Raw genomic sequence first — 135,716 nt, 5'->3', positions numbered from 1 at the left:
TTTTCCTGCCACAGTTCAGCCTGACAAAAAAGTACATTCAACAGTATACATATCCTCATGGAATGCAGGTGATTCAGTACTTCAAAACTACAGTCCAAGAAGGCTAAGAATTACTTCCTCACTAAACAAAAGGATAGGTGACTGCCATGTCATGTTGCTATCTAATAATGGTATCACAATCTATGTTGCATCGAAGCTGATTTAGGGTCTATAAGCCAGACTGTTGTAGGAGTTTATTTATTTATTTATTATCCAAGGCATGACAATGTCAGAGATTTGTCTAAACCTGCTACAAATAAATCATTTTTAAAATGGCAGTTTGATGAAGGTTCTTACCTTAATAGATAAAGATCTACATTAATCCCATAATTGTCTTAAAATAATCTTGACTCAAGGTATACATACTTAATCTTTTGGAGATGTAAATAAATTAATATCAGGCTTTGGAGTCAAGAATTATTTTTCTAACATAGTAGTACTGTTTCACAAGGAACATGTTCAGCATTGTTTAACAAAAAAGAAAGTAATTGTGATTGATGATGCAGTAGTTTAATAGAGGGCAGGATAGAGGGCAAGGCAGCTGAGATGGATTATTTATTCTAATTTAGACCAGTCTACACCAAACTATATATTCCTAGATACTGTGGATTTACTCAGATGCTGATGTGAATGAGCTGAATGATAAGATTTTTTTATAGGAGGCTGCAGATGTAAAAAGGAAAATGTAGATATAATTATATAACTTAACTGCGTAGTCTCCTTGATTATAATACACAGCAGTACAGCAGATAGAAAGGAAATATAAACAGAAGTTACTAGAAAAACATAAACACATTTTATAAAAAAAATATATCAAGACATAACAAAAGCAGTTTTAGCATCAGAGAAAATCCCAGTTTTCACTAAATTGAGTTTGTTAGACTACCTGAGGTTAAGCTTATCTAAGTGTGCTTTCAAAGTTTTTTATCACATGGTTCACTCATAAGAAACCACAGCGCGAGGTGCGAGTGACAGAGCGACCTCTGTCTCTGTTTGTACAGCTCAGAATGCCTCCTCAGACGAGCACAAACATCCCCACAGCTGACAGTTTGGGTTTTCTGCTGACCTGGCCCTGCAGGTTTTTTAGCATGCCACAGAGATCTGTTATACTTGACCGCTGTACATTTATCCTTCTTTTAAGACTAAATAAAAGTTTGCTTATTTTAACAGATATACACAGAAAAAAATACCAGTATAATTGTATACATAAAATGTTATGTGTGTGTGTGTGTGTGTGTGTTTGTTTTTGTGAATGAGAGAAAGCTTTACAGTCCAAGCAGTGGTGGCGAGCCAAGTGGAGCATGGAGAAGCTTCGTCTGTGTAAGTGGCCACTGGGGGCAGTGTTAAGTTTCCTGGAGGGTCTCCAAGGTCATTATACCCTCACACAATGAAATTCAGAAATGTGTGTGTGTGTGTTTGTCTGGAGGGACTGCAGGGTTGTTACCCTACTAATGGGGCCATATGGTCACAAAACAAACACAAACTGTTCCTCCTCTCTGTCTGTCATAAGGTCATGAAGATGCTGATCACATTCAGATGGAGACCAGCAGAAAAGAACTAGCCAGAGGATGTGGACAGGGCTCGCAGGGAGAGGTTGACAACACGCTGCATCCCCTGTCCACAGCAGCACGAGTATTTCAGAGTTCAGTGATAGTACAGGCAGATCTCAGGTACAGAGCTAATCAAGACATGATTTCTTGATGGTTTCTGATCCTATTAGAAGTAGTTTTAGCCTATGCCCGTAACAGATGCATGAAAACTTTGCCACTCCTGTGTCATTAAAGACTTTTAATAGTAAGGGACAAATCAGCACAATAATTTGTATTCAGCAAAGAGACTGCAGATGTGTCATACATCAGTGCTACACCTTAAATCGGAGCAGGCTGTAGTATGTTGTGTGTTCACAATGAAGACCAAGGTAACTAAATAAAACCAAGGTCTATGCTCAAAAAGAGAAGAAAAAATGTAGCAGTGCAAGAAACCAAGGAGAGACTGGACCATCAGCAATCAATTCAATTCAAACAAAAAAAGTTTTAAAGAATACCACAAAAGAAGTGTGATCTATTTCAACCTTGATGTTAGAAGCAGGATAACTTAATACCTGAGAATGTGAAGGAAGCAATTTATCATCATAGCGAGTTGATATTTAAGAATAGCAGAGGAACTGCACTTTTTCCCTCTTAACAATCATACTGTAGCAAGATAAAGCCCACTTATTATCACTAGCTCACACTAACATGACGTATCAACATAGAAGAGTGTCGGGATGCAGAATCTATCTGTCACTGCTCACTTCTGTATCCCCTCTGAGGAGGTTGTTGTCAAAACTTTGAGGACTTTATTCAGACATGAACAATGATGAAGACTCTTTAAGGGTTAAAAACTGCAGTGTGACGCATTGAAGGGATTATGTTATTTGGCTTGTGTACACAGCTTGTAATGCTTATTTTAAACCTCATCCCATCATGCATTCATCTCCTATATGTGGCACTCTTTTCATATAGTGCGTCTTACAGCTTCATGTCATCTTGTTGTATTCTGGTGCTCGGTGGTTGGTATGATTGCTCTGTGAAAGTCTGTTGATTAGTGGAGATGCTGAATGGTGCTGTCCATGGTCCTGAAGCTGTTGTGCGCTCCAGAAGATATGGGACCTTCTATCTTTTAAAACCGCTCTATCTGCAGTTATTTGTCACTGTGTTGTCTATAGTGTCCATATTGTATGATTAGTCAAACAACCGCTTTTGTTTATGTGAACAGTGGGGGTAGAAATGGCACTTTAATATGTGTTGTATAAATCATACTGCTTCAAGTGCCACAATCTGAAAGTTTACTGTATAAAGTAAAGAATTATTATATTTATGCTGTACGCAGTACGTCTGTGGCAGGGAGCCATAAAGTGCTTAAAAAACAGAGTTATTCTCGGTAGTATGGTAGAAACATGGACAGTCACAGTACGCAGAGTAATGACCACAGTGTCATCAGTCAATGCTTCCCTTTTTGTTTGTGTATATCTGAAATGTTGTACTTCTAATGTAGATGTTTGTTAGTGGGGTTATTAATAGGGAAGGGGCGTTGATAAGTTTAAGCATGATAAATAATATACACAATAGGGATTACTTCTAACATCTGAAAATAGACACATTTTGAAGAAGTCTTTCATAATGAAATTGCAGAGATGGAGTTTCAAAAAGATAACAGATGGGGTGCAATATTAGATGGTTGGTTGATTCATTTTCAAGAATTTTCATGCACTTACCAGGGACTCTATGTAAGAAAGTTTTGTCCTCTGTTTGACCTCATTTTTAACCTTACTGTTTGCTGAGGAGTGTACAGCCAAAGCACCTGTATGTCAGCTCAAACAGTTATCTGTAAATGAGCAGTAGGTTTGGTTTTATGTGAAAAATTCAGCAAACTGCTTAACAGAATAATGTCAGCCACATGTTGGGTTGAATTCACATAAAGAATGTGCTTAGTTTAAAAGATTTAATATCCTCATTTGGTTTATATAAATGTAGGTTTAACTTCAATATTTTTCACATGTAAGGCACTTTCTACAGTACACATTTTGTATATGTAATGACCTGTGTCACCAATGTCCATTATCGGACACATTCGTCACCATATGTGGCCATATTATTGTTTAAAATTCTATGACGCAGGGCAACTAGCAATTTGATCCTTTTGCCATCATGATGGCTCAGACAGTTTTGTGATGGTAAATAACCTGTCACTTCCTGAGAGAGTAAGGCAGTGCTTCAGTCTGCTGGGAGCAGAGATTCCTTGTAAGATGAGCATCTAAAGTAAATGACAAAATATAAGTGAAGAGAATAACCATCTGAATGAATAATTCATGGGAGCACATCAAACTCTATTACTCTTTGTAGGAGAAGATGTGAAAGATTAAAATGGGAATGTGATGCTCGTGAAAATGTTCAGCTTTTTCCCTAAGGACTGGAAATGAGGTGTGTCTGATGTACATAGAGATTTTTTATACCTTTAGGCTACTTTCAAAACTTGTGAATACATTCAGATGAAATTTAAAGTTTGCAACTCCACTATAGTGCCCAGTGTACTTTTTTTTTTTTTAAAACTCTTAAGTGTGACATGGAAACATTAGTAGTAGCCAATTGTGATAAGATGATAGCCCTCTCCAGCCTTCAGTGCCCCCAGTTTCCTGCTGAGCTATCCATCATTGCCTATGTACTCCTGAATAAGAATAGATCGCTTCATTCTAATTGTTGTTTCCTGAGGTTTATCCTGATTATTAATCACTTATAAATATGAGTTGTTGCTCAATTATTCAAGTAAGTGAAGCATGTATAAGTATGGGGATATGGATGTGACACACCTGACCACTTGGTGGGGTTGTTTGTCCAGATATTTTATTCTGGCAGGTGAAAGGGCAATGTAGGCTTTTTAGATGTACTTATCACAAAGTATAGGTCCAGTTTCAGAATATTACATGGTTGGTTTTTTTTGTAGTCTAAACTGCTATAACAGTGAAAATGTGAAGCTCATTGTTACCACTAAGTCTCCTCCAGGGGCATTCCCTGCTAAATTGTTTTGTTACAGCTAATCCCCAAACATGAAAGCCAAATGACTTAAAATTCATGAATATTAGGTTTTTGCATCAGAGAAACAACAGTGACATTCTCTCCGGAATAATTATTTGTCAGTGCTTGATACCATCTGTTTCTCCAAAACAAGGTGAGAACATCCAAAAAGGACACATGAATACATTTAATACCACAGTCATGGAGATTAGTAGTGATTAATGGTCGGTGACAGTAGATAATGGTGTCAATATTTCTTTATTCATATTCAGATTTTGTCCTGTTCCAGGCCAAGAACAACAAAGTGACTAATCATAATAATGTCACAGGCAGACTTTAATAGATGCATTAGGATTGATATACCCCTGGGGTGAATGGGTTATTGCTCATAAAGCAGAATCATCTGCACCAGCAATTAAATCTGATAGCATTTAAGAGACTTCTAGATAATGCAGGGAGGGAGAAAATGGTCAAATACACGGTAATTACAACAAATGTAAGAGTTTGAGCAGGAATACATTAAAGAGATTATCAAAGTAATGTCAGTGTCTGGTGCAGGAAAAGAGCCAGAGAGACATTTCATCCTTTTTCCATTAGATTGACTTTGGGATGACTGAGGAAACTGACCCCATCCAAGATGCTTGCAAAACACTAAGACAGTAATGTCAAAGCTAAATCATGGCTTTTCACTCCAACCCCATTTGTTCCTGCTACTTTTAAAACAGGTCCAAAATATGTAGTCTTTTAAAAATGAGATAAGTCACTTCCTAAAAAAATCTTTGAATCTTACTTTCTGATAATATTAGTAAAAGAGGGGAAAGATTGAATTGGCTAGGGACTATTTTGAAGCTAAAGATTATTACACCTTTGATGCTCTGATGTGTATTTATGGCTACAACATGTTTGTGGGATTGATGCAAAATAAACTGCAATACTGTAGCTCATTGTTGTGATGGATTCCTAGGACTCAATAACGATAGAGTTCAGCAAAAATGGAGGTCTGTATGGAAGTCTATTACTCAAAGGTAAAAGCTTTGTATCAGATTTTGGCTATGAAGGCAATACACTGATTCATAGAGACCCTTCTCATATCCAAGAAAATTTGTCTAAAAAAGTATGGGTGGAATAACCCCTGGAGACATGATCAGGTCGTCAAGTCCATTGTAAAGGAATCAAACGCAGTCATACAATGTAGATTCCCCAACCTTTGGGGCTCAGAGATTGTGTTTAAAATCAAGGAAGGGAGAGTTGAACATGAAATAAAGACACATAAAGAGTTCTGTTGCTTTGACATGGAGGCACAGGTGAAAATCCCGTCACATATAATCCAGTCCTTGTTGAGAACTGACATCATTGTTTTTGAGGCCACAAGACAGCTCTTTCTGCTTGAACAAACTGGGCCATGAAGGACAGTGTATTGGTGGTGTAAGACAGGATGGCGGGGTAGTAGAAGCAGGTAGATAACTGCAGCAAACAACTGGAGGACCAGGTCAATGCTAGAAGAGGTTGCAGGGGGTGGCTTGAAAGTAAATGGTATGGTAAACAGACTTGAGACTGTATAGTGCTTTTTTTAGTCTTCTGACTACTCAAAGTGCTTTTATATCCCAGTACACATTCACCCATTCACGCCACATTCACACCCTTATGGCATAGGCTGCTAAGTTAAGTGTCCATCATTATTAACTAATCACATGCACACGCCGCTGAGACACGAGCAGGAGCAATGTGGGGTTCAGTGACCTGCCCAAGGACACTTCGACATGTGACTGCAGCAGCTGGGGATCGAATCCCCGACCGAGACAGTTGTAGAGTCGGTCACTGAGCTACTGAGCCACAGCAGCCACATAAGTCATGACCTAGGAAAGGCTTACAGAACTCTGGACCAAGCAGTAGACAAGTCATTAAATACAACATTAAGGTAGCACATAAAAGGTTGTGATGAATGATGCTTAGACAAAGGCAGAGGTTGGAACAGCATGTTTTGATCAGAGGGGGTCTGGTGCAGGACATCGAAAGACTCTATGGATTCTGTGTCAAAGTTGGTGCATCAGAGGATGTATGTAAAAACTAGCAGAAATTCATTTGGTTAGTCCTTAATGGGATGGTTTGACAATGAAACAAATGTAGTGTAGTATATACCTCCAGGGTTAACCTTCAGTAAGAGAAAGCCTGTAGTCGGTCGCCCATCAATTTCTAATGGATATGTGCATGTCTTTTTGCTGAATTGTTTTATCCAGTATATCAGGTGCATGTGAGAAGAACATATATCACAGAGGCTAATTCCTCTTCTCACAGATGTACACATTAACAATGATAAACAAGTAGGCTCCATTGGGCCAACTTTTCTAGCCCTTTGACAGTCAGGCTGCTAGCACAAAGGAGATGCTAGCTGTAAGCTAAGAGTGTGTGTGTGTGTGTGTGTGTGTGTAAGAGAGAGAGAGAGAGAGAGAGAGAGAGAGAGAGAGAGAGGATTTGACAGACTTAGGGGATCTCTTGTAGTAAGCTTTTATACGTGTTGATCATAGGAAGTAGTAAATGTTGATATACAGTACTCCTGGCACGTGTGTGTGTGTGTGTGTGTGTGTGTGTGTGTGTGTGTGTGTGTGTGTGTGTGTGTGTGTGTGTGTGTGTGTGTGTGATCTCCAGCTGCTGTCTCACGGCAGATTAAAGCCTACTGTGGTCAATTTGCTCTCCCTAATGTCACTTCCCCTCCAAAGACTGGAATCACGCGTAGCCTAGCAACCATGGCTACAGCTAAGGGAAGCGCAGCCATGCATGCAAAATTCCTGCATTTCAGGCATTTCAGGTGTCTCTGTGTGTGTGCTCCTATATATTCTGTAGGAGGGAATTTTCTCTTGGCTTTTGTCCAGTGCTGTGTGTACTGTGTGTGTTGTTGTGTGCACCATGAAAATGGTCTTATTTGGTCAACCTAACCTCTCTCTTTTTCCTTTTTTTTTTTTTTTACAAATCTGTCAACTTTTGTCACGCTCTCCTTATCTTCGTTTCCTACATAACAATTATTCATAGAACATAGCTTGGTGCTTTTTGGCTGAGAATTAAGAAATTATCTCTGGCCTCTTTGGTTTCACCTTAGCTTGACTTATGGACTCTACTGCTGATAGCTGGAGGGGAAAAAAGTGATACATATTCCTCAGATAGCATATTGAATCAGGAATGAGATAGAAGGAGAGAAACTTAGCATCACAGCCACAAACCAGCTGGTCACCCACTTAGATTTAAAGCAGATGGGATGTCTTATATCAAGCTGGATTTTCTCAAACACTGAGGACCTTTCTGTAGATCTCTTATCATTAATAACACAGACAAAGAGAAAAAAGCAAGCTCAGCAGGTGCAGGAAAAAGACAAAAACAAAAGAAGAGCAGGTATGTTGCCCTTAATGCAAATTACAGTTACATTATTTGTGTAGCATAGACAAACACTGATATTTCACAAAGTTAGGCTACTAGGCATTGCGGTTTCCAGACCAAAAGTAAGTTGTCATATCAACACAAAAAAATTCAACAACAACCCGTCCTGGGGGGGAGAGGTTAAAGCAACAAACCAAAAGGGCGAACAATGTGAGACCAGCTGGATGATTGTGCATGTGTGTGCGCGTGTGTGAGTGAGTGAGTGAGTGAGTGAGTGAGTGTGTGAGTGTGTGTGTGTGTATTTGAGATAGAGCTGCAGGCACAGAGACATGAGCCAGCAGCAGCACTAGATTACATTAGCAAGGCATGAGGCAACGAGAAGGTCAGTGAATCAGATACCGGTTCAATATAGCAGCAAAACTCTCAGGGCAGGAGCTATGCTGGTCTGCTATTGCTGAGGAAGCCTTGTCTTTGCGAATGTATTTAAGGAATTTGACCATGCTAAAAGCAGACAGAAGAGCTGACTCCTGAAAATCGCATCTCGTCCATTTCATTTGCGAAGGACTATAGGAACTTTGTTGCTGAGTAGAAATATATAATCAAAACAAAGGAGTTGCTGTTTTCTGCTGGATTTTTACATAAAATACATCATACCTGCATACTGTCCATACATCCACAGTACATACAGTAATGTGCAACTGTTTTGCTGATCTTTCATGACGCAGCTCAACTTTGATCGATAACAATATGAAAACAAAAGGAAACCTACAGCACAGCCACATTTTTCCTCACTACAATTTGTAAAAATCAATTACCACCACATCCACCCAAGAGCTTGGAGATGAATGAATCTAAATTTTGAGTGGCTATTAAGACTCTCATAGATCACATTGACTTAGATATGGTCCCCCTAACTTTTAATGGCCGGTACTTACAGTAGATGAGTAGTTCAGCACTCTTAGCCCATTATACTGTTAGTGGACACACAGTGCAATCAGGAGGGTCAAAGATTTTAGTGTGCTCCATTAGTGAAGTGCACTACTCGGTTGGATTCTAATTGACCAGCTGGAAAAAAGGGAGTGGACAAGCTGGGAGTGGGGGAAATCATTTTACATGTGTGGTTGTCGTTCACACTTGTATGTGTTAATTGTTCATGATAAAAATTTGGATACATTTTCATACAAGATTATGTTAAAAAAAAGTGCTTGCTAGGAATTCAATGGTACATACTAAAATCCCAATATAATTCAGACTTCTGTTTGCTATTTATAATTACAAATATATTTCCTATACATTAAATACCAACGGTAATACAACTTATATTAAATAGGTATAGCTACAAACATTCCTTAAGAAAACAAAAATGTTTCAGAAGTGACTTTTTACTTTTTAAATAAATTACATCTGGTTCATAAACACAGGAAGTGAATGTTGGACCTTCGCACCCGTAAACAAGACTTTGTGGTGTACAACACCCTTTTTTAATAATATTAACTTTAACTCAAAATCTCTGCACATCTACTCAACTTTTTGCATAAAGTAAGCCTCATGGTTAGTTTTATGGACCGACCTTCCTCAAGAGTTTACTTGATCAGCTTGACTTTGACTCTGCAGACTTTTAAAGTGTCTGGATGTTTGAATTTCTTGGGATGTTGATGCTCATCAAATGACTCTGTGAGCACTCATGCCCTGCAGATTAGATCTCTGTGACCACTTCATTTGGTTTTGTATTCAGTCACATCTCTTTTTGTCCTTTGAGCAGGGCAGTGGGTCTAAACCATGCGAGGAAAATGCACCCGAGCTCAATTTTCTGCTTGTTGAGAACAGAGTGAAGGATGACCGTAGAAGTTTTTTCGTCACTGCAAAAGAAGGCCTCAGTGTGTGCTACTGGACCATTTCACTTCTAAAGGGCATTCAAGTTTAGAAACTGAAATTATTTCTCTTTAAAGCTTGTGTGATTAATGTGAGTGCTCCTGTGTGTGATAAGATTGTACCCACCAATTTCTGTTTTCAGATCTTAAATTTAAAACTACCATGCTAAGAAGTCTCACAGGTAAATTAAATCAGGTTGCATCACACACACACACACACACAGGAGAGAAGATGTTAAATATAATCTTCAATCTCTTAAATAACAAGCACTACAAAGTTAGAAAATAACTCTGCTTCACTGCGCTACACAACATTATTAGGATTATCTTTTCAGCAGGGCTAAACTTCCTCTAATAATCTCCTGACGTATGACTAAGGGACACACATAAATACCCTCACACATGGGCTACAAAAACCAAGTAGGAGGTTTTCTTTTAAGTTTAGAATCATTTTAAATGTCTTTGATCAGCATGCATTGCCATTTGCTTGTTGATTTACAGCAATGAAATGAATGAGTTTCAAACATTTGCTACTAGGAGCGGTGGTAGTGTAGTGGTTAGTGTGCGCCCCATGAACAGAGACTCTAGTTCTCCAAGAGGACGGCCCAGGTTGGAATCTGACCTGAGGCTCCTTTCCCTGTAACTTATTGGTAGTTATGTAGCGACACTGTGTCCTTCCACCAAAGCAGTGGGCTGCCTAGTGTCTTCCTCATGTAAGTTTGTATCTCCGAATCCGCTCCCTCATTGCTTTTACCACAACATTATTGTTTAGAATTAGTTTAGAAAACCCTTGATTTTTCAGGTTTCTTTTTCTTTTGGGTTTTGGAATTGCTAAAAAATTGACTACTTATTGGACTTAATAAATTGGGATGAGGATTTTAAGGTTGTCTTCCTCTTAAAAGTAATATCAGTTGTTCAAGTGTATTTAAGTATTAAATTAATTCTCATGTGGACATACCCAAATTGTTCACACCCACAGACAGTGGTGTATTGACAACACGGACAAACCTGTCTGTAGTTCTTTTACAATGACGGTTTTCAGTATCTTAGAGACACATGTTAGAAATACTTTTCAGGTGGGAAAACTGTCAATAAAACTTAATGCACTGAGGTGAAAGGGATGTTTAATTGAAGGTAATATTAACTTTGAGATGTACAATGTGAGCACCCAAAAGATTGTGAGTTGTATGCCATACAAAGTTTTGAAAGCTCTGCATTGTAGCATCTGAGGTATAAAGCCTCAGAGGCGTCACAGGTGAATAAGCAGTCAGGGGCCACTTTCAGTCTGCCACAAAACTGGAGTAATAAATACAGAAATAAGTTCAGAAGACAGACTCTTTTTCTGCTGTCAAAAACAATTATCAAAAGAGGTATTTGACAGGGCCAATAATGATGATAATAGTTTAGAAACCTTTGGAAAAAAAAATTGAACACACCAACACATTATTTTCCCAAATGAGATGTTGACAAATTCATGTGCAAATAATTCAGAACAGTTTTCTTGAATTGAAACCTAAGCACTGGCAACGCAGTCATTTTTGCTGTCATGCATGTTAAGTGTTTAAAAAGTATCAAATCTGGGGCGCTGGTGGCGCAGTGGTTAGTGCGCGCGTCCCATATATGGAGGCTACAGTCCTCAATGCAGTCCACCCAGGTACGAATCCAACCTGTGGCTCTTTTTCCCGCATGTCATTCCCCACTCTCTCTCTCCCTGATTTCCATTTCTATCCACTGTCCTATCTCTCCAATAAAGGCACAAAAAGCAAAAAAATAAATCTTTAATAAAAAAAGAAAGTGTCAAATCTAAGTTGGATTTCTGGAGGCACTTGAATTTCACTTGCATTATGGGTAAAGGATTGGCTGTTTGTACTGTGTATGTTCTAAAAGTGTACACAGGAGACTTTGTTGACATTTGACTCACACTGAAGGTTGTAGGTTGGCTATGCTTCCTTTCCTCCAGTAGTTTTTGACAGCTGCTGCCACTTCAGGTCAACTCTATCCATATCACAAGCTGCTGTTGTTTTGTGCTGTGGCAGAGCGATTGTATTAAAAAGAAACTGTATATATTGAAGTCCCTGACAGTTCACACTTGAACTCTGAATGCTTTTGTCAAGCGAAATGCAAGAAGGAAAAAAATAAGGTGAACATTTTTGATCCTCTGGGGTTTTAAAATCATCACAAGTTTGGGGCAAAACTGCAATAGAAAACCAAGGTGCCAAACTAATACAAAAAAATATTGTAAACAAGAAAGAAAAACCTCACTTGCAGTGTGCTACTTCTTTGATGAAGCTAGACTATCTGTTTTCTGCTGTTTTACATCTTAATGCTAAGCTAGGCTCAACTTGCAGACTTGTTAGCATCATTTTTAATGCACAGACATGGGAGTAGTATAAATCTTTGCATCTAACTCAAGCAAATCCCATTAGTAATATATTTCACAAAATCTTAAACTATTTCCCATAAGAAAATCTAACTATAAGGTTTATGCATATATGAACTATAAACTATCAGTCAATGACACAACCAATCACAGAGGCCCTGAAGGACCAAACAAACGACTACTTGGAACTGCAATAAAAGACGACAGATTTTCTCAAATGAGGGAAAAGGGCCTTAACAGTTTTCAAGGCGAGCGTCTGTGTGATTGTTAAGTTTGTGTGTGCGAGTGTGTGCGTCCGCTGATAGGAGCATGTGGCAGACGTTGTCATTCTTCGTGTGTGAATGTGTGTTTGGCCAGACCATTGTTGGAAAGCAGAGCGAGGATCCTAGAAGCTGTTGGAAGGAGATGATTGGCTTCAGAACACGGTGGCCCCTTTGTGACAGATGGTTGGGTGCTGGGCTGCAGAGCTGAATTCACCCACTCACACATATGTGGGCTCGCACCACCTTGCATGATCACACACACACACACATTCAGAGAAGCATGCAAAATGTCTACACATGCACTGACACACAGTACATGTTTGCATGTGAATAGGTCTTTTTCTATATATCGGTATCTTTGGTAACAACTGAAAGGGCAATCAGGAACATTGTATAGTCACAAAAGCTTTCAAATACATAAGCAGGAAATAATGACACTCAAATAGAAAGGCAAATAAATAGACACACAGCCTGACAGATGCACAGACAAACACTCAGGCAGACGGGCATGAATTTGGAAAATGGCATGGAAACAATATGTGCTCTAACCATGCCAGTGTTTTGGTTTTACTGGGGGGGTTTGTAGCCTTGGGTTGAACACAGTGAAGCTTTGCCGTGTGTCTCTCTGAACAAACAGGAGGGGATCTGGTGCCTGCTGCGTGTGCTAGCCAATACTGCTCGCACTGTCATTGCCACCATCATCACAGCCATCAGCAGCGCAGCAATGAATAACACCACTGTGCTTGCCATAGAAGTACGCAACATAACCACTGCCAGAAAACAAACATCCAGGCAGAGCATGGTGAAACAAGTCAGTCAGGGGCAGAGCCACCACAAGCATGTCTATTTACAAGGGGCAAGCATGCATATTCCTAATTTGCAGCTGCAACATGAGATATTTTGAGGGGCAGTGGCCAAATAAGAAGAACTGAGCAGTCTTGGAGATCTCGTGGATTCCACTACCCATGCAGAACATGCCTGACTTAAAGGATTGGACAAATTCCTGCTGTACCCAACATACAGCCTAGTCTCATTCAAACAGTTTAATTTGATTTTGCACAAAAGTGTCTGAAGGAAATCTCCCTACAATGGATGGTGTGATCGATACAGTACAAATCAAAGGAAGAATATGTCAAAGACAAGGGTTGATGTCATGCATTTAGGTTAAGTTTGAAAGTACTTTAGTATTCCTCACATACTGGGAAAATGAACAAGTAATCTCTCTTTTAAAGTCAGTATAGACTTTTGCTTTACCAAAAAAAAAGTAATATTCCTTATCCAAACAATATACTGTACTGTGAGATGACAAAATGAGAATTGACATGCATTGCAAAGAAGGATTTGCAGGTGTGGCTGCAGCCCTTAGTTCAGCATGCTAGCTGTGGCATTATCTTGAAGACTGAGTCATATTAGTTCAGGTAGTTGCTCTTCAATCTCCCCCTTCTCTCCTGCTGCCAATGGGTACTTCCTTTGACCTCCAGCCAACACTGACAAGACAAATTCGACAAACTAGCCACCTCTAAACATTTCATCAGATTTGATTTCATCAGGCTGATTGATGAATAACACTTTCATTTTTAGTCGCACTAATTGACTTAATATTGAGAACCATTAAAGAACAAACAGTCCTACAGTATCATCTCATTACTCATGTCTCATCTTGCTCAATTAAGACTGTGAAGAGCATAAAGTAATTGCTTGTTGAATAGGATCTTTAAGATGTTTCTCTGTATTATGAGAAATGTTGTACTTTTTTTGCTCTTTATGCTTTTTTTTATCTTATTTACAGCTAGTAAGCCTGCTATCAAGTGTAACGTCAGCCTGTTTGCCAATCACCATCTCCGCTGAGCACAACATGGCTCCTCTTGCTTCAGAAAAGTGGCCAATGTGTCATCATCTAATCTTTGCAGCCGCTGCCATCCCCACCATTATCCCAGCCATCATCGTTATGGAAAAACAACACTGCGTATGCCAGACCAATCAACAACTCCCCACAAACAATACCTTTGCATTTGCACACTGCCAGCAACTGCAATCATCATTACTGATCTGGAATCTGTTGTCATTTTTTTTTTCTACAACACTCTCAAACATGTAAGCTGTGAAAGCTGCTTGTCATTGTGACGGCTGTTAAAGGCATGCTGGGAATGCCAACTTCACGGTATTCACATCCACATGAGGTTTTGAGGCATCCAAAATTCACAGTACTGCATGAAAGTGCATCCACTGCAGCTTTGCTATGTAGTGAGCTGTTGGTGTCGGGTTACAGGAAAAACTCGAGAGACAATATGAGTAGAGGATGTCATTACTACTTTCAGTATCTGCCCTGGCTGTTTGCTTTACGAGGAAACCACACTGCGACTGGAGAATGCTCCCATGATGACAAGAATGTACCCAGAAGAAGTGCCCTATAGTAGACATTGAATCCCGACCAGAGGCAGCAGGAGAGCTTTTCTGAAACTCAGAAAGTGATGCTCCTTTTTTGCAACATTCCAATTGTTGTATCGTAAGAAGTCTTGGTCTGGGCCATGAGGTGTGTCTGGATTCCTTCACCAACAACACTTAATTGAAATACCTTAGTAGACAACGGGTGGAGTCTAGAAAAATGTAAAGAATACCTCGGTGAACTTCAAAGTCTGGTGCAACACTGACTTCAAACCTCAAAAACATCTTCTTACGTAAGTGTAACCCCTTTCTAAAAATAACCATACGTTTCAACCATACAATAAATGTACAACAGTGTCACCTGAGCCAGATACTGATGCTCAGCCTCCCTAAAACAACCCCAAAATTCCCATAAATCCTATGTATTGGTATGGGTTGTATCACACCAAAACCAAGCTTTTCAGAATATTTCCAGAGCTAATGGAAGATTGCGCCATTATGTTCAGGGAGTGTCAGGATGCTTTTAATAACATTTTAATTAATTCTTCTAAGCATTTCAACATACCGTATGTGATTTAAAATACCTATAATCACAGAGTTTATAAAGTTACTTGTAATTATAAGTTAACATAGTAGTCTATAGGTTATATGATGTGACAAATAAGCTTATTTCTTTCCACTATGCAGCTATTCCTTCAACCATGGCAGTAATGTTGTCCAGAAAATGCCATCTTTGATCCTTATCAGCATGTTTGACAAAGATAAAAGGTATTTTATGGGGCTGTCATGAAAGGTGGATTCTTTTGTCTCAACATTTGTAATATGTTTTTTTTAAACATGCTATGTTGAAGTGCTGACTTCTCTGACAACAACGCAACAGCCAATATTTCCTTCAGAGTTTCAATTCCGGTGCAGAATGGTTTGTTTTTGTTTTGACCAGAGATGGGTTTTAAGACACAGCCATTTTGTTTCTGCTCCACAAGCAGAAACGTGGGAAAACTAGGATAGATCTTGGAGATGTTTTCAAAAATGGAGAGGTTAGAAATGTTTCAAGACTAATGCAGAGCTGGCTAAACACTGAAGCTTCCTTGCCTGCGACATGGCAGCTTGTTGCCCCTCGACTCTAAGGTTGAGGGTGCGGGGGGAGTAAGCTCCAATGTTGCAGTACAATTTTGCAGGACTGCCGTACCAATTTTAAATGCTATGTGTTGGAGTTACATGTTGCTTCTTTAAACCAAGACGAATAAAACTAGATGTGATAAATGCATCTCTGCACTGATTTTTATACTCTGTTAAACAGATCTTCAGTTTTGCCTAAGTATTAAATGATATTTCAGTTTAGTAATTTTCTTTTACATTGCCAGGTCACTTTGAATGAAGTAGAGGCGTTTGCCCATCAAACGAAACTGAGACAGACTTAGATGTTCCCATGAGAAGAGGTACATTATTTACACACCATCTGCTGGTCCAGTCATCAGTCCTGTCCTGTTTGTCTCTGCTGCATAATGTACAGAACAGCTTAGTTCATTTGACATTGCTGTTTAGCACATGCAAATGAAGATGGCAAGCCAGTAAGGCTGGTGGAAAATATCAGAGTATTTGTTTGTTACGTTGCTGTTCATATCTTTGGTCAGAATTGTAAGCTTCAATTGGCATTCATCCTACACCTTGACGTTCTAAACTCTGATTAACACATTTATCATTTCCGTTTTTTTGTTTCATCTATGAACACAGTAATTCTTCTTGTGTGGATAGAACATATCACCACACAGAAGAACATCTAAGTACAATGATGATAACATTAAACTTTTAGGCTTTTATCAGCCAAACCTCCAACTTTACAGGATGATACTACTGAGACAAAAATACTTATTGGACGGGAGTACGACCAACTCAGTAATAATGATGCTGTGTATTTGCATGGTTGTGACAATATTGCCAAAATCTTCTTAAGCTCTCTATCACAGTCACATGTTTCAGTAAGCAGAAAGCTTAATTCATAAAGCAAATGAACCTTAGCTTATTTACAGTAAATTATTAGTAAACTAAAAGTAAAGCACAGATGCTTCCATATTATTATACAAAAAAAAGCTTAATCTCACCCTTTTAGGATGCCCTACATTACGACTGACCACAGCACGGGGGCTATCTGTGCATGTAAATTTACAGTCTTTAAGTTTACAGCCTCATGCTGCAGCTTCTCAACAGAGCTCAAAGTCCAGAGCAAGCTGGCGCTTTTCAGTTTTGTACATCCAAAGCCTCCGCCTAAAAAGATGAAATATTAAATTGTACATATGCTTCACACTCTGACCAATCAAAGCAGAGAATCTCCAAAGAATCGCATTATTGAGCCATAGTGGTGATGCCATGATGTACGTCACAACTTGGCAACAGATTGTGTGTACAAGAAAATGCTGCCCCTGAGCAGGAACAGTGAGATCCCATAGTGCTGGAAATGTTGCACTGAAATTAAGAGACTTCACAGGGGAACAGATTGCCAGCAGAACCCTCAGGGAACATAACTTCCTGAATGTGATCCAGAGCTTTATTAGGCCCTCATGAGTCTCATTTATTCTCTGAGGAAGTTACACACGTTCACAATACCGTCACTCTTCAGACAACTCCAAAAGCATGTTCAACTGAGGGATACAAACTTGTATAGATTTGTTTAGTGTCCAAACACAACTTTAAAGGACCTTCAAAGTAACAACAACTAACATAGGAAGTAAGTATTTCCTGGTCTGAAATAGGAAACAAGCTCATTTGTCTAATTTAAGTTTTGTTTGTGATACCTTCACTGCCGACCATTTTTCTAATCTTCTGTTAAACTGATTCTTCCATTCTTCCAGTTTATATTGATGTTGTAGTAGCACGACAGTCAGAGGTGTTAAAAGATTATTTTGAGAGATAAGACTTAACACAGTTTAAGCCTAATTATTGTTGTACTATTTAAAAAGGTCGACGCTTTCATATATGACATAAAATTAGTGGATTACATAATCAGCTCCAAAAAAATAGAACAGTACAAAATAGCGACTTACTGTGAAATCTATTGGCTTTGAGGGACGGGCAGCTTCCTGGTGATAAACTCTGCGTGTTTCTTCTATATGCACAGCCTCTCTATCCGTATGAGAACATCTATGTATTTTCAGAGACTGTCCGGATCCAATCTCCCCAAAAAGCGAAGGTGATCCGAGATGATTTATGTCTAAATCTTAGTTTAAGTTTAATGTTTGTGTTAGCTCATTCGGCTAACTCCGACGCTGCCATCTTGGTTCGGTCTGTCGACCAATCAGAGCCTGTATCTGCAATCAGCTGTCATAAGGCCCATTCAGAGGCCAGGACAGCCTCATGTCCTGCATGAAGCATACAAATACGAAAATTAGAACAGTTTTCAATGAATTCATCCTATTCAGCATTTGCTAGTATTAGTATATTTGTGCGCTTTTTTTTGATAGTTTGGTGCAGTTTGTGTTTTTTACACATTTTATATGATTGTGTGTTGTTTTCATTGTTTTATAGTAGTTCCCTGTCCACCAAGAGCTAGAAAACACATGTCTAAAGCCCTTGCTATATGTAGCCTAGATTTTTTTAATTTTGTATTTATGCTGTTATTCTGTATTTATGACTTTATCTGACATCCTTGTTAGTTAAATGTTAGTTAAATGCAAAAACTAGACTTCATATTTGGCCGAGTCACAACACTCTTAATATCTACTATTACAATGATAAGAAGTAGGAGGGGAAAACTTTGGAGGAAAGAGCATGCTTCAATCAATCAAGAAGATGCAACACAACATGTTACAGGGGACTTTATACACAACAACATAAAACATACTTAGTAATCGAATAGCTAATCCAGTCCGTCTCATCTGTGCATTAATTCCAAAATAAAGTGGACCACTTATCTGAGTGCTGCAGAGTTAATAAAAAGCATGCGGTGACGCAAAGACTCTTTTCATTCTGCAGTGTGAAATCTCTAAAGTGGACAAAGGGGTGAGGAGAGCCATCCCATTAATGGCAGTGTGTACAAAGGAGAGCTAGAGGGCAACAACAGCTTCCCCGCCGCACTCATTGACTGTGGAAGATTTATCAAAGACAAGTAGGTCCTTATGAAATAATATGCTTCCGACTGTGCGTCTCATGCTCGTCATTTGGCAGATCTGCCGTCTACATCACAGCACGGCAGGATGCTGACATTCACACCATGAAGCGAGTGTGATCAGCTCTCACCCAGGCAGATTAAAAGTGGCTTATATAGAAACTGAGAGGCAGAATCATATGGTTGCACCTGGTGACAGACTATGGTGAGAAGTGAGCCATATTAAACCCAACAACTCTCATGTAACAAGCACTCTGTCGCTTCCTTTGGAACGTAAACATCTTGTTTGAATCAGATATTTTTTTGTGATTTTGCACGCTAGATTTTCGTTTTTACCAATGTCTGAGTCACAGCAGAGGAAATCAGAGTTCTTTTATTAATCATCAACAGTTGTTTATTGAGCTAGCTGTGCCTTTCAACATACCAAGGAGTCAGTTCAAAGAGGACTGGAGAGCACACGCTGACTCATGTCCTCTCTGTCTAGTGCTTTGGCCTTGATGGGTGTGAAGGATCATTAAGTTGCTAACAACAGGAGAGGAGAGACAAGAGTGGCCACACATATCACAGTCTAAGAGCCATTATCTCCTCCACCACCGCTGTAATGCTCTGCAGTGATTCTGATTATAAAGCTGTAAAGCCGGGCTCACATCACTGGACATTAATGCTTACATTTAAGAACACTACCGCATTATTCTTATTCTCTTTGCTGCAGGTTTGTTAAGCTTTGGTTTACTTTGTGAAGCAGTGAGATGCAAAGCACTTCTAACCACAGATTATCCTACTCAGCGAGAAGAGAGATGGTGCCACAGGGGTCTTGGATACTCACTTGAAGATGCAGGGGGCAGTGTTATCTCACTGGTGTAACCTACATGATTCCTCTCCACTGTCCTACAGCAGCATCTCAGAGGGCTGCCTGAGATCAGCCCTGTGTTTTATGTTACTGCCTCACAGTCGAGATCGTTCCTCAGCCGCTGAAACGTCACCGTGAACACAGATTAATTCTGTGATTTACTGTTGCACTTCAATCGTGTCGAATTACTTATTTGAAATCTTGCCAGCTTTTGAACAGATGTAGTAATCTCTTAGACCGCAAATATTTTTTGGATCACAAAAGGCTCTTTTTGATCAATCTGTTGATAATCTTTTTGGAATCTTTAATTAATTCACGTACTTTAATAGAAGGATGCTTTTCACATTTTCTCTGGCTGCAACGTACATCTTACATTTTCTAAATAATAATACATTTTCTAGATCTGGAGTTATCAATATCAGTTTTCCCCCTCAGAGACTTGTAAATTATTGATTAAATGAATAGAATTTTCTGTTTCACAATGGTGAAAATGCATTATATCAGGTGCTCCTGTTAAGTACAAACATGGTTTGTCTATTATTTGTTGATTTTCCTTATTTCACAAAAACAGAACAGAATGATAGAGTAAAGAAGAATGTCTTATCCGTTATGACAAGAAACCTCCAAGCTCTTAACACCTCATTTTATTGTCCCAACATTCAAAAGTACAAATAATTCAAACACAACAGTTTTATGAAAAAGAAAAAACAAACATTTACAGCAAGATTTTTATTTTTGTTTCCAGTTTCAGAAATGACCTAAACTAGCAAGGATAACATGAAGTCATTCATCGCAGTAATTGGATTAATAATAAGAATAAGAATACTAAGAATAATAGCAATAATAATCATAATAATCATCATTGATAATTGTTAAGTAATAACATAAGCAGGAGAGAGTAGAGAGAGCCGCGGTCATGGGGCCCCGTGAACATTTTTTCGTCTTTTTTGTCTTTAAAGATTTCGTTTATAGATTTTTCAGATAGTAAACAAACACGTCTCAGGAGGAAAAAATGAAAACTGACAAGAAGAGCCGAGTTCCTCTGTTCACCTTCCCTCCTCCACTACTGGCTGCGTTGTTCCTACTGGCAGGCTGCCACTATAAGGCGCTACAGGGGATGGTGTGAGCCATAGGGGTTGGGCAAAGAGCGAGGTGACGCAGCCCCATGTTTCAAACACCCTGACATGCACACACTTTCACGCACGCACACACACACACACACACACACACACACACACACACACACACACACACACACATCACTTCAACAACCACACCTGCTTGCTCTGCCACATTCACTCAGGGAGACACACTCATACATTTGTATATATGTGCACTAAACAGGCCCAAATGCACAATCACACACACATAATTACAAACATTTAACATATGTGTTATCTGCACATACGCACACCTGGATGTATTTCCCACTAACAAATATATGGGGACAAACGCACACTGTTACATAAAGAAACATGCATACAAACATGCACACATGCCCTTACACACTCACGCATACACTTGTGCACACAGGGTCTAGGCTGAACACAGGCACACATCGTAAGAGTTCAAAAGTCACACAGAGTAGGAAATAAGTTCACACATCAGAACATTCTACTGGGGTCGTTGCATAATTCAAGCTCCCGACGGCGGTGGGGAGCATGACGGGGTCTGGTTGGTGGATGTACAGGTGGCCGTTTTGGTTGATTTGTTGCCGTTATGAAGTCAGAAAACGATGTGATTGGATGGCGCAGATAATGACTGGTTAATAATGATGATTAAACGATGACCCGGTCTGTCAGATGACTGAGGTGTGAGAGAGGAGTATGTACTTATGCGAGCATGCGTCTGAGTGTTTCAAATGCTCTTCACACACCTCCTTCATGTTTTCAAGTCTTAACAACAAACAACAAAAAAATCCAATTCTGTATATTTATACTTCTGGAACCATTCCCTTACCGTTCACCTTTCAAAATATATAATATATTTCATATTAGAGTATATAAAATATAGAATCAGTACAATTCATTTCATACCTCCAGAGTACTTCTTTAAGTATAGCAACAACTGCTGTAAAGAACAGTTGGTGTGCAATGGTAACAATTTCTTCTTCTTTTTTTTTTTTTTTTAAAGATTTGTTGGTATGTCATTTGAAAACATGATGAATATTTTTCTTAAAAATAAGTGTTGACTCTTAGGTGATTTTGATAGATTTAGTCCAGTGCAATGAATGACCCTCAAACGACAATGGGCATTTGCTCCTTTTTCAAACGAATATCTGCCCAAGCCTCCAAGAGCTGAATGTTATATAAAATGTTTCACTGGAAACTGAAAAACTATGCTTTCAGACCCACATTTTTGCATAAGGTTTCATCACAAAGCGGTAGTAAGTGGAGGGAGGGTGTGGACGGAGTGGCTTTTTAGAACTACACAAACTTATCACAGGTTATATTGAACCAGAACGACTGTTTATAACATTCTATTAAGACTAAACTTTATTGAAAAAGATCTAAAGATTTCATTTTAACAAGACAAGAAAAAAGCAATAGCAAATTGAACTATTAACTAGGTTATGCATAGCGAGTAACTGTTTCTAGTAATAAGGGAAGAGCGTCCCCCAACCCTCCAGACATTTTTTTCAGTTTTCTTGACTTTTAGGTTTTTTATATTGTCATTTTGATATATTGGTACAAAGCACAAACGTACTAAAAGTTCTCTCAGTGCAGTGGACTACTGGAAGAGCCTCTCCACTAGTCGCTTTGTTCCCTTTTGCTCAGAAACGCCCCCTCCCTGTACCAGAATCACGCAAATACACAGACAATGAAACAAACAAATACATAAATACACAGAAAACATAATTAATTCATAAATATAGAATAAATATAAATAAATAGAAACATAAATAGTATAAAATATAAATAAGTAAACAAACCAATACAGGTATATTCTAAGCTTTTGTTCGGTTTCTTTTGCCGCGGCAGTTAACTGAAAGTTAATCCAAATCTTTTTTTTCTCCACAAGCAACATGACAACAATTGAACAGTTTCCTCACAAGTTTTTCTAAGTAACTGAACCACCACTTCATAATAAGTTGTCATATGAAAAAGACAAGCTCAAACAAAAGAACAGTGACAACTCATATAGTACAGTAGATATTGTAAAACAAATGTAGACTATATATGTATATATATATCATCTATTTGTACACAGCAAAGAAAGACACAGTTGTCATCGATCCTTTTTAAGGAAACAAATATCTAGACTAACGTAACTAGCTAATCATCATTGAGTTTTGACAAACGTTTCACGCTCAGCAAGTAACCTAAAAGTCAGCAAGCCAAACAGAAAAATACAAAATTAAAGTTTGTTCAGTGATTCTTACAAGGCCCAAATTCAATAATCTGGTTGTTCAGCAAACAAATAGTCTCACCAGATTTTTGAGCCAACAATAAACAAATATTAAACAAAGAACAGCAGCTCAAGTCAATGCCAACATCGAAGTATTTTTTTTTCTTTAAACAACACATAGAACAACAAACTTGAATATTTAAGATATGTGAATAATGTAGTATAGCACCTACTGTTGATCGCTAAAAGGAAGTTCTTTTCAAATGTAAGTTCACAAACGTAGAGCGAAGAAAATGATATTGATAATGTATAGTATGCTCTCTAAATGGATAGATGTGTATATATCTATTTACTGAGATCCCATTTTGATTGATGACAAAAACAGGAAAACGAGTGGACAAAGGTTCTTCTTGCTTTGGGCTCTGGACTATAAGGATGGTTAGGCCTCAGAAAGACCCCTCTCCCTTCCCTTTTGGGTATCGCTGTTGAATAATTACGCACTAGTACATATGTGAAAAATTACCAAAATCACCTGCCTCGGTTTGCATCCCTTTTCACAAAACCTTCCATCTACAAAATCGCTGCCATCTTGGATTTCCCAAAAAACGAACGACCTTTGATCCTATAAAGTACCACGGCATAACAACAAGACAAGGTGGTGCCCCCTCCCTCCCGCCCCGGCCCCCCCTAGTTAGCCAGTCAAAATATTTTTCTCTTTTTTCAAATCCAGATTCTTGTAAAAATTCTTCAATAATTATTATTTTAATTATCATTTATAAAAATAGATGTTCTTTCTCTTTATTTTTATCTTTTTCTAAACGCATTTTTTTTTTCAAGCAAAGAGATCTTCTCTTTGGCAACAGTGATATTTTTTTTTCTTAAATTACTGAACATGTCATCAGGAAAGCTAACCCATCCCCTCCCTCGCCCCATCTCCTTGAACCCCTGTGAGGAAAGACATTATGTTTTGTTTGTGATACAAAACAAAAACAATGCTAGAAATTTTCTTTTTTTTTTCGACATTAGAGTTACTGGAACTGTGGATTCCCATTTATAATTGATAAGGGGAAGATTTAAATACACACTAAAAATGAATGAGTGGTTCACCAATTTTAAAAAAGAGCCCCCTCCCTAACACCAACAGGGAGGTTTATATAATACTAACGACAGTGGATCCGGATTTACGAAAGAAAAACTAATCCTGAATCAAGACAGAGAAAAGGTTTCAATCTAAAAAGGACATTCTCTTCTCTGAAATAAGGGGATATGGGGATTTGCTACTGTTTACACAGAAGAGAAAAATCATTTGAACAATCACAACAAACAGAAAGAATATACAACAAAGAGAAGCCTGCATTATCACAGGAGCTTCCAAAAACTCATCAACATTTTCATCATTTCATTTTTGTAATACTTAGGCAACATTGGCTTATAGGTCCAAAGTTATAATATAAGCCATTTCTAGTTCAATTTGTTTGATGGTTTGTCGGTTGCTTTGTGTTCTGGTTGGAGTTTGAGTTTGCTGCGTTCGATGGCTGTAGTAGGGTGGTAGTGGTTGTGACTGAAGGGGCTAAGGGATGGGTTGAGGTGGAGGTGGAAGGGGTTGGGGGGGGTTCGGGGCAATTTTGGAGCAGACAAGGTCGCGGGGCAACTGCTTCTACCTGCTAGAGTTCAGGACTTGTGTGTCTTGTTAGTCTTGAAGGAGACTTGCAAGACGCGGTCGCCCAACCTGTAGCCATTGAGACTGGCGATGGCCATTGCCGCCTCATCGTAATTCGTCATGGTGACGAAGCCAAAGCCTTTGCACTTGTTGGTGTTGAAGTCGCGGATAACCTTGACGTTGTTGACTGCACCGAAGGGCCCGAAGAGCTGCCAGAGGACGCTCTCGTCTGAATCTGGGGACAAGTTGTATACGAAGATGCACCAACCGGTGCCCGTGTGCCCGGGGATGTTCATGCCCACCAGGCTGGTCATGCTGTCGATAGTAATAGGGGAGAACCTGAGAGGAGAGGCCGGGTGGGGGGGAAATGGAGGGAGAGTGAACAGACAGAGAGAGAGAGGGGCGAGTTTATTAAATAGATTAAGTAATTCAGTGGAACTTATTGTCTGCCACAAGTGTACATGAAATGGCCATAAACCAGTGAAAAACCTAACTCCATCTTAGTTTTTGAGAGCAACGGACACCCTTCAAATCTACACTCCACCTTGGCTCTTACTTCATAACTCTCTACAGTCTACAGCCATTTAATAACCAGAATAAAACTGTTAGCTGTAAAGAGTTACCAATCAAATTACAGAAACTGATCTGCATAACTAAGGTAATAAGATGTGCATGTATGGATGTTTAGTGTGAATGTTTGATATTGTTTGAATGCACAAATTTCTATGTGTTTCTGCAAAGCTCGGTATAAAACGCCTCTTTGCTCCTCAATTCTGAAAGGACTCCAATCAGGACTGACGACAGAGCGGCATGCTGGGCTATATTTCAGCTGAATGAGATGCAGGCGAAGGTTATGTCTTTGTGTCCTTGAGTGGCTCCTTTAGAAGCTAAATTGCAGGAAGTTGTTAAATTAAACTGTTGCTAGAATTCCATCAAAGATCATACACCAGCCTGCTATATCTCCTCTCATTTGCCTCAAAATCCTCTCCTTTTTCCTGTGATGCAAGAGATTTGAATCTTTAGTTGACTTCCCTTAATTGCCTTTCCGCTCCAAGGAAAACGAGAAAAAACTATCCCCACTTTTAAATCAAAGGTAAATGAGATAAAAAGGTTCATTTTTTATGCCACCTCTCTCCAAGAAAAGACTATAGGCATTATTGAGTATGCTTTAATTGAGATTTCCGCTTTGCTGCAGCTGTCTCAGAGAATGCTGCCTTCTTAAGGTGAAGGGAGGGAGGGAAGAGGGAGCAAACTAAATGGAAAATGGAAGCACTTTACAGCCCAGTGGCATTAAGGTACAAAGAGTATTCCTCCCACTCTTCCCGCAGTCTGCAGGGTGTTCTATTCTGTTCTATTCCAGAGCTCGTGGCACTGATCGATAGTACTGCTTGCTGCTCACGGCCCCCACCCGTCTCTCTCCAGCGACTATATATGGCTGGCAATCACTACGACCTTCCTGCATGACTTTGGCCATGTAGAGTTTGCTCCTGGCCACTGCAGTTACTGTGGACCCTTACAGAAGAACCTACAGTAGGGTGGTGCCTTAATTGACAATATGGGTTCTCTCCACCAATTAGACTTTTTTAATTAAATGCTTTAAGTATTTTAGTAGTACAAGATATAATAACTATCAGTGCAATGAAGATAATATGGATTGTAGGGAAATACATTGATATTACTGAGACACAAAGACATTTTCATTATCACCACAGGGTTTGAGCATTTTAAAAATGATCTATAAAAGGCTGCAAACCCTTTGTCTTATGTATTTCTGGCCTCAATGTATGGTTTGAATATTTTCTTTAACTATTAGGAGGAATCTTAACAAGCGTAGCTTATTTGTTATTTAATGTCTGTTTTTTGATAATTTTCTTCTTTTTAAACATTGTTAAAAAAATTGATTCATCTAGCGTATTCTTAAATATTTTTTTCGGGTTAATATATATATGTATGGGAGGGGGGCGTGAGTTTTGTGGTTAATTTGTAACAAATGCTTCATGTCATGTACGTCTTTGTAACCTGCTACTGGATGCTTTGAATTTCCCTTGGGATCAATGAAGTATCTATCTATCTATTCAGGCATCTCCTGTCTTGATTTTTTTTTTAAAGTGATTCAAAAAGCTTGAAGTGTGTCAGAGGGTTTGTATGATAGCAGGAGGGTGCTGGTTTGGGGTCTCACTTACACTGCTACTGCAAGGATGTGGAGATAATGTACCTGTCCCCTTGTGTGTCTGTGAGTGCATGTGTGTGAAAGTGCATGCGAGAGTACCCATCAGAGCGGGACCCAACACTAACCAATGTTACAGATGAGCCCAGGGGTTGCATGGCAACAGTGTAGCTGACCAGATATCTGTTCTGTCCTTTGTAAAGCCAACCAGCTCCAGCCAGCTCTTAACACCTTTCTTCTGTTGACTTTCAAAAGCTTACCTTAATCACTGAGGAGCACTTCTAACTTGATGATAAGCTCGACAATCCTTAGAGAGTTATGTAAAGACTCTGAGTGAGGGCACAGAGTTTAGTAGAGATGAAGAGTTTAACCTGAAATTACATTCTTGATTCCTGCATTTGAAAATTGCAGCTATTTCGAGAAACCTTCTTCGAGAACATTTCTTTCAAGCTAATACTTGTTTTCTGTTTGAGTTACTAAGCCGCCTTAAGATGGTGCCCCCTGTGCTTGCAACATGCAAGATGCCACCGTCAGCACATGAAACATCTATCACCACAGTGGCTGCTGCTCTTGCTTATGTAACACCTATGGTAGCAAGAAAGCAAAATGAAACATGGAGGCGAAAGGAAGGAATTCGAGCAGAGCAGTGCCGAGCAAAGCTGGAGCTGTCTGCAGTGAAACAGCGTTCCCTGTTTCCAGCAGGGATCCAGGTTCATCCAGCCTTATCCCTTGTCCTTCCTGAACAATACAGTATCTCGACTACTGCGAAGAAATTACGGCAATCTATAGTTTAGTCATGGTGTCCAATGCCCAGATGTAAATCTAACAAATCCAAGTTTGTGTGTGTGTGTGTGTGTGTGTGTGTGTGTGTGTGTGTGTGTGTGTGTGTGTGTGTGTGTGTGTGTGTGTGTGTGTTGTTGATAGTGGATGTAGGGGGATTTATTCCATTGGTGTAGTGAGGAAATACCCTTAAATCACAGTGACAATTTAAGTGTCGCTGCTCAAGAAATACTGTTCCCAAGCTAAGGCTGTAGAGTGACAGTGACAGGCAGGAGAACCTGAATCCGGTTAAAGAAAGAAAAAAAAAAAGACACCTAGAAATTAGGAGTTTTACACCAGAGAAAAAAATCCATTCAGTTCACAGAAACAACCCAAAACAATTCAAACAACACCAGCACTTGTCATAATCAAAACAAAGTAAATTCATCACCACTGAAAAGAAGACTGATCGTTTGTGTTTTCTTTTGCTTACACCATTACTAGTTGCAATAGGGATTTAAAACCAACTCAAGCTTACGTGGAAAAACAAAACAAACCAAAGAACCAAAAATGCAGTTGACCTTGAACGAATTGTTAAACGCAAAGTGACGGCAAAAATACAAGGAAACATAAACTAAAAAAAGAACATATAAAAGGATATTGAAAAATCATTGAGTCAACATGGACATCTGGCATTGGGTGAAGTTTTTAATTACCTCTTTACGCCATAGGCCATATTAAGCAAATTGTCCAGCCTGTAAAGAGAAGGAGGGTTCTGGGGTTAATGGTGGGCAGATGGTCGACTCACTCAATGGAACTAATGTTAAGTCCCTGTAGGAACTGCATGGTCCTCCTCACTCAAGAACAAACAAACCCATCTATAGTTGGCCCATTACACTGAGGAGCCCCACCACAAAATGCTATCATCACTTAATGAAGCTACAGTACCATCAGTATGGTCAGAACTTGTTTGGTCAGCCCCTGCTGTTCTACTTCAGAGGCTTTCGTTTTACCCTGCACTAGCTATTGCTGGAGCAGAGTGTTACAGGCACATTGATGTTTCTCTAATTGATACTGTTGAACAGTTACACAAGCCTACAGCAGTGGACTGGTCACATTTCAGTTTTACAGTCACATACAGAACACTTATGGTGACTGGGCGAGACCATAGCATAGCATAGCTCTATAGGTATGCTATGCTATCCATAGTGCAACTCTAAGGCAAATCATCAACTTATTTTACATGCAGGGAATTGCATGGGGTTATTCATACAATTCATGCCGGCACATTGATGGTTTATAAGGAGATGGAGGTTACTAAAAAATCTTGCTTCATAAACTTTTGTCAATTATTGGTATTAACTCAATCGAGAGAACAACTGAGGTGACTGGAAATGATCCAGAGTTCTGTCAGTGTAATGGTTTGGCATTTGAATGATGGTGAGTGAGAGACACGATGATGATTAATGTTCTTTCTATGAGGTGGACCAACAAAAGAACAAGTGAAGGTAAAACTAGCCATGAAGTGAATGCTATCAGGAAAGGTGGAATGGCTGAGTGTTAGTAAGAAGGTTTCCTTTGTTAAAAGGGGTTAGGTTTGAGAAATATTCTAGTTTTAGTTTAATGGGAGCTATAGCCCTTACAGTCTGCCAAGATAATCCAGTTTGCGTGTTAGTGTGTGTGCTGTTTATTAAGCAAGTAGAAGTTGTGTGTGTCTGTGAGGCCTCAGAAACCTGTGGGCTGTATGAAATGTTGGCCCTCTTGGATGGATGCAGTGTGCTCGGTGACTCAATGACCTTCATTTGTCACTTGGGTCTGGCCTGTCCCATGTCTTATTAACTCCTCTGGCCTAATGGACAGAGGCCACGGCTTATTGAGCAACAGCTGGCCAGTGACGCCTCGTTCCTCTTGAAAACACTACAGACTGTGTGACTTTGACACGACCATCAGGGTTGTTCCTCTTTGTCTTTTCCAATAAAAACAACAACATCTGCTTTCTTGCGACATAACTTACTGAACTTACTGAAACCTTTGAGTGACCCTTCAAGTTTTAAATAATGTTTATACTATATTTGATTTTTTTACCTCAACATAATACAGGTAACTATTCTACAATTACACTATTTACATGCACCACTATTCATTTCTTGATTTACACACAGCTTCATTATTATGACTGCATTGAATAAAATGCTTGAAAACTTGAACAATAACAATTATTTTTATTATATTTATCATTTCTCAATAAATACACCCTGCATGTTAGAGAGAATACATCAGCACTCTTTTAATCAGGGACAGTTAAACTCCAGGACCCATGGAAATTGATTAGTAAGATATCCTGTTTAATATTAAGTTAAACTAGAACTATAATAACTTGTGTATTTTTAAAGTACCTGCTCACAAATTGCTCTCATTTGTGTTATTTTTAATACAAATATTGAATTAGTATTCCAATGTTTAGAACCTTTAACTAAAGTTAGAATACGCACACTGTGATCACCAAATCAACTAAACGAGTTCATGTAACTGTTTCACTCTTCACACTTTTAAAAGCCTTACTTAATGACTGTGTTCAAATTGTGCACACATTGTTTCACTTTTCTCTCTTAACATTAACAAACTGAGAATGCAGCCTTAAAACAATGAAATAGTAGCAAAAGGAATACTAGAAGCATTAAAGCTATAATTAGCCCATTACATTTGAGGGGAACAAGCAGGCTGCTTTGTGGGTAAATGAGTCAATTTGAGAGGGTGCTCAGAGGACAGGCGCTCCAGGCCCGGAAGCACGAAAAGACATCTGCTGGCCGCCGGGCCGATGGGTCTTAACAAAACAACCTGCTGCTAACTCTCTCTCACTCACTTTCTCTCTGTCTCTCTCTCTCTTTCACACATGTATGAATGCACACTGATGCACGCTCACCACACAAACACTCCAGCTTTTCACACCGCCTCTCCAAGCTCCATATAAACAATAGGGCTTTTGTGTTTCGCTCAATGCAAGGTAATAGAGGAAGGGGCGTTTTTGTCTCCTCGTTTTTTAAACAAAAATCTTTTCAATTAAAATTGTCTCCTGCCCTGGACATAATAGAGCTAATTTGCTAATTAGTATCATTAGTTAACGACAGAGGACTGGAAACGAGCCAGGATCAAGGTCTTCCTGTAGTGTACTGGAGTCGATTATGTTTGCTGTCTTGGAGAGGGACCAAATAAGCACATTACACGTTCACTTGTGTAACAGACGGCCCATGTCAATTAGTGACACAGGATAGGTGTTGTAACTGCTGCAGGATTGTAGTGTTTTCTGCTCTATCCATTTTTTAGCCAACTTTACAGATAAGCACCAGCAACCTGGTAACACATATTAAACAAGCTTGAGGGTACGATTTACGGACAATGTTTTGTTTTCAGCTCTAAATCACATTTCATTTAGTTTCAGTCATTCATTTATTACTATTTTTTATTAACAGTAAAAATCTATATTTTAGCTTTCAATTTAATGAATCTTGTCAAAGACAGTACAAACAATAAATCAAGTTTTGGCTGAATCATGTGTTGTTTCAGGCTAAAATAGCTTGTCTGCAGTGTTGTCCTTAAAGGATTCAAAGAAAGGAAACTGTGCACATCGAGCACATTTTTAACTTTGAAAGTGTCGAGGTTTTAGTTGAGGGCTTGGAAGCAGAGAGCAGGAGCATGGGGACACAGTGAGGAAGAGTCCTGTGGTTGTGAGTTGTGATGAGAAGCGACAGCTCTCCTGCCGAGCCTGTAAATTGGCTTGGCGTATCACAGACACACAGCCACGCTACATCGCTCAGGTGTCACACCAGGGAAGCCGCTCCACAAGAAAAATACCTTCCAAGCTCCGACTTTGATGGAGAGTAAACAGCACGACCGGCTTAGCGTTATTGAAAGAGAAAGGAAATTGTATAAGCACATATTCTGTCTGCTATTCTGAAACACTCTTGTTAGATTGGATGATAGAACACAGTATTATATGATCCCCTGTTTTTTGTCCTGTTTTTTTTGTAGTTGAGGTGAAAGGTAACATGAACTCTGTAGGTGTCAATGTTACATTTATTTTAAGAAAACAGATAGTTTGTGTCATTAGTGAGTGACAGGATATGACCAGGTGGGATGCCATATACAGTATGTAAGACACTTACTGTATATGATGTTCAATGAAAGCTTACAGTAGAGATTTCAGACCTGGGCAAAAAGCTTGTTTTCAAAGTGAGCTAAGAAAGCTGAAGATATTTCACAAGTGCAAGATTTAATTACATTGAAATGAGGTTAAAACCACAAATCCTTAAATGAAATAGGTCATCATTTGTTTGTATTTGCTCTTTGTTCACTGGATTTAAGACTTTAGTCTTTTATGGGTGGAACTAGTGCAGTATTTAACACTGATTATGTCTTGTACATCCTACAAATGTTTATCCATACTGGACCTGTTTTTAAAGTGAGCAGGACAAACAGAAGTTCATTATAATGGTTCAGTTCCTCCATACCTGTATCAAGCAAAATATGTGATTAATATTTTATAATGTCCTTTGTTTGATAAAACTTTATAATATCTTAATCTAAATCCATGTTTTTGCCCAGGCACACAGGGAATATTCTGGGATGTTTTTGGCTTAATGGCAGCATGATGAAATGAAGGGAAATACATATTTGTGAACGACAGAACCCCACAGTCTCTTCTGAACAGTTCCTTTCTGATCTGGGTGGACCCACACAGAGCACTCACACGGTCTGCTGTATTGACACCTGCACCAGGTGCACACCTAACATCTGTTTGTTCAGAAGGGGGATGTGTTTGCTGAAATCAATGTTCAGATGAGAAAAGTTGTATCATTGTTTGTACACAGACATGGCTGTGACTCATGCTCCAATTGTGTAGGCGTTACATCCCCTGTTCGAACAGTGGAATTGCATTTGGTGCAAATGTTTTCCAAATCAGGCTTGTAGTTAGGAAAAAAGGTGTTCTCTTTTTTGAATTTACGGTCACCTAAATCAAGAATAATTACTATTGAGTTGTTGATTAAGGACATTACATCTTTCATGTCAACAATAATAGTATTCTTTGACCTTACATATTACCAAACACACTGGAAGATCAAAACATCAAGTTTTTCAAAAATCTTTCTAAAGTACTCTGGCACCATTTAAAGTCATACCTGTTGTCGTTATACCTGTTGATTATCCATTTTACTTTGAAATTGTTGCTTTTGATGTTGAATACACCATACTTGCTTTCCATTATTCCTCACTTGAAATCCTTAAATTGGAGATTCCAACCTTTTGAGCAGATGGCCCCAGTGTCTGCTTTCTTATTGTAATTCTCATTATATCTGGGTCACTTTGGGTTTCATTTTGTTACATCATAATGTTCTGGACTGGAGCTAAGCAGTGAGAGGAGCCGCAGGCTCTGGGTAGTAATGCTATTGGTGTTTGTACTGACCAGTGATTGAACATATTTTTTAAAGAAAACGTGATTTATTTGGTCACTTTTCTCATGCCACTGTTACCCTGAAGGAAAACACATCCAGAGTCTTTAACTAGAACTAAAACTGATGCACAATACTTTGTTTTTGAAGTTATGAACAATAGGTTGTCATGGCTGCATAATGGTTAAACTGGCTCCAAAGTATTAAACGAAATTCAAATGCTAATTTGTTTAAGTTGATTGTAACATCATTTTTTCCCAAAAGCATAATCTTTAGCTTCTGTCTGCTGGAGTAAATCATAAAATCTTAAACTCTGCAAAATGCACTTTAGGAGTTGTAGTCAACTTCTTACCAAATGTTTTACGTTCACAACCTTCACCTTTTTACTATTAATCAAAGAACGTGTTGTTTTTTATTGCACGTCTTTATGTACTTATGACTGGGAGTCTGCAGAAATTCAATTTGCTTCATTAAGGATTCTTGTTGGGGTCATCAAATGAATTCAAGTCAGCTCCCAAGGTTGGAAAACTCTGAATCAACTACACACTACACTGTTTAATATCAAATGGCAAATAATAATCTCCAAGCTTTGACAAAACAACCTGAACCCTCTACCTCCCTATGATGTCTCTACACCACTTCCTCCTCAGTAACCATTGCTTTGCCCGTCCCATCACTCACCTGAACCTCTGAGCCTGGTGGTGGAGAGGGCCCGGGTATCGGCGGTTGGGGGACTGGTAGAGTTGTGACAAGAGGGCTTGGCTGGTCTTCTGGCTGGGGTTGTTGGCGAACTTGACGGTGATGGGCTCAGCGGCACCTGATGGCTTCTGTCCATTCAGGCCCTTGATGGCCTCTTCCGCCTCTATCCTCTTATCAAAGCGGATGAAGCCCACACCTCGGGAGCCACCTGCGGGGCCAGCAGATCATAAACAAACACAGGCTCCTTTTACTTCACAGGGTTTAAAAACAACTGTCATGCTCATTACATTTGTATGGTGCTCATTTGTTTCAATGTGTTTCACTATTTCAGGTCCAAAGTACCTTTAAGACTGTAGCACTTAGCAGCAACAGTTTTTATTAGAGTTTTCCTTTACTGATACAAGTACTGGAATCAGCCGTTCATTATTTTTCAAAGATTCTGTATCTCTTATTGTCGACAGACCCATGAACAATTAGCCCCCTGAAATCATTTGGTTTCAGATACATTGTAGTCTGTCAATCACAAACCAGTGTGCTAGCTATTGTGTGTTGTATTTTTTATTTTTTGGGTTGTATTTTTGGATGCTTAAATCGCAGGGGAACTTGGTATTGACCATCTAATAGTTTAGGTATCAGTATTGAGAGGGCATAAATGGTATAGGAATAAATCTGTTTTACTTAAATAATAGAATAAACCAAAACATAAACATAATACGGATAGAATTATCATTTCGGTGCCACTTTGTTTCATGTTGTCATTCTTATAAATTCCCCTTACATACTGTAAGTGAGGACACTTTATTAATTATCATCTTTACACAATTTAAACATAATGCTCTTTGACTGCTATGTCCTGTTGTAGAAACTGGTGAATTGTGGCTTTGGTCCTCTGTTTAAAGCTTCACAGTCTGTCCTTCCCTCATGCTAGCTCCAGTCACAGTCAGTCAGACACACACACACACACACACACACTCCTCATGCATTGTTCTGTGACATTTGAGCTGTTTCCTTGGAGACATTTTTTGAATGCCACCTGAGAGAAACATTTAGAGTTGTGCTTCCTGGGAGGTCCTTTATTGGTGTCTGTGAATGCTCTGTGTGTGTTACTGACTTATTTTTTATTTACAAATATGTGCGTGTGTGCTTGTGTATGTGTGTGTGAACGTGCACATCGGTATCTATTAATGGATACTGTGCCTTATTTTAATGAGGCAGCCTGGATGGCCCAGAGGATGCTCGCTCAGTGACAGCAGCACTCTGCCGAAGAGACTATTTACATAATACTGTGTGCACACAAGCATGTCTGTGTGACTGAGACTGAATAAAAGAGAGGCAGCGAGAAAGAGGGGAATTTTGTGTTTGAGCATTATTGTGTGCACTCTCCTTCTCACATATAAAAACCCCCCTATTGTTATTCCACATTTTTGTACATGCCATCCCTCTGCCCATTTCTTTTTTACACTTCCTGTTGGCTTGTCTCATGTAGCTCGCTCTCCTGAATTCTTATTTCCCACAAACACCTTGACCGACTCATCCCCCCTTTTGTTCTCCCTTTCTCTCCAGGACACTGGCAGCACAAGGTTATTTACTTTTTTAGCAAGGCTACAAAATAAAATTCTCCTTTTTTGAAAGCCAAACATTGTTGAAAAATGTCTGCTGTCTCATTTATGGCCCAGCATTTGACTTTAAAACCAGGGAATTTCTGGTCTAAATGTTGGTATTTCATGAAAATGTTTGAAGATTGGATGTGCAGATTATATAATACACATTTCTTCCTGAAAGTCAGACCCATAAATTTCAATTGCAGTACTAACACTGTAGTTTTACTTCTTTTTTTTTTTGGTAACTTAGAGGGAATAAGTAGCTCATTTGCACTTTCTCTGCAATTTCCTCGCTTCTTTCAAATACTGGAAATCTTTTCTTAGCTGTCAACATTGCAAAAAGGATCTAATTTACTCTAAACTGTGCTGATCCGTGTTCTTCTGCAGCAGTAAACAACTTTTGGGTGCAGTAGGGACATAAAACCCATGTGACCACAGTCTGAATCAGTCTGCTGCTTTTTATGAAATGTGTTTATTTTCAGTGAGAATTGACGTTTTGTTTGTCGTGTAATCAAAGACGTTATGACTTTGAATCTCACAAAGGAAAAATGTCACTTCACAGTCTTAACTGACCACACACACTCTCTGAACCACAGCGTTTTCTTTTTGCCTTTTCGAGGATCTCATTAACTCCTATTCAGTGTAAATGATTCCTTTTTTTTTTCCTCTCTGGCTCCCTCTCCCCTGACAGACTAAGCTTGTCAGAAGCAGACAAATAACAATCCTAATAGGGCCGAGCAAACAACAGCCATTGCTGTCATGAAGTTTTTCCCATTCATTACTGTAGTTGTCATATATGTTCTACATTTGAGTTAAAATGCTGTTCATTACTGTGTCTTGAGGGGGGGACATATTTTTGCTTAAGCTGAAGCTGATTTTTATTGCTAACTGACAGTTGTAGTTTTGGGATTTTAAAATTAACTGAGCAATAGGGCACATCCAAAATATTCTTTTGGCCCAATATACCAACAGTTATTGCTATAAGGCACTTAACAATGCCAAGATTCTTGCTCAAGGGCACCTCAGTGGTAGTGAAGGAGAAGGAGAGCATTGCTCATTCACTTCCTCCTCTGAGACAAGAGAGGAGAAGAGAGGACTGTATTTGTCCTTTAATCCTGATACTTGTTTGGCCTTGAGCTGTTCCTAAGCTGGTTCTGGCTGGAGGGCCCCTGGACAAATGCTTGGCATACAGATGAAGGCACGGGACAAACAACATGTAAGCAAAGGTACACATGCACCCACACACTCAAGTGATAAGCTGAAGTGGTGCTTTTGAGAATAAGGAGTAGAGGTGTGCGTGGTCATCTTTAATTATGGTCACTGTAACTGATGTAGAGTTGTATATATACTGTTTAGTGTGTGTTTTTCTGTATGTATGTGTCAGAGATTGTTTTTTTTTGTGTGCAGACATTTCTTAAGTGAGCACCAGCTCCTCTTGTCCTTGAATGTTTTCAGCATCACTGAAACGAAACAAGAGAGGTGAGGTAGTAGTTGATCCCAATACTTCTTATTTTTCCTAACTATTCCTTTGTGTGTGTGTGTGTGTGTGTGTGTGTGTGTGGAAATCACCATTTATCAAGTGCAGATAAGAGCACATGCCTTTGTACAAACATGACTTGTTATAATTTAAAGCTCCAGTGAGGGGATTTTAGGTGTTAATGAAACGGACAGAAATTAATATTGATGACTTCCTCAAGCAGTCAAGACCATCAACCACGAGATGATTATTTATTTACTGTCATGCCTGAACCACAGCTGCAGGGTAGGTGTCAGATAAAGTGAGTAACAGCACAATGCTCAAACAGCTTTATTACATTTTCCAAGTGTGATTGGTTGGTGAAAGGGCAGCTTGTCCTGCATGCCATCCCCCCCCCCCCCTCTCTCTATCTCTATCATGTAAACAATGCAATGTGGCTTTCACTATTTGCTGTGGATGAACACTGGTTTGGTGGACCAAAAGAAATTCCCAGGTTTACATTTAAAAAAAGTACATTTTCTGAATTTTAGTATATTTAGTTTAAAATTTAGACAACAATAGATGTCTATGTCAGAGCACACTTGTCAGTAGGAACAGATGTTGAATCTTTTTCTTAAACTTTTTGCAAACCAAGAAATATGTAGAATGTTACCAACCCTACCCTTAAATATTGTCAAAGTGTCTATCTAGAAGACAAAATGAAAATGAATGAATAATGAAAAATAACGCTCAAAATGTATTGTATGTTTTTCCACTACACCGCTGTCACATCATCTTTAACATTATAACAAAACAAAACTTGCAATTTATGAAGCAAGCTACCAGTCCAGGGAGTCCAACCCAATGACTGTCCTTTCTACCAGCCCAAGAAGCCTGGGCTACTTATCAACACCCAGCCAGCCATACAGGCAACATTAGAGCACAATGTACTTACTAAGGTACAGCAATTTGTCACTCTCTCTCTTCTTCTCACTCTCTTTCTCTGCCCTTCCTCTCCTCCACAGTAATCAACAGAGGCTTATGTAACTCTCTCTACCTGTGCTTATCTCTCTCTAACACACACCGACAGGCACATTGGCTGCCTTGCTAATAACACGCTAGCTCATTCTGGGAGGGGAAACAGAGGGAGAGAGAGAGGTTGGGGGGAGTCGGTGCTGGGGGTGGGTGGGACAGGCAAGGCAAGGAGTGAATAGGAGGAAAGAAAAAGAGCAGTACAGGGACTGAGGAGTGAGGGAAGGACTAAAGGAGAGAAGGTGAAAGAGGAGCACTAGGAGGTGACAGTGAAAGGATGATGATGAAAGGAAACAGTGCTATTCTTGCTTGCTCCTGCCCAAACAAAGCTGCTCTTTCTCCAAAACCCACTATCATTTCCCCAAACACTGACTGACTGACGGAGAGAAATGACTGCTCCTCTGAGAGACCAGGAGAGAAGAGGTGAAAGCTGGCTGCTGGGTAACAAAAAAGGCACTTCCTTTTCAGGTATACTCATGGCCTGACGCAAGCACACAAATACAAAATCTTAAAACCTTTTCAGGTATTCTGCTCCGCCATGTCCCAGCATTTTATCCTCAACTGGAGCAGCTATACTGTGCCAGCCGTATCAAATGATTAGCCTTGCCTTTCCAAAAGATTTATAATATGGCAGAGGCAGAAACAAACCCTCTTCCTGCTGTCTTTTAATTACATGGAGAGAAAAAAAGGAGGGCAATGTCCTTGTTTGGAGCAGCATTAGTGTGCATGGGTACAGATGGTGCGAGGAGAAACAAAGAGACTTTTAAGAGTGGAGGTGCCCTGTGTGCTTAAGCCTTTGTCAGAGCAGGGCTTCTACCATCTGTCTGATATGTGTGCATGTATTGATGTGCATATCTGTATGTGGGGTGTTCAGGCCGAGAGATGGTAGTACAAGTCAAGGCTACAGTCATCCCACCTTGAGGGTGCACCTCTCTGCTGATATTACCTAGACCGTTCTGTTCTCTGCTACCGAACAGACAGAGAACAGGGATTCAGTGTGGTGTCAGTCTGAAGGAGAACATCCATTATTCAAGTCAAGGGAAGAGAGAATGCACCAAGTGAGCAGAGGAAGAGTAATCCCTTTGAGAAAAAATAGTGCAAACACAAGTGGCGTGAACACAAGAAGAAGCTCCATTTCCATGGCATTGAAAAGACCAGCACAAGCAGCACTATGAAGCGGCCCTTCTCTAAAGTTAAACGCCATGTTGCATTGGTGTTTAGTACCCAGATCCATGCAAATGAAATATGACATACACAAGTTAGCAGAGTTTTGGTGAAAATATATGTTGATGTTGAAGTGAGAATATCTAGATGGCAGAGTATTTTATCACCAGACAAACACAGATTTACCAAAATGTGCAGCTACATATTCTGACAACTGGTCACATCACTAAAACCCCTACCCTGCATTACATTAAGTAAATCTAAAAGCTTTTCCTTAAGTTAAATAAATCACAACAGTCATCTAAAAGCAGCAGGACAACATTATGAGTCCAACATGCAGCTTTTAACAAGAAACAAACCATAAGAACAATGGTACAATGTGGATTATGATCAAATATACCTTGAGTAAATTATTAGTGACCGGCATACAACTCCTGCACAATAACATCACATTGTTCTATGCACCTGAGCACATGTAACTGTTTTTCCTGGGAACAAATTAGACTCTCTCCAATCTGCTCCTGTATTTTTTCCTCTGTTTTTCATTCTTTCATCTAAAAATACTGAGCTACAAGGGAAAAGAGTTGTGTTCTTCTTGGCTTTCTTCCCAAATTATCAGACAAAAGTTGTGTTTCAGTCATAACTGCACAAGCTTCGTTAAAATAGTAAAGGGCTGAGTCACAAAGCAAGCAATCTTCGGACTTTTTTGGCAGAAGTGTCACTTTAGTTGCATGTAAACATAATCAAATTGTTATAGGCTCAAACAGTGTCAGTAAAAGTCCCTGTGTTGATCACTGAGTGCAAATACATTTGTGCAACAAAAACATGACATGACCAGACTTTCAATAATTCCATAAATATAATCTCATCTTTAAAAGGTACATCATGTGCTGCAGGCAGCATGTATTTAAATCAGCACTGAACTTCACAAACAGTCAAGTGTTTTTTTTGTATTGAAGGAGTAAGTCTGAGATGTTTTATTTCCAGTTTAATATCCACAGAACAATTTGGCATTAAATAACACCGAAGAGTCTGAACAGCTTTCAAACCCTGATGATTCATATCAGCAACATTTCAAGATAACTCTTCTTTAATTTAATGCCATTTTTAGCAGTAGCAACTGACCTATCATAAGACTGCAGCTAAATAATATATTTTGTAATGTGTGACTGGCTATCACTATTTTGAATTGTATGATGCTGTGAGCGCTTGGGACTTGTTACCATGGGAATCATTCCCATTGCCTCCTATCATGCCACATGAAGGGAACTCAGCATCAGCGTTTTCACAGGCAATCCTTGCACACACAGAGCAGCAATTTAGTTTCACATCACAGTTTGTACAAGCCAAGGATGTGGATTGTATTTGCAGTCATTGATCAGGAGAGCATTGACATCTGCTCATGCACGATCCAAAGTGAAGTCCAGGAATGACCAACTATTGATCAAAAATTGTCTCTGATATTATATCCGCGATAATTTAAGCCCGTCCTGACCGTTTGTCACAAAGTGAGGGGAATCCAGCCAGCACTATTTGCTCTAATAAAGTATGTTTAACCATTCAGAGGGAATAAATCGACAAAAGAGGGGATAGAAGAGGCCATAGAAAGAGGAAAAGTAGAGAAATATCCTTGTAAATTTGATGTTGTGTTCTCTCCCTGAGTCTCTGGGGCAATTTAGCACTTTAGTGGTATTTGTTTCAGCCGCCTCTGACTGAGAATGATGCTCACTGTGATGATTTCAAAGATCCTTCTTGTCTTCATGAACAGAAGAGTGACTGCAGGGTGCATCCTGCTGATGAGGAGGTCATTTAGAGAACAGACTTCATGTTCCCAATTTAGCAGAGTAGGAGATGGGGATCATTGGCCCATCTGCCAGTGGTCACTGGAGACCATCCGTCACTTAAACAACCATGTAGCTGTTTCTACGTTGTGCTCTATGGGCTTCACTCTAACATACAGCCTAATCTGTTCCTGTGGTTGATGTGTGGGTGCGTCTAAAATCAATCCTTTGTTCTGTAGACACAATGAATCACAGGAAAAGGTGGATTCAAGCACTAATGATGCATTGGTTCGATAAATATGGGTGCTCACTCTAGGTGAGTCAGAGATAAGTTGGGCCACAACTTCCAGACATCAAATGAAATGATGTTACATCAACACTGTAAAGTATGTCTGAACTAAACCTGCCTTCAGTCTTCACTTCTCAGGGACAGAGTACACAGATCGAGTCTGTGTCAACCTACCACCTAAATATTTTTATTGATAAGTCGCTCTTTCTTACGCCTCATATTCAGCAGTTGGTAAAAAGGTTGAAAGTGAAACTAGGTTTTAATTTCAGAATCAATTGAGTCCAAAAAGAGACTGTTTGCTGACACTTTTATGTCTGTGCTGGACTAGGGTGATGTATATGCAGGGTTCTTCTCAAAGCTTACATGCTTTGGACACTATAACACTTTGCTTTGAGGTTCATCACGAATATGAAATCCCTCACTCATCACTGTTTGTTGTATGCACAAGTTGGATGCTCTTCTTTGTCAACAAACATAGACTTAATATGAGGTCTGCTTCCTTGCTATTTTCTGACCTACATCAGAAGAGTACTGGAACTTGTAAACTACAGTATCAGGATGTTTCTTTACTGTCTGTTCCAAAGGTCAGAACTGAACAGGGAAAAAAGGCGTTTAACTTTGTGCACCCTTTGCTTGGAACCGATTACAAAAAGACCTGGTGCCTCATGTAGAAACAGTGGACACCTACTAAAATGTCATGTACACTTTGTTTTACGCACACGCCAGGATGTAAGAAAATCAGTGTGACCCTGCCACAAACTCAAGACCAGCGGTGAAAACGTGCAGGCCATCCCGCAAACTCTATGTCACAATGCCCACCTACAAAGTACTGAAACTCGCCGAACTCACTGAAACTGAAATGTGCCAAAATAACTACTTACTGAATTATGTTTATGAAGTGAGATTAATAAAATCAGATTGTTTCACTATTTTGATCTTTAATCTTGATCATGTTTGACATCAAAAAGGGGAAACAAAAGCATATATCTACTAACAGATGACATGCCTTAACCACTGTACCAAAAACAAAGTTGCAAGTAAACTGAAAATTATTCTCTTGTTATGTGACATGGAGATGTAACACATCAGGGACTGTACAGTTGCTGAGGGGCACAGAAATCCATGAAGCACAGGAAGCGAGGTGCACTCCCACCTCCTGTGAAAGCATGTAGCCTGTTGCACAATGTGGTAAACCAGCGTTGTGTGTCTGTGCCTCAGAAGCTACAGCTGGACAAATCAGACCCTGGCCCTGCAACTATCAATGGGATGTGGCACACAGAATGTGAAACAATGCAGTAATTCTCTTTGTTTTGTCAGATCTATTAATGTGTTACTTATACATGTGTCTTATAATATATGTAAGTATGATCTGCTAGTTTGCTGGAAACTTTGTTACCTGTGATGCTGCCTGTCCAGGCAAAAGAGATTTTTGATCTCAATGAGTTTTTTTTTACTGCTGGTTAAATGAAATAAATGAATAAAAAAGAAGTCCCATAAGTCAGACTGAACAAAACAACACACTAACTGCATGTAACAGATTCTCTTCATCTATGACAGTGCATCACCTTTCGACCCTAAACGAGTCCAATACCACAAAACTGTCTGTGTCTCCCTTTTCTTTCTCTCCATTCTTTTTCTGTGCTCACATTTTTAACAGACACAGGAGAGTTTTAATTTGCAGCCCATTTCTCTCATAATGGCAGCAAGTGCGTGGGTGTTTGTGTGTGTGTGCTGTACTGTAAGTGAGAGAAGAAATAGATGAGTCAATGATGCCAGCATACTATTCTCAGGGACTCTCTGAAGTCCTCCATGTTTTTAATCACCAGCAAGTCTAACATCTAATTAATCATTAACATTTCTCCTGCTGATCCGTATCCCTCTGGAGACACCTTGCAGAACATCTCTTTCTCTCTATCTCTCTCCCACATTATTCTCATTCGAGTTTGTGTTTGAGTATGCAGATAATAGTGGATCTCTGCGTATTTCAGTTTAAGCTTGTACAGTATGTAGGTTCATAGTTAGGACAGCAATTACTGTAGCTGAAGTTGTTAGCGAGGGCACAGTGTTCATACAACTTCTGCTAGAAGTGTGAGAGAGTACACTGACCAGTGATAAATCAACAGTCAACATGCTACAAGATTTAAACTCCGTCTGGTAATAATGGTGATAATTCAAAATATTAAATTTGGCCTAAACTTTTTAATTAGCTTGTAGCTTGTAGCTTACAAAGCACCAAAGACGAGCAAACATCCAATAATAACACTGTAGTACCATTAGACAGAAGCTGTATTTTGCACATCACTCATATGCTGTGTATCTATGAGTGTTGCATCACAAATAAGCATGGTATGGTATGAGAAAACCTTTTAATTTGGGTAACAATTTTAACACTCTTAAAGCATAGAAAACAGTGGTAAAGAAATAAGACATCATTAATAATATGTTTTATTTTGTGAAAAATAAATAATACTAGTGAGGTGTGTAATATTTAATATGTACATTTTAATCTGATTAGTTTTTAAGAAAATATAAAACTAGCACTGTCCAAATCCATCCAAGTTGAAATTATTTCCGTTATTGTTAACAAAGTAGGCCTGCTGTGTTTAAAGGTCACATATTATCCTCCTTCTCAACAAGTTTAAATAAGTCTCAGAGATCCTCAAAACATCCATTCTGATCCTATATTTGATCATGCCTTTAAACCCCTCTATTTCAGCCCTGCTCAGAACAGACTGTTTCTATGTCTGTAGCTTTAAATGCAGGTGAGATATGTTTGACAGCACCATACAGGACGGGGATGTGGCTTGGGTTTTCTTGCACCTTAACCATTTGTTTATGGTGGAAACTAAGGCAGACTCAGAGGACAGGAAAAACACCTAGCTATGGGTGACACTCAGGGTTACTGCCCTTTGTGATGTCACAAAATGAACAATTTCCCCCAAAAATAAAAATAGCTAGCTCATAGTCCAGTTCACACATATAAAAATTAACTAGTTCATAGTTGACAATATTAAATGTTGAACTAAGTTCACAGTCCAAAAAGTGAATGTATTGCAGTTCATTTATTTTTATTTTTTTAGCTGCACCGAGCTTCTCTTATTTCTCTAGAGCCTCTGATGCTTATATCCCTTCTTCTACATCACATCATTAACTTGCTAGTTTTACCCAAATTAAGACCATAAACTATATACTATTACACTTTTTTTTGTTTTATAAATATCATAAAGATAGATCATATACAGGAAAGGGCAAAAAGGCATGTGCTCGACTGTAAATTAAAATGATCATGATTTATGACTCTGTTTTTGTTTTTTAAAGAAAGCTTAGCAGGAAGAGCTAAAGCGCTTTGCAAGATACTTAATTCACTTCTCCGGCACATATTCAGAATAAAATCATTTTGTGAAAACACAGGAAGTCTCATCACAGAAAAAAAAACAAAAACAGATCAAGCTCTTACTTAATAATACCAAAGCCATGTCTGGTTCATGTTTGGTGCTACATATCGGATGTGGGCACACAATGCTCAGCACCTCTTGGTCACTCAGAATTTCAGTGCGAATAGTGAACTACACTCAACGTTCTTGTTAATGAGATGAGGCGTGAGTTCCTTCAATGAAGAACACTGCCTAACAACAAAAATGAGGTGGCTGTGACGATTTATTCTGCTCTGTTGTAATACTTTGATGTTGGGCAAAGAAACAGACCAAAATAAGTAAAACAAAAATGTAACTTGTAGCTTCTGTGTATTCAAAAAACATAGTTTATTAGTGGGGATTTAAGGGTGTACTTGCCAGAAAATGACATCAGAATTTGTAGTCTGTAATAATATTGAGAGATATGTGATTATAATACCTCTGAGTGTCATCTTTATTTCAAATGATACCAAAAGAACCACTTTAAGAGTCCATTAACTTTCTTTGTAAAGCAGTTTTTTTTTAAAATCTGATTGTTCACTTTATTCACAATGGTGCGCTCTAATTGGAGCAGAACTTTATCTGGACGTGTGTGTGTGAGAACGCTCAACTTTAAAACTGACCTTTGTGTCAGTCAAGAATGAACATATGATAAATGCTACAAACTATTCCCTTTCTGTGACTCAAACCCTTAAAATGGCTTTGGTTGAAAGGATGTTTCCTGCTGTCTTTATGTGTCGTGTGACTTTTTTCTTTGGTTGGGTCCAGTGGCCTAATGAACATCTTCTCTCAGCAGCAAGTACATCTTTTTATGTGTTAATGACAGGTTCATTCTTTTCTCCCTACCTTTCTCTTTCACAAACCACTTCCATAACACTCTCTTCATTTCCTCTCCCTCCATCCTTTCCATTGTCTCTGCCTCCTTCAGCCCTGGTCTCCACTCCACTCTGTCTCCCTTTTTTCCTCGCCTCTCTATCCTTTCCACTGCTTCCCCATCTCCTCTCAGCCTCCCTCCTTGTCTTCTCAGTGTGTACAGACAGGCGTGCACTTGAGCGCCAGCAGTGATTTATTCTGCTTAGGCAAATGAGTGTGGCTTACAGCATGCTGCTCCCTTTCTGCTTCATCAGTACACATTGCACATAACACTGGAGCAGGTTGCAGCCTGTAGGCACACACACACAAAACCCCTGAAATGGATCTAAGAGACCTGCTGGAGGGGTTCTTCTGCAGCACAATGGGCTGATGTGATTCATTCCTGTGTTTCGGATGTAGCAGAATGTGTAATTGAGCATGTATATTTCACAGCTTGTGTAATCATTGTGCTTACTACGGTGCCCTCAGTTGGCCTGTGGTTCATGAAATTGCCTTTTGAGGTCACTGACAACTTTTCTAGGCTGTGTTTGGTGGACAACAGGGCAAAGTGATATGGCTGAAAGAAACTTCATATATACACAAATGTTTTTCAGATAGTGATATCTGACAGGATATGGCAAGCAGATTTTAAATTAAGCAAATCTTTTATAAATCATATTTAAATGTTATGCAATAAACACTGTTCCAAGGTTTTAGTTGCATCAGATGTATAACTCTTCCAAAACAATGTAAGTAACTTTTGAACTACAACTTTAAAGTTCTTTCTGTTATTCTTCCACTTCATACATACAGTATGTTTCTTATCCTTTCATGACTATAACTTGTTTCACTTTTCTTCACTGCATGACACAATGTATAATACTAAATTATACAGCACATCTTTGTTGGGCTCTGAACATGTGTTGCTTGTCGTGCAGCAGTTGTAAAGTCTTTGGCATTATGCATTGCAAACAAAATAATCTAACTGATCAACTGATCTGGAAGTAACAACTCTTGAAATATTTTTTTACTTTGAACATTGATTCAAATGTATTTATTTATTTCAAAATGTTCTAATTAAGCACTAACTAAAACTGTTTCAGGAACATAGTTGGCCTGTATATATTTGTCTGTCTGATATTGTGTGTCTGTGTGGAAGGTAGGAGGTGCTGCCCCATGGATACCTGTGACCTGGTCGACGAGGATGCGGGAGGTGATAATGCGTCCGTACTGGGAGAAGAGCTGCTCCAGCTCCTTCTGAGTCATAGTCTTGGGAAGGCCGCTCACATACAGGTTAGCATCACGAATAGAGGCTGAGCTGGGTCGTGCATATGACACCTGTGAGAAAAAACAGAAACATGTTAGGATTTGTATAAATAAATGAGGACTCTGTACTTATTAGCACCATGAAGGGGTGGATCTATAGGAATGAAAAATACATGAATTTTATTAGTGTGCTTGTGCGTGTGTGTGTGCGCGTGTGTGTGTGTGTGTGTGTGTGTGTTTGATGGGCAGGGGAGTGGACCATTGGAACCACAGGGAGAAAACTGTGACTATATTTTCCCAGAGTACCCTGCCATGGGGATTATCGTTGTCAGAAAAAGACTTAGCTGCTTAGAACACTTGGGAGTTAACACTCGAGTTGTTTGCTGCTGGGAGCAGAGAAAACTTTGTTCCCTTGAGTAGAAACCACAGGTGTTTTACTTTGAAAGGAAAGCCCAGCAAGCCAGGGGAAGACAATTAATAATATAAGGACTCTAATGAAAAAGTCTCTTTATTTAATTAGTACACTGAGTTAAATGTTAGATTATAAAAACATTAGTTGGTATGCACTGTTTACAGATATCTTTTTGTTGGCTTTTAAATTAACACATTATTAATTAGAGTAAAATTTAATAACTTCAACCCTCTATAAAAATAAGGACATCATTTAAAATGTAAATAAAAACAAATGCAATGATTTATTTTTCATTGTATTGCAATCTTTGGTGGTCAAAAGTACAAAGGTAACACATCTGAAACTGAGAAATGATTGTACACCCATTTCAAATTTGATGCCAGCAACATATTTCAAAAGAGTTGGGACATGGGTCATGTTAACCAGTCTGACGCACCACCTCTTCTTTTAACAACAATTACGTTGGAAGCTGAGTAGGCCAATTTCTGTTATTTGTTTGAGCAATTTCAGTCCCTATAGATATCACAGTGACGGGAGACAGACAATATTAGAGGATATGACCGGGGGAAGACCTGCAAAACAATGTTGTAGGGTGTGACCTGAACCCTGGATAGCTATAAGGACTGCAGCCCCTGCACTTTGGGTGCTTACACACTAACTGCAGAGCCAAACTGGCGCCTCAATTTCCATAATCTTTCAGTCTTTAGCATAACCATATTTCTTCAGATTCTCTGAATCATTTAATGATATTATGTACTGTAAATGAAGAAATCCCAAGATTCTTTGCAATTTAAGCTTGAATTGAACCTCCCAGCACATTGTTTCCCAGAGTGGTGAATCCCACCCCAACTTCACTTCAGAAAGACTCAGCCTCTCTTGGATGCTCTTTTTATACCTAATTATGTTACTAACCTGTTCACCAGGTCGTATCTTTTAGAATTTCACAACTTTTCCAGTCTTTTGTTGTGACAGTGCCAACTTTTATATATTATTAAAATTTTTACACTGTGTCCAAACTTTTTTGGAAACAGGGTTGTAATTCTTGCTCACCTTGAACGGTAGATTTTCACGTTATTCATTTTGGGCAGGTACAACTAAGTGAATAAAGATAACTATACAGAGCATATGTTTTACAACATTGTGCTTTCATAATTGTATGCATACAGTGTAAGAACAGCTGTACAGGCACAATCCATCATACTAACACCCAACACCCTCATGTGTAGACCCAGTCTCTTGAGCAAAAGTTCAGCAAATCCCATTACTACTGCTGCTGACAGGAGCAGCTTTCCCTCGCAGTACTTTCATTACCTCTGACATGTGGAGACATAAGCCATCAAATAGGGTTAAAGTCAGGCAAATATGGTGGGTATGCAGTCATATCCTTCAGCAACAGCATGGAAATCCTGCTGAACTTTAACGGTGGAAGAATAGGATTGGGAACAGCTGGCTTTCCCCATGTCTCGCTTTTCTTTCACACATCATTCTCTACAGCATCTCAGCTCAGCTCTTGTGTTTTCCTCTTCCTCTTTGCATCTTTCTGCTCTTCTGCTGCTTGGATCTGTTTTTCTCTGCTTCCTTCCTGCGTGCTGCATCACTAAACCTTTCTCTCTCTTCCAGTTTCTCCCTCTTTTGCACCTCTTTTCTCCTCTGTGCAGCTCTCTTTTCATTTCTTCTTCTTGTCAGCCAACTCCAGATGTCTAATCCATCAACACCTCCTCAAGCTGTGAGCAGTACTGTGGACAAGTGTGGTGTAAGGCATGTGTGGTTTCGTCTGTGTGTGTTTGTGTGTGTGTGTGTGTGTGTGTGTGTGTGTGTGCCCATGAATGTTAGGAAAACTGTGTGAGATTATTTGCATGCATATCGCAGTGAGATCCTCTCACCTTTGACATGCTGCTTCCCCTCATGCCTCGGTAGGAAAGCAACATCGCTGACTAAATCTGAGGTGTCATGGTGTAGGAAACGGCAGCATTAAAACCAACTCAAACACACTACAGAGAGAAACATCGCCTGAGAGTATGTGAATCTTTGGGCCAAGTGTTTTCGTCATGAGTGTTGTGGCACAGGGTGGGAAGGATGTGACATGATAGAGTGGCTAACTTCAATTTAAAATGACTGTGCTGCCTTTTAATTGACCTCGTTATCTCTAGGGTATTACCGTCTGTTGTGGAGAGAGAAAGCAAGAAGAGAGGGTAGTGGGAAAGAGGAAATGAAGTGTGAAAATGTGATAGCGCCAGACAGAGATGCAGAGTTGTCTTCTGTCATTACAAAGACCGCCTTTATCTCAGGAAGGACTTGAGGCAACCTCTTGTGTCAGGAGAGTGTGAGCGTGAAAATCTGTGAACTCAGGACGCTAGCTTCAATAAAGACCGCAAGACTGTCACACTACACAAATGACCTTCAAATGTTTATAGTCCTTACATTGAAAAGGCCTATTTTTTCAAAAAGGAGTCCATGATGGCCATTTTCTATTGAATAACACTTGTGTAATTGAGACAAGTGTTCTTGGACTCAACCAAACACTTGTAACTGATGCTCAGTGAAAGCTGCTTTGATTTACTATGAGCTACTCTGGTATAACAACCCGTGCATATAGAGAACATACAAACACCTACTTTAACTGAGCCTTTAATGAGATACACCTCAAACATCCAGTTATCAAACTTAAAAGAAATATGTAGACACACATTCAGTCATAGAACACATGAAGGAAATTAGAGTTGTACTGATACCACTTTGATACTAGAATGCCAGTTAATGCCCCGATCCAACGGCATAACCAGCTAGCCATCAGGTGGACTAATATGAGCCAACATCAAACAACAGTGTAGTGCAGAGACTCTAGTTTGAGTGAAAGCTAGCTTAATTTCAGCAATCACTTTTTTTAAACTGCTACAGAAGTGAACAAGAGCTTTTTTTAAATTTTTTATCCCACTTGCTTTGGAGTGATATTCAGAATTGGCCAATACTCAAGTCAATGCATAGTGAGGTAAAACATTGTATGAGAACATCTCCATAGACTACGCTCATCAAACACATCAGACACACACAACTCTCGCTCTTCTGTTTCTATGCCATGAAGGAGCTGGGAGGTGTTGCTGAACCAACCTATGTAGCATAGGCCAAAATTGTCAAGTGAATAGAGGGACTCTCTCGGGGATTGCCCATTCAAAAATACAGGCAAATCCAATGATATTAGATTGGATTAGATTACATTAGATCAGATGACAGAAAGCGAGAATCCCGGGATTACCACAGAGCATCAGATTACTGTTCAGCTTAACAGCCACCAAATAACAGCAAGCACAGAGCAGAGGGGACGATAGAGGATGATGTTAGGGGAAGATTTATTTGTTGATCGGAAACATATGAATAACCAACTGCTGGTTAGGTTTAATTCTCAGCCTTTAAAACACGTCTGGAGGTGGGACAGCACTGTGTTGGCACTGGATTATGTTTTCCCTTGATGACACCCACCAACAAGCCTGTACATTAGTCATGCTATTAAAATGCAAAAAAAACACAGCTCTCAATTATTTCAGAAACTATGCAATGATTGACATGCTCCTTCTTTCTAAATACATATAATTTCACCTGTACATTTTGACATTTAGAAGGTAATTAGCATATCATCCATAGTCAAATGCTTTTTAATGTGCCTCTTTGATTTAGATGGTCTTTGTAATTACTCATGCTTGTTAATCCTATCTTGCCCTTCAGCTCATTTGCTCACAGCATCGCTATCTAAAAGGGCTTTGAGGAAGTAGAAAGAGCCTTTTACTAGTCTGACAATCATTACTTAGTGAAATTATTGTGATGATATTCATCACCTTGTAATTCATTTGTATTTTTTTGGCTGCAGTGCTTTTTAAACAAATACTCTTTCATGATATTGAGATTGTTGTAGATTGTTATAACTCATGTTAAGCTATATATGAGGTCAGTTACCTTGATTGTTTTGGTCTGAAGTCTGAGTCCATTTAACGTGTTGATGGCTTTCTCCGCATCCTTTGGATCAATGTAGTTGACAAAGCCGTAGCCCAGACTCTGTCCTAGAATGGCAGAAAGAGAAAAAAAAAAACTTTTAAAACGTTATCATGAGTATTTCATTATTCAGTTAACCTATTGACAATTTGAAACAAATGTTAATAATTTATGGTTACTATCCATACTTTGATTTAAAAAAAAAAAAAAAAACCTCTGCACATCCACTGCACAAGACAGGTGCGTAGGAGAGCAATGTGTCCATCAAAAACTTAAAGATAAACTCCTGCACACTTTCTAACTTGCGAACAAACATTTATTGGCAACGTTTCTGTACTAGATCTTCATCAGGCAAAAAGTACTATCCATACTTAAAGATTAAAGGGGAGACAGAGACGTGCCTCAAAAAGAGATTCATAAAGACTTTTTCGGTCAAGTGTAAGGAAATATAAATCATACTGACAACTAATACTACCCTCTTGTACTTAGATATCTCTATAACATCCCATATAATTTATAACATATATAATATATTTAAAAACAAAGATTTCCAAAGATTTTGGATTACTCAGAAATGTGTTTAAAAAAATGATGTTTTTTTCGACCGGATATTGACCCTGGCACATCAGCCCATCCTTAAACTGAAAATAATTCCATAGACAACCTCTTGAATATCATCATCATGCATCTGTTCCTGGAAAATCCTTTACAACATCTCTTCACCACCAGTGACAAGATCACAATGATTCCTGCCCCGAGCGCCAGGAGCCTTGGTGTGACTTCTGTCAACAAAATGTCATGTGATTCCTGCTCTGTAGCCACAAGCTTGCAGTTGGCAGAGGGCCTATTTTAACTTCTCCATTGAATACATACCTAAAAACATCAGCAATTTTTTTTACAGAAAAAAGTTAGATTTAATAAAAAGAAAAACACATTTCTTCCTAATATTGTCAAAATATGTCAAAATATGAATCACTTTGCAGAGAATATGTGTAGTTTCTGTTTTATTGCCGCCTTAAATGTTTGTTGCTTTTTATATTTGAGATCTGAGAGCATGAGGGATTAATTCAATCGAGCATTTTCCTTGCTGGAGATAGAGGTGTCAACCACTGAATGCTTTCTATGTCATGAATAAGCTCAAAATCTCCCTGAAATGCCCCGACAAATGCAGTACAACAGTTAGTACAAACAACATATTTGTTACTGTCTTTGCAGCTGTGTAAAAAAGAGAGTAAAAAAAAAATACCACCCCCAATTCCCTCGAAGCTCAAAGTGTCTTAGATAGCACATTCCCTTTGAGTGTGAAGCAGGCCTGACATCTCCAAGTGTTTCCCCGACAGATCAAGCCTTTCAACAGGCGTAGGACTTTAAGAGGACGCCTCCAGCCATCACGGCCTTCACTCGGCTAGTTTTCAACAAACAGCCTGGATCCACTAACACCACACACAAGCTCAAAGAATCGTAGTCAGTTTAAGGGGAGCGGCGTGCACATATTCACGCTAATGGGAACAGACAGTGGTTAGTCGGAGACAAACTGAATCACAAAATATGGAGCATGGCTGTTTCACAAAATAAATACATTTGGGCTATGGATATCACAGCACAGAGCAGCTCAGCAGCGAGCGGTGGAAGGGCCAGGAGGGACTTGTAGTCCGAACATCAAACAGCTGATGATTTTCTCTTCTTCCCTCCTCTTCTCCCTCTTTTCCTCTGGATTAACTGTGGATTATCAGACGCTCTCTATTGTTAATTAAAAAACTGCCATTCTCCAGATACCTCTGCTATTTATAACTAGCCCCCCTCTCTCTTTCCTCTCATCCTCCTCTCACTCTCAACTGACATCAGGTGTTAAGTTTATCAGTTTAAATGTAACTCACAAAGGTAGTGCTCTGTGGCTTCTCTCTTTTTTTAATAGTTAACACAAAAAGAAGTGCAGGGATAATAAAGAGACAAAGAGTTTTATTGAATACAAAATGTATGCAGCTTAAGCGTGCCAACAAACTGTGATGGGCGATTAATAATAATCTAAATAAGTAACGTACTGCTCCCAGTATTACCTTATTTCCCACCAAATAAACAAGTTACATAGCATTATTTGAAACAAGGTATGAATATTCCACAGAGTTTAAAACAAACACTCCTCTCTCCTGTTCTGCTTCTTCCTCAACCTAATCTCCCACTTTCCGATCACCTTCCTCACCCCTCTCCCTTATCTTCAACAAGAGTATGTGAGGTTCGACAAGCACGGCTACCAGAGGGTTAGCTGAAAATGAAGTGTGCTTGCAAAGAGCACTCATGCAGGGCAGTCGAGATGTGCTGGCTGGTGCTTAATGGTACAGAGACTCTCAACACTCGTGGAGTAGACCAGACAGCCAAATGGGGCCAAACCAGCGGCATGGATGCTGCAGATGTATGACTGGGCCTTTGTGGAGGTCGAGTGTCTTTTTTAAGTGTGTGTGTGTGTGTGTGTGTGTGTGTGTGTGTGTGTGTGAACAAGTTAGTCAGAAGTGTAGGTATGGACACATATGAGTCATTGATTGAGTACAGTCCTGCAACAGAAGAAATCAGGTATTGTCTTTTGATTACAGGTCTGGTTACTGGGTAAATAGCTGTTGCTTTATGTAGACGTAGCATTTATTAATATTTGTCTCGATGTATTTTCAGACTGTGTGTATGTTATATTTATTGAAAGCTTAGGCTGGTATTGGCAAAAAGCCAGCCCAGACCCGCTTCATCACACCCTCTTTGGCAAGACTGAGGGCCTCCAGGGCTGGAGGGAAGAGGGGGAGAGTGAGACTCACTGACTGGCATCCATCCTGAGTTGAGCAAGGAGATAGAGGAGAGACAAGGGGAGATGGAGCTACGCATCTGCCTGCTGTTTTAGAAAAATATCCAGGAGGGGAATTAACCAACCATTTCCAGCCTGCTATAGTGGAGCTAACAGCAGGGAGCCACCGGCAGACTGCCTGGCTGTTAGGAGACGTGATGCCAATGCAGCACACAGATGTACACACATGTGCATAAACATGCAAGTAAACATGTAATGACTCTGTCACATTGGCACACACAAATAGACACAAGCAGTAAAATATGTCCTCCCAGCAGGACAGCAAGGAGGGGAGCGGCTGGCAGCTAACCAGTGATTGTACCATTTATGTGTGTTCGTCTGTGTGTGTGTGTTTGGAGGTATTGTAGTTCCTAAAGTGATTAGTTAATGTAAAGAAGAGATCTGTTTTCATATGAATGCACATCCAATACAAACCAGTAGGCTAAGACACTACAGTGAACAGCTCTCTGTCTGTAACCTACAGTATATATGCAGAGACAGCAGGCAGTGTGGTTGGCTTCAGCTTGTCACAACACCTGCCCTGTCCACCTCAATACTCCCCAGCAGGATCAGACCTGTATGCTGCCTGCAAATGGATCACACCATCATGGTGCCTTGCTCTGTTCTTGCTAAGCACACCGCGTTTAAGTACAGTTTAAAACGGCTCAGTGGCATTTAACCTAGCATGCTGTCTTATTGGAATGCAAGGAGAAGGCTAGCTCAGCCGTCATCTGCTTTATATGACAACAACACTACACAAGATATAATAACATAAACTAGAGACATATGACATGACTATGATATTGTTTCGGCGCTTTTTAAATTCAAATATTTGTAGAGAAGTGAAGACTAATATAGAGACTAATATAGTTAAATATAATTTAACAGAATTAAACAATATAACAAATACTGCCCCTCTTTATGTTTTGTCAGAGAAATCAATCCTTTCTATTTCTAAAAACACAGTGAAGTTATAGACAGATTGTGAAACGTAATAATCACAGAATGACTTGATAAGAACTGCATCTGAGGCAATATAGAGAAGCTATTAAAAATGCATAATAAATAGCCCCTAATGGGGTTGTAGTAGCTCACACAAAAAAATGTCACTGTGCTGATCAGTTAGTTTAATGGATATATTATATTATATGTTTTAATTGTCAATTAAATCCAGAACCCAAATGATGCACTGCTCCTCATAATGGCATTTTAATGAGATAAGATATTCATTTGACTTGATTTCTTAGCTGCTTACCATGCCAGTTGTTCAAATTGAAACAGTTGTTACCATGAAAATGCTTATGAGCATGTAAGGGGGCTTCTTAATAAAATTATGTAGATTCAATTATTGCATATGTCTTTAAAAAGACTATATATAACCATGTGGAGATTCTTTTTTTTAACCTCTGTAGCACTGCAGTTACTTATCATCCAGTGCCATGTCTGCTTTAAATAACAAACTAACTATATTAGATGAAACAGTGGAGTGAGAGTAGGTGGGGATCATTTAGTCACCCCTACTCTTTGTTGTATAATCTGACATAAATTGTATAGGGAGGTGGGCATGATATTCAGAAGTGAAAACACAGCTATTTCTAGTAAGGAGGCTGTTTGGTGTGTTAGCGAGGTGATGACTAAGCCATTATTTGTTTCCTGAGGAGCAGCAGGTTGCCCAATGTGTGAGATGAGAAAATTAGTGTTCTTCATGAAAGTGTACTGCCTGCTGTCCCCGCTATGTCATTTCATTTTTTCCTTTCACCCTTCCATACACACACATACAAGTGAAAACAATCAAACAACTTGTCGAAGCAAAATTACATTTAAGTTAAACAGAAGCAAGTTGTGTGACTTGTATTCACTTCAATGCATTTCAACACTCAACTGACAGGCATATAAATCAAATTAAACAGATTCCTGGATGAGATTGTGGGGCACAAAGTTGGATTATAATAATATACAATGGGGCACATACACAGTGAGAGACCCCTGGTGCAAATTTCCTGCCATTATTTTCTTCCCTTTGTTGTATCATGCGACTAAGAACCCTGTACTGCAGACTTGAAAGCAGCTTCATCTACTGCTATCATCAGGCAACATCACACAGCAAACTATAGACTCTTTGATGCAGAGTGGTAGCTGCTGAATGAAACACACAGCTGACAAAAACCTGTTTTTACTCAATGCAATCTATTGCTCTTTATACTATACTCTGAAAGCGCCAAGTCATCAAATCGAGCAAGTTGAACTGCTGAGAAATGTAGAGGCATGCTATAGTAGTGACACAACACTGATGAGTGCAAAATATTTTTCCATTTTGTTCTTGTGTATAAAAAAGCCCTTCATGAATCTAACAAAAAAACAAAACATCCGAGGAAAAAAAGCATATAGAATGAAGTGTCCCTCAAGGACAGTTCTTTCCACACTCTGTCATCACAGAGTCTAACTGTCATTCAGAAAGTCTGTGGATGGACAGATCATCAAAAGGGTGAGGGGGTATTGCAGCTTCTAGAGATCATCATAGCTCTAAACTAGTGATGCTAACACACTTTGAGAGGGCCAGTCCCTTCGTCCCAGAAACAAGCAAATCCATTCAGTCAGTCTTAAATTTAGCGACATTTTGAGACGAGGCAGACAGGAGGGAATAAAACATTTCATATTGTCGATATTAATGTGTCACACTCATTGCTTCCATGCTCTTCCAGGTTCTGACATGTTGCCCCTTGCTGCTGCAATAACCTGAGGTAGTGCTATTTTTGATGGGCCAGCGTGCTCCCGAGCGTTTGCAAAGGTGCCCTGTCGCCGGCTTCATGTCAAAGTACACTTCACTTACCTTAAAGGGGGGGGCAACTCCACAGTGAATAGGGAGTTCATAAAAAGATGTACACAAAGAGAACAAAAGACTACAGAGCCTTAAATACTAGCAGTACAGTCAGAGCATATCATGTGGCATGAATTCTGCTGTTTAAATAACTAAATTCATAAACAGATCCGCGTCCCCCGCACACATGCATCTACTGTAGATCCCTCTCCCACTCACTCATTCAACACATCTTTCCCTCCTGGGTTGCCAAGGTAGCAGCCACTGTTGCAGTCAGGAGGCTCCCACTCTCAGTTCCCAAGGCCTTGCTTCCACCAACACACATGCATAGACACACACTTGCCCACGTAGAAGCTCAGGGACACACAAGCACACATACATACACATAAACCACCCCCTCGTGGTGGCTCCCTGAGCCTTGGGGCCAGCGGACTGCAGCCTGCAGTGGGTGGGCTGGTTGGCTGGCTGTGCAGCTGAGAAATAGAATGCAAGCTGACAGACAGAGAAGCCCCTTTAAAGTCTTGAATAACCCTGTTATGTCAGGTTTGCAGAGCTAACTCTGCTGCACCTGCTTGGACTTTGGTAAGCAGGACCACAAGCTCTAAGACATGCAACCCCAGCCTTGCAGCATACAGTCTGGGAACAAGGGAGGGGGGGGGGGGCTGTCTGGCTCTCTTTAGGCCAAGTAGAGTGCACTCCAAGTGTAGGGTTGGAGGGAAATTAAGCAGCCCTGAGGCACAGTCAGTCTCTGGATCTGAGGCTGACACAAAGGACAGTCATAACCTCTGTGTACCAAGTAAAGGGCATTCAGAGAGGAATGAGAGGGGACAGAGGTACTCTGAAGCAATGGCCACTGGAGGAGCAGTGCAGCCAAGCAAGCTCTCAGGACTTCCAATTGTCAGTCCTAAGCAGAGCGAGGAATGGGGGGGGGGATTGAGGAAAGGTGGGGCCGTTAAGAGAGAGAGAGAGGGACAGGACATTATTTGGAGCTGGGACTCTGAAATTTTAATGTGTGTCTGGCTGCTTGTGTCTGCACTTCTGAACCTGGCAGCTCTCTTAATACCTGGCTTTGGAGATGTCAAATCCTTTCCCCATCTTTTAGTCTGTCAGCTCTGTTCACGCTATCTTCAGTGTTCAGAACAATTTCATGTTCAGATAAATGAGACCTACAAGTGAGATATAAACATTGCATCCGCTCTCCCTCAGCAAGATTTAGGTTTTAAAAGGTCTCATTAATAAACAAACAGAATAATAATGGAGAGTATTGTTCCCATCAGTCATTTAATGAAAAACAGTCCTGCCCGCAACCTGAAGTACAAAGAGAAACAGCTTTGCTCCTGAGCGTGTTGTCGATGTATATTTCAGTAGCAACAAAGAGCTGTGGGTAAACTAAGGTTTATATGGTGAATATTTGATCTGCTCCCTGTTAGACTGACATACCTTGTACAGGAGCTAAGCTCCGCCTGGCTGTCCTTGCATATCAGGGTTGGATGCATATTTTATGTACTCAATATTTGTGGATGCACTCCATGTTCCTGAAATGGAACGACAATGAAACTAATGGAAGTGTTCTGCATGAAGCACACTCCTGTGCGTGCAAAGCAAGCCAAATCCAACAAACTTGAAATTTGTTTGCTCTTGCTGTTTATGAATATTTCTTACCTGTCCTTATGTAAGAACTGGACTCGCAGCAGGCTTTTACATGGCACTGAAGCTGCTGTCTGTCAGAGGTGTTCTGGCTCCAACTACTCCACAGCTGACATCACAGTCCATCTATTTTTTATAGCCAACATCTGCTTGGCTTGCTACATTGTCACTATGATTTTCATCAGCTCCCCAGATTCCTTGTATAAAACCAACACATGGAAGGTGACTAGAGAAGCGTGCACAAAAGGCTTAACTCACTGTGCTTTGGGATGTCTTCATAGGGTTTGATGTTAGGGGAGAATTATTTTATCAGCACGTACAGAATAAATGCTGTCATCAAAAGGTTAGTAAAGTTTGCTGCTGGAAGCTTGCAATAAACAAATGCAGTGACTACATAAGGAAAATGTCACACGATCAGCTAGAATAGGGCAACACATGTCAACATGGTGAACTGTTTACTTAACAAGCAAGTAAAATACAATCGTATCTCTCTTGAGTCAGGCTACTGGGCTCTCTGCTGCTTTAACTGCACTGTCATATTGACTCAACATGAAAACAAAATAAGACATTCCATAAAACTATAAAATCCTGTCACCCCCTCCCAAATCCAGTCAATTGTTTTTGCAGCATGCAAAGCCATTTTCTTCTCCTCCATGTCATTATGAAAACAAATGCACTCTATTATCAAGCTAAAATGCAGTCAATGCAGAAAATGTATCCCCAAAAAATGACTCACTGACAAGAATCAGTCAATTCCATTTGTGTGTTTGCTAGTGTGCATGGGTATGTGTGGACATTGAGTGCTGAAGTGCTGACATTCATTTTTCCTTGCTCTCCATTTAAGTACGTGTCAGTAAGGAGCAGTTGATCAAGATGTGAGCTTCTAGGCTGGCTGTTTTTCAGCTTAAATAGCTGTGTTGCTATGTGGAACAAGAACCATATTTAGTGTTCATAATCTTAGAGCTGTAATGTCCTTGTCCCAAGCATTCTCTGCCTAGAATGAGTGAAGATGAATATTACAACTTCCAGAGTAAATACACTTAATTCAATATTTTTTTATCCTGCTACAAAAAAAAAATTAAGCTATCTTCTATTAAATAGAGGATAGACAGTAAACATTCACAGGTGGAGGCCTGGGGCCTGGGGCTTATGTGCAAGTGTTTTGGGCTGTGGCTAGTTGCGTGTACGCTGGCCTTAAATAAAAGATTAAGCTGCTCGTCCGTGCCGTGTTATGAGAACCTCAGAGGCAGCTGTGCAAGCAGGCAAGAAAGCAGAAAGGAAGGCAAACATGCAGGCATGTTTGGAGCAAGATAGACACCCAGAGGTGGCTCTTCTACCAGCTGAAGTCCACCAGGCTGACAGATGGAGCCTAGGTGTCTACACCTGCCCCCAACTCCCCCGGGCCTCAGGCCACGCCAGCGTCATCAGACCTGACAAGAGCGAGTCCACAGGAAGCTGAGAGGATGCAGAGGACCTGTCTACCTCTGCTACCTTTGAGAGGCTCATAGGATCACACCTTGTCAGAGAACACTCACATTGAAGTGAAGCCACGAGCACGGCTGTGAAACTTATAAGATGCAGGCCGGCAAAAACTAATAAATGGCATTCTTAATGTCAGTACATCTGCTACATAATATCAAAGCACAATGCAACACAAAATGTAAAGACTTTCACTGGTAAAACAGTATTTTCACAAATGTACAACTTCTAACACTTGTAGATGTGAATTATTGAAAATAATGTCAAAGTTCCTGATTCGATGTTTTCATTGAGTGAGCTTATTGAAATTCTTTAACTTATTTTCTTTTCTCATACTCTTCACACTGCATAATAGAATACAAAGGCCTTCATATTCTCATCAATATGAATGTTAATACTTGCTGCAGCACACTACTTACTCGAAGTTTCACACTAAAATTTTTATGCGGCAAAATATCCTATCCTCCTGCGATCTTGAATTACTGAGAAAAATCCAAATAAAAATGTCTCTGGCAGATGTTGATCTTCTTTGTGTTTAGGTGCAAATATATTTATGACAGGCTGAAAAGGCACAGGCATGTATGGTGCCCTCTTCTCACCATTGTTCTCTTTACACTTCCCCCCTCATACCTGGCTCAGTCTGTTTGGATGACTGTTACGGTGTGAAAAGCCTCTTGGTATTTCCCAATGGAAAAAAGGGTATCTATGCTTTGTTAGCCTAAAAGTTTGCAAGGGGAATTTGCACCCATGGAAGAGCAAAACAGGCAAACACCAGAAGGGTAGAAGAAGGGGGAGGGCAGGATTTATTTATAACTTCTCTGCGTTAACGCTAAGTCATGAGAGGGACCTTGTAGTGAAGAGCAGAGAAGTACCCTTAATGGTTTAGAAGTCAGCGAACAAACATTTTTTCTACCTCTCTCACATTCCCAATTAGTTCCCGAAGCAGGTTTACAGCAGTTTTGTTCGTTTTAAAAATCGCTCCAAATATCTGCTGCTTGGGGAAAATCACACTTAAGGCTAAAAACAGGTGGAGAGAGAACATGGTGGTGATGACAGCATGTGGTGTTCCAATGTTATTTTGGTGCACACCATCCTCCATTACCATGGGATGCCTGACTGTAAGGTTCCATTATGTGGACCATTACGGTAGAAGAGGAAGATGGATCTAAAGATGAGTTGTTCTTCAGAACATGTTTCAAAGACTTAGAGAACAGAAGGAGGTAAGAAGTGCTTGCTAAAGTGGCAATCTTAGGTTGTTAAAATTGTCGGCACAATAGGTCTTTCGTTTCTACCTTCTCCATTACAGGAAATCGAAAACTGAGATTTTGTTTGCATTTTTATCTGTGGTATACATTTGTTTACTATCCTTGCCTTACCTGCTATCTGAGAAAGGCTCGATGATCCAGACTGCCTGCTCGCCTGGTGCTCTTTAATGAGATTATCAGGAGAAGAGTGTCAGTAAGTAGGATCTAAAATGAAAGCCATTATGGAGCATTATCACAGAGCCGCACCACGCCAACCCCCCGATCCATCTGCTGTACGGCCACCCACACAGCCACTACGCCCAGATTACAGCCGTGATTAGCTCCACCAAGTGCTGCTTAATTTAAACACCTCTGGAGAACATGTGGCACTTTGCTGCATTGCTGAGTCACAGTCATTGAACAAACACAAAGGGCAGCAGTGATTTTCTTCTTTTAGAAGACAACACAGAGATGACTCCTTTAAAACACTAGATTCTGTCGATCTTGTGATTGACTTTGGGCTTGTTGTCAGATTTTCTGACCTTTAACTTCTTAATTGATTCTTTACATGTATTTGCATTCATCACAACATTTGGCTTAACTGTTTTATCTACTGGACTCACAGTGATTTTCATCTTTTATCAGTGTGTAAACTGTAACAAGAACTGTGTCTCGAAACAACTTTTTAAAATTCTTCATATAGTGGTTTAACTGTTGAGGCAAATCTAAAAAGGCAACTACTAGCAGCCTAAACAAACATGGTTTACTGAGAATTTATAACCACATTATACTTTGAAATTAGGTTGATGGAATGAATAAAAAATAGTTTTCATAGGATCAGACTCAGACTTCTGAGAATAGCTAGTTTCTAGATTTGTCACTACTCTACAAGACTTCAGGAGTTGCACCTAACCTGTGTTCTTGTATTTCTTTTTGAAGAACTGCCATTCAGAACAACACCAAATCATCCCACGTTATATGACATTACAAAAATAGAAGTACCCCAGCACAACATAGGAACTCTCCAATCTGTACCTGTGATCTTGTCGCGAACCAGCTTGCAGGACTCGATCTCTCCGATGCTACCGAACAGGCTGCGGAACTCCTCCTGGGTCATGTTCTGGGGCAGGTAGTTGACAATGAGGTTGGTCTTGCTGTCGTCATTTGAGGGTCCGGTCTGCATGGGTGAGGGGCAGCCGCGGCTGTTGGTGGTCGGCCCGTTGGCTGTGTTGCCTCCTCCGCTAGGGCCATTTGACACTGGGGCCTCCATGTTACTGATGATCTGGAGCAGGGCAATGAGGAGGAAAGAGGAGAGGAGCCATAGAGGGAAACAGCAGGGAGGAATAGAGGAAAAACGTATTAGCAAAGGCTTCTGTACTATACTGAGCTATTTTTAACAAAGAATATGAGGCAAGTCATACACATTACTCAAAATGTTTTAAGTTCAAATCCAATTCTCTCAAATGAAAGAGCTACCCAATGCTCAACTCAATTTGATTGGTAATGTGACAAAAATCAGTCAGCTAGGACTTTTTTTATTTTCCAGTTTCCTTTGGTCATTTTGGATAATGTTGCAAATAACTGAGCTGACCGGCCTAAAACCAATATAGGGTCAACATGATTTTGCATGAATTTGAAAGGCAACCATCATTTCCAGGTATTTAAGTAAACAAAGAAAATGTTGTTTTGAGGTAGATTTTACTAAAATAAAGCCTTAAGGAATGACATTTTCTTAAATGTATGAGCAGTCATGAAGTCACTAAGTTAGCAGATTTATAAAACAGTCATGCTTCTTAATGATTAACAGCAAAACATTAATATTTCATACTACACATACAGTTAACAAACTACACATGATATCCTACATCTGAACATCAAGACATTCAACAGAAAACAGAGAGAGGATAAACATTGAATTATATTGAAGACAGTGTATGGAGCTGCCCTTCAGCACGCCTTTTGACTGCTGATGCTGCTGTTGTGACAGAGAGAATGTGTGTACATATCTGCTTTGGCTGATCTAAGTTTAAGGCTTTAAAAACTTGTAAGTGTGAGAAAACAGCAAAAAAAGGTGAGAAGGAGTGAAAGTCAAAAGTCAGAGGAGGAGGAGGAGGAAGGTTGCACTTCTCCTCTCTACAAAAGCACTCTGATACATTTTTTAATACAAACGCTGATTCTGGGATAACATTATTCTCCAACAAAAGCCATGTGTGAAGCAAAATTATTCATACATTTGCATAAAAAACATTTGTTCCATCAAAGTAATGGCTTTTTGTTGCGTCTATGTGTGAGTGTATGTCAGTGTTTGTCAATGTTAAGAGCAGAGACATCTAAAATTAATACGTCCATGGTGGGAAGATAAAAGAGGAAAAAAAAAGAAAAGGTGCTGTATTACAAAGTTAAACAGAGAATAAATAAGTCTGAGCTGATGTTTGACCAGACCTGGAGACTCCAGACCTACAGTTAATCTGAAAACTGCTCCTGTGATTTCTTTTTCATCTCTTTCATATTTGTGTAGGACTGATTCTACACAAATATGTACAAAAGACTACAATTATCTATTGCAAATCCCAAGAAAAACGTCCATGTACATCTCCATTCAAGCACTTATAACTTCCCATCAAATTTCTACACAGGCACTGTTATGACCTAACATGCTGAAATCCAAATTAAGATGCAAATGTTCTTTAATCTGGTTCAATCAAATTTTTAAAGCCATCACTCAGATCTCTCCCTTTCCCCTGTTCAACCATTCGGCTCTCCGTCTATTTTTAAATATTCTTAAGAACACGCAGACAGGCTGCGGTAGGAATCAGGGCTGGTTTTAGCAAAGGAGAAAGCGGCACAAGAGTCCTACTTCACTCTATTTCTGGAATCGTGTTCTAATAATATAGCTCAAAGCAGATTTTAAAAATTTCCCAGTTTGTCCAGAAATAGTTCTCAAAAACCATTTGAGACGTTTACAATACGTGTACTTCTCGGCCTTAATCCCTTGGCTTTCATCTATCTACCTACTTGCAGTGGTAAGCAGAGAATGCAGTCAAACACTGGACTCTTTAGTAATCAAACAAATATCACCTACATATTTATACCAACATCAACTCAACATTTTCACAGGAGAGTAATTATTCTATTCTGATGAAAACAGCTGATGTCTCCCCAATGGCAGTTTAATGGTATAGCACTGATTTAAAGTGTCCATAATGAGATTGTTTAAAGAACATTTATAAAACTGAATTTTATAATCAAGTGAATTTAACTGAGAATGAGTTTGTTAACCTCAAGTAAACTGCAAGGGGAACTGTGTCTAAAGCAAGGGGTCTTTGTACAAGTATTCAAAGTATTAAAAAAATATATCATTTGATGGTTTAAGAGGGCTTAAGAGGGTTGAAACATCTTTTTTTCTTTAATTGAGCAAAGGCATGATAAAGGGTTTTTATTTTGTGTTCTGATTTTCTAAGTGTTTAGGAGCAGCTCCAACAAAATGTCACCCTTGGATCTGCTTCCATATTCGCATCTTACACAGACACTCACACACACTAACATGCATGCCCACGCTTCTATGCATTCATCCGCATAGAGTGGAGGAGCGCATCCTCAAACATACACACACACACACACACACACACACACACACACACACATGCAGGGAGAGAACAATGGCCCGAGCCCACAGCAGAAAAACAAACAGACAGGGAGATGTCTAAAAGCTCTCAAGATGAGAGCTGCATGCAAATTGTTCTTTTGACAGTATCCTTTCCTTCTTACTCGCCACTCCACCACAACAGAGATACAGAGACTGAGCGAGAGAGAGACAGGGACAAGCAGGCAGTCTGGATCATCGAGAGAGAGAGAGAGAGAGAGAGAGAGAGAGAGAGAGAGAGAGAGAGAGAGCGAGAGAGAGAGGGAGAGACAGAAAGAGAGAGAATAGTATCTAGCCATAACAGAGTTGATTGGAGAGGGCCTTATTAAATCTGTTTACATTCCCTGCTGAGCTCCATTCTGTCAAAGAGACTTTCAACTCCATGGGATGCTTTCTGAGGAGTTTTTTACACCAAAATGGCTGCCTCTAATTAACAGGGACCTGCAGAGTCCCAGTGGCCAATTATATTCCTCTCCTTGTCCCTGCCCACCAGCATTTGTGCTGCTCAGTGGTCCACTTCATGTTGGTTGGGAACACTGGCTGCCCCTGCTCTCCCACTGTGGAGCGCAGCACTGTGGACAGAACCCATGGCATGTCCTGTTGACTTGGTACAACACACAGCCCTCTCCAGCTCTCAGCTTCAAGATGCAGCTTCTATTCCTCCCAAGTGATTATCCCTCTCATGTAAGAGAAGGTAGCTAAAAATTGTTTTTTTAAATATGTTGGACACCAGAGTGATAAATGTTAAATGTAGTGTGTACACAAGTTAAGTGTTGACGTGTCTTCAATGTAGTAGAGGGCTACAGAGCACTATTGCTTTGGATGGACTATATGCTAAATAATAAAACATCTACATGTTGATATAAATTGAAATGTTTCTAAGCATGGGCTTCCCATATAATTAACTGGCTCCCACAAATATATACAACACATTCATTTTAAGACACTGAATAGTGCTTTTCACTCATCCCTGCAAACCTCAGTCCTCGCCCCATCCAATTATTCTCAGTTCTAGTTCCCAAATCTCTCAGTCAGCAGCATCACCAACCAGTGCGTATTTATGTGAACACAGTACAATATCAGATCATATTACTTCATGGGTGTGTGAAATGGCTGGTGCCATCCATTTGGCAGCAGTAGTCTCCTTACCATCTTTGGCTGTGTCAGCAATCCCTTCTCTGCCCAGCCCTGGAGCTGTGGGAGCTCTGCCTGACGCCACTGTGTCTCTGTCGACCCCTATGGAGCGGAGCACAGGGAGGGACGCATAGCCCACCGTCAACATCATACACTCACTTTAGAAGGTTAGGGGTTGTGTAGAAAAAAAAAATACAGTTACACCTTTGCAGACATGCCACCAGTCAAACTAAAACCAAGAAAGGTGGCTCAGGATGTTTTGCTTTGCCTGGTTTACCTGGTTGGAGTTTTGAAGACATTGGGATGGTGATGAATTACAGATTGTATGTCTCAAATTGATGAAGTTTTTTTTTTTTTGCCAAAAAAGGAGTTGCTTAGAGAGAAGTGGGTGTAATGATATTTTTCCTTCAGTTGTTTCAATCATTAGATCGGAGTGAAAAGAATCACATGCATGGGTTGAAGGCGGCAGATTGGTGTGGTGACTGCAATGACCTTGGCAGAGTTTATAATGAGGGTTTCCCTCTTGCTCTCTGTGGGTAAACAAGCCTGTGGTTGAAGATACAGAAATGCCACAAATGAGCAGGAAGTCTGTTCACTAGCTCTCCAGAGTGGGGGGGGGGGGGGGGGGGGGCTTAAACGCCTGCAGCTATCTACGGATGCTACAAGCAGCCAATTTAACAGGAGAGGAGGGATGACCTCTGCCTTCATTTACTCCTTCAGAGAGATGAGGAGAGGGAGTGAGGGATCAGATGGGTGGAGGAAGAAAAAGGCAAGGGCTGAGTAATGGGAAAGACACTTCCAATACTTCAAAGAAAGAGACAGAGGTGGTGAGGGAGGGGAGAGAGAGAGAGAGAGCGAGAGAGTGTCTGTACATGTTCTGTTGTCAATGTGTCTTGTAAACTTAGGCAGGAATGCATAATGGAGGTCTAAATGAGAGTGAACTGTCAGCTTGAAAGGGAGAAAAGAAGATACAGAAGGGCAGAGAGGTCAGGGTAGAAAAGAGGACAAGGAATATTGTCTTTACTAGCTGACAGGTAATGGTGGATATTGAGATATTTTGGGCATATTCACAAAGACGTAACAAGTTGAGCCACCTTTGTTTTAGTCTGATGAGGGTCAAGGGGTAACTATTGATTAATGGTTGTGTAAATGATAAAAAACAACACTTTTTTCAATTATGAATCTGATTGGAAAAAATAGGGAGAAAGGTTAGAATTTGTGACTTAATTTAAAATCTATTTTTCAATGAATGTCAATTTTTTTCAAGATCTAGACTTGCTTGATCAACCTCGTATAAAAGTAAGGTGCATTTATAATTAAGACAAAGACTGAAGACAACAGTGCTAGAAGCAGCTACACCCTTGAGGCTAATTTGTCTGTACTAGCTGCAGTTCGCATCCACTACATATAATAAAGTAAAACTACATTAATCTTATCAAAAGGAGATAACATACTGTTTAGCCTCCTTTAAATTTTTGAAAAGCTACCCTGAAAAAAAGAAAATGTTAGGCAGGGGCTATACATCAACAGCATATTTCACCCATTCTGCAAAGCCGTCATTGTACACCATGTCAGTGCGGAGGGGAATGGTGTGTTGCAGCAAGCAGACAGTGCAGTTATAGTAGCATGTACAAATGTGGTGATCAAAATGTAAGAAGCAGCAAGCAGATGTGTATGAGTCTCCATTTCAACAGCCAACATATAGAGCCAGAGAGCATCATGTCGGCTAAAAAGGATATTACATTCTCAGAAGTGCGTTTAAGTCTCTGTGTACCATCTTTAAAATACTACTCAGTGCTCTATATCCAGTGCTCAACCATTCAATAAAACAAACAGTCTCAGGCATAACACGCACACACACACCTACACACACAATTTCATCTTTCTTCATATTTTTTCTGTCCTTGCTTTATCACATGAAAGCACACACGTGTGTCTTCTGATAAAATCTCAAATAACACTGGAAAAAGGGTGCAATGCAATTACATTCAGCAACCACTGAGATGAGAAACCGCTCATGGATACATTTTCAATTATTCAGGGAATACATTTCAGTCGGTGCTCGCATGCTGGGAAAACTTATTATATAATCAATACACTCTATAATGCCATTAATATTTGATGCCACAAAAGTGCTTCCTGTCTCCTTGGGCACCCAGCCAACGGTGTCTGGGCGCTGCAGTCAAACAGGACAAGCCTTATCCGCCGACAGCTAGGAGTAGGAATAAACATTTGTTCTCCTCTCAGACTCCAAATATACCAAAGGCAACTTCCTTTTAGGTTTACTGTATATGAATCAGTTTCTACATCTTTTTCTTTCACACCATGCACAACTATCTCACAGAACACAAGAGCTACAATTAAGATGGCCAATGAGTTTGTGTCTTACTTTCTGTCCCTTTTACCTTTGTCACTTCTTTGCTGCTTCTACACCATGAGACCAACAGTTTCTATAGCTGGGCTGGTGCAAGACCCCACCCCCACCCCTTCTCTCACAGAGCTTAGACAATAAATTTAGCCTGACTTGGCCAGGATAGATGAAGGCTGTTGAGACTGCAGAGTAGACAGTATGCTGCAGGATCTTTCTGCTGATAGACACACTGCCTGGCAGCTACAAAATGGAGCCAGCATGCAACCATCTGACGTGCTAGACTGGGCCTCTCTGTTGTTCTTCAGATGTTATTTGAGATTTCCTTACCCCCTAAGCATCCTTTAAAATATTCTTATTTAAAAAAAAAAAATCATTTTTAGATTTGGAAATAAAATGACTAATTTATTGTCAGATGTGGGTATGCCACAACACAAACACTAGATACAAAAATTGCTCAAAAAGTTTCTCCTTTTGTCTCCTTCTTGCTCCCCTAAAGCAGCCACAAATGATACTGCTAAACTCCAACTGACAATCCCCAGTAGTCCCCAGAGTGATACTGAATTGGAGTTAGTGATACTAAATTGGTGTTCCTATCAAACCGACTGAGACACAAAGAGATTAATATGACTTTACTATCTCTGCGTCTTGGCCAGTAAAGTTCCCTTTAATGCTCTCTGTGCTATTGATTTTTATTTTTCTCTCTCCACTCCCTTTCTTCCTGGCCATCTCCCTCTTGCCATCTTTCCACCTCCACCAGTATCTTACGAGCGCTGAAACGTCCTGCAGGTCAGGCGGATGCTGGGCCGGATCAATCAGGCAAAGTAATCTGTGATGCCTCATGCACACAGCACAAACACACACAGAGGTACATTGCAGATCCTCACAGACACACCCCCTCTTCTGTTGCACTCTAGCCTGCCTGCCTCCAGTCTCATCGATCTGCATCTACTTTTCCAAATGGAGTCTTCTCTTCTATCTTTCTCCTCTTCTTTATGTTTGTGTGACTCAGAATAATATATGTTCCAGACTGTGCAAGACATGTACATAAGCAATTTTTCATTTAATTTTGGCTCGACTTCTTTCCCTTTCTCTTCTCTCTCCTTTTGTGATGTTTCAGTCTTTCGGTAAGATCGATGCAGCTTTTCCCACACACTCCCTCACAGCCCTTGGGTGATCTGTACTCATTTGGGGTCAAAGGTCAGGAAATGACAGAAAACAGGCTTTACCCAAGGGCTATGACGGACAGGATGAGTACATTTATACTGTAAATCACAGAGAATTTTAGAATTTGATGTGGCTTTTGTTATTTTCAAGTGTGTTGTATCTTCAGTATTCTTCAGTTTTACTTGCTTTTAAAGGCTGAAAAGTTTGGTACAACAAAGGTTCTACCATTGTTTGCAGTTAAATGTTCATTACTGAAGTGATGTAACTTATTTTCTCTTTTCAAATTAGTTTTGTCACTTTATTACTTTTATCCAAATTCTTTTCTCAAAAGCTATTTCAAGCTGCTTTGGCGGCAGTCAAAAGACAGAATATCCTTCGACAACGACTAAGGACCTGCAGTGCTCCATACATTCAGCCACTTTCTATCTCCCACACACACACACAATTATAAAATACACACTCTCACACACATGCACACTACAGTCTCCTTTTGCTAAGCCAAACTGTAGGCGGAACTGGAGCCATTTGTCCACTGGCTGAATCCCAACTCTGCACCAATGCATGCAGAAAATTGGTGAGCATCTTGACTCTGGAGATGACACTTCAATTTGTGCAGCTCCAGTGACTGGTGCTCTGCAGTTTCTCCCTTGTGGGGGTGTGAGATCAGCTGGACACCTGCCTGGCTGTTTTGGCTGAAGCCTGGGGCACGGGGACTGAGCCTTGCAAGTGAAGGCTTGGCTTTGCCTGTCAGCCCAAAGTCCCTGTCCCTCAGCCCTCGCCCGAGCCTGGCCCTCTCAGGTACCTATAACAGTATCCTCAGCTCACTCCTGCACCAGGAACAGTCCCTTGCTTGATGCCCCTGACCCCCATTTCTCTAACCAATCCTCAGCTGAAAGTCAAAGCAGCACAATAATCTCAACAGCAGTCTCCTCTTAAGCGGCATCAGAAACCCAGCTACACCTTTGTCAATCTTTGTTCCTGTTCCAGCTCCTGCTACGGCTAGCATCTCTGCTGCTAGCCAAGTCAAATCAGCAAGAAGCCTCTGCTGTGCATCACTGTCCGTCCTGCTGTAATCCCTGGGTGTGACGGATGGGACTGATCACTGTCGAAGCCCTCAGCAAGACATTTTGTTGGATTAAAGAGGCTAAATCACCGTCTCATCCCCTACATGGGATTCTCTGCTTAATTAAATGTCATTAATGTGGTTAAAGGTTTTAGCGGAGATGATATCTATCCAGCATGCAGGGCGTATTCAGTAAGAATTAACTTTGTTTCTGTGGATAGTGAGCACAAAAGAGGCATTGTGAATGAGAGAAAAGGGATAAAAAGAAACCTAGCAGGAGAGACAGCACAAGGCTACATCATTCCTGTCATTTAACATGACATAACAGGGGGATCCTTCCTCGTACATATTCTCTCCCTGTCCTCCTCTTTTATCTCACAAATATAATGTTTGCCTTGAATTTGTTAAGATCTAACCTGTTTACTTTGTTCTATGAATAAATATACATATAGGTGACAAAAGTAATGTACTGCATTGACAAAAAAATCTGCAATATTCTTTATTGCATTTCAGGGTATAGCTTGTGCCAATTTCCGCGCCAGGCCTGAGATGCTTTTAGCTGGGATAAAGGACACAGGACAGACAGTGAGGCAGGGAGAGCAGGCAGGCTGATCCATCTGAGTCAGCACCATGTGTCATAAAGCGAGGACACCACCTCCACAAGTAGCTGGCAGGTGAAAGCGGCCACGCACCTGTGCAGGCAACCCGCCATTTTAGTGAGGCTGTCTCCTATCTTTAGCAAAATACACTCAAACACACTGGTAGTACATAAACAAACATATGCAAACATACACACGGATTCAGATAGCTCAACTATCCAACTGCACACTGTTACTGTGCCCACCTGCATGTATCAGGTCAGATATACGCAAGTCAGCAGTGTTGTGCTGTTGCAACCCAAAAGATAACAACTGTATATCACTTGCTTGAACAAACCTAGAGCAACGCTTAGTTTGTCTATACGCCCTTGAAGAAGAAAATAACTGTCTGAAAGAACTTCCCCTAAATGTGATCTCTAAGAATATTTTCCTTGAGCAACAAAATAAGAAACCTGTGAAATCCATTGATTAAACTCATCTTTTTTTCTTGAACTCAGAGAAGTTCTAATTAAAACTGGTTTAAGGTAGGATGTGGTAATATTGGCTTTGTTGAACAGATATTTAAAAAGCTGGAAACAACCTGGACTTACATGATAAGCACACAAACCTACAGCACAGCACTTACACTGAGAACAAGACAGAGAGGAGAAGCAGAGCCAGAGCACTTCCTAATCTAATCACTGTTTCCCCCATCAGCTGCATCTCAGACACAGCCTGCTCGTATATGTGAGTTTTTGTGTGTATACGTGTGTGTGTGTGAATGAGTGTGTCTGCCTTGCAGCAGAGAGATAGAGCTAAAGCACATAGACACTAACCAACCGTTATACTCAAGAATTAATTCCGCAGCCTTAGGTTCTGTATGAGGGTGTGGCTGAGTGTGAGTGTATGTGTGTGTGTGTGTGTGTGTATGCTTGTGCCTAGCTAATCTGGTTATTGATTCAGCTCTGGACTGGCGCTCATATAATCAAATAGCTGCAAGGGGAAAGGACAGCCGTCTGTCATCTGTCTTAATGGGTAAACAGTTTGATGGAGACAATGAATAATTGTATATAAAGAAGAAATAACTACATCTTTGAAAGACATACCAGCTAAAACATTGTTGTTTTTTTATTGTCAAGCAAATCTCTAGGCAACCTTCTTGTGGGTTGAGTGTCATGAATTTTACAATTATTTCAATCCTGTTTTCATACATGTATGCTTGGAATGGTTATAAGCCAGGGGCATTCAAATATTCAACTAGGATGGTCCTGTTGTGCTTTGAAACATTCCCTTTCTAAATATAAAAAAAAACTGAAATGCTGAAATGTTTCTTCAAACTAGTGATTACACAATCAAATTTGAGTTTGACAGGAGAATTTATAGTGAGCCCATTCTCTGTGAAAATCGAATCTTAATGAAACTTGATGTGAGAGTGGGGCAATTTAGAAATGGCTTCTGTTGCAGCAGGAAATGGGGAGAGGGAGACACAAAAGCCTAAATGTATACCAAGTCTTTGAACAGCCAAGGCCAGCGGCACACCAGCTAAACCATTAGAGTGTTGTGCATTCGAATGAGCAGATTAATCCCTACTACTGCCATACAGTGCAGAGTAATTGAAAATGCCCACAGGAGACTATCTTTGCTCATATATTGTGTTCATGTGCCAGGAAGGCAACATATAGAAGGCAGTGACTGAAAATTCTGCAACAGCGTTTATTCTGACAGCATGTGCTGAAGAGCCACGCAGCTGTGAGATAGCACACATCTATCTCTGTACTTTTCCGATTATCTCGCTGCCTTTCTATTCTCTTTCGGACATTTTCTCACTTTACCTCCAAATATCATCCTGACAGGTGGGGATTGTGCCTGCTGCTGACATTTATCAGTCTTGATAAGCATCTGATATCAAATTCCTTCCAAATCCATCAAAAAGAACAGCCATTTTGTCGATTCTAAAGGACCATGTATTAACGGTGAGGATCCATATTCCTGCCGGGATAAACACCACTTTTATCAGAATTACTTTCTCAAACCGTGGCCTAATAACTGCAGTTATTTTCTATCTCTCGTCTCATATGTGCTACATCAAACAGCGGCGGCTGTGGCTCAGTGGAAGTGTCAGTTGTGCACAACAAGGGATCGGCCCTGTGTTTGCTAGTGGGCTGAGGCGCTAACACTCCCCCAACTTTCAATCTGAGCCTCATTGGTTCAATCCCAACTAGATGTCAATGCGTCTTTGAGCATTAAAACAAACCTCAAATTGCTCCTTGGGCCTTGACATCAGCGTGTGAATGTGTATGAGGTTTTGGACTGATCTGCAATTCACATAGCATCCTCATTAGTTTGTAAACATGCTGTGAATGGATGAACGTGGCATGTAGTGTAAAGGCACTTATAGATGTCAGAAGAATAGAATATTCCTATATTAATACAGACCATTTCTCATTTCTCATTCATAAACCAAACGTCTCGCTGCCATTTTTTACTTCCAGAATGTACATCCCCCATAATAACCAGATTGGTGCTTTCACTGGCCTACCCCCATACTTGTACTTCCTTTAAGGCAGTATCTGAGGCTGATATGGATATTTGTATTGATATTGGAAAATCTCTATGACTGAAAATACAATATAGTCAGAATTATCTTCCTGCTTTCTGCATTGCCTCTAATAATTCATGGAGATTAAATCTGTCAATTTCCACATTATGATCTGTATGACTCAGAGACCACAACTGACATGCAGATAGACCTTCTATATCCACCCTCTCCTGTCTCTGTGGTATTGTCCCGTGGTGTGGTATAAGATTAACCTTTTTTGCCCCTATGTTTAAGTTGCAGCTGGTGAGAAGAGGAAGGCTAGAGGCTGTCGTGTGGGAATATTTGTTTGTAGGCCCTAATGTGTCTGTTACCAACCACAATGGTGCCATTTTGTAGCATGTTCAGTTGCATGTTCAATCTATTATTCATCAGGGTACAGAAATGTATAAATGTTTTATATGTCAGAGGCGGTGAGGCCTGTCGAAAGTATGACCTTGAAACGTCCTTTAAACATCACACAGCAACAGCACGGGGGCCAGTTAAGCTTGCCGAAGCCAAACAACAGGCAAACGTACACACATTCACACACGCACATACGCTGGTGCACACACAGCCTGTCTGCCTGCTGATACTTTCCGCTGCTTTCTGTTCCCCTTTTTTCCTGGGATGCAAAATGCAGATGAGAAGAGTCAGCGGCTTGTGCACAGTCTCAGGAGGAACTGCCACTCAAATCCAAACATCTGAAATGGTATGAAATACAGAAACACACAGTGTACAGTGGAGGATGAGAGAGAAAGAGGAAGGAAGGAAGGAAAAGAGAGAGAGAGAGGATCGAGAAAGAATGAGCAGCAAAGTAGCTAAGAAAGCCAGTGTTCGTCTCTCCTTCTGTAGCTTTGACTGAACAAAGAGCTATATACACATGAATACCTCTTTCCTCCCACTGTATTTTCAATCGGGATATTTATTCTGAAAAGCAGCGATGCACAACAAGGGCTCGGTCCTGTGTTTGCTAGTGGGCTGAGGCGCTAACACTCCCCAGCTGATTATGTGTCTGTCTGTAGCAGTTTGAGCTGCTGCCAAAGGAATTAGGTCTAGTATTTGTGAATGCTGCTCCCCTCACAGCAGAATGCCTTGCTATGCCTCTCAGATTTCTAGCGTTTTAAAAAGAGAGGGGGAAAAAAAAAAACATTTTAAATAAATGAAGGAAATCGCTGGGAAGCCTATTAAATTTTCAACGTGACCGTTTTGTGAGTCTTCATGTGTGTTTAGGCTTCACACAAAAGGAATATTTAAAAACCAAAGCGTGCTAATTGGGACAGAGATTGTTACAGCAGCTTCTTATTCAAACAGGCTTTTGGCTCATTAACTGCTTCCATCCCGCTTTTGTTTAAAGGAAAGGGGAAAAGACATTTAAAAACAATAAGATATTTTATGATATTTGTACAGTCACTGTACCTCCAAAACATGGATAGATTGCGTAATGAAATGACTTTTACTGCTCTAAGCAGTGCTACGTCACATAAAAATCTAATAATTGTTTCGTACAGTCAGTAACATTTTTTTCTGAAAGTCGACTACATCTCTTTCACTATGAAGGAAGTTTTTCAATCTAGGGTTATGGAGTGTATACATATAGAGAATCATCTTTAAATGTTTACTAACATATAATTGTGCAGTTTTAACAATTTAAAATTATAACAGAGTTAGAACTCATAAAGGTTTATACATTGTACTATTGTAGATTAGACTTGCACTCTACATTATGAGTGACGAAAAGAAGACCTTTAAAGAAGATTGTATTTGGGTGGCGTGTCACATGGCTCGAAAAAAGAAGAAAAATCTTTCTTGTGTGCACAGGATTTACTAAATTGTGCAGATTATTTTACACAAATATAATGCATCTAAATGTCTTTGACATAAATATATATCAAACACATAACCTCTCTGAAAAGAATCAAGCCTAATTACAATCTTGGGTCAGAGTTAATTGAGTAAACATGTAATTATGGCTGACCCTCCAAATGATCTGTTTGTTCATGCCTGACTGCAGCCGGCCATTTACCTCACAGTAGAAAAGGAACAAGTATAGTATAACACACCCATCAGATGCACACAATCAGCATTAACTGTATGGGTAGCCTCGTCAATATTAATTAACACCTACATGCTTAAGCTGTTTTACGATAACATGAACAAACACTCATTGTGACCATTTGACATTTCCCTGCTCTGTAGCTAATTACTGTGGTTATGAAAACTGCAGGACTACCTCTGAATGTGAAAAACTAATTGAACATCATCATGTCTATGATCAAAAAATAAGAAAAGAATAATGCCCACGCAGCCACATACAAAAGACACTCCATTTGCATGATTTACTTCTAGCTGAATGTATATTTCTGCTGCTCAGTAAAACAAAAACAAACAATCAAATTAGCACACGCCATTTTGAAAACTGGCTCAACAAGCAAATGAGCACAGGGAGTCCAGGAGAAAAAAAGATTAGAGGAAGTTAAATTATAAAATCATGTACTTTACCACCAGACAGGGTGGTCTGCCTCTGTTTCTTAGCAGTACGTTTATTGCACCAGGTCACAAATGGGCGATAGAGGATGTTTTTTTCTCATGAATGATTCATTTCACAGCAGCTACATTAGCCTACTTAAACAATTTCAAAGAGAAAGAAGTAAAACACTTTTTAAACTTTTATAGTATAAGTACTTTTCTTTTTTACAACTTTCAAGTTTAAATTGACTGTAGACAGTATACAATAATTTATCACCTACATGATGTGACACACCTATCTACAGCCAACCATAATGATAAATGATAAATCAATGATATCGTGCATAGGAAGACAAAAACAAGATTTATAGCCAATTGTTTCTGTGTCTGAACCTCTTCTCCTCTCTACCTTTCTCTAGTTGCTCTGGATTTAATCAGGATCCAGTTAAACATGTCACTCTGCATCTGTTCACATGTCAGTTGCTCCCTTGATAAACACACTCAAACTCATACAAAGCAGATAACACAGACATTCATCTGATTTATCGCCCTGTTAGTTTGACTTTCATTTGTTACCTCATCATCTATTATTTCTTACTTGATGTATCTGAATCACATCCATTTTTCACTCTAGGACTACCAAGCATCCATCCCTTATCTTATGTTCCCCTGATTTCAGTTACATTCAAATCACTCGGCACACACTCGGCCAGTGCTCCATGGATAATAAATTCCTCACACACCTACACCCTATTAGCATTGATGTGTAACCTTGGAGCTTGTGGTGTTCTGCCTAAGGGTAATACAGCCACTGTGTGTTTGTATCTATCTATCTATCTATGTGTGTGTGTGTGTGTGTGTGTGTGTGTGTGTGTGTGTGTGTGTGTGTGTGTGTGTGTGTGTGTGTGTGTGTGTGTGTGTGTGTGTGAGAAACGATTGCCTGTCACTAGCCAAGGTAACCAACTGGCTCCCATCAGGAGACTTCAAGATGCACACACTCATACCTAAAACCTTCATTACTAATTAACATCCATCTTTCCCTCCCTCTCTCAATGTTTCTTCATTCCCTCTTCATGTCCAGATTCTCCTCTTAATACACAAGCGCTGCCTGTATATCAATACCAACAACATACACTCTATCTCTGCTAACGTCAGTGCTCGATTGGACCCTTTGCTTTTCACTAATGCACGAAACGGTCTTAAGAGTCCAAGAAGACACATTTGCAGCTAGCGTCATCAAACAGGGGAGTTGCCTTTAATTCAATTAGCATTTTGATAGTGTCCAGTGGAAAGAAGCCAGCACACAAACAATCAAACATTTGCTTACCGACGAATGAATTATGCTTGCACCGTTCTTCATGCAAATTGAAAGTGAGTCAGTCCACTTGGTGGATCGTGACAGAACCACTTTGAAAGCAAATTGATGCCTTGAGAATGCAAAATACTAGTATTGACTCTGAGGGCAAGATGGGGAAGCAGTAACTACAATGAAATAAAACTCTGTCTTTTATGACAGGTGAAACTGAGGGGAGGAAGAAATATGGCTGTCAGTTATGCTAGTTAACCTTTTACTTTGTCACTTGGATGTAAAGGATGAATGAATGTAAAATTCAGTGAGTCTCAGGAAGTTAGCTTAAAATGACTTTGCAGTGCAAAAATACAGTTAAAACGATAAACATATTTACAGTATGCACACTCATGTATGCAGGGGGTTAAACTTAAAGAATGCACAGTATTACAGTCCTTTGCATTCCAGACATGCATGTTTGCCAACACACCTACTCCATCTTTCTCCAGCTCTGGCACAGCACATGGACAAACTCGCACTGTGTGCACAAGCAGCATGACGGATAACATGTCTACACATGTAATTAACAAAGAGGACTTTGCATAAATAAACTTACATTTAAACAAAGTCAATTTTCTGTACTATCACTTACAGTATTTCGCTTTAACAATGTGCATTAGATCCCTGCTGCAGTACTATACGCAGGTAAATATTTCAGAGTGGTGCAAAGGCAGTAAAACAAAGGGGGGGACACCTTCAGCCCTGGCTTCAACATAAAATGGGTGCTGTTCCCTGCTTTAACCCTTCCCTCCCTAAGGTCCTCTCCCCATTTTGCTTACCCCTATTCCTACTTCCACACCTCAACTACATGATATCTTGCTCTATCACCATCCAGTCTTTCATCCTGCCCACTAACATACCCAGTCCCTCTGCTGTATCCTCCTTACCGGTGTGAAAAAACTTCACATTCTACAAGACAAATAGTTAAATACTATCAATCCTTTGCCTGTGCTTAAAGAATATAAAACACATTGGCTGTGGGGGACAGTATACCTATAACTACAACCTGCAGCAGTGACTGTAAGATGCTCAGAAACAACATGATGGTTAAAAATGAACAGTGGACTAAAGTGTAAGGCTGTCTTACCATCTTAAACCCATTCCACTCCATTTGGGAGAAGCCGGCCGTTGTCTCGCGCTCTCTCTCCTCACACAACATCTACACCAACGCCTCAGCGAAGAAAATCCCCTACTCGCTTCCTGTCTGACACTGTCTCCTTCTTTTCCTCTCTCTGTCTCTCTTCCTGTTTCTGCCTGAGTCTTAGCAGCGTGCAGAGAGCAGCATACCACAGGCATATGGAGCGAGCATTGCCTTCTTCCACAGATGCTGAGAGGAGAATGGTAAGCATGGATGAGAGAGTACTGGGCTGCAGCAAGCCTCCCTCCCTTCCATCCCTCCTCTTCACAGTCACCCGCCCAGTCGCCTGCTCATCTGGAGGGTCAGATCCCGCCCACTACCCCCCCCCCCCCCCTCCTCACCCCACCCCAACTCACTCACACACACACACACACACACACACACACACACACACATACACATCTCTTTTAGAGACTGTGATTGGCTTCTCGGCTTGCCTGTCAGCCCCAAGCCTCACCTCCCCCTCCCTCAGTGTTAACACCTTCGCTCTCTTGCTGGCTCAGAGCCCTCCTCGGCACACGCCAGCCTCAGCCCGGTTTGGCAGAGAAAAGGCTCTCTGAATCCCAGCAAAGCAATCAATCGCTGCTGAGGTCTGTGCTTGAGTGAGCCGAGCCGAGCCGAGCAGCGCGCAGCAGCTCGAGGAGAGTGATTGCAGCCTCAGGCACTATGGTAATAGGATGCCTGCGCAGCACTGTGTATATAAATTAGCTATTACTGGGTGCATGCTTAAATCCCCTGTACATTTACATGGCTGTGATACAGACTCATTCTCTCACACTCCCGGTCTATATCTCTTACAGAGTACAACATAGGCTACATATATGCCCGCAGGGCTGATTTCAGCTTTGGTCTTACATAACACTTATAAGGATCTTCGAGAACTGGCAGTTTGAATTTTTCGTTTTCGTTGTATTTTCTTTAAAACTAAAAAAATAAATAATAATAATTAGACAATAAAAATAAACTTTCTGCTATTTAAAAAAAAAAAAAAATGTTTTTGTTTTAATGTAACATCATATAGGCTACACACCTGTTCATGTAGGTTCAACCAATTAATGGGGTTTTTTACCAATTATCTAGGCTATATGAAATAAAAAATGGGAACACGGTAAACAATAAGCAGCTGCCGACATAAATGATCATGTTGGCTAAACAAGACAACACGGCGTTACCTGTCTGCAGCGGTACGCTTTAATGTTAGGCTACTTATAAAAGCCAAGCTGAAGGAGGAGGCTATATGCACAGTAAAAGGAGCAGACACACTGTAGTGAAACCTGTACCTTACGATATCTACTCACCATGACCATTCTTGTGTCAGGCTTTTAAAACGGACGAAACAATCTCGGTGGACAAACTGTAAAAAGTCGGCGAGGTGGGCGCGGAGAGTCGGATGTAGTAGAGGCAGCGTGCCTGAGAGGATGAATGAGCAGTGCTGTAGTGAGTGTAGCGGAGCCAAAAAGCTAAACAGAGCGACCCGTCTGTGGAAGACCTGCCTGCAGCCCTGTCCCGCGTCAAAGAGAAAAAAATAGCCAGGGAAAAACTAAGGCAAAACGACGCCTTGAGAAAAGAGCATACACTCAAAATTTCTCGGAAAAACACACTTCAACATTTCTCCACCAAAAGCCATCTAGGGAACGTCCACTCGCACGGGGTCTCCCATTGGCTGAGGAGGTGTCGACGGAGCGATGCGCTCACGGATGCAATTGGAGGCGGCAGGTCCAAGATAAGGGGAGTAAGGAGGTTTCATGCGGAGAGGTAGATGCTTGCAGTTAAGGGGATTTTGTACTCGTACACGTCCCTTTCTTTTGTCATTATGCAACTGTAGGAAACCGGTTATCTGCATTGTTACTCCAGTGTTTAAATGTTTAGCCTACTTCTCTGTTGTCAAGACATGTGTAGGTCTGTTATCGCAGTGCTAGAAAACATCAGCAGCAGATCCCAGAAGCAATCACTATTTCCGTAATCTAAATAAATATATAATTTAAAATAAAACAGATATTGGGGGGGTTGCTTCTTATTGATCCTAATGTCACATCACCCAGAAACACACAGTTTTAAGCTGTCAGGCATTTTGTCAATACGTCATCCGCCTCATGCAAATGCTGCAATTAAATAATCTAATTTAGCATACTACAATCACATCTACTGTTTAGGAATAATCATATTTTTTTATAAAAAGAAAATTCTCTTTACACAGGAGCAAACCTGCCTAAGGTAGATTTTGTGCAGGCTGGACCCTATCTCTGTCAGACAAGAAGAGGGAGCTCTTGCTTGTGTTAACAAATTCACCTGGCAGGCAGGAGTAGTTGGCTGTACCTTAACACCTATACATTAACACACAGATCACACAAGACCACACAAATAAGCATATTCATGTACTGTTATATGACTTAGCCTATAGTCTTAATAATTAACTGAGGCAGTAAAGTGCCTATACTTATCTTAACATGTAGGCTACAGTTCACTGACTCTTGTATTCTGATTTTATTTTGTAGCCAGTTCAGACATATATCTATTCTCATGATCATACCGTTGTTTTCAGAAATGCAATCAGAGAAAAACACTAAGCCAATTCAGTTGCTTTTCATCATTTTCTGTTGCCTCTGCTTGAATGTGGAATTTGCTGATTTTCTTAAGGATTTGGATTGTTTGTCAAGTAAAACTATTTGAAGACATCACCCTTGGGCCCTGGGGAGTATAGTGAAGGGCAATCTTTACCATTACAGATTATTAAATAGACAATTAGATAAGTTATACTTATATATTTATTCTACTCAAGTTTCTTTATGAAAGCTTAGAGCAACCAAGCATTGCAGCGAGACGATTCTGTATTGCGCGGTCATGCAAACCATCTACTGCAAAGACGTCCAGTAAAATAAGTTAGGATGTAAATACTTGGACTAAATACTTCCCTGTAATTCAAGCCACAGGTTTTATAGTGTATATTAAACCCTACTGCAAGTACAAATCAACTACAAATGCAATTGTGAATTTCCACCTGACCCTCAAGAAGCTTCACAAATTAACTCCCAAAAGAGCCCACTGAAGTAATACTGTAATAAAGATAAGAAAAAACTAGAAAAGAGAGGAAGAACAAAAATGGAGTGTTGAATGAAACTCCCCAGCCTCTCCTCTTCACCTCTGACCTCTCCACATGTCTAGTTAGCCACAGCAAACTATAGCTTGCCTAGCAGAATCATGCGCCTGACATACTAATGAGAATCATCACTATGCCTTCAGTTAAGCTGGAGTAGTACATGTGCATGCACGCATGCTCACACGCACGTGCACATACACACACACACGCACACACACACAAACATAGGGAAGGGAAAGATAGGGTGAACAAGCTTGCTTTTGTTTCAAATAGAATAGAATATGCTGGCACTCGCAGTCTGGAGATTTGTACCAATCATATTGAATATAACAAAACGGAGGGACAGTAATGTAGAATGAAACACAAAGAAAATGGATTAAAATAGAAGTGCATCTTTGTCTATCTTCCTTTATGTCCCTTCATATCTTTGTCAGCCAAAGAGCAGAAATAATTTACAGCTGAATAGTGCAGGCAACAAATCAACAGTTTCCTGTCCTTTCTTTATCCTCCTGCTTTGACCTTTTGGATTTAATAAAGGCTTTTAGTTGGACCACAGAAAAACCATTCTCCACTTCAGAGCCTCTAATATTCTTCTCCCTACGCGATTTTTTATTGTTGCTTTTAATTCCCTGCTGTAAGGAATGGAAAGTCAGATTTATGGAAACGAGTAGAGAACTCATCTCATCTCTGTTTTTGTCTTTGAACACAGTCAAATATTAAGTGTTGAAAATAGAGGGTCATCATTTTCTTATTTCTTATTTTTCGCCCTCTGCATTATGATCCAAATAACCTTTTCTCTAAATGAGATAATGATTTGAAAGTGAAAATAAGTCTCTCACAGTTGCTCGTCCTTACTCTAAACTGCTCTGCAGGACCATTTTTCACAAAGCAATGAAAGCGACTGCCCCTACTCAGTAAATTAGCCATAAACACAATCTGTGTTCTGCAGTGAGCTGTTTTTGTGGAGTGTGTGTCTAGTGAAGATGTACGGACACATAAGAAGATGGAACCACAGTGCTGTCATGTCCTAGTAAAGGGTACAGACAGTGCAGTGTAATAATGTGTATGGACAGATGGAGGGAGTGGTTGAGATTTTCTATCATGGGCATACATGCTGAGATATTTCAGATTCTGGATGTTGGAGATATTGAAGTGTAGCTTATTATCTTGTGTATGAATATAGTCTTTGCTTATAATGTGTATGTGTTTCTTAGAGTAACAGCAATGAATTACTCCAAGTATGTCAAATAAGTTATTAAGGGTAATCATTTAATAAAAGGCTACTTATCTTTGTGTCATTCTCACTAATTCAGAGCTTGCATTAAAAAAGTGCATAGCCATGATTGGATGCATTATTTGGCCTTTTGAAGGATGACTAATGCTCAATCATTTTTGAGGGGCTAAATTATATTTCTTCCCTCTTGTAAAGTTTTGAAAGTTAGAAAGCTTTTGTGGCTTTAACCCAGGAGGGCCAGCCATACAGTCAGCAATGTGGACCCAATCTCGCTGATTGGCTCTGGCTAACATCCACAAACACACACAACTGAATCCAAACCCACAAAAAGTGTTCATCCGCGCAAAAACACACACACTCAGAGAAAACAGAATCATTTTGGTTCTTTATGTGTGTCACAGTGTGACACTGTGACCGCCGTGGAACTGGAAGTGGAAGGGCTGGGCCGCAGAAGTGTGCCTCGGTGTGTGCTTCCAGCCTGCTAATTCAGAAAGCAGAGAGCCGGCTAATTGTTCTGAACTCTGCCTGCCCTCCATTCTGCCCTGCTTGTCCACCCTAAACCACTCCTAGTCTCAGACCTTAATGGATTAACTGCAGGCTAATGTTGTCACTTTCTCTATCTGTCTTATTCTTTCTGGTTCTCCCTTTTCTTACCACGCCCTGAAAAAAAAAAACGTCAAAACATTTGCTTTTGCTGCATCTCTAGATTTGAATAATTGAATATACTGGAGTCAAAGTACTTAACAACATGCAATATACAGCAAACACACAGTGATCTGATATCAAGTGCGAAAGAGCAGGCAAATTAAAGCGTCTGCAGAATAGCAGGTTTGAATATGCAGAGCGCAGACAGTGATAATTGTGGCTGCTCTCGGTTTGAGTCTTGTTAACTGTCAGACATAGTGTTTCAACACCTGCCTTATGTTTCACTCTGCATAATAAGACTTCTATTTAAAGGAGGAGAAGTGAAGATACTAGCAGAGGTGTTACCTCAAAGAGCTGGAAGAAAATACCTTGAATATTAACAAGAGAAGGAAAACTTTTCTTTTGCTCGTCAGGTTCAGCCCAAATTAATGCTTCCAAGGACACAAGGCAGTAAACACGGTTTGAAACTGAATTATTCCTCTGACGCTGTACTGCGACAACACTGTAATTGAACAGTGTTGTTTTTTTTACAGAGCTGCGGAGAACAATGCAACACTTATCAGGTCTAGTTAATTTCAATTCAAAATATCACAGCAGCGTCTGCAGTAAAAACAGTCTAATACATTTAATAGCCCAGAACACGATCCTCAGTATGCAGCGGCTTACTCGGGCTCTTTTGATTTGCCCTTGAAGGATAGATTTAGTAGCTCTATTGAAGTTCTGGCAGTAGTAGCATCTTGCTGTTCTACTCAGACTGATTATCGCCTCTTTCCTGGCAGGTGTCCACCCTTTGCCGGTAACAATCAACAAATGAGAATCACAGCCTTCAACTTGCCCGTCTCCCTGCCCGCTGACAAACTCCGCATCACTGAGCCCCAGTAACCAGACAGCTATTAACACAATGTGGCTATATCTGCACAACAATGGCCACTTTAGATTCCGTTGACTTTTGTTATTTGCTTTCAGTGTTAAGACCAGGGGCTTTATTCTCATAGATCAATAGCTCCCAAGTTGTGGATGCTGATTTTTTTTTAGTAATTTCATGGTCAAAGGCGCATAGAGCAGCCGCATTGCTGTTGCATCTTCAATCAAATCACATCTTTCCTTTGTTTTCAAAAGCAGGCAGCTCTGTGCCGTGATGCTCAGACAATTTAGTAATAGAGATGAGCAGTTTGGAGTAGTTCTGCTACAAAAAACCTGCTCAAAATAGAAAGCTGGTGTCCTTAAGCAGGAGGAGCCGCTTATTTAGACCACAGAGAGCAAATGATGTTAAATTATCCTGGGAGAGGACAGAGAAGTTCACAGCTAGCACTGAAATACTAAATAGATGCAATTAAGAAGAAAAAGGTGAAAGTAACTCCTCATTCACTAACATAAAACTCTAAACGGCATTTAATGAACACAATTCACATTGATCAAATTCATCCACCTGCTGTTAAAACCACCATGAAGCATGTCTCTAATATTGAAGCTATTGAAATATTGACCCTGAAAACATTTGGATGTGTGACAAATGCTATTTATCCAAAACACTAAAATATAGGCAACGTAATCAAATGAACTGCTCTATCATCTTTTAAGTCCTGAATATTCACTGATGCCTTTAAGAGACGTCTCAACTTACTGAAAAGGGTAAAAACATTGTAACTATAAATCCAATGTTATTTACTGGGTAGAAATTCAATTCACTGTAGTTCAACATTCGTATGTTGATTGAAAAAATAAATGATGCTTTACTGTAAGTTCGAACAATCAAATCCAACTCGGCCCTGCAATTCTAAAAATGTGTAACTCAAAGTAGATCTCCTAAATGGTACTACAATTTGCACTTCATCTCATCATCCAAGTATTTTGTAGAATTAAATGAAACATCCTGCTACATCCTCTTCCCGCCCTATCAGTAGCCATGATACACAGTTAGCTTAACCCCTGCCTGTGTCATTCTCTCTGCTAAAAAAACTCCTCAGATCAGAAATGAATTCTTCATGCTGATCCCGGAACAAGGCTTTGCTGCATTTGTCACAGTCACTTTCTTCTACTTTTTACTCAAAGCTGTTTGGTATGGCTGGAGCCTCGCAGACTGCAGAGATGTGACAGGGGGCTGTTTGAAAGCAAAGGCTGAACGTCTCCATCTCTGTCTGTGGAAAAAGCCGTGATCGCTTTGTTAACTCTTCAGAAATGAGCTTCTCTTTTGTAGATTTAAGCGGAAATGATGCTCCTAAGTATACATTTTGATCAATGAGGTTTTTTTTCCAGAGCAAACAACAGCAAACAATTGAAAAAAATGCATGAAATAATATTATTTTTCGACCTTATTCGCTTCCTTTCAATTAAGCAAACACATTGATGTTTTTTATGAGCGAGATAATGGTGGGTCTTTGAGGCTGAATCCTCACACAAATGAGAGAAGGTTTGTTGAGGTGCCCAGAGAGGCTTAGCTATGCATTGGCTGTTGAGTCTGGCATGTGTTCTGGCACTGTGAGTGTATTCTCAACAGGACTCTGGTGGATTAGTGTCCATTTGGACAACAGAGTGGTCCGCAGCTTGGGGTGACATTCAACTTTCAGTGGGCCAGCAGCTTGCACAATGATGAGGAAGTTTAGTCTAGCTGGTAATTGCCATTCATATAAAATGAATGTTGTCATGTGAAATTGTTAGATTCAGTTTTTTTCCTGACAGCAATTGTTTTATTTTCTGTTCTTCCTGTTTTATAGTCTAAACCTAAAAAGATCTTGTGCGTGTGGAATAAGGTGGTGGCCTTTCTGCAATGTGGAGGGTCAGTGGATCACGGGGTGTAGCGGTGGGCTTCGGGGCTGTGGGGATGGAAGTCTGATTTGCGTTTGATCCCAGTCGGGGTACATCCATGCTCACGGGGCGACTGCTGTGGTCCATCTGGTCGAGGCTTTAATCACAACTCCCCCCTCCCTAATACGCACACACACACACACACACACACACGGTCACACACACACAACGCTTCCCACTTGAGATTCTTTAAACTACTGCTCACTTATTATTTCCATTATTTATTTCAGACTTGTCTGCAGTCATGTATCTCCCCCTCAGAGATGAGAACCGCTTTCTTCCTCTTTTTACAGAATCTCTGACTAAGACCATCGGTAGGAAAGTATGAGTCACTGAAAGACCACCTGCCAACTGTAATGATGCTTAAAATCTGTCAAAAATCTCAGGATATCAGATCGCCATAAATGGCTGCACTACGGCTTTTGATAAGGAATAACCTTTAAGGAATGAGACACAGTGAGAGTCATTCACAAGTCTGGCCTATGGTACTGTGGACCATAAAATGCCCGTGCTGCACAAATCCAGCTATCCAAATGTCACTTCATGCTTAATCGCCCTTTCTCATGCTTGAAGAAAAGCGTGCAGGCGATGCACAACATGAAAAGTTCCACCAGGTTTCAGTTTAAATGCCTACATGCTTGGAGACATGTTTCACTTATGCTGTGTTGATGAAACGATTTGAGCCGAGTGAGGAAGAAGAACTATTTGGAATCTTGAAAGTTTATTTCCTAATGAGAAAGTAACAAGATAGAAGTCAGCCTTCACAGATTGTATTCCTTTAAATTAGTTCACTTTACAGTTAGTGGTGCACAGCTCATTGCAGGCTCCATGGTAAACCCATTTAATGCTGCTGTTAGGATACATTCATTATTAAAGGGAGTAAAGGGTTAGCAGATAATGATGATGCTGTGCCCCCCCCCCGCCCCCCCACCTGTGGAGGAGCCACTTACTGTACTGTTAGCCTCCCTTTGGACAAAAATAACCTCAGTAATTTAAGCTATTTTAAATATCTTACCTTGAGTTTGCTTCCCTAAATCAATGAAAAACAAAAATCTATCGCACTCAAAACCACTTTATGTTCCGTATATGCAGCACAAAACAAACCCCAGCTACAAGACACCTCCCGGCGGAGCTCCTGGCTAGCTACTGTAACCCGAATGGTCACTTCTCCTCGGCCCTAATGCACAGGTCAGCTGTACATAATTTATTCATGGAGACAGCAGATACTTTGCTTCATCCCCGGCAATTAGCAAATCGATAAAAATGCACCGGCTTCGAAGCCTATCAATTCTGAGAGGACAGAAAAAAAACAGCGCTGCTCATCAACATGCCAGGATCCCAGATGCGGACCATCACTCATGTATTGCCGGTGTTAGTCAGCTCAGCATCAACAGGCGCCGAGCTGTCAACGATAAAGCTCATTTTCCTTTTAACATTGTTCTGGAAATGGAGTCTTCACCTACAAAACGTGTCTGCTTCATGTCATATCTAAATCTAGAACCTATTCATAACAAAAGAGGATTTAATGTTCTATTTGTCAGGAGATTTTGGAAGCATTAAGTATTTATTTCTATTGTGATGAAGAGATGACTGAGTTAAATACATCCTCGTGAGATTATCACATTTGCAGACAGGTCAGTAAAGGGCTCTCATCGGCTAATACCTCTTTTGTCAAAATGTATACAGCTGACATATCTACAGTAGAGTTGTTATCTCCATCTCTTTGTTTTCTGACTATCTACGGTACATTTTGATATCACTGTCACTTTTATAATTAATTCAGGAAATCTGCATGATTCAATACACGCCCCTGACTGCTCTTAAGAGGGATGTCGACCTAAAATGGTATTAGATTCATCTGAATTTAGAACTCACTGTCAGCCTGTATGTAAGGCTTTCTCATTTTTAATATGTGCCTGCAAATAACAAATAACGAAGAACTCAGCAAATCTGAAAACACAATACTGCCTTCTCTCCAGTCTCGTCTGTTTCATTATTCTCTCTCTATTTATCCTTTTAAGCCAAATGAAACAACTGCAACTGGGTGTGACAACATTGTCCAAAAGAGGCAACAAATTTCACTTTAAAATTAAATGCTTTCTCTGCCAAAAGAAAGAAAAGCGCAGCACTGGGATTTTGGGCAGGAAGTGAGGTTATTTTGTTTATTTAATCTATCGAACTGTAAAATATTGACACTGACTCGAGGTGAATCTGCAGGAAAATTCAGAGGCTCACAACGTATGTAATCACAGCTTACTGTGGTCAATGTGTGCCTGAACGCTTTTGCATTATATTTGACTGTGTTTTCTATTTTTCCCACATTTGTTTTACTGGAAAGCCCCTTTTCTGTGTTTGGTGTTTTATTATTTTGTTTTTCACATGAATCTCTTTGGACTGAGAGTTAAAAGAAAAACTACATTAAAAAAGGTTAAATATTGAAAACATGGGCCTGTTTTATTGATGTTTTTACAAAAATAATATTTCTTCTAACACGTATATACAGTTATCTGTGCCAGGGCTAGAGTTAATAGCGGGTGAAAATCTCCTCACTTTGGTCTTTTTAGTTGACTGTACGACCTCTTGTTTACTTTTTGAATTTTGTTCCACGCTCCTTGCCCACCTCTTTAATAATACCTTCATGCTTATTTGTTTAACTTGCATGATCAGTCTGCTTTTGCTTTGCCATGATCCAATCAGAGCAGAGCACAGACTCTACTGCTGCTCCAGGTCATTACTTCCAGGTCAGAGTACCTGAACACAGAAAGGTGACCTTTGGTTGGGCGTGGGCGCTTGAGATGCTGCAGAAGGCTGTTCTGTCGGTAGACTATTCTTTATGGATCACTTCCACATCTCCAGAGTCCAGCGTGTGTATGGAAAATAGGTAACGATCGAAAGCATATGTTATGAAATATGCACTTAAAGGCACCTTGGGGGGGGGAGACTAAATAGCAAGGTTGCTCGTACAAACACGGATACAAATTCACAGCAGAGTCAGAGATAGTGAGGAGAATGAGAGTAAATGTAGGTTTACAGTGTGTGTGTGTGTGTGTGTGTTTGTGTCTACGTGTGTGTGCGCATGTGCCTGCAGACACCTGCTCCATTCTGCAGTGATGGCTCCCAGCGGGACAAAGGCTCAGCTGCTGATCTCTGGGCCCTCCCTGCAGCATTGGTGGCCGACTAACACACACACACACACACACACACACACACACACACACACACACACACACACACACACACACACACACACACACACCACCACACACACACACCACACACACACACACACACACACACACACCACACACACACCACACATCTACAGCCCCACCAATCAATTACACTCAGTACACTATCATATCAACCCTCTCCATCCACAATATCTACACCCCCCTCACTTCCCACTCTTACCACACCCACATGTGCTCATATCAACCACGCAAACACGACATGATCTACACACACACCAACGCATCAACCTTGATTTCAGCACTAATTCTGTCAAAACTATGATACGGTGCACCATACTTTCACTGCATTAATATACTGCAGGGATGAGATGGTTGAAAAGCAGGTGTTCATTTTTTTTCCCCTGCCACCCTATACTACAGCTAAAAACCTTTAGTGAACACTGCACTTTATCAAACCTCAGCATTATATGATGCTATAATTATATTAATAAAGGAAAAGGATACAATTATGTTGCAGATGTATTTAAGCTTTTCCTTGTTTTCACTTTTAATTTCCTTACGTAGTCATTCTTTATTTTTTTAGCAGATCATTTCAGTTAAATGAAAAGACAATGACCACATTTGTTTTTGTCAGTGCTGCAATTATCAACCAGCATTTCTCCTTGTGGCACGTATGTTGTTATTTTCTATTTGTTATCTCCATCTCTTTGTTTTCTGACTATCAGCGTCTTTTCTCCTCTGTGGCGTGGTACAGCAGGGTTGTGGAGCATAAATGAACTAATTTCCTGGATATAGAAAACACTGCAATCAAGGAAAGGGGAAGTGCAGAAAGCGGGCAGATGGAAGGCGCTAATCATTGTTATGAAATAGCGATGACCTCTAACTATCTCCTGGCTGCTTTGCACGCTTCTGTGCTCCTCCCCCCCCCTTCTTCTTATGTCTTTGCTTGTTTGTTGTTGTGATAGTGATGATGATGAACCTCTTCAGGCACATCTAAAAAAGCTACCCCTCTGGTTTTTTTTTTTAAATTGTTGAAACAGAAAAGATTGGAGTTGTCAAACAAAGCCTGGTGTCACATAGAGAACTGCAGCTGCCTGCAGTGGGTAATCAGTGGAGCCTTCTACAAATTAACAGCATTCAGCTCTGAAGCACGGCACACTGCAGGTTTTAGGATGTGGGCTTCTGAAAATTAGATCTCAGTGAATGAAATATGGAATAATTAGCTGCTTGGTTTGGCCCACATGCTTCATTTTTTTTCAATTTTATCCACTGTGTAAGGTGACATGGCAGAGATTGCCGGTCATCCTAATGCATGTAAACTGATAGAGTGGATTCTGGTTTTAAGCGGACAAAAGGCAATCTAAATGTCATTAATTGCATGCTAAATCTCTCCTCTGTGAGCCTGGTGGTTTAAAAGATGTATTTCTTTGAACACCCTTTACAAGAACTGTCCTACAGCTTGAAGGATGCACTACTGAGAACATGCACACGCACAAACAAACAAACTCAGAGACAAGACATGTAGCAAAAGACACACACACACACACACACACACACACACACACACACACACACACACACACACACACACACACACACACACACACACACACACACACACACACACACACACACACACACACACACACACTGAACAAACTGAACACACGGTGGTGCCAGGGGAAGAAATGGTAAACTTTGCTGCAGGCGGGTAGTGTTTTCGAGGACGAGCGATCTCGCTATTTATTCATTTATCAAAGCACTCTTTTTATCCAGTGCTGCATTACATAGAAATACTTTGTAGTGTCAAAATAACTGATTTATAGTACAATGAATTTACTCCAAATTATGATTTAAACAACAATGTTTTAATGCCGTAAAAATATTGCATTTGGACTTGATAGAAAAACTGCAATGTTGTGTTTGAGGCTTCCCACACAAACGCCAATTGAATCTTAAAGCACATTCATCTAATGTATGCAAATGATCTTGCTGTGCTTAATGAAGGCAACATTAATCACTATAACGATGATCTTTTTTAACTAGGGGAATCATGCACATGCGGACACGTACACACTCGCACAGCACACGCACATGTTTTTAAATGCATGCCTCATCACCAGCAACACGTTGATGACAAACGCACAAAATTACAAAAAATAAACCATTAAAAAACCATTTTGGCAGAAAGAAACTGTGCATAATGAGAAACTCAAAGTCACTGGGTAAAAAATAACATGTTTGGACTTATTCTTTTCTGTACCTCCTGATTCATTTCTTCTCTGTTGTGCAATTCAACGTTATTTGCATCTAGGCATCTGGGCATCTAGCTGTGGATTAATCACCTAAAATTCACTCATTCCATTTAATAAGATCCTGATAAGATGCATCAAAATATGTTCAAATGTCAATCAAATTTATATAATCAATTCAGCTAATTAGTTCCACTGGTTTCGACAAATAATTTACGGTCCAGCAGCCTTATGCAAACAGCAGATAACACTGTTGTGAGTCTTAATGGGCTCTGGAAAAACACAGAAATTGTGTGTGCTGTATAATAACAACAAAACACTGGGCAGACTTCTTTGAACTCGTGCAAGAATGCAAAGCAGAAAAACGGAGGAAAAAAAAACATTTTTGAAGCCCAACTCCTAACGGACGCATTTCACCGCTTATCCTTGCTGTTCATTTGCATACAGTTGATGGAAACCCTTGGGTACAGTCAGCAGCATGACAGTGGGTTATGAAGGCTTCCGGGAGGCTCTGGGGTGTGGATCTGAGCCAGTTTGAAGGGGAGCCGAACCAATGAAGAGCCCACAGCAGATTAGACACCCACAGCTTTATGTCGCTTTAATGCGGCGAGTCAGGGATTTTCTTACAACGCTTTTTTTTTTGCCTAAAAGCTCAGGGTTTTCTCATGGTCCTTTTTTTTTCATTCCCTTCCCCTTGAAGTCTTCTTTTCTATGGAAATGCCAGGGTAATGTTTTCTCCATAGCAAAATATCCAATCTGCCTACAACGTTCCTGCTTCCTCAACATGTGACTTTTCTAACGGTTTTTTTTGGAATAAATTAGATTGAAATTTTTCATCTTACAAAACTGTATACCTCCCAAGAAACATTTTAAATAATAATCTTAACTTTTTCACAATAATCAAAATAGTAGATGTCTAGATAATATTCATCCATTAAGTCTGAAATCAAATACACCATTTTAAGGGGCTAAAAAAACATCCAATGCAAAAACTGCAAATGCTAACGGAATTAAAAAATAAAACACCCATTCAAATACACACTGACAATTGCATGCACACCCACAAACACCTCAAATCTCCTGACAACAATCTGACTGGCAGAGGCTAAAGAAAGAAAAGGCGTCCATAATTAAACAAACATAGCAATGTAAATATTTTTTACCACTATCCATTGGGGATACCAGCGGAATCCCACAATTGATTCGCTCTCTTCCTGCACTTTTGCTCTTTTCTCACACAAACACATGGATTCAAACAAAACTACCACTCACTGCTTTCTCTCCTAATTCCTTTTTTTCCCTTCCAATTATCCTTGCCCGTGTTCATAAAAGAGATAGAGATATATTGGTCTGTCTATCCTCTTACCAGGGGTGACCTGTAGCCCATCTGGGCTGGCGATGACAGGAGATCCCTGGGAAATAGCGGCGAGTGCGTCTCGGGGACGGAGCCCACGCCACTGGCTGCTAGTCCCGAGAGCTGCCCGTACCTCGCCATCATCTTGAGATGCTGCACGCAGAACACACACACTCGTACATAGACACAGGAGGAGAGTGGAGGGGAAAAGAGAAAGAGAGACAGAGAGGGGGAGAGAGAGAGCGAGAGAGAGAGAGAGAGAGAGAGAGAATGGGTGTGAGAAGAGGGTAGGAAAGCAGATAACAGCAGGTAGGAAGGACAAGAGGATGGTAAAGGACAGAAGAGGGAGTTTGGGGAGGGGGGGTTGAAGAAAGAGGAGGTAGAGAAGGATTACAGAACACTTTGCTTTCACACAAATGCATGTGTGAACGCACATACAGTCATACACACCCCGCTTATGGACAAACTATACGTTCTCATGAATGCAGACAATTTCCTGACCAAGCCTATGCTGTGTGGGTCTGATAACTACCTTGGTTTGGTTACAATAGAAATATAAAGAGTCTAGATACTAGCTCTCCATTTATTATTACAAAAGCGTATCAGTCCCCTCTCTTTCATAGTGACTATCGTGCCCAGGAAACGTAATAAACGGCTGCTGTTATCGATCATCCCATCTGTCTTCTGGCTATGAGCAAACACAAGTGTAAAGACAAGCACATGTACCGACATACTATAACACACACATGACTGAATGGTTGGCAGCAGACATACACAGGTGAGGCGCAAGGAAAGAAGCAAATTGAAAAATCTCTTTACCTCATTGCCCAGCAAAGCAGCGTTGAGTGTTCGGCTTATTTCGAACATGTTCAGTTTCGGTGCGTTTTTTTTTTTTTTTTCTCTTTCGTTCTGTCCTTTAAAATTGTTCAGGTTCTCCTTCAGTTCTTTGGCTCCCCCTGTTTTTTTTTCTTTTCTAGGGTTGGGGAGTCTGTCACAGGATCACAAATAAAAAAAAAGAAAGAAAGAAAGAAAAAATCAATTGGGGAAAAAAAAAGAGGGGGTTAAAAAAAGAATCCTCTTTAATTTTCAGATTTTTTTGGAGAAGTGGATTTTTCAGAGCTCTATTTCTTTTCCCTCTCTGTCTCCCTTGTCTGGTGATGCACCTCTGCTGGCTGTTGTGGCTGTAGTAGTGGCGTTTGTGCCCAGGGTCTCCGCACACGTCTTAGGAGTCAATATGCTGCTTTTTTTTTTTAAATCTCCCCAGAGTCAGCACATTAAAACAGGCAGTCAGGCGAACGGTGGGTCGGGCTGGCGGGCTGGCTGGCTCCCTTATCTGTCCCCCGCACACTGGCTCATACAATACGCTCCGATCCTCACACTGCTCGCTAGCAGATTAGCCTGTCCCACAACATAGCACTTAGTTTAAACTCCCCTCCCTTTTTGCTCTCTCTCTCTCTCTCTGTATCACTCCCTCTGGCTCGCTCCTCCGCTTTCCCTCCCTCCGTCCCTCCCTCCTTCCTTCCCCCCACCCACCCCCCTCTCTCTCTCCCTCTATCACTTACTCCATCTCTCTCTGCATCACTTTCTCTCTCCTCCCCGTTGCTCACGCATTAATGCAGCTACAGTTCACCGTGCTGCCACAAGGTGGGAAGACAGTTCTAGCAACAGCGACACCATCTCCGCCATGTCCCTTTTCCTCTCTGTGCCACTCCTATCTTTTTAGATTTCCTTTTTTCTCCTTTCCTCTTTCTTCGTGTGAGTCTTGAACACACAGCGATGGATTTTGAGAAAATGTTTGCACTTATCACTCGCTGCCTGGATCAACAAACAGGCAGGGATAAATGGATTGGTTTTAGCGTGTGAAGACTCTCATTGTTGGCCCCTTTTATCTAATTATGGCTCCTACAATAACAGGTTGTGCTTGTTGAGTAGTGAAAGGAACCAGGAAAGACTTCTGGGAAAGAAATATTTCAGGAACATCCTGGGATGTATTTTTGGGACAATTTCACAAAAATAATGGAATGTAATAATAACAGTACACTATGAGGAGACATTAAGAGAGTAAAAGTGAATGGTACCTCAGCAAAGAGAAAAAGTGAGGGCAGGGCTGATGTGAGCATCAAGGTCAGGTGGTTGTCCTTTTTTCCTCAGCAGGGTGTGGCACAGAGATGACGAAGCAGCCAGTCACAGGCATGGCAGGAGATCCTGACCACAGAACAAACAAACAAGAGGGGGAGAAAAGATTATGGGGACGTGTGCCAAGGATATGATTCACTCCATTTTCATTTCAGTTTGTAACAACTGGGGGATTTCAGAGTATGACTCAGTGTGAAAAACAGGTAAAATATGTACTGTGGAGAAGCACATTTCTAATTAAAACTATGCTAGCAGGGTGATCAGCCATCATCCTTGATAATGCTGATCTTAGTGTAGTGATACTCGTGGCTCCATCAGCGTGCCGGATAAGTTATTCCCTGAGCTTTGGATGTGCTTTTTTTGCTGCCTCGGATCAGAGCGGGGAGAGCGGCCAGTTAATAGCAGCCTATTGACACTGGACCATCTGTTTAGGTGGATGCTGTCCAGGGTAGCAGATAGGGAGGGAGAGAGGGACAGAGGAAGTGACAGAAATAGAGAGAAAAGAGGGTGACAATTAATGGAGGAGAGAAGGGGTAACAAGAAGAGGAAGTGTCAGCTAACTGTTAGTTTGAACGGATGTTTCTGGAAAAGAGGAAGCTAAAAAATATGCAGAGAGACTCACACATAACAAGGATGTAGCCTAAAATATTGTTTACATGTTTTGAATTATCACGTTTTCTCTTTTTTTTTTTTTCAACCATCAGTAGCAGGATATGTGAGAGTAACATCAATGGCATCACTGTTTTTACAGCACTGTGTAGTGCTGTGTTGGCTTCAGTTCCGTTTTTTCTCTCTCAGAAAAAGGGCTGCTAGCCACATCCCTGTTCTGTAAAGCCTGCACTCTCTGGGGATGGCTGGTCCAGCAGAGCCCTGAGGGGGAGCTGTCAGTTGAATCATCCAGAGTGAGGGCTGATTCCTCAGTCAGCTGCCTCTCAAGCCTTCCTGACCGGGCCCCACTCCCATGAGCCCCCCCCCCCCCCCCCCCGATTGCTGTCACCATAGTGATTCTCTGTGTACTGCTGGCTGGTCCCCGCATCTCCACCCGACATACACTATATCTCACAGCCACCGGTCATCAACTCGCTGCTACTTGTGTTTTGATTTTTGCATGACTCTTCATTGATGATGGATTTTATACGTGTGAGTCCCCTGCTGAACAGGGTAAAAAGGGTTTCCCTGTACTTGCTGAAATAAAAATACAAAAATAGAATTACTCTCTTGGAACACACACACATCCATACTGTACGCGCTTCTCCCTTCAGGCTTTAAACAACAACAAGATATGTGTCTTTTCTTTTCAGTTATGACACTGAGCTATGAACACTGACTTTTTCATCATTTTACAGTAAAAAATTAAAATTAAAAAAAGCATCTTTCTGAGAGGCTTAAAAAAATACCTCAGCAGGTTCGAAGCTACTATTTCCCCAAGGGGGTTTCTGATTTGTTCTTCATGAGATTGTAATGGTGTGGCATGTCCTCCTATCAATAGCCACACATGCTTAAAATAGCTCCCATGTCTTACTGATTCAGTAAATTCTGTACTAATCCCTGACAGGTATGTCTACATGTGAAGCACATTCATATGTGCAGAAATCATTAGAGGTCAAACATGTTATGATAAGCATGTAAAGCATGCACTCTCCTGAGAGACAATTAAAAATTTGAGACACCACGATATGGACTATACCTTTCTTTTAAGTTCTTCTGTTTTTCCGGTGATAGATGTGTTCATTAAATCATCGCTGCACTTTGCAGACATCATGGCAGGAAACACACTGCGAGCTTGCAGTGATGCTAGAGCAGAAAGAAGAAAAGGTTTTTTTTTCAAAAGGTGTTGCTATTTTTCTCCGTCTTCAGGCGTGTTTTAAAGGAAGACACTGTAAAATATGAAGTTTAAAAGAAGAGTAGTAGTAAAAGACAGACTTCAAACGTAGCATTTTAACATCATTGGAAACCTTTAGCTAATGAGCTATTAAGTTGAGTCTTAATTTTTCCATCACATTTTTTCATAAGGTTGACCATGTACATATATAGAACTTTATAATAAGTAGATGTCAATACATGTATAGGAAAAAGTTCTCTTAATTTTAGTCTTTACTCAACTTCACATATTTTGCATGTCAAGACCCAAAAATTATATGAAGTTTTTGGCCAAAAGATCAGGTTACAAACAGTATCTCTAGGTCCAGCATCTTATGGTAAACTCAAAGAATACTATGCAGTCTCACCTTTGGTAAGAACTGAGAAACAAGGGAAACGTAGCAAATCTAATTATTATCATTATTCCCGTGGTCAATAGTTCAATATCAATCTGCCCCTTGAAAATCAACGATTGTCCCACAATAGAGCGCTTTAATTCGCATAGTGTTAAAGGAATAACATAGCATGGAAGACAGGACAGCTATTCAATTTTCAATTTTAACAAAATATACACAGTCGCTCTGTATTCTCTTCCTGTCATCTGAAAAATAATCAGTCCGACCTATCTACTCAGTGGCCTGTTGATGCTTGCCATCAAATACAGATCACACACTGAGAGAAAAATCATTGCCCTCTCCCTGGTCTTATTCATTTGTTCCTGTTACACACGGCTTATAACCTGAAAATTTGCAGCCGCCCGTATGCCTCTTGCTCCCCGAGTTGTGCCGCTGCTCATTTGATGTACTTAATCAGGTGGAGCCTTTGTAATGGGAAAGGAATAGGGCCAGGCTTGATTGGCCTTGATGACATCGAGCTCCAATTGTCTAGAAAACCTCCCGCTTTAATCAATCTACAGGATCATTCTGAATCCTTTGCTTCTGCCTGCAATGATTGGCTCTATTCTCTGATAACGCCATTAAAATGCAGGTATAGCTGCAATAAAACTGAGGCGTGCACAATAAACTGTGCATACAACAGGTGTAATTTCTAGTGAAGTGTTGCTTGCAGAACGCAAATGCTGAACGTATACATTGTTGAATAATGACATAGTAAGGGTTTTCTCTATAGAAGTAGGCTGTAGTGTCTGATTTTTTTTTTTTCCTGTGGAAATTTGGTTTTGCTGAAAAGTTTAAGACTAGGCCTACGCATAACAGTCTAGAAATGGCTGTAATTGACATGTTTTCCCTATATTGTCTATTCTATTAAATGATTGGTGCACTAACATCTACGTGTATAAAAAACGAATATTAGATCAATACCAGCTGTTTTTTTACTGACAAAATAACAACTAAACTTATTTACCTCTCTTTTTACCCAAGTCTTGTTTGAAGCAGTGTGCGCTGATGGAGAAGACACCGCCTCTCCCTCTTCCTCCTGCTCCGTTGCCGGGGCAACACACACAGAGCGTCGGCCGCTCTGACAGAATGGAGAGGAAGATGGAGGAAAACACCATAAGAGACAACGAGACTGGTGTGTAATTATGAACCGTACCTGGTTTCTTTTTCCATTGCTAATCACGCGACTGCTGCTAATGAGGCCCAGTTGTTTGACAAAAACTGGCTGCGTGTTCTGGAATCGCTGCGTGTCTTTATTTTGGCGCTAACATGCAGTATGCTAACACTGTAGCTAGCAGGTATGCTACAAGATGTAAACAACAGTAGTGTCACCTGCCTGTCATCTAGCTAGCTTTGTAGCTGCAGATGTTGGCAAAGGATATAATAAACGACACGCAGGCAACTTACCTCACTGAAAGCCTTTAGATAATTTATGGCATGTTATTGTAGACACCTTTGCCGAATTATTAGTGCAGGTGCATTGGCTCTGAGCGTCTGCTAATGTAAATGGTGTAACAGGGAAAAGTCAAAAGTATCTTATTTCGTGAACTGCGGTTTGGCTTATTAGCAGTTATTTTCAGGTGTTTTCTTGAGATGTGCTCCCCTGTCAGACGATATTTCCTGTTGCGGTGTCCTTCCAGGTCAGAGTTAGGGTAGCGTTGGGGGTTGAGCAAAATACGTTGACCTCATATTAAACCTCATGTTAATATTTACAGTCTATGTTTTAAAGATGTTCAGACGGGGAAACCGACGGAGATAAAACACCTGCACTTGAAGTAGGCTATCACTTGCTTAAACGTAGTCTTTCCCCATCGGAAATTGAATCCAAAAGTAAATAAAAATCTAAAATCTTGACCTTTCGAAATGGTAAGGACGGTTTATCTTGTATTTACCTATCTGATTATCTGTATATCTGAATTTGTGTTAATCCAATTTGCGTTTCAAATTAGAAATATAAAGATATTTAACCTATTTATTTTCTATTTCTCCTTTTTCACAGCAGCTTTTTAGTTTAAAATTCACCATTCGAAAACTGCAACGTTAAAGCAGTGAATCATACATCAAACATGTAACTTTGTTCTTTTGTCCCCCTCCCCATGACCCCCCCACTACTTTAGATTTAATAATGACCTCCAGTCCTGCATGGCAGCATATATCTTAACTTTATGGTCAATAATCCAGGGCTCTGCATTCTGTTAGAGAGTTATATATATATTATTAGGAAATGATCTTGTACTATTCTTTTACATAACACCTTCTTACTTACTCTTCTTACCTATCCTCTTCAGGCAGTGAAACCGGAGGCGAGGATGCCTTAGTGGGGAATGTGAACAAACTGATGGTGGGCCCACCAGGATACTCTGGAGCTCCGCGAAAAGGACATCTGGTATTTGATGCTTGCTTTGAGAGTGGTGAGTAGTAAACATGTAAAGTGACACAGTAGAAAAGTAGGATAATTACAATAAATATTGTTCTTTATTGTTCTTTTCATTTTAGTAACTGTTTGTGGTGGCTTCAAATAATATCAAGCTCTAGTGCCAGATTTGTATTTTTAATAGAGATCATACAAAACAGGTAACAATTCTACATACAGTACACATCAAAACACCTTCTTGCAGCGGTGACATGTATCTAATGCAGATGCTGTTGTTCAGAATATGAATGGACATCGGCACAAATGAATGTTAAAAGTTGTACAGCTTAATCTGAGAGAGCCTGAATCTTCTCCCAGAGGGTAAAAGTTGAAACTCAGAGTGAAGAATACGGGTTGGATCAGACACTATTTTCTGTGCCTGTCTAACAACAGACTGCTCATTGAGCGATCAATGTTTTTTTTACACCCATGATTTTCATATAGCAGTCTACACAAGACGGGTGATCTGTGATTTTCACAAACAAGCATCATCAGGTTTAGTGACTTGTGCTGGCAGCATTCTCTCTTTCTCTCACTCTCTCTCTCTCTCTCACTGCCTCTGATGGCGTTGAAGGCACAAAGGCTGTGTGGAACCCACCTGTTGGTAGTCTGTTTTTTTTTTTTTTTAACATTTTAGGATATATATTGATCCCCTGTCATTGTTTCCGGTTTGCAGTGACAGCGCTAGGTTTGCATGTTTTGCGTCATTTGACGGGAGGGGCTAAGTAGAATGATAAGAGGTAGCAGAGGAAGAGGGAAACGTAGAATAATTTTTAATCGATGTTACCACTTGATTTTTTTATTTTTTTTTAATTCAGGTTCCTCTATGTTTTGTATGTCATATAACCAAAACTGCACTCAGAATTTAAAATCAGGCCCATTCCATCAGCAGATACAGAAACTGTCACAAATTCATTCATTTCAGATAAACTGGATTATTTAATGCCATGTTATCCATTCTAAAGTTTAAACCACACATCTGGCTTGAAAATAATTGTCTTTACAGGAAAATCAAATAAATTTGACTGCTGAACACAGATTCTAGCCTTGCAGAACATTGCATTGGCTGTCTGTTCAAACTAGAACGGACATCTAGGTGTTTTTTTTTTTGTGGAATTTCACTTCTTAAAATGGATTAGCACCACTTTTTTATTTTACTTTGAAATGCAAATATTTCAGTCCACTGTGAAGAGAGCATCACCTCAATACAGTCACTGAGCACAGCTTTAGATATTGTGCTATTCTCTCAAAACTTTGATTAAATTATAATTCATCTGTGCTGGACACACACACACTTGAACCCCTCGATTAGTCATTATAAATTGCCTTGCTGTTGTTTTGATTGAACGTAAAAAAACCTTACACTAAGTTTATTCTCCTGCCCAAATCCAGTATTTTTAAGCAGAGAGTGAGCTAGTACACAATGATTCAGACCGATGTGTCATGGTTAAAAAAATACAATCAAGAAGACGGAAAATATTCTGTCAAAACGACCCCTGTGGTCATATAACATACGTTTTTTACATATAAAGTAAATGTACACGGTAGGGGTAAATTAATGCATGTATGGTATGTACAAACATGATACTTATTTCTTCATCTAGAATACTCATCTGGAATCTTTACATTTGGCAGTATCTTACTCTATTTCATATTTCATTTCTGCACTGACTTTACTATATTTTAACATTCTATTCAGCCAGAAGTGCTTCTTGTCCTTCTTATCTTGTCTTTTTTTAAGCTAAGCATATAGTTTGACGTATTTCATATACTCTTGCATCATGTATTAAGCACATTTGTTTTCCTTTTTTTCTGACAGCTATGTTGCACAAAAATGAAAATAAAGTACTGTCTCTACAATGACAAGGCCATTTGGTTAGGCCAGCACACTCAAGCACACAAGTAACAAAGTAAATCAGGTAATCAGTGTCAGCAGGAACTGAATCTCTGTGAGGAGAGATTCAGTTCTGATAGCACCCACATTTCAACAAAGACTACCTTTATTTTTGCAGAAAGAATAAACTTTAACATCACAATTTTTACTTTCTGATGTTCCTCCTTGGAGTCACCGTAAATGCTGTTCTCCACAGTTAAATTTTGTTTTATGTTTTCTCTGATACTGCCAGATAATGACATGGCAATACGTTTCTTCTTCATAAAGTTGTCAAATGTTCTGAGCCTACAATTGAAAAGAGAAACAACAATCTTGAATGGGCTTTTAAATGGGTTCATGATTAAGTAGGAAACATAATCAATAGTTCTGTAAACTGGGGCCAAGACGCGCATGAAGGTTAGTGCATATAAAGTAATCTGCATAAAGATCTAAACGTGTTATATAAAGAGGTTTGTGCTGGATCAGTGTGGTGATTGGCCTTTTTATAAACTTGCCTTTTTTCCCAGATGACATGACCAGAGGAGCTCAGGCATTGATTAATTGGTGCAGAGCTCCCACACTGAGATCAGCTAACATACCAGTGTCTCTGACTCCGGAAGTATCTCCTGAATGATTTATGGAATTGATATTAATCTCTTTCCAGTAAATGCATTACTAAAGTTAGAATGGGGGATGAATTGATGTTAGGCCCCTAATTTCAAATGAATCCCCTGCTGCTGTTTCATTTAAGCATCGCTGATTTTCCCGCCTTATACTTAACAATGAAACTTTATATTACTTTTGAATGGCTCTTACAGCACTCCCTCTCTCTCTCCTCTCTCTCTCTCTACAGTATAAACATGAATATACTGTATATACTACTGTTAATGATAGAACATTAGTCTTTTATAGCCATTTTCTGAGTACTCAAAGACGCTTAACAAAGAATAACAAAACAAAACAGTGAAAACAATACAAAAAATTAATTGTCTAAGAGAAGGAGGTACAGAGTTGAGAGTGAGGGGGAGTCTCTGTTGGTTTTTGGGAGTGAGTTCCAGAGGAGCGGCAATGGACAAAGCCCTGTCCCCCAGGACCAATGGTTAGTCCTGCTGGGGGAGACAGGAGGTTTTTGTCAGCAGACCGGAGAGTGTGGGTGGGAGTGTGCCAGGGGAGGAGCTCAGACAGGTAGGGGGGAGCCAGGTTATGGAGGGCTTTATAGGTGATGATGAGGAGTTTGAAGTGAATACGGGGATGGGGAGCCAGTGGAGGTTATGAAGAACCAGGGTGATGTGGTCACGGGTGTGGGAGTATGTCAAAAGACTAGCAGCAGAATTCTGGAAATATTGTAGTTTCTTGAGTGTTTTGGACGATGAACCGTAGATGAGACTGTTGCAGTAGTCTATGAAGGTTGAATCTTGCTAGCAAAACGCTACCTTTCTGGTTCAAAGCTGAGCCAATCTAATTTGTAGGTGTCCTGGTTCAGACTGCTAGAGAGAGAGCACACAGCAGAAGAAGAAGAATGAAAAAGGTATTGGGGGTACCAATTCAATTTGTTTGGGGTGTGGCCAATGCAGACTCCCGCCCCCTCTGGCTCTATAGATGCATAAATCACTTTTGCTCCATGTATCTCAGTAAATGTGGAGCAAAAGTGATTTGTGAACCTGTAGAGGCAGGGGTGGGGCGAACCAGCATTTGAGACTCGTAGCAGCAGATTGTAGTTATTGACTTGTGTTTGTGTTAGAAAAATGTATTTGTGAGAAAGTATTCTACAGGTGTGTGAATGTGTTTTGTACCATATTCAATGCTAACTGTACCAAAAATATGAGCGTATGAGTTTCCTAATTTGTGATTCGTGAAATAGGGTTTGTGCATCTGCAATGATGAACTTGAGAAGCTGTCACTGTTGTGTTGTGTTTGTGAGAGAGGCAAAAAACTTTCTTCTCCTAAAGCATTTTTCTCTGACTTCGAATTTACTGATACACATGTGACTATTTTCTAGAAGTACGAATTCCAGTGTCACTGGTGCTTCAAAATTGCCTTCATAGTAGTCTGGTCTGGAAGTGATGAATGCATGGGTTGTGGTCTCAGCAGCTGAAAAGGAGAGGGATGGATGAAGGAGGGCAATGTTTCTCAGATGGAAAAAAGCTGTTTTGGTGATGTCTTTGACATGTTGGTTTATTAAGAGGGTTTACGGACGTGGGGGGAAGGGAGCAGGGTGGAGCCATCGATGGAGCTATATATACATATATAAACCTTTGATATCTTTCTTTTGATTGCTAACTGGTTCATTTAAGTTAATTCCCACACTTTTCAGGTCGCTGGTAAGGAGTTTGTAGTTTTCTGTCAGTTGTGGCAAAGTTTGCTGCAGGAATTATGCTTACTATACTTCAAGATGAAGCCTTGGCTATCCGTTAGCTGCTCCTCAGATTAATGATGTCAATGTGGTTGGGTCTATGAGGCTAGCTAGCATAAGGCTGAGGAAGGATAGAGGATCAAGGGAAATTCATTGCGAATCCTCGGTTTTCCTCATATCGTGCTAGCCTAATCACTCTTTATAGTGTAATCCTTGAGCAGGTAATTTTTATAGCTACTGTGAGGAGTTTTTGCTGGTTATAAAACAGACCAAAATTTAAAATTGAAGTATTCATTCTAAATATGACTGACAGTACAAAGGCAAAGAACAAAATCACTTTGGATGATTGATCATTTCTACGTAGTTATCGTTAATCCTTGGCTGCGTACCGCTGAGTGGCTGTCAGACATGGTCATTTTACAGGAACATGCAGGAACACCAACGATGAACAGGGAGTGACATGTTTGACTGTTCAAAGGAGGCAGAGTGAGATTTTTCATCAGAAAAACTGCTGATGTTTGTAAAAAACAAGATTAGCAGAGCGATAAGACATACCACTTTGTCTACAGGGAGTACCAAAGTCAACAGAAAAGTAAAAGTACCTAACAGTAGTTTTAAAGTAATAATAGCATTTAAATCTTTGTGTAAATATAGTATTGGATAAGTTCAATTTGCCAGTATTTTAAAAGCTGGAATTTTCAGTTCCAGCCCCTACTTTCTTTATTTGTGTTTTACTATTTTGTGAAAAAAAAAAAAAACATTATATGAGATCCATTACATTTTACTTTTGAAATACTAGTATCCCTTGATTTGAGTTTTTCTGGTTTAATGCATTATAATTTTATTTTTATTTTTATGAAGACTTCCTTTGTTGTTACAGCACTACAGTAGATCGTATCAGTTCCTAAAATTTGCAAGACAGTCAAGGGAAGGGATTAAAGTTGAGTGATGTATGCTGTGATAGAGTAAATAAAAAACATGTGATTTCCTGATTCATCTTACCAGTAAATGTGGACATATTGTTTATACAGCAGATTTTGTTTCCATATCCACAACTGATAAGACAGTTTGCTTTGCTAACATATCAGTTCGGCTTATAAGATGAGCTGCTGTTTCTCTTACCTTCAGTCTGGTATCTGCGATGCCAATGACAGGAGGGAAATTGGGGACTCGTGTGTCTCTCTGGCCACATGGATTTCATGTTGTACAGGATCATATATAATTCTCAAAGCTGTTGAAATGGTTTTTCATGACAGCCTATGTCCATTCTACTTCTATTAAACCAGAATGAATTGTTGAAATGTGGTATTTCAAGCAGACCATTACATTTACATGTATGTATACCTATATGTCATTGAGATTTTTTACCCCTATACTATCTACAACCCATGTACATTTAATATAAAGCAAATATTTTATTTTTTGGTGTTAGTATAGCACTGACTTAAATCGTAATGGTTTATCAAAGTTGACACTGGTTAAGCTGTTTGCCAAATGTATAAAACCTTATTTACATTTAGATGAGGCTTAATTCACCTTGTTGTCAGCCCAATGCTGATCAAGTCAGTGATGGTCTACAGATTTACATACAGTAGATATCACAGCCAACAGGTCGTCTGACTCTGAGGAAACATGCCCTGTAGAGTTTGATACAGTAATATGAACATTGTGAATGTTTTCTTGAGCTGTGCAAACCTGACTGACTGCTTAGTTGAAAGAGAAATATGCACAACTTCATTAAACCCTGTTTGCAACATTTCTTTTTAGTCGTTGAGATGATCTTTGTATGCTTCTTTGGACAATGACATGTTATGGCAGCGAATAGACAATTTTGTCAATCTGTAAACATTAAGTCATGGCATATTGTGGAGTATTGTGTCAAGAGGCAGAGATTCATGAACATGATAAGAGAAGTCTAATTGTTTTTAGAATGAAATCCAAATGACATTCTTATCTTGTCTTGTCACATTTTTTTCGCCACACACTCCAACTGTTGACATTTTCAGCTAAGTCCCAAATTCTTTTGTGAGTGCCTCCTCACAATGTCGCTGACTAAAGTACCATCTGTCTCTACAAAGGATGACACTGACTGTGCGGGTGGGCATATTGTTTTACTGCACCTTTGGACTGTGCACCAGATGTAATTAAGCACTCATTGATTAGTCAGACTGCTGTCTGCTGACAATGACTTGCATTGTCAAAGAAATTCCCCAGGGGTGACAAGTGTTTAATGGGGTCCATTGATAAGCACAACTCATAGACTCATCTGGCTTTACAATCAATTGACTTGATACAATCCAATATATGTGGCAGACTGGAGGGCAGATATGCACACATTGTTTTTTTCCCCTGTCAGGTAGGGCACAAGTATAATCAAGGCCTTCTGAGACATAGTATGGAATCTCTGCAAACCTGAATTAGATCTTAAATAATTAAAATCATCTTGAAAAAACTCTGATGGTACAGCAGTAAATCTGGATAAAAACTATTGAAAATTACACATCTTATGAATGAAGTTGGCCTTTGAGCAAGTGGCATATTTGCCTTGCAAAAAAATACATTTTCTATCATCTAAATAAAAAACTCCCAAAAGATAGTGAGAGAGGTTAATTGATGAAAAATAATACTTTCCCTCTTCAATGATGATGATGGTTTCATTGTTTTGTCCTTTTGACTTTTCCCCTTTCATTTTCCTTCCTTCTAAAACTGAATAGTGTATTTAATCTGTTTGGCCTTATCTTTAATTGCCATGCTGCAGTTGCGCAGTCCCTCTAACGAATGCCTGATATGAATCAGAGTTAAAGCAACATTTTCAGAGTAAAAAACAGAGATAGAGACAGAGAGCAAGCAAGTGATAGTGGGAAGAGAAAAAGAGACACGGAAGTATAGAAAAGAAAATAATGATATGAAGACTTAGGGTTGGGGGGGACTTTTGAGCTGGTGAGGGGAGAATGCAGTCAAGCTTGTCAGAAGATATTTATATACTCCAGAGTGCCCCATGAATCAGGATAGTTGAGTTTCCATTGATTAAAGAAGAGGGAAACGTTTTTACAATCAAGCCTGATGCTCAGAATGAGTGGCTTGGAGAACCCTGAGCTTACTGCAGCAAACAGCTCTCTGTCTCGCCTTCCTCTCCAATGACACAAACCAGAGTGGAAGCTCAAGGATGGGAATACAGATATTCTTTCATGACATCTTCTCTCTAAGTCAACATGAAGTTAATCTAGAAATTTGATTAATGTCACCCCACATAAAGATGTGAGTCAGAAATGTCCAGTCATGTGGCCTTTTAGAGTTTAATAATATTTTTTGTATAGCTTCCAAACCTTAGATCTCTGTAACTCTTATGGGCTTCTAAAAGAACATCCTTTAGTCTGAGTGGGAGGGAGCACTCCTGACATCTGATGTATTGAGAGGCACTCCCAGTCTCTCTGTCTCTCTTACATGTCCTTGGCAGCGGAGAAGCTTCACTGCTCAAATCACTAAATGGCCTCTCCAGTTTCCCTTTTAGCAGTTTTCTCTCCTCTCTCTTTCTTTTAAGTCAGGAGTGGAGTATGGAGATAAATTTGAGTTGTCTGGGGACTGTTGGCAAGACCATTTCTTTTGATTTATACTATTTATTGACCATTTCTATCCATAAGAGATTATTCTTTATTATTATTGTGCATTTTTATTATCCTCATGTCCTATCTTTTACTTCCTTCAGGGAAATTTGGCCAGCTTTATCTCCCTTTTTGTGTCCCATCATGCCTTGTGAGTGGGAATGTGTTATATTTGTGTGATCTATGAGGGAGTGTGTACAATAGAGGACATACTGAGCGCAAAACTAAACATGCAGTGTCTTTAAAAAAACATGCATGTTTGTATTGATTAAAATGCATATAATGACTACTTGCATATGAAAGAGTTGCTCATATACCGTAGTTTCACTCAAAATTGCCTGGATCATGCATCTTACAGTTATTCGTTGTGAATATTCATGTTCTCATTTATTTTTCTGATCAATACAAATTCCAGTACAGAATAGAAATCTTTGAAGTTATTGAGTCTCCTTCCGTTATCACTGTAATGAAAAACATCAATATTATAAGTGGAGAAACATTGATTGCTGACTTGTACTAACATTAGACTCTATTCTAGTACCACACTGTTGTTGTTTATTATTGACACACAAATTGTGTTTTTTTTCCCCCGGTTTATTTGATTTGTGATTGTGCATCTTTGTATCTCAACATCATTGTAAATGAGGGAAACCTTAATGATTTCCAAGGCTTAAATAAAGGTTGATAAGTAATGATGATGATGATGATGATGATGATGATGATGATGATGATGATGATGGTGAATTCAAACTGATATGTTTTTTTCCTATACTAGTAGTTCTGCTAATGAAGTTCAAAGTTAATAGTGAACAAATGAGCACTAAAAGAAGGTCAGTATTGCACTCACCATACTGTAAGTTAGACATGAAAACAGCCCCTAATGTGCTTATCGGTTGTACTCTCTCTGTCTGCTACACATTTAAAAACGACTCATTCCTTGCAACATTTAATTAGTTGAAAAAGTTTCGAACCGGAGTGGTTAAACCATCAGTTTTTGTAGGTTTAACTGGCTGACATCAATTCAGGGTCGGCTGTAGCTCAGTCTGTAGAGACTCGCCCGTTCATTTGCCAAAGGGGACCAAAAATATGGAAGTTGTTCTGGTTCCTGGAGAGGTGCCAGGGCACTTCCCAACACTTCCTTCATCAGCGTGTAGCAGCCCCACTCTGACATCTCTCCATCAATGCATAATTTTGATTCTTGAGGGGCTTCTTTAAATCTTTGTTCAGGTTAATATACGTATGGGAGGCAGGGGGGACAGCAGTTGTAATTTAGATGTAACAAATGTTTCATGTCGTGCATGTCTTTATAAACTGCTACTGGATGCTTTGAATTTCCTTCAGGATCAATAACGTATCTATCTACTCTTATCTATCTGTCAGCAGGTCCAGTTTGTGCATATGTGTATTTTTTGGCCTATGTGTGTGAGAAGCATGTCTCAATAAAAGAGTGTAAACCAGAATTTCCCTCAGGCATTAATCAAGTATGTAAAAAAAGGTTGTCAGTCTATATGATGCTAGCTGTAATTAAAAACAAAGCTAACAACTGTTTGTTTCTATCATGTGGCTTTAATGTTACAGTGTTTTTTCCATATGAGGCGAGAAGTGATATCAGATGGCTGGCTTGCATGAAATGCGAAACAAATGGGAATAGAGCGTTAATCCTGTGACATTCGGGCCTGTTGCATATGCTAACGTCTAATCACTGAGTGAACACATTGGCTCGGTAGCACTGGTCAGAGATGCCTCCTCAACCAGAAAATAGTACTATCAACCTCAATGTTTTGTAAGTTAATTGTTGATGGCTCTGATATGAGCTACACATGGGAGAGCCAGTCTGCACCTCATCTTCTCAAAATGTCACCAAATGCTAGCAGCAGCAGCAGCAGGATGTTTTGGAAAGTTAGAGTAATGAAAGCATTTGATTATCAACTATACACAGAGTGTGGCTGTGAGATTTGGAAAGGTTGAGTGGAGGATTATTCAGATACTGGATGTTTTAAGAAATAGCTTATTGTAACAAACATTGGCATTTATTATATCATATATTGGAGAATGATGTGTGACATAAGCAGATTTAACTTTGTTTTTAATATTCAGCTTTAGGCTATTTTGTGTTCTAAATGTACTTTGGAAACATCAGTGTTCATTGGCTCAGGGCCTGCCTCCAGCACTGTGATATAAGTGTGTTGTAAGTGAAAATTACTGCAACTAGATTTCAGGATCGCACAAGTGGTGCACAAGGCTCCAGTGATTCATCCAGTAATTCATTTCCAAGCAATTCCTGATGCTATAAACACAGCTTCTGAGCAGACGTCTCATTTTTCATCCCAAGCAAGACTGTACGGGCCGGGAAAGCGGCGAGGATTTGTAATACCCTACCAGTTCATGTTTTTCAAGCTGCCTGTGTTTATTCTGCCGATTTATTTAGAAAATGTTTCTGTGAGATGAGCTGCATTGATGTGCCAGGGTTTGTTTGATAACACAAATTAATGTACAGAATATGCTTATACAGTGAAGGATGAAATACTGACAGGGCTGAATTTTGATAGAATACATTTAGGTCTGGATCCAGGCAGCTATCTTGTAGCTCTGCTGCTCAATGTAAACACTATTGAAATTCATGCCTTCAGGGCAAATGCTGTTATCAGAATATTCTGCCATGGACTTTTCAAACATCTCTTAATAATGAACATATTGGAATGTGCACTAGCTGGCACATGGACTAATGTAGTATCTTTTCATGTTCTTCTAAGGTCCTGATCTAGTGTATTTTTCTTTAAAGCCTGTACCATTCAATTGTGTTTGTTCTAATTCAAAATACTAAAAATATTAAGAAACACAGATAGGCAAGAATTTTTATTTACTCAGTTGCATTTTGCACATGAAGAGTTTTTTTAAACCCCCTTACTGTCAACAACATTATTATGAAGTAATAGGACGTACATATGCCAGAGCTCAGCCAAATTTAAATCGAAATTAACATTAAATCTGATTTTCTATTTACGGTATTTAAAGCTACTAGGGAAAATGTAGCCGTGAACACAATAGTGACTTTTATCACTTTAAAAGGTTAAAATGGGAAATGTGTTTTAGAATGTCCAGAAAACAACATTAGCAGGACACAAGGAGTTTTGTTTTCTCCATCTTAAGTCTTATTTATTTGCTTTTTTTTTTAAGCTCCATATTTGTTTTCACAATCTCCTCTTCAATAACGATTTCCTCGTTTCTGTCAACAGACAGTGTAACTTTGTGTAAGGGTTAGTATAGGAAGGATAAGGCAGATTGAATTCATTTAATATATTTTAAAAGAACAATGGGCCTTCATGTTTGACAGTAATCAGCACCAGGAACATTTATACTCTGAAAGTTAAACATGACGTCTTTTAGCAGAAACAGGTGACTCATTAAAATGACATAATAAACACAAGGTAAAAACAGTATTTTTGATACAGCATGATATCTGTAACGAGTAGAAAAAACTGAATATGTTCAACTACTTTGACTTTAACAATATCACTCCATTGATCATAAAACCCTTAGGTGCTATTTTCCCCAAGTGCTTCAGTTCTTTGGTAGTAAACCTCTGCATGTAAGAATGTATCAGTTATCATTTTTTGCATCATGAACTTGGCTTTATCTGTAGGCTCCTGCTGTGATAGAGCAACTTCTTCCCAGAAAGCTCCCCATGCTCTTCTTCTCTGATGAATTATGTCTAAATTGAATTACCAAATTATGTCTCTTAATCTCCCCATATCCGAGGGTATAAAAAGGGATTAGCTTGTCATAGGACGGATTTGCTTTTATGGTATATTCTAGACAAAAAAAGAATTTGAATTTGTACTTCTTCGTACTGTGACTTTGACATGTATATGTTTATATTGGTGTGTATCTTAAATTCTCCTAATTGCACGATGATGGGTGATGTTCCTGGCTAAAGGATTGCTGAAAAACGACTTGATCGTCTGCCAAGCCTTTAGAACGCCATTCAGTGCTGCATTTTCCTGCTTCTTCTTCTTTCTTTCTTTTTGACTGAAAAGCTGGTATTGCATTGACAGTACTGCACTTAGGGTAACTCCCTAGATTGAAAAGCTGTTTAACTATGAGAATATTTTTCTGCACTGCTCCTAACTGTAGATATACAAGCTGAGACATTTACAGATATCCCTTCTAGAATTGCCAAACTCCTGGATTCACTTTTGTTACTTAGCCAGTTAAATGTACCAATCTGATTAGCAAACACAATATTGGACTGGTCCATCAAATAATCTGAGAAGAAGAACCACTGGATATGAGAGGTCAAAATTAAGTGTTTTAGATCAGAGGAATGGTCCTTCCTTAAAACAATTGCAGACTACTTCCTGTCAAAAGCCATTTTCTGCTGCACTAGATGAAGTGGGCTAGACTTCATTTGAGAAGCTGCCGGCCAATCTAAGAGGATTTGTTTGTTCTTGAAGGAAGATAAATAGGAACTTGTAAGAAAATCTGTCTTGGTTAGAAGAGTACACTTTTGTTTTCCTCTTGTTCTCCTGCATTATCTACAACCAGCATTTTCCTTTATTTTTTTCTTGCTGACCTATCGGTTATTGGCCGGTGATTTCTTGCCTCCCTTGTTTCTCTCCTTTTCTTGCATCGGCTCCCTGTGTTCCTGAACTCATTACAGAGCAATCAGCCCCAGGCGTTGAAGTGTGCACCCAGAGGGAGCAATAACTGTAAATAAACACTACTGCAGGCTCTCCGATAACATGTTACCAAGATGATAACAGCCCTTCTTAGCAGGCCTGTTGACCTTCTCCTTGCCTAAGGCTTGCCAAGGACTCCTCAGCTCCCTGCGCTTTTATCTCTAAACTCTCCTCTACCACTGGAGCCGCTGGAAAGATTACTACTGAGGAAGAGGAAGGAGGGAGTTACACCAAGAGAATATAGAGGAGAGGAGAACAGAGATGAGGGCGAGTGCTTGGGGAAGAAGACACAAAACAAGATAGAACAACAAAGAGCTGACCTGGCCAGTTGTCCCTCTGCCAGTTCCGCCACCTCCCTTGTCTGTCCTCAGCCTTTGTAGGGCTCAACATAATTAACTTGTTAAAAGATAGCATGAAATTGGAACAGACTTGTATTTACTAGGCAGCCAACAGCACACAGAACACACCAAAAGCAAAAGATAAAGAGAGAGGGAAAGGAGATTGACAAACTGATGGTTAGACAGAAAGAGAGTGACACTGAGAGAAAGTGAGAACCGAAGCATAGCCATGGCAGTTTCTGACAAAAACATCACCCGACCTAAAAGCTGCCGTTTTAGGCTTGAGAAACAGATGAAAGTGAAGATTGTAATTCCTCATGGTTCACTCCCCAATACTAATACAGAGTGTCTGACAGTAGCATATCCAGGGCTGTGGGGCTAAAGCACTGTCTGGATGAGATTGATAATACAATTAAGTCAGTCCCACTATGAATGCATCACTATGACCCATTACCACACGAAACCTCCTCAGATGGAGCATACCAGTCTAGCTTGAGGGCCTTTTGGACGGAAAAAATACAATTATAAAAGGCTAGCTAGAAAATGTGTTCTCTTTACGATGTGCAGGCAGGCCTGTACATCATCAGATATGTGTGGGCTGCCTGCATATATCTGTGCTGTCCCCGGGCCCAGCTTCCTTCATCTATATTGAAACGAGGAGCTCACTGGAGCAGAGATGGACTCATAACAATATGTTTTTTTCCCCCCTCAGTGTCCTCTTCTCATTGTCTGATCTTATCCTGCTTTTCTTTAGTTTTAAGACAATCTTCTCAACAACTTCATTCAACAAAGACAATTAACTTAAAAAAAAAAAAGAAGCATGGCATTTTTGCTAAATGTACTGCTGTAAGATAAGTTTCTATGGCATGATTGGTTGTTGGTGAGTTACCAAACATTGTAACTATTCAACAGTATATTATAGTTTTACACTTTCTTTACAGTCAGTCTTTACATTGCTTTTATTGCCCAGTAGTTATATCAAATTGAAATATAGTATATCAACCTATACACAACTGCCAGAATGCAACTAACTTCTCTGATAGCTTTAACTTATCTAACATCAGTTGAATATTGTCACTCTATATTGGACATAAACCTTGTGGTTGGAATGCTACAAATAGAAACTCCAGAAACATGTTACACTTTGTATTTAACAGGTTAAACATAAAGGTGTAACTTGTTAAGGGGTTGGACATTGTTGTGACAATGTTTCCCCTGTTTCCAGTCTTTATGCTAAGCTAAGCTACCTTGCTGCTTAATTCGTATTTAATGCAGAATTTAGCTGTCCCTTTTAGATAAGTATTTAATTTATTGAATTATCAACTCACCCTTTAAACAGTTCTCAGAGACACACTGCAGTTTAGTATACCTGTTAGGTGGTTAGATTGTGGAAACTTGGAGGTGACCTCTTTAATCTTGCCTGCAGATGAAGTGATAAGGCATCAGGGGAGAAGGCAGGCTTTAAGAAGTCATGAGGCAAGAGATTGATGTTGCCTTGGTGACAACTTACCTTAAGATGTTAGGGGGGAGAGAGAGACTGACGATGAGAGAGAGACGGAGCAAAACCAGACGTTTAGCTGCAGGTCTAAACTGAGACCCCTTCACTCTGGCTGCTGCTGCTGCTGGCTGGAATCAATTCTATCTTTATCAGTCCCCCTCTTCTGTGTCCAGGAATCCTCCTTACACCACAGAGCAGCCGGGGGGGAAACTGATGTGCTTTCCAATAATGAAATGGAACAGAGCAAAAAATAAGTTTAAAAAGGTTCCTGGCTGCTCTCCCTCAGCAGTACACTACTCTTTTAATCTCCAGTCTCCTGTTTAAATAAAGTTATGGCCTTGTCTTGCCAGGAAAAATAAATTGAATGTATTACCTGGCATACATGTGTTTGTATGACTTTTGGTGCTGTTGTGGGGGAAAACAATATATATATATATATATATATATATATATATATATATATATATATATATATATTTTTTTTTTTTTTTTTTTTACCACTGTAATTTCAGCATGAACCGGAGATTACTTCAGAAAATATTCACTACACCTCATTTGGAGGTATTCAATTTGGTTCGGCAAACCTTGTTATATAACATATTATTTCCATTACCAATGGCATGCAATATATATTTTCCAGATTTATTCATAGTGTCATTGTGAAATTTTAGATTCAACCTGTGTAAAAAAAATTAAAAAAAATGGAAGATTTAAGACATGACAGCCCACATGTCTGCTAAGTAGGAAGCACTGTAAGCACACAGTCTATTTCATTTTGAAACAACTGCCTATTACCATTCTAATGGCTGCTTGTGTGAGAGAGTTTCACCCCAGGCTTGAGGCAGCCGGCTGCTGCTACAGGATGATCCATCTGCATGGCAGAAACCATCCATCCAGTGGATAGCTACAGGCTGCAGGCCGGCCCATTGTGTGGGCTGAGCACTGTGACTGCTCCCTCTTGTACCTCCATAATGGGATTACATTAGCCAGGTTCTTCTGCTCCCTCTCTAGCTCTCTCTCTTTTTCTCACTCATATACACACACACACACACACACACACACACACACACACACACACACACACACACACACACACATACACACACACACACACACACACACACACACACACACACACACACACACACACACACACTTACAAACACACTTGGTTTGAGAGCCCATGTGTGAATGACTGACTGCCCACTTGGCCACCGCAATGTTTGCACCCTGTTTACTTGCCTATGGCCCATGGCCCTGTGTAATGATGCAGGTTTCACCCCTTTTTACAAACACTTTTGTTTTTAGTTGAAACATATTGTATTGAATGTTGAAGAAATGTTTTTTAAAAACTATTTCACTTGTCCTATTTTTTCATTGTTTCTTTCTTGGGTGACGGAGAGAGTTGGAAAAAGAGCAACACTAGAAATCAGAGAACCGCAGACAAAGATCGAGTGAGAAAGAAGGTTTTGTTCAGGGTTTTCCTCAAGGAGAGGCTGCCATGTGTAAAATCTTGTTCAGAACCAACAGTAGTGTTTTGTTGGGCTGCACCAGCAGGGCTGAGCGGTTAGTTGAAAGCCAATTTGTTAATGTCTAAACGCTGCTCTAGTTTTCCCTCAAGGACAAAGATTGATATTCAACATAGCATTTCAAGACACCACAGAAGAAGACAACTATGGAAAGCGATGATACTCAAGAGGAATTATGCAAGAGATCTCAAAGAGAAGACATTGAGTTTTTTCCTCCTCTTTCTCATCTCTTTCCAGTCTGTAGCTCATCAGCTTCACTTACGCTAGCACTGTCAGTGCAAAAAGAAGCAAAAAATACTTTCTGACAAATCTTGTGTTCTGTTCATCCCTTTTCAACATCGTAATGACTCCATATAGCTTGTCTCTGCTTTACAAAGTGTATCTTTAATGCTTTCAGAGGGTGTTTCAGAAAAATCTATTGGCCGTTTATGCTATTAAATACTAAATGATAAAGGATTGATTTAAAGGGTCAGGCAACCAGCCCACCAAAGCGTTTGAATCTGGAGGTAGCCACCATAAAATTAAAACTGGGATCAATGGCGTGTCATATCCCTGCTGCTCCACAGGCTGAACATATAATTCTAACATTGAGGCTGCAGTCATCTCTCACGTCTGGCCTTCAAGCATCAGGCTCAATAATCCAGTAGGCCTTGACTGCTGTCTGCGCCACCCATGCTACAGTATTCACAAGCAGGAGCAGACAGATAGTAGTTTAGTCGTTATATTTGGGCTCCTCTGCACAACTTTGGAAGTAACATGGGAATAAAGGTTGTATGCGTAAATGTTCCTTAGGATTTTCATAATTTAGAGACACAAAGGTAGTTGGAATTTAAAGTCAAATGGCACAACAGTGTTTACTGACACCATAGACAGCCAGCAGGCCTCAAAGAAAACCTAGTAGTCTTTTGTTGCTATTTGGTTAAGAGTTCCTCAAAAAAATCTTTATTGTAGAAAACTTTTTGTGATGTCACACAGAGAAACTATTTGTTTTATTTACACGATACTCCTTTTTAGTTCTGTAAAGAAAATTTGCAGCCTTTGCATGTTTTTCCTGATCTTTTTATGCAATATATCGAGACATCTTTCCATCATGCATAATGATTGCGAAACGTTTTTGTAATGCACTGAAAAGAAGCAAATTACAGTCACAGTGTTTTGTGCTTCTGCATCCTCTGACAATGTTAATTGCAATCTGTCAATCCTTCTCCTGGATTAACTAAATGTATCTTTCTTTTTAGAATGACTGCAACGTAGACATAGCAATCAGAGAAAACTTGATTAGCATCATTTTCAGATAGTTTTTGGTCGACTCTGCTGTGGAGTTTTGTAACAATGCGAGGTTGATTTGGACAGTGTAGGTTCAAGACTTAAAAAGTGGTATATAATAAAAGGTCCCCCACAGAGATGAGTCGTGTTTTCATCATTGTACAGCGTCATTAAGGCTGATAGGAGGGGTGACCTTTGAAGGCCATTATCAATGTGTTCTAATAGGGAGTATCTGGCAGTGTCAGCTCTGAGAAGAGAGTGATGTTGTTTGGGGGATGATCGATTCAATGACACATCTGTCTGGAACAGGTGTTTCTCTGCTGCCTATCTCCTCTCTTTGTCAGTGCTTGCTAGCTGCAGCTGGGTCTGCTTCAACCCTCCGCCTGCTCTTGGCTTTATCTTCTTTCAATGGCTCTGGATTGCATTGCTAACAAGCCAAAAGCTAGTCCCTGCCTGCAAGCCTGCCATGGCTTTACTAGCCTGCTAGTGTGCAAACGAGACTTGGGCTGAACAGTAACTCAGTCACCAATTCAATCATCTTTCCATTTATAATGTCTTGACTAAATAATTTATAAGATAAAACTTAGATATTGTTTGTTGACTATACACTAGAATAAATTGACAAACACACACTCATCTTATGGTTTTGAATACTGAAAGCACAAAGGAGCCATGTTAATGTAATGTTGTAAAAGTGTCTCTTGGATAACATTTGTTTCAAATTCCCAAAACTTGAATCCAATGAGCAAAGAGTAATGTGATAATCTTAAAGGGGCATGACTATTTCTATATAGGTTTTTTAATTTGATTCTGTAAAAGAAGGCTTTTGTTTGGATAGGAAAGTTGTAGAGAGAAAGGAAATGTGTGGAGAGAGAGCAGAGGATGACATGCACTAAACAACGTCAGCACCAGGAGAGTTCAACTCAGGAGTTCAACGAGGACAGTAGCCTCTTTACATGGGGCGCATGCTCTACCAAATGTGCTTAAATGGGGCCCACTTTACAATAATTTTCAATGCCAAGATTAACCATAAATAGAAGTTACTTGCAGCTAATTTAAGCTTCAGAACTTGCATTTTATTTAATATAAAAGTCTTTCCTTTTCTCTTCATTCCTCAGACACCTCTGTGTCTGTACTTTATTATATGTATAGCCTTATTTCTTGTGTTTTATCTTTTTTTCGATGTATAATAATCAGGAACTAGATGAATGACTAAACAAAAAAGTTAGATATTTGGGCATAGCTCAGCCACTCCCTAATCAGCCTGAGTAGCGCTCTGCAGTATGAGATGTTTTTCCAGGCACCACTGTGCTGGAATGAGATGCCACTCACCATTAGGCCACTCTGCGGAAGCTGCTGGTGGATGGGCTTCAAATGTAAATACAGATCAGTCATCAGCTTATTGTTACACAACAACCTCTTGCAGTTTCTTTCTCATTGCTTCTGTGTTCATGTTTCACACCAGGCCATAATTGTAAACTGAAGTCATAATACTCATCTTGTTTATATTTCAGAGCCCCTTGCAGTTTTCTGTGGTCCTATATTGAAGACATTTTTGTAGGTAGCTTCAGTGGAGCAGAGAAAGGTGTGTGTGTGTGTGTGTGTGTGTGTGTGTGTGTGTGTGTGTGTGTGTGTGTGTGTGTGTGTGTGTGTGTGTCTGTGTGTGTGTGTGTGTGTGTGTGTGTGTGTGTGTGTGTGTGTGTGTGTCTGTGTGTCTGTGTGTGTGTGTGTGTGTGTGTGTGTGTGTGTTGTTGCAGGCTGACTAGTGGATTGGCTCTGTCCGATGGCAGAAGGAGAGGGATCTACTTTGACAGTGTCGTTAGTCCATCTGTCTATAATCAGCTGCGTTTGTATATATGTGTGCTGCTGCTAAGCCACTTTTCACAAACAGGTGGTCAACCGTACCCTGATGTAAAGTTGTGAGGGGAACTTAGTCTTGTGGTCCACCTACTTTTTAATTAACTCTTATACAGCTGTTTTTTTATACAGAATCCTACTTCAGAATGTAAATGAAGCTGTCACTGAGTTGACTGGTCACATGTATTGGGTTAAGCAGAACATCAAAGGAGCCATCATATGTTCTTTTATCAGAGCAGCTTAAACAACAAAACACTCTCTTCTTCTTTTACCCCCCAACTTTCTACTTTCTACACGATTCCTCTTGTGCCACAAGAATATCCCCCACACATGTGAGTCCACATGTGAATCAGGAGATACAGACAAGGTCTATATTTAGAAAGCTTGTCATATGTTCATCTTCAACCAGTCATTTATGGACAGCTATGAGAATTGGAAGTGGGGAAATAGTTCCCAATGGATTAATTATACCTCCACTGATCATCTGGATCTTTTTGCTGTGGATAGAATATATATTATGTGTCAGATATGGATGGCTGGAACAGCCCTGTTTGTAGGTCTTTCTGTTGCGAGTACTAACGCCCTCTGTGTACATTTCAACTTTTTTTTCCAAAGGTACCAATTTAGTAAAAAGTGCAGAATATCACGTATAAACCAGGCAGGAGTTTACGTTGACAGTGATGCACTATAAAGGATAATGACTAACTGATTAACACATCTGTCTTTGAATGCAGTACCTTTTTGTACTGTGTGTCTGTTTCAATGTTTTTGTTTTGACTCAATGGAACGCGAACTATGAGGTGCACCTATGAAAGAGTCCCCTGATATTCTGCGTTGTGGACCAGTCACTTAACTGACTAATGAATGTATTTAATTGTCTCTACAGGTAACCTCGGCCGTGTTGACTACATCAGTGAGTTTGAGTTTGACCTCTTCATACGTCCCGACACCTGCAACCCTCGCTTCAGAGTCTGGTTCAACTTCAGCGTGGAGAACGTCTGTGAGACACAGGTCAGGCGTCTGCATTCTTGTATACTGGTAACATAAAACATTAAAGGGGGATTCGCTATAGATGTTATTCTTTTTTCTGTTACACACTCACACTCCTACTTTAAGGCTGCTAACGTGGTTTTCTGGTGGTGTATACCTCTGCTCCTCAGATTTTGATGATATTGAGATTTTTCACATTAAAATACATTTGACAAAATATGAAGTGTAATGGACTAAATTGGAAAATTCAGAAGCAACCCAATGGTTTCAAAATACTTGAAGTTAACCCGATCCTTAGCGTATGTAAGGATCATCGAGGTTTTCTCAGCATGATAGGCAGTTTTTGTGACATGCGATTGCAGATTCTCTGTAATTCCCTCAATTCTTTAACCTCTGATGGGCAGAAGATAATTCTGTTATATCAAATGCAGTTAAATTGTGACATTAGTCTAGAATCATACACATTCAAACTGTCAAAACCCCGCTCATATTTCTCTTAACACATCTAACTGAACTTGCACCCATGATGCCATCAAAGTTGTTTCTCCTCAGAATAGAGGCAGTCTTCTGTTCCCTGCCTCTCGTCTTGTCACAGCCTCTGAGCTTGATACTGCCACTAGCAGCCTCTGAGCTCTGTGATTGGCTGACAGATGTGGTCACATGCCACAGAGATACACTGTATGTGGGCACAGAAACTGTGGCTTGAGGGGTTCGGAGGCTTGGTCTGCCATTTAAATGTAACTTTGCAGGATAAGAAGAAGGTACATCTATGAATATTGGCATTTAAGTTTGGCGGCTGCTATGTTATATGAGCTCAAACAAGCTTGTCAGGCTTAGATACGAAGCAAACGAGAGATAAACTTTAAAGATGGCCTGTTTGAAGAATTATAAAGACGGGAGATAGGAAGCAAAGAGGACAGCAAGGATGAATCCACAGCATGCTGTTGCTGCTGTCTTCCTGTAGAGTGTCCAGCACAGTCTATCTGAGGCTATCAGGCCTATCAGCCCATCTCCCTGCAGTGCAGTAGTCAGCACTAATCACATTTTATGGCTCTGAGATGAATGGGAGGCCTCGGCTTGGAGCCGGATCGATCCCAGGGCCAGATAGACCAGCACCAGCAGCCTGCAGCCTGCGCCAACAGGATATTTGCTGTTGTGGCAAAATGACAGAGAAAGTGTGAGAAAGACAGATAGAATGGGACTGGGGAGGGGGATAAGACACAATAAACAACAAAAGATTGATAAGAATCATTCATATGAACACAAAATATAGTGTGGCACATGCAGGCACAAGGTTACAGGTGAGAAAAACAGGAGAACAAACATTTCCTTTGCACAGTTCCACATTCCCCTTATAGGCCTCCCTCACAAGGTTCTCTCATATAAGTCTATTTCTTATCTGTCCAATTTCCTCCTTCAAAGAGGCCTTGTGTGAATTTAATCTACTCCAGTACAAGGTGTTGTGGTTAAGTGCTGCCTGTGCATTCTGCCAAGGTGTGTGTGTGTGTATACAGAAACTGTGATTAGATTTTGTCTGTGTGCCTCGGGCCACTAGAATACACATACATCTTTGGTCTACATCCTAATAGTTTTAATATGTTATGTTTGAAACCAAAATAAAACACAGAAATTAATCAGACAAAGAATAATGGTATGAGTAAATAAAGCAGCTAAGTGTAGCTATGCGGGGAGAGGCTGTGCTATAGAGATATCAGTGGGTTCCAGGGGAGAACTGGGCTGTTGGAGTGTTTCATCCAGCTAAGCCTTGCTAACTCTCAGCCTGAGCCAGGGGAATGGGGAACAGTAAAAGCCCGTGATATTGGAAGTGAGATGGCCATTTTGAAGGAATGTAAGCTGGTGAAACAGATTTGGTCTGCCTCAATCAGCTTAGCAGCTTTGTGGAAATTGGCTTCACCGTAGCACCGGTTATGATGGATGGCCGGATGGATGAATGTCTTTTTTGTATGCCCTTTCTTTTTTTGTTTTTTGATTCACTCACTTACCTTGAAAAGCCTGGGCCAATAGAGGTAACATGGCTAGCAATGACAGGGACCATGAGACTCTATTTGAGTTTTGCATATTTTATTCTTTTAGAAGTGTCCTGCAAGAGTACTTTTTCAGAATATTTGTTCTGAATGTCTAATGACCCGCAGGAAGACAAAGGTCTGTTAGATGAGTACAATTTTTCACTTTTTCTTGTTTTACCTGCCACTTTATTTTGACCAGCAGCAAAATGTAATGACATATACTAACTGTATCAAGTCTTATATCCTCGACTGAGAGGCAAAATAAGTTATTTGTTATTTTAAAAGCACTTGAGCTTATATGAGGAGAGTGATCGCAATCACAATTTTTTTTTCTGGAATGTGTGTCAATTTGTGATCGCCTCCCGTTCAAACAACCCTGCTATATTGGCATAAAATGTGTCCATCTAAAATATCTCTGATTTGTAACACAAGTTTACACACAACAATATGTGTTTCACTCATCTTTACTAAAGATACGAATAATCTTAATGGTGTATGGTTTATATTTAGATACACTGTTATTCCTCATCTAACATCACCAGTGCATAACTCAATACAGTTTTGCAATACCAAATATCTGAAAAACCACTGACATTTCCAATGATCCTTATAATAAATTTGATCTAAATGGTAAACATAGTATATAGAAAAATGGCAACCTCTCTTTTTGAAAAAATAAGCCAATGCAAAAGTGCAAAATCATGCAGTGCGTTGAGTGTCCGCTTGAGGCTGGCTGCAGAAGCACTGGAAGTCACATAAACAAAGATTTTTTAAAAAGCCCATTGCATGTTAACATTCTGGCTAATGTCTTGATCCGCAAATACTGTACAGGAGGGTGAAATTTTTGATGGCTCATACATTCTGAGTTTATGAAGGATAAGAATTATTCACAATTAGATGCGTAGCTGACCTGACTGATACAGGGTGCAATGTAACGGTTTCTCAGGGGGCTTAAAACTGGCCTCAGCTCCAGCTCTCAGCTCTTTTGTCATTATTTTGACTGAAAGTTAAGTTTAGACAGCATTTTTAACATGACGAAAGCCATCGATGGGACTCCAAAGCCCCCCGCAGTAACAGATGGGTTTAATTTTTACATTACAGTCTATGTACTGTATGGACATTAGCATGATGACATTAGCATTTAGCTAAGACTAAAGCGTAGTCATTTTATCCTATTATTGAATAATTTTAATTATCAAATCTGTCATCTTATTATTTATCAATGTACCAGACATTTTAGCTGTACAAATGTTATAAACATTGTGAATTTTAGCATGTTGGTAGAGATCTTCTTTGATTGAATGTTCGGCTCTACTTTTGAGGGTTTGCCTGAACAAATCAAAGACTTACAAGACTGGCATTGTTGGCTTGGTTTTCACTGGAGTATGTCTTCTTTATTCAACATGACTAAAAATTGAAAGCAGAGCAGATTCCCAGGACTCTGATGTGCTAATTTACTTGGACTAAAATCACAATAATAATAAAAAAACACATGACCTTAAAAAGTTTTGTTTCTTATGTCCAAACTGAGTGAATTCCATCCAGCCATGTTCAGTTCAGTTACAGACATTTCATTTCAGTTTCTGCCTATGTTATGACCAGAAAGCAGTGGATGAGTTGATATGACACCCCATTGGGTAAGTTGATATGCCATTCCATTCTGCTGTAGGGGTGTGCTTGATGTCAGGCTCCGTGAAGGGCACGGCTGTGAGCTATTATCATAGGAGCCTTCAGGGAGCCATTCATAGAAGACAGGCAGTAAAACCTTGCACCGAGCGCCTTCAACTCCTCCAACTCCTCCAACTGCTGCAGGGGTGATTTGTAAGCCTCACTTGTTCAGGAAAAGCACAGTGCACGGCGGTTACTCTCCATAATCACGGAAATAGGACCAGGAAGCAGAATAGCCCATGTGTTAACTAGAATCCCTTTAGAGTCATCATCACTTTACTGTTTCAGACAATGCTCCACTATAAATTCATCAACAGAAATGTTGTGCAATTTGTCATTGGGGGATAAAGGTGGATGTGAACATTAAGTTGAACGTTAAATAGGATGTTAAAACTATTAGTGAACCATGATGGATTGTGTCATGGTGATGCTTATCAACCAGTCCTTTTTGTTGTTGTTTGCAGCTTCATATGAATGTGATCAGGCCAAAAAACCCCTCTAAATATCAGTACAGAACTAAACTCAGATATCATGTTTCATAATGCCTTATTAAGTCTAAATGTGTTTTTATTGTTTTAGTTTGAAAAATACTTTATTGATATTGTAATGTTTTTGCAAAAATGACAAAGACAGACAGAAAGAGAGATAAAGCAGAAGTACAAGAGCAGGATAATGGATATAATGCACATTGATTGTCTTCATTTTCCCATTCTCAAGAGATATAGAAGCAAAAAGATAAGGTACAGGAGGAGAAAACACACTGCTGTATTTAAGAAATCTGTCCATTTCATGTAGGAAAAACATTTCTCTCAAATAGAATACGTTCTTCTGGGAATTCAGCTGCCATCAATGCCAGTCTGTATAACATAGCTTCTTGAGCTCACTGCTAAATCAGCTCTTGATAATGTAAGAGGGCTTGTGTATCAGCCATTTCTGTGTGAATCAACACATTGAACTTCCAACTGGTCTTCCCAGTTGTGCAGAAAGCCCTCCCTGTTAATGAATGGTCAGTCTCATTTTTTCCTTTCCTCCTTGGATGTCTCCTCTCTCATGTCTATGTTGGAATGTCCTTCAGCAGTGACAGAGGGAGACGAGGGCAGGCAGGTCTCTAGTGAGTGTCATGGGGGGAATGTGCACTAATCATTGCTGGCGTAGCGTGGCCACAAGTGAGCACCGCAGACAGCTGGTTACTGGTGTTTTTTTTTTTTTTTTTTTGCGGAAGGGCCACTTTGGATCCACTTTGAAGGACTTGCTGATTATACAGTATGTATAGCATGATGATTCGACTCCTACCTATATATAGACACTTCTATGTGCAAGGCTCATGCACTTAATGGATCAAACTGACACACAAACTTACTTACATGCTTGCCAAGGGTTTCCCTTTTTTCTTTCACAGTCTGTCTAAAAGACTCCACATGCACACGGTCCTGTCAGTTTTGGGCCTTTGCATTGCCTTTCTCTCTTTCTGACTCTACAGCATATGGCATGAGGTAGATAGGCATGTATCCTGTGCGTGTGGTCTTCTTCTTCTTTAGAAGTTCATTTTTTAAGCTTCCCCTTTCTACAGCCTCCAAAGGAGAAACATTGGCTTCCGTGTGACTCTGCCAAAGGGATTATTTCACTTCAAACAAACCACATATACCCAGAAAGTTTAGGATACTACTTTTCAAACCCTGGGATAAAGTTGTGAAAAGACTTGTGTGGTTTTTAGACATGCGAGAGACATCAGACAGTGGTGTCAGGGAGCGTAGGGTATCGCAAGTGACCTTGCTCTGTTAAGGCAAACTGAGGCATCCTCTCATTGACATAGCTGATGCTCCCCAGATCACTTCATAATGACATGGACAAAAGGATATGACAACAGCACAAAATGAATTTTCAAATCGTCTCCCTGATAGCAAAATGAGTTTTCCCTGGGTTATCTCTGCTGACGCAAGGTTCCTTATCAAAATTCATTGCCTTATTTTTAGCTAGATTCACTTTGAAAGGAGGTAGAAAGCTTAAGGGCATGTTTTGAAATAGTGCAGACACTATTACTTGTTTTAATGTACTTAATTCAGAAATCAGAGACTCATGCTTGGTTTGTAGTTTGCATTTTCCAGAGAGTTGTAGGGTTAAAAATGCAATACCCATGCCTATTGCTTCAGTTTTCCCTCTGATTTACAACAATGATCTCTTATTAATAAAGTACTCTTTTTACAAATGACAAAAATAAAAATCCCAAGGAAAGACAGCATACAATTGTTTGGACCTATGCCTGTGTTGTTATGTGATATTGTCATTTTTTTCTGACATCTGCAGATGTTATTTGGGGGTGTGTCTGTCAGGACCTCAATCACTGGGCCATCCATTCAAAGCCTAGCAGTGTGGTAAAGTAAGATGCTGACAAAAGTGGACTCAAGACACTCATTTTGCAAATCAAGTACAAAGAGCAGTGAATTGCGCTAGAGAGAGTGTGTGTGAACCCTCAGTACTTACTGCATGGGGCAGTTGTGAAACTGCAATCCATTGTGGGATAGGCAGTACCACTCCCTTTACTGCATCTCTTTACCAACCACAGTAAATGGTCAGTCTTCTAAATCCCAAACAAGTGGATGGGAGGGGAAATGCTGCTTGCTAGAAAAATAGCACTTTCCTTCTACAATACTGTACCTGACACAATGTGTCTATATCTAGCTCTCTGTGCTTGCCTTTATTGCAACACATGGTTGTAGTAGCTTAACAGATAAACATGAAATTAAGGACATATTATTATACCTACAACTATACCTTCTATAGGTATTTGGAGGCTGTTGGTTGCAGTGGACCATTCGAGGGATTAGGGCAGTTAATGCAGGCAGAAAGAAAGAAGGTGCATAGAATGAAGGAAAGACATCTAAGAAAAGTTGTGAAACAGAAAACATCTCTTTTCTAAGATCTCTTGCAAGTTAGACAGACCGTGTGTAAATGGGCAGATTTTTATTTTTTCCCTTTTATAGCATTCCATTGATTTTTTAAAAAACAAACATTTTTCACAGTTTCACGTGTTAATACGTCTGTATTTTGTTTCCCCCATGACATATACAACATTTTTGTGTCACATGCCAACCAAGTATGCATCAGCAAACCGTTTTAGACATCTCAGTCCAAGAAGTCATCAACAAAACGAGGATTAGATGTAAGCATTGAGAACAAAAAAAAGAAGAAACTAGGAAAGAGGAGAAATAATAATTGCTGAGGTTTCAGGGGTAGGCATGGTATAGTGGCTTGGTAAGGGCCTTGTGGAGCTGCTGTGCATCTGCATGAAATGATGAGCCTGGTGTCAGGACATGGATCATCCTTTTACACCGAGTAATGAATACAGATTGCACACCGGATAGAGAGGCTCTGCAATCTGCTGCACCACAAATGAAACAACTGCCGTTCTAATCAAATAGTCTTTTCATGCCAGCACAGCCCTCAACTTGAGCTAAATTCAATTCCAGATTCACAGATTTGGGGGTTGGGGGTTGGAGGGATGTAGGAGGCAAGGGGGAGTTATAAATGTTGTAATTAGAGTATTGTTTAATGTGTATGTGTGTAGACGTGCGTGATTTGTGTGTTTGTTGGCGTGGTGGGTGGGGTGGGGGGCCTCCCTGGCATCATGTTGTCGTTAACCACTTGGTTATTTTAGATAGCAGTTGGAGGAATGGGTCCAATCACAACATACGCATGTGCACGCACGCACACACACACACACACACACACACACAAATGCACACATTTAGCTAATTATGCCAACTAGTGGCTTGGGAGAACACGTTGTCTGTATTCTGTATTTAGGGAACAGCTAGGAGCTTTGAAGGAGAGCCGCAGTGCCTCTTTGATGCTGCTTTTGTTTTGTGTTTGTGTGGTTTAATAATTTAATCAAGCCAAACGTCCTCCTTCTCTCTGTAACTGTCTGTTGGTGGAGGCTAATTACTCTGCAGATTGTTCTCCTGGTGCTAGAGATGAGAGTTTAGATCCAGAGGGGGGAGGGGGATGCTGATGGTTGTAATTTAACAGTGTGCTGATGGGCTAAGCTGTGTGTCGACTGCTGTTTTATTATTTTGGGAGGCTGCTGACGAGCTACTGTCTAATATGCACAATCTGATCAGAATGCCTACAATGCTGTAGTGCACAATGTTGAAGTAAATTGCCTCTGTTTTTTTTAAATTATTAATATGAATATCTCTGTCTCTCTCTCTCTCTCTCTCTCTCCCCCTTTATGTCGAACTCCGTTATACCATTTTAATAATTTGAAAGAAGTTCAAGTACTATGACTGCATAAAGACACTTTTAAAAGTAGGCCTGATTACTCAGGGCAAAAACTTATTCAGAATCAGAATCAGCTTTATTGGCCAGGTACGCTTAAACACACAAGGAATTTTACAAAAACAACAACAAAAAATAGATAAGTAAAACATTCTTTTTTTTACTTCCTTCATTTTGGCGGGCTGGAATAAATATTTGTTTTTATATCGTACTGTTAAATTTACTGTAAAAAACAAACAAACAGTGAAAACCAACTATCTATGTCTTGTTCGAGTTAAGTGAAATTATCTTCCGCATTATCAATCCTGCAACATGGCTCATTCTAATTCATTATTGTCGTCTTAAGTCAACAGTAACAACAACTGACCGTTCAGCAGCAGAGAGGAAGAGCTCATCTTCCTCTCTGCTGCTAGGCTGAATCCCGTAACTGATTCGATTTTCAGAGCTGCTTGCTCTAATTAGTGTTCATTTAATCAAATCAACAGACAGACCAGATTAGTACGTACAACTTTACTGTATAATCTTTAACACAGTATATCCTAATCAGAAATGAATTGCATAGTTTTTGCAAGTCATGCTGGAGAGGTATGAATATGAGCCCTTCACTATATTTTTAGTGAATCCTTTTTCACTTTTGGGCTTTTACATAGAGTCAGAAATCGGGGCGAGAGAGTAGGGGGGATGACATGCGAGAAAGGAGCTACAGGTAGGATCTAAACCCGGGACTCCCACTTGGATGACTATAGCCTTGGGGCGCACTAACTAAGTACTTGGCCACCAGCACCCACACTTTGGACTCTAGAAGTGGTCTTGTCTTGTGTAATGTAATTACGACTTCTCGTTCATTGGGGTTGCTGTGGTAGAGTCGTCTCTCAACCGGAAGGTCGAGGGTTCTCCTTAACACTTAACCTCGAATTGTTCCTGCTGCTTTGTCGGCGGCATAGGGATGTGTATGAATGAGTTTAGTTACTTCTGATGGTCTCCCAGTATAAATAATAATGTATACTTTACTGATCCCACGAGGGGAAATTCGTTTTTACACTCTGTCTAGTTAACATGCTACACAAAGATAGGCTGAAATACACACACATGCACAAACAGGATCCTATGGATTATTGAACCAGCGACCCTCCGATTCCCAACCCAAGTCCCTACAGACTGAGCTAGTGCCGCCCATGGTATGGAATGGCATGGTATGGTATGGTATAGTAACCTCTGCCATCAGTGTGAGAATGGGTGTGAATGTGTAGGTGTGACATGCGGTGTAAAAGCGTTTTGAGTAGTCAGAAGACTGGAAAAGCGCTATATACTGTAAGCTCAAGTCCATTTACCATTATTTGAGATAGAGTAAAGCAACATGTTGGATTACTGTAACATAGTGCTGCAATTAAAATCTCTCTTTGATTCTAGTGTGGTAACAATGCAAGATCTGCACTAAATGCAATTTTCAGGCAAATAGCTACGTTCTGTGATTTAGATGTATTAATATTATGAAGAAATACATGTATCTTGCTTGTGGGGATACTTTTTTTTGGTTCCTTTGAAGTAGGAAGCAGAGAGTACTCTAGTGCTGTGTATTGTTGACTGTTGTTGCATTGCTGATTTGATGTTGTATTTCTGGAGGGGAGATACTCTCAGACTCTCCACCACCCCATGTGGTTATAGGTGAAATCAGTTGGTCTGATTTACTCCATGCATCATCACTGCTACTGGTGGGAGGCTAGCTGCTGGTGGCATTCCGACCCATAGAGCACAATGCGAGTGGAGACATGTATAGCCTCTCTGGCTGAGAGTGTGCACATGCTCAGTCACTAATACAGTCCTATAGTATGATATAATGTGTTAGCCTTGGATCTTAAGTACTTTATATTTCTTATGTGGAGGATAGGTTGCAGCTTAAGCAGACCTCTGTTTCCTGACAGCACCTGGTGTCAGTGTGGTGCACAACAATAAATGAAGACTATGGTCTGAAATAAATGTGTTTTCTGCCCATGTTTGGTGTCTACAGGTATATATTCAGGAGCAGAATTCCAATATAACAATACAGAGACTTCTCAGTGCGTGTGCGTGTGCGTGTACTTGTACTTGTACTGATACCTTTTCAGAAAGCAATTTCATACTCTAACTTTATTTCCCAATTATTGTCCCAAATAATATTTCAACCAAGGTTTTTTGAAGTGAAGAACAGGGAAGGAGGCAGTTAGAGGATTTGCTGTGTAACATTTTTCAAGATACTGAATGATTAGTTCACATGTCAAAAGTGGAATAATCAATTAATAAACTAAAAATAGGCAGAGTTGAGAGTTGGACTTAAGCGTCAAAGGTTATGCATATTGGTCAGGGAAGGGGTTATGACAAATAGACAAAGAGGGTTCCCTGGAGATGTAGAGGGATAAATGTCTGTGTTAATGTGTGTGTGTGTGTTTGTGTCTGAGCCCCTAGGGGATACAACTTCCTGTCCTGTCGTTCCTTGGTCACATCTGCTTTGAATGTTTCATGTTTAATGTCTTTCCAGTGACAACCTTCAATACATGGCCTTAATGATGTAGCTAATGCTGGATGTAAAAAAGCCAAAGGGTTGCCGCCGTGTGACTGATTCTTGTGAACAGTTTAAGAATCAATAATTGGAAATGAATTGGATTTAATTGCATGATTTTTTATAATAAAATGCTCAAATGTCCAAATCCAATTCTTATCACAAAATCAGTACAGCTTACGGACACTTGATGACATAAGGGGAATCTCCTCCCAGACCTGGATCAGGGCATCACAGAGCTCCTGGACAGTCTGTGGCAGTACTTGGCGCCATCAGATCCACTGATACATAACGTCCCATAGGTGCTCAATTAGATTTAGGTCAGGGGAATGAGTGGGCCAGTCTGTGGCATCAATGCCTTCATCATCCAGGAACTGCCTACACACTCTGGCCACATGAGACCGGGCATGGTGCTGCACAAGGAGGAACCCAGGGCGCACTGTACCCATGTCTGGTCTGACAATCGCTCTGAGGATTTCATCCTGCTACCTAACAGCTGTCAGGGTACTGTTGGCCATGACATGGAGGTCTGTGCGACCCTTCAAGTATAGGCCTTAACAAACCATTACTGACCCACTGCCGAACCAGTCATGCTGGATGATGTTACAGGCAGCATAGCGTAGCCAATAGCGGACCTGCTTACTCTGGTGTTCTCTAGTAAACGCCATTCAAGCCCAGAACCCTCATGCCACCCTCATGGAGTCAGTTTCTGACAGTTTGGTCAGAAACCTGCACACTAGTAGCCTGATGGAGGTCATATTTGAAAAGCTCTTCTGGTAATAAAACTTAGGAAAAATGATACATTCTAACCTTCTATACATTTCAACCTCTAACAGTTTGAATCAATTCTTACAGAGGTCTTTCCCTGTCAAAGATGCCCAGAGAATAAAAGGAAAGTTAACTTTATAGGGATTCTCTCTAAAATTCCGTTCAGATTGGGGATCACAGTGTGATAGAGACACCTGACTGCTTTGTTCAGCCTGCATGTGTGATATCTCCACCCCGGCAGCAGCTCTGCTAGAGAGTTTTTGAGAGTAAACAGATGTTGTTTGTCTTTCTGATGTCGACATTCAGCATCTCCAGGGATGCAGCGGACCTGTGCTTTCCTGTAAGCTCACAAAGGAATCAGAGATGGAAATGGCTCAAACGGATGAACACTACACTTATCATAACAGCAGTGAGACAAGCTGGTTTTTCCCTTTCTCTTTTTTACAACTCAGCACTCATGGACAATGTGGTCATGTGGTTAAATCGCTTGATATAAATACATAAGATTTAAATGTTGGTATCTCCTCTTGGGTGGATTTAGACATCAACGGAATTGCATTTGCTCTGTTGACATAGGTTTCTTTTATTTTTAATTATCCCTTTTTTAAAACTAAAATATAATCAAAATTAAATAACAGGAGTTACTTCAATGGTGACTAAAATCAATATAAACAAATTATTTATAATAATAACAGTATAATGTCAGCCATGATATAACAATTGTTAAATTGGCACATGCTTTAATGTACTGTAATAAATAGTAAGTATAATGGCTAAGGCGGAACCAAACTATAGCTTCAAAGCTCAATGTGTAAAGCTAGTTTGAAGTGATGAATGTGATAATTCCTTCTGATACAACTGGGACAATGTATAGATGATAGCTGGAGAGGTACCTAAATAGATAGAAACAGTGTGTTCCCCGCGTTCCCCTCAGCTTTAACTGTCCTATCATTGTTAGCCAACACTGAACACTGACAGCCTATATATGTGCTGTCAAACGCTGAATCCCAGAGGAGAAGCTCGCCTCTGTGGCTACTGCATCTGGTGAGCATACATCAGTACACTCAAATGAAACGCCTGAAATGTCGAGGACCAAAGTAACGAGGGTGGAGAAATGAAATGGGGGAAGACATAGATAAAGAAGACAGAGAGGAGTGGAAGTTTTGTGTATAATGAGCAGTTGGAATACGAGGATTGCTGCATTAATAAGCCCGCGAGAGCTCATACAAAGTAGGAAGAACGCTTTTCATGTGACAAATGTGTAATTAAGAATGATTTTATAACCCCCCCTTCACATACACACAAAGCCCTTGATGGACTAGAGGTGGGTGGGAAGAACAAAGCATTTCTGTGCTTCCATGCATGTGTGTGTACAAGTGTGTGTACAAGTATGAGAGTGAGATGAGATGGAGGCTTTAATTACAGTCCTATTAGAATAAAACCAGCCCCCATCGTGTGATGATGCTTAGTGATAGGATGGGATGTTTTCATTTTGGCATCTCCCCTTTTTTTTGTCATCAGGATTTGACACAATATTTTTTCAGCAGGAACATGTGGATTTTAAAGATAGTTTTTTTTTCAGCCCACACACACAGCATTTTTTTTGACTCCACATTTTATCAGCAACAGCAGAGATGGTTGATAGGCAGGTTTGGAAAGCCTGCTTACAAATTAGATTTTATTTACTTTGTTCTGGCATTTCTTATGATTTCAAGAATTTTGAAGAGGTGTGGGCTAATGTTACTTTGCAGGAAACTTAACGCTCACTGTTTTATTGAATTGGTTTCTGGATTTCCACTGAAAAATACAGCAAGCAGATAGATCGATAAATATATTGACCTAATTATTTATTCAGTTAAGACTGCTTCCTATTAAGGAAAAAGAAACTTCATCTTGGTCCATATCAGGCAATTGAGAGGGATTTCAGTTCAGTTTCTTCGGAAAAAGTTATCATATATATAAATGCTGAGTCTCTCAGTGAAAAATGTATTATAATAAAAGAGACAATAAAACCCCCAAAGAATTCCTGTTTTTTTTTTTTTTGATGAGCCCTAATATTATTTCATAACGCTCAAGCTGCACACCAAAAAGGTTTGCGTTTCATTTATACACTGGTAGTTCTGGAAGTAAAGAATGGGTGTGTCCCATTCCCATAAAACTGGTTATGGCATGCTGTGTGCATATAACAGTATATTTGTGTCATAAGTTTCATTATTAATGGAAGGCTATGGGAAAAAAATCAAATCAAATCCAAGGGTAATTCAGTTTATGCACTCATCTCATTTCATCATCTTTTCGTTTTGCTTTATTTGCTGATAAAATGAAAATATAATCTCTACAACCTGTGCAGCTTTGACAAAACAAGATGATCATTTGGGTAGATGTCACAAGATGACAATTTCAGAAAAGTTGTAAGGTAAAATGATAAACTAAACTAACAACACCGTCTAAGTAATGCATTCATCGTGGAGGAGGTATCAAAGAACATGTTTTTGTTTGTGTTTTGTTTGCTACAAGAAGGGTTAAGTGTTGTCATCGATTATATATTAGAATGCAAAAACACTGATGTGCGCTCTCCTCGTATACTGCAATCATCAAAGATCAAGAGATTCAGTACTCTTCATTACACTTTGTCTGTTTCAGAAAGGTTTAGAAGAATTTACCACCAAGAGTAAAACTGTAACCTCCATGCTACAGATGATATTACAACTTACAGTCAATGGTATCAACATTTATGCATTCAAATTGTGGTCTGGAGGATGTATCTGTTGTTGCAAAATAGAGAGAGAGAGAGAGAGAGAGAGAGAGAGAGAAAGTGTGTGTGTGTGTGTGTGTGTGTGTGTGTGTGTGTGTGTGTGTGTGTGTGTCTGTCTGTGTCTGTGTCTGTGTCTGTGTCTGTGTCTGTCTGTGTGTGTCTGTGTGTGTCTGTGTCTGTCTGTGTCTGTGTGTGTCTGTGTGTGGGTGAGTTGCTTGTTGTGCAGTAGAGACCCGGCTGTCCGTCATCAACCCAACTGCATTAACCTCGGCCTCTGTGCCTGAAGGGCCCACCACTTCCATTTCTCTGCAACAAATACAGGTCCTGGCCCAGGGCATCCTGGCAGCCAGCATAGTTAATGACTTATTTACTGTTTAATGGCTGTAGTATACCGCACCACAACAACAATTAATGAGAAAAAGCCACATTCACAAGCAGTGGGGGAGCCAGGTTGTGGAGGTTATTTTCTCCTTCTAACTTTATCTGAGCTCTGCCTTCTGCTCTTCCCTGATAAACTCCTGCACACCTTACCTGGAGACAGACAGGCTGACAGCCGTGAGGACAGCTACTTTACAGACTCTGGGAAGGGGGAAAAAAAATTACCTTCAATTGACCTTCTTTCCAACAAAATCTTTCTTTTCTTTTCTAATCTATTCCTGTGTCTTTTGACATTTCTCAATGTGTTTTCTTTTTGTTGCTCTTGAAACTTTGCCATTGAAATTCATGAAATTTGGCCAAAAAATAATCTATTATTTCATGTTCAAAACACCATCCCACCCTTTTGTATTCTACCAGGTTTGTTTCCCCTCTTTCCCACAATTCCTCTACCTTTTCTATCGCCCTCTTTTGTTCTCTGGGTCTCTCTTTAGCCTTGTGAATACCATCGCTCAAGCAGTGAGCTGTTGCAGGCACTTTGTTGCTGACCATGGTGCTGAAAGCCTCCTGCTTTCCAATTGCTAGAGTGTTCATTTCATGGTTCATATACCCTGTTCTCCATTTGTCAGAGTGCCGTTAGCCCCCGCGCTTATTTCTTTAACCCCTTCCCGTACAAATAATAACAAATCAAATGCACATTTGTTTCACTGCGCAGCCACGGCTCTCCTGCAAACTGTCAGGCTTTCAATTAAGGTGGTGGCATTTGTTTTATGTGTTGGTTGAGAAATGTGCAGGACATGTTACATGGGTTTTTCGCCATTGACATTTTTTGGTTTAGTAATTTTGTGCAGCTGAGTTGTTTTCTGAAGCCCTGTATTGTTGCCATTTTACTATGTAAAAAAAAAAAAAATCCATTAGAAATGGGAACCGCAATGCAAGACTATGTATGCTTTATTTAAGCTCCCCCTTTTTGTGAACATGCTTGTTCAGGCATTTCCCAAACTAAATTACCACAATCATAATCGTATCCAAGCTTGTGTGTTGCTTCCATCTGGCCACATTATGGTTATGATTTCATGAGAACCCCCTCTACGTGTATGGCTTTTTAAAGAAAGAGACGAAGAAAAAACTCTGACGTGAAAGGCGCTCTCGACTATATGCCATTAAGCACATGATCTTCTTGAACAACGGTACTGTGCCCTTTTAAATATCAAAGTAGCACAAGACTCTGACTTGTGGCAGCAATAGACCAACAGACATGCGTCTACTTGTGAATATCAAACATATTCTACAAGCATTCTGTAT

General features: G+C 40.0%; 2 protein-coding genes across 12 annotated transcripts in view; one reads left to right on the top strand and one right to left on the bottom strand.

Moving 5' to 3' along the window:
- Nucleotides 1-20,438: 20,438 nt before the first annotated feature.
- elavl4 (ELAV like neuron-specific RNA binding protein 4) lies at nucleotides 20,439-94,690 on the bottom strand. 11 transcript variants are annotated; one of them, XM_020638970.2, is made up of 10 exons: nucleotides 94,038-94,688; nucleotides 93,231-93,371; nucleotides 65,950-66,036; nucleotides 62,193-62,439; nucleotides 61,290-61,340; nucleotides 51,107-51,210; nucleotides 46,665-46,818; nucleotides 33,875-34,100; nucleotides 28,463-28,501; nucleotides 20,439-25,159 (listed from the first exon to the last, which is right to left on the bottom strand). In XM_020638970.2, exons 1-10 carry the CDS (start codon nucleotides 94,083-94,085, stop codon nucleotides 24,832-24,834), a joined length of 1,425 nt encoding a protein of 474 aa, XP_020494626.1. In that variant the 5' UTR covers nucleotides 94,086-94,688; the 3' UTR covers nucleotides 20,439-24,831. The 11 variants fall into 11 exon arrangements, with proteins under 11 accessions (XP_020494626.1, XP_065811964.1, XP_020494628.1 ...); XM_065955892.1 differs by having other exon boundaries at nucleotides 33,875-34,110; nucleotides 46,666-46,818; XM_020638972.2 differs by lacking the exon at nucleotides 28,463-28,501 and having other exon boundaries at nucleotides 94,038-94,690.
- A 3,928-nt stretch (nucleotides 94,691-98,618) lies between these two features.
- agbl4 (AGBL carboxypeptidase 4) overlaps nucleotides 98,619-135,716 on the top strand; it is a 257,535-nt gene continuing 220,437 nt past the window's right edge. The window contains exons 1-3 of the mRNA XM_020638952.3: nucleotides 98,619-98,744; nucleotides 99,898-100,020; nucleotides 119,904-120,028. Coding sequence (XP_020494608.1) covers nucleotides 98,699-98,744; nucleotides 99,898-100,020; nucleotides 119,904-120,028 — 294 coding nt within the window. The 5' untranslated portion in view covers nucleotides 98,619-98,698. The remainder of the gene's footprint in view (nucleotides 98,745-99,897; nucleotides 100,021-119,903; nucleotides 120,029-135,716) is intronic.

Source organism: Labrus bergylta, chromosome 6, assembly GCF_963930695.1.
Source record: "Labrus bergylta chromosome 6, fLabBer1.1, whole genome shotgun sequence".
Taxonomy (NCBI): Eukaryota; Metazoa; Chordata; class Actinopteri; order Labriformes; family Labridae; genus Labrus; species Labrus bergylta.
Note: the sequence above shows the minus strand (reverse complement) of the source record. Positions and strands in the feature narration are given on the sequence as shown.

What these genes read in the sequence shown, in the direction of transcription:
- elavl4 (XM_065955892.1), bottom strand. Translation starts at nt 94,085, where the DNA reads ATGTTCGAAATAAGCCGAACACTCAACGCTGCTTTGCTGGGCAATGAG. An exon ending in TGCTGACACAGCCAAAGATG is followed by an intron (nt 62,440 to 65,949) that starts GTAAGGAGACTA and finishes GCCCTGCTCCAG; the next exon opens with ATCATCAGTAACATGGAGGC. An exon ending in TCCTCGTCGACCAGGTCACA is followed by an intron (nt 34,111 to 46,665) that starts GGTATCCATGGG and finishes TTATGATCTGCT; the next exon opens with GGCCCCGCAGGTGGCTCCCG.